This window comes from Mauremys reevesii, linkage group 5 (genome assembly GCF_016161935.1).
Source record: "Mauremys reevesii isolate NIE-2019 linkage group 5, ASM1616193v1, whole genome shotgun sequence".
NCBI classification, from domain to species: domain Eukaryota; kingdom Metazoa; phylum Chordata; order Testudines; family Geoemydidae; genus Mauremys; species Mauremys reevesii.
In genome coordinates, this window is record NC_052627.1 from 94463235 (window position 1) to 94607413 (window position 144179).

Genomic DNA, 144179 nt, shown 5'->3' on the forward strand with positions numbered 1-144179 from the left:
AATCTCTTCCAGACACATAAGTGAAGAGGTCCAAAGTGATGGCTTTCAGATTTGTTGCAGTGTTGGCAATGATTAAACAGAAATGTATTTTCATATTTAATATAGCACATTTCCACTTCAATAAACCAAATTTTTTGCATAATCACCTTTCAAACTATAGTCACCACATTTATTTTCTACCACACTAGGAAACATGTTTTCTTCTGCTCTAAGATTTGAAACAGTTGCTTTTATCCTAAAATAAATCTTTCTTTAATAAATCCACTTTACATTTGATTAGAAAATCAACTTTGTCTTAGGTCAGATGAGAGCATGGAACTATGTCTCACTATTTTAATCAAGTAAACTCTTTCCCTAACTCTACTGCCTCATAACAATTTTGTTAACAAATACTAGAAATACAGAATTTTGTCGATATGCTTTATCAGTACAAAAATTTAAATAGGGAATAAGAGCCTCTACTTGAATGGTTCTTGGTGGTTTTGAGCAGTGTTAGAGAAAGAAACTGCCCTCAAAAGTGCACAGAGTCTAGTCTGGAAAACTGCTGCTGTACTTGCTACAAACAAGATTTCCCCCCCTCAACTAGGTTTTTCCCTCATGTTATTAAAATAATTGTCAAATCCTTGAACATGACACTTAGCCCTGGTCTACACTAGGGGGGAGGATCGAGCTAAGTTACACAACTTCAGCTACGTTATTTACGTAGCTGAAGTTGACGTACTTAGATCGACTTACCGTGATAGCGTCACCGCGGTGAGTCGACTGCTGCTGCTCCCCCGTCAATTCTGCTTGCGTCTCTCATGGTGCTGGAGTACAGAAATCGACAAGAGACGGCTGGGGTGGGGGTCGATTTATCACATCTAGACTAGACGCGATAAATCAATCCCCACTGGATCAATTGCCGCCCGCCGATCTGGTGGGTAGCGTAGCCATATCCTTAGTACAATTAATGGCTTAAAGGGATTTGCCAAAAGTTATGTAACTGGGCACTTCACTTTGTCCACAGAAGTTTAGACAACCTGAAAAGTTAAGGATTGGAATTTCTTCCAGTCATTCTATTAAATATTGGTGTGTTCACAATATAATTCAGTGATCTTTGGAACGCTATGTATTTCTTGCTAATGGGAGATAACTGCTTTTAATCTGTCCACAAGATGGTGCTTCAGTTTTGTTGCTGTAAGGTGTCCTTTTTTAAAAAACTTCCTTCAGTTCATTCCAAATTCCTTTTATTGGACTGGGTTACATGATTTAGGTGGCCAAATCACCTAATACCAGTGTTTTATTAAGTGTTTATGCTCCTATGTTGAGTCGATCTTGTTGAAAAATAAAAAAATAAAAGTTTCTTCAGTGCAGTGCCAACACTAATATTCCTTCCTACAGCTCACTCTCCTCTACATCTTAAACAGCCTGCCAACAGCTTTGAGAGAGGGATATTTACACACTAGATTACTCCATCATACTTAGCAGGACCCAAAATTTTCCTTCCCTCGCTGATAAATAACTAAACCTGTATGAGACACCACCTTAGACAATTTCTTGTCTTATACTACTCTACCTCAAACTTCTGAAATAATAATCTGTGACCTTCATTTGGTCACCTCAGTCAAGAAACAAATTGTCAGTCCCTTAGATTGGTCATCTAAGACAGTTTTCACCATATAAATCTTTACAGTGAGATTGAAAAAAGTATCTGTTTCACACAATTGTTATTTTAAAGAAATAAAGTTTCAGAACAGTCTCTTTCGCTTAGGATCCAGGTATTAACTATATTGCATTCTGTATCCTTGTCAGATAACCTGTCTATTTTTTCCATTCAAACTATACCTTATTTCTTCTCATTTTCTATTAGATCAATTTGATGTTCATTTTTTCCACTTCGAGTTCCACACATCCTATTTTTTCTTCGTTTCAATATTTTTACACATTACTGCTTATCTTGATAAGTCTTCCATTCCTTTTCTTCAAACACAGTCTGTTTTACTGTAGTTTCTACAGTCCATATAACTATTCAATGCGAGGAGCACACTTTTCCTCAACAGCAGGTTTTCTGAAAACAAGATTATTCTGCTTGCAAGTCAGTCCTCCTCTCTTTCTCCTAACCCAGGGGTCTCAAACACCAGGCCTGCGTGCTGCATGCAGCCTGTAGAGCTATTTCCTGCGGCCCACCAAGCAGCCCGCCCCCGCCCCACCTCCAGGCCAGGGATGGGCAAACTACAGCCGCAGGATTGCCTCCCTCGAGCCCCGCACCGCTCCCTGAAGCTGCTGGCATCATGTCCCTGTGGCTGGGGGGGGGCGGGGGGGGGGGGAAGGGAAGGGGGAGAGCAGAGGCCTCCGTCCATGTGTTGCCCTGGCTTCCAGGCACCACCCCCTGCAACTCCCATTGGCCAGGAATGAGGAACCGCGGCCAATGGGAGCTTTGGGGGAGGTACCTGGAGGCGCGACAAGCAGCGTGCCCTGGCCCCACAGCCTGCCCTAGCCCGTGTGCACCGCTGCCACCCCAGAGCCTGAAGCCCTCCTGCACCCCACCCCAACCCCCTGCTGCATCCCACACCCCTTCTGCACCCTGAGCCCCCTGCCAAGCCCCAACCCCCTGCACCCTCTGGGGGCAGGGAGGGGGCAGAGTTGGGGTGGGGACTTCAGGGAAGGTGTTGGAATGGGGGCAGGGAAGGGGTGGGAAGAGGCAGGGCCTCATGGAAGGGGTGGAGGGGGGTGTCAGTGATGCAGCCCTCGGGCCAATGAACTAACCCTCATGTGGCCCTCGTGGTCATTTGAGTTTGAGACCCCTATTCTAACCCATAGTGAACTGATATTCTTTTTCCATCTATTTTAGTATGTGAAACAGCCTAAACTATTAAATATCTATTTGCCTTACTAAACAGTGGGAAAATAACCTATTTAAAAGATGATGGTGCATTCCTCCCTTTCTGGAAAATCTTTCAGTATGCCTCAACATGCCCAATTACATGAATTATCATTCCAATTCACCTGTTGGTTTCTCGATACTCAGAAAGTACAAACACAGAAAACACAAAAACATAGTACGCAGCAATAAAGGTACAGAATGATATTTTCATTTTAAACTCACCTCAGCAATATAAACTTTGGGGCAATTATAGGCCATTTTTAGTTTTACCACAGGTATCAGTACTCTCTAGTATTGATCGTTCTATTCTGCTAGGCCTGACTGCCATGAGAATAAGTTATCACAAGAAAGATTTTTCTATCAAACCCAAAGTCATCCCAATAAATTCCCGTGCATCCATTTGTTGTAAAGTTGCCTCAATCCAAATTATGAATGAACAAGATAATTTAAATGAAATTTCAAATAAATGACAAACTTTCTGCCATATACAAAGATGATAATATCCTCTATTTTTGGGACTTACATGGATTTGGTGCACCCATCACAGTATGTTTTGCCACACTTCCAAAAGGTTAGATTTATCGTATTCTCTCACAAAAACCAGAACCAAACTTGCTAGTAGGATGAAATGCCAAGAGATCCCAGACCTTCAGTCAGCAGAAAACTAATCTAAGTCACATTCCAAATGTGAATGCAGTCCACATACTTTTCTAGCATGTGTGAGTATTGAAGAGGTGGACAACCACTGAGAACGTCGGGGTCCTGTGACCTTAACCCTTGCGACAGAAAAAGCTGAAGAGCTTATGTTGAGCCCAGGTGGAACAATATCAGACAACCGAGGCTTACACCATTTAGGGCTTAATAGATAGTGACCAGCATCTTGAATTAAATTCCACTGTGAACTGGGAGTCAATCTGAAGTTCAGCGCATAAGTACAATATACTCCTGCCAGTCTGCCCTACTCAACTGTGAGGCGCGGCACATATATTGTACCAGCTGAAGTTTCTGGATAGCCTTCAAGATTAGCCCCAAGTAGAGCTTTGTTGGATTAGCCCCAACAAAGCCTTGAGATTACAACTATAGATAACCATAGTGAAGGTCCCATCTGAAGGGGAAAGGATACAATCTCATGTCCAGCATCAGAAAACAAAGTATTCAGGAAGTCTACATAGAAGTCCAAGAATAAAGAGGAATCCAATGAGACCGTAAAACTGTGAGCCCTCAGTGGTTGCAGTGGTTAGACTCTTTCCTCAAAATATATCCTGTCAATCAGCATTACCTTAATGTTAACCAGATTGAATTATGAAGCATCATGCAACTAAAGAGAATGTATTTCCCACAAAATAAATGGATAGAGTTGTCTGAATCTTGTTTTGCAAAATAAAGGCTGTAAGGGCAACAGAATCTCTAAAAATAAATATATTCCATGGCTTTAAGAGACAATAGAGGAAAAATTATTGAAAAAAAATCCTAGAATAAACATTTTAATTTTAGCGGATTCCTTGCTCCATTGATTTTACCACTCTTTCAAATCAGAGGTAATATTAAGGGACATGTTAAGGTGTCACATCTATAGTTCATGAAGAAAACACCCAATTCCTCGGTACTTTGCAAATTTACTTTAATCCAAAATATCCTATCACAGAAACTATCTCAAAAATCTTCCGTCCAGAGTACTGTAACGAGGCTAAACCAAATCCTGGAACTAGTTCAACCCATTCTTTAGACCATGAAAATACTGTAGCTTAAATCCAAGTAACAGTTTTCACTAAAAAAATATTAACAGCAATCTGCACATATATTTTAAATTGCTGCCACTTTAAAGTGTGATTCCCTTCTCGAAGTACCAAGTTTATTAGGCCAATTTCTGTTATCAGTCATGCTCAATGTAGAAGACGTTTTAACTGAATGCAAGCCATGAAAACCCATGCTGGGCTCTCAGTACCAAACTGGGGTCTTTCCTCATGCATTGCCACCAATGAAAGTGTCTTTGCAAATAAAATTAGATTCTTAATGAGGCCTGTGCAAACCTACAGCCTCCAAAGCGATTGCAAAGATGTAAACAATTGGAATTTAGTCAATCTTGTTGAAGACAGAAGCAACAGAATCCAGCTCACTTTTTCATAGTTCTGCAAAGACAATAAAAAGCAATACAATCTTATTTTTGTCACTGAAGTAGGCAGATATGAATCAGAAAACATGCAGGGAGCAGCTATGACTGAGAAAGTACAATTTTTTACACAAACATTTTTCAGAGTAGTATGCACCTGAAGATGAGGTGCTTAAATTTCTCTATAAACTAGATAAGGGAGCATTTCAGTACATTCCTAATATTTACTAACCTTTGGGGATGTTTCAGGAACACAATATACAAACTCCCCTTATAGATTACTGACTCCTATTCATGATGGTCCAGCATACATGTCACTTGTGACATCACATACACCACTGAAGAGTAATGGCCAGAGGCAATGTTCAGATTCTTGCCCCTCCCTTACAGGTTTTTACAATTTTTGTTTTTCTTCAGTAACAGTACTTTATAGTGCTTTATGGGAGAGAGTGCGGGAGAGAGAGAAGATAAGATAAATAGGATTTGCATTAATCAGAGCCAAGTTCCAGTGCTCTTCCAGGATGATGATGTCATCAGCAGAGTGCATGCTGGGATATGGAGAAACAGACTTGCATAAAAGACTCAAAAGTAAGCCATTTAGAATGGACCAGTGTCCCTCATTAGATATTTGGGAAACTACCCACAAAGTTGTAACATTTTACAAATATGTGCAATTAACTATAAAAATATCACTTTTTATTAAACACATTTCTAATCATCAGTCTTAAGGGCATACTACAAATGTAATTAGTACTACAGTGGGAGAAAGCCAGATAAAAATCAAGTCTTCCCTTAGATTAAGCACTAATAGGTTATAAACAAATGACTGATGAGAAGAGAAAGAATAGGAATTATAGGCAAGGGTACTAACAGACCCTTCATTCCCAATTATGTAACACAATGACACACATTACAGTACATAAAGCCTCATCTCTAAAAACTCAACTTTGGAATGTCATTTTATTTAAAATGCACAGCATGCAGTGTTTTGTGATTGTCAAAAGGCATGCTATTTTAAATTCTCATAATTCACTGGCAAATGACATTTTACATTTTAAAAAAATACTATTACAAAACATTTAATCAAATCCTGACATTTTGGTCTCCACCATTATTTGCTGCAATGCATAGGATTTAATCATAACAAATTGATTTTGATGACTTGTGTTCCCTATCAACAATTCTGCCCTCAGCATGTCAGTCACTAGACTACTCAGCAGCAGAATCATCAGGATGCTCTTATTGCCACCTCTCTCCCATGAGCAATTTTCATGTTACTGAAACGTTTTAAAGTGCATAAAGGGTTTTTCTTGGAGAAAGATTTATCGGTAATTATTCCATTAATATTTCAATTACTAGATTTGCATGATTTGTACTCACTTAGCCTTTATTAAAAGATGATTTCTTACAGAGTCTGCTATGACTTGGATACCTATTGCAGAAAGCCTTATTCTAGAAACTCATTTTGTAAAACACTAGAATTGTGCATTTCAAACACATAAATTCTATACACTCAGTTTTGGGATTACTGACAGCCCTGACACATATTTCAGCACAATTGTTTTACTTCCCCCACACAAAGGGTTTTTTTCTGAAAAAAAAAAAACCCAAAAAGCTATCTACAATTCAGATTCATACAAGTAGTGCCTGTATAAATAAATTAGTATCATCTTCACATCTAATTATAAATATTTCTAGAATGTGTTAAAACTTCTACACACCTCTTGCTTTTGCTAGCAAAGATCATTCGCAGAATATTGCCTCTTAAAAATATAAAAAGCCAAATGAAAAAAAAACAGAAAACTACTAAATAAATCATTCCCCATGTTATATCCTCCAATGTTAGCAAGTTAAAGCAACAAAAAGAGAAAAAAACCTAAACACAAGGCATAGGCCAAGATCATCTACAAAAAAAAGTTTGTTGAGGTTTCTACATCCTGCGCAGTAACAACGTACTCTAGGCCAAGCCCAAAGCCAACTGCATTCAAGAGACTGATCTGATCCTCTGAGGTTACATCAATAATTGCAACACTGGCAGAAGCAAGTTTCCAAATCATGACACTCGAGAAAAGGGCTGGTTTTTTTGGAGGGACTGATCTCAAAGGAAAAAAAAGGAGACCATATAGCTAGAATATAACAACTGGTTCAAGATTGGCAGGTTGAACAAATGAAACAAAGCCTGTTCTAGCATTAAAACATCTGTATCTTGCAAATACCTCCAATGGCTTCTAGAAGGAAGTAGTTAAATGAGTGCAAACTGATGTGCAAGTTGACAAAAAATTGAAATGGGGAAACTATCTTCTGTGTATTTTCAGGCATTAACATTTGCCTTATAGAAACTAAAAGATTTAAGTTCCAATTCCCAAATAAATTCACCTCCAACAGTCTCATGTAGAAATTATGCTAAGTAGCTTTTGTTGAACTGATCTTCTATACAAAGTTGTTGACTCTGAATCTAAAGCTGTTCTGGAAACTGATTCAGTAACAACAGTTCAGGAAGCCTACAGCATGAAGTAAATGAGGTATGGTATTGAAGTGACTGCAGTTTCAATAGCTGTTCCATCTCTGTGCAAAACTTGTTTCCAAAAGAAAGTACTCCACGGATTTCTTCTGTCAAATCTACAATATTTCCAAATCTACATGTCGAACATCAGGATTGCGTTGCTGAAACAAAAAAAAAAAATATTTTATTAATAAGCATAGACAATCAAATGTATCACGCTGATGCTGACGACAAGACCTGCCACTATGTTGGCAACAGGATAACAAATCCCTACTCCTGGTAACATAGCAATTGTTTTTAAATGAAGACTAACTAATACTTTAACCCAGGCTTTAGGCAGGTCTAAAGAATTTGTCCACCAAGGAACATTTATCAGTGTGTACTAGAACATTTATCAGGTGACAACTTCATAGCTAAATTAGTTCTAATGCTTTCAAAAGTATGAAGCAGCTCATGATTTAAAAAAGATAATTGGTTAAAGGTAAAAATGTCCAAATTAAAAAAAAAAAAGTTACATTCTACATAGAAGAGGCACTTTCCTGAATGCCAAAAGTGCATGAAAAGAGCTGTCTATGCTATTAAAATGACTTGTAAGACCTAATATACTGACCAAGTTTCTATTAAAGAAATACACAACTTCAGACACTGAAAATATTATGTGGTTTGCATAACAGGTGATGTTTGCTTCAAGTGACTTGCTTCACCAACACTTCTACAGGTGACTTTAAATTAGGTAAAGCTTTTGCAATAGCAACACAATTATTGAAATCCCTATATACACTGAAAATAGGATTAATGTTTTGAAAATTATTATTCTTAATTGAGCCTGCTGTTCACAAAATCACTGAGGGCTGGCAAGCAAACTCAACTATAGTCAAAACACTGATTTTGATTTTCAATAGCACCACTCTGGGGAGATAAAACTAAAATTACTTAGAATGTTTCTCAAAAATCCTACACAGACTAGGACATGCTCTTGAACAGCACCTTCTGATGAAGGGAAAAGGCAGTCACAAAGGCACAATATTTATCTGGCACACTATGGTTATGATCATGGCTCTGTGCTCCCCTTGGAAAATACCATGGAATTTACCTATGTCTGTGGAAATATTTGTCTGCCCAAATGCCTCACATCTTCAGACAAAGGAAACACTTAACTACTCCAAAAGCAGGGAAATAATTCTTCAGCAGAAAGGAAAAAACGTTAAAAAAAAATCACACCTTTCGGAATGGATACGTTCTGTATTAGAAATTCCCTTTGGGGCTTTTCATACATTTGTAATATAAACAGTTTACCCATTTATTTCATGCAGACTAATATGATTTATTTGTACATACAATTCCTTCTACTGCTCAGCCACAAAGGGCATGAGACTTGTCCACCTTTTCATCCTAGGAGGAACAGACAACTGCTGGTGCTTGGAAGAACAGATTTTCCCAGATTGTGGGATGTAACAGAATGTAAAGCAAGAAAACCAGACTCCAAAGACGGAACCAAATGTTGAACATCTGCTGCTTCCCAGACCTCTCCAATCCACTTATACTTTCAGGAATTCCCAGTATCTGCTAAAACTAGGTGATCACGTTACCAACATCAGCACATAAACTATCAATACAAAACCAGAGTCACAACACAACTGTCTGACTAGATCTCTGTCCAGCCCAATAACACCATTCTAGAATTTGAAATCAGAAAGGCAAAAAGTATTAGAGTTGGGAAAATATTTACCTTAAAGGCCCTTATGATGAATCTATCCATTTATAAAGTTATGGTTTGGTATAAAGGACAAACCGCAAACTAAATGAAAATAAAAGCATGCCACACCTACCTACCATAACTTCTCAGGTAAGGTTTTAGTAGCCACAATGTAACAAGGATGACACGCCTTTGCTGTTACAATTGAAAGAGATCTCTAAATCCTAAACTGAAAAAAGGATGGATGCTTGTTTGTGTGTCTATTAAAGTTGTGTCACATGGTAGAGCAGTAGTTGCAATGAGAGATATTGTTTTGCCAAGAGCAAAACAAAAAATAAGAGATAAAGTAATTGGAGCCCTCTTCATGTGCAATGACATCACTTCTGACACAACATGAAGTGTATGGTTAAAAAACCATTTAAAAGTTGCTTCTCATTACAGCTGATGTAGAGTTCAAGGGCCTATAAATGACTTGACTTTTTGAGACAACTGTGCCATTTTTCAGAGAACACAAACAGGTAATATTCCATGGGAACTGTAGTAGTAGTAGTAATGATCTTAGAAAGGCAAGTGACTTGGACAGAGACAAAACAAACCACCATACAAGCCACACATCTCAAGCAGACCCAGGGCAAGACAAATACTTGTTTTCGAGGTCAGATTTGTTCAATAAAACTTAACTGAAGTTTGTCACTGCTTTTCTTAAAGGTAAAACAAAGTCCTAAATATCAACAAAATAGGAGGATTCAGATTGATTAATTATTTTTACAAACTGAATATTACCTTTAGCTCCTTTTCAAGCCGGTCTACTTCAGCTCCCAGTGTGTCAATGATATTCTCTCCATGTTTAAGCATGAAGGCTTCTAATTCCTCAAGAGTTTTCACCTGCTGAATTTCCTGGCAAGAAAAGAAATTTGAGAGGTTGGAGGGAAAGGTAAAAAAAAAAAAAAGAAAAACAAGTAACCATCAATTTTTAAACATTTTCATGTTTCCTAATGGGCAACCATTGGCCAAGGAACTGGAAAAGGCTGGGCTTCTTTATTATTCCTGACTTTTCAGGGCAGTGAGGACGAAAGACACGAAGAATGTAAAACAGATGGGGAGGAAGATGAGCTGGCAATAAACCTGCAATATGTACATACACATTTTCACTTTTTCCTTTATTCACAAACTAGGTTTAAAGAACTGCACTTTGTCTTTCCAAAAAGTCATCTCTTAAAAAAGTTGGTAAACGTCTCAGTTTTCTCCTAACAAGACAATGCAGCTTCTCTCTTCTTGTCCTCTCCTCTCAATCTCTCAAAAACATAAGGCCAGAACGGACCACCGTGATCATATAGTTTGACCTTTTGCATAACACAGGCTACAGAACTTACCCAACATCTTCCCTGTTTGAATTACAGCATGTCTTTTAGAAAAACATCCATTCTTGATTTTAAAATGGACACTGATGGAGAATCCACCATAACCCTTGGTAAATTGTTCAAATGGTTGTTTACTTTCACTGTTAAAAATTTACACCTTATTTCCAGTCTGAATTTGTCTACCTTCAACTTCCAGCCACTGGATCTTGCAATACTCTTGTCTGCTAGACTGAAGAGCTCATTCTTCACATAGGTATTTATAACCTGTGATCAAGACACCCCTTAGCCATTTCTCTGTTAAGCTAAAATAGACAGACTACTCTAGGAGCTCAAACATAGAAGCCAGGTTTTCTAAACCTTTAACCATTCTTGTGACTTTTCTGTGAACCCTCTTCAATTTATCAACATCCCTTTTTGAATTATGCACACCAAAACTTGCCACACATTTCAGTAGTGGTCACAACAGTGCCAAATACAGCAGTAATATAACCTCCTTACTCTTATTGTATATTCCCCTATTTATACATCCAAGGATTGCATTAGCCCAGGGGTGGGCAAACTTTTTGGCCCAAGGGTCACATCTCGGTATGGACATTGTATGGTGGGCCATGAATGCTCGCAAAATTGGGGTTGGGGTGTGGGAGGGGGTTTGGGCTCTGGGGTGGGGCCAAAAATGAGACGTTTAGGGTGCAGGAGGCTTTGGGCTGGGGCATAGGGTTGGGGTGGGGGCTCTGGGGGGGATGAGGGATTTGGGGTGCAGGAGGGTGGTCCAGGCTGGGACCAAGGGGTTTGGAAGGCAGGAGCAGGATCAGGGCTGGGGCAGGGGGTTGGGGCCAGAAATGAGTTCAGGGTGTGGGAGGGGGCTCCAGGCTGGGGCAGGTCACGGGGGGGTGGGGAGGGGAGTGTGAGGCCTTCAGCTGGGGGTGCAGGCTCTGGGATGGGGCTGGCAATGAGAGGTTTGGGGTGTAGGAGGGTGCTCCAGGCTGGGACCGAGGGGTTTGGAGGGCGGGAGGGGGATCAGGGATGGGGCAAGGGGTTGGAGTGCGGGAGGGGCAGCTCCAGGAAGGAGCAGCATGTCCCCCCTCCAGCTGCCACACGGAGGCATGGGCAGGCAACTTGTCATGCTGCCCCATGTGCAGGCGGCACCCCTGCAGCTCCTATTGGCCACAGTTCCTGGCCAGTGAGAGCTGCAGGGGTGGCACTTGGGACAGGGGTGGCACACAGAGCCCCCTGGCTGCCCCTAAACATAGGAGCCGGAAGGATGACATGCCGCTACTTCCGGGAACTGCAGGGAGCCACAGCACGCATGTGCAGAGCAGCCACCAACCCCGCTCCCCAGCTGGAACTCGAGGGCCAGATTAAAATCGGCTGGCGGACTGGATGTGGCCCGTGGCCCATCGTTTGCCCACCCTTGCATTAGCCCTTTTGGCCACAGCATTTCACTGGGAGTTCACATTCAGCTGATTATCCACCATGACTCCAAGTCTTCTTCAGTCACTGCTTACCAGACTAGTGTCTCCCATCCTGTAAGTATGACCTACATTGTTCCTAAGTTCACATTTGGGTGTATTTATTTGCTTGCACGCAGCTTATCAAGCAATCCAGATCATTCTGTATTAGTGACCCATCCTCTTTGTTATTTACCAATCCCCCACCTAAGTGCCATCTGCAAACTTTAGCAGTAATGATTTTATTTTCTGCCATGTCATTGATAAAAATGTTAAACAGCACAGGGCCAAGAACCAATCCTTGAAGTAGTCCACTAGAAACAAACCCACTTGAAGATAGTTCCCCATTTACAATTACATTGAGATCTATCAAACAGTTTTTAATACTTTTAATACGTACCATATTAATTTTTTATTGTTCAAGTTTTTAAATCAAAATGCCAAGTCGACTGCTAACAGAAGTCTAAATAAATTATATCAACACTTTTACCTTTATCAACCAAACTTGTAATCTTATTCAAAGAAGTAACAAGTTAGTTTGACCGGATCTGTTTTCCATAAACCCATGTTGATTGACATTAATTATATTAGCCTCCTTTCATTCTTGATTAAGTCCCATATAAGCTGTTCCATTATTTTGTTTGGGATCAATGTCAGATTGACAGGCCTATAATTAGCCTGCTTGTCCCATTTACCCCTTTTAAATATTGGCACATTTCTTCTAGTCCACTGGAACTTCCATGGTGTTCCAAGACTTATTGAAAATTCATATTAATGGTCCCAGCAAGCACCTCGGCCAGCACTTTTAAAACTCTTGGATGCAAGTTATCCAGACCTGCTGATTTAAAAATGTGTAACTTTAGTGGTAGCTGTATAATGTATCGCATCGCAGGTGGCAAAGTAAATGTAGTAATACCTAAAGATTCACTATGCAACCTGCAGGAAATACTCATCCTTGGCCCCCAGAAAGAGCCAAGAAAAACAGCTGTGAACTGAGGCTAGGAGAAGCCAACAGTGTATCAAACAGAAGGAAAGAGGTTAAGGAAAACAAGATGCAACGCTCTCTACAGAAGTACTAGGCAGACCTCTTCTATAAAGAGAGGAAATTTTCACCAAATAATAAAACCCAAGCTAACAGATGCATAAGAACTATAGATGGTATCCCAGTACTAACATGAGTTTTTCTTGGCTGTCTCATATCTAAGGACAGAGCTGGCTAGATGCTTCTTAACTTGTAATATCACAGCCATAGACAATAAGGCTGCAGTATATTTAAGACACAAATATTGCATCACTAATATAGACATTGCACAGTATAAGATCAACAGTACTCCCTGGATACAAAGTAAGAAGACTAGTTAAAGTTAAACATTTCCTGCAATATCAATAAAAATGTATTTAGTCTCTAAAAATCAAGTGGAAGGAGAGAAATAATGTGCTGTACAATCATAAACCAGACTTGAAAGCATGCCACCTCTGGTTCTGATCTGCACCTGCTTAGTTTGCAAGACCTACAATGATCAGTTTTTGGATGAGAGATTTCCAGAGAAAATCCCAGGGTGTTGCAGAAGTGCTGTTGGCATTGTCACAGGGTGAGCTTGGCCTCGCTCCATCTCCCTGGTCTTCCACTGAATCAGGGTAGTTCTTAGAAAAAGCATTTCAGAGTAAGGAGCTGGGAATCATACAGGAAAATCTAGACAGAACAACAACTTGTGAATGTTGGGCAATATCCTGATTATTTAAAATTAGCCTTGTAATTTGACCTGGATAAGATTTTTTTTTTTTTAAATACACTTCTTGTACTATGAAGGTTTTATAGTATTGCTATACACTACTGCTATTTGAGCCCAGAGGTGGAGGCTGGTGGTATGATCTCTGTGTATACTTTGTATCAGTGTGTTAAATATGTAAGGCCATCTGGGATCCTGCAAGATGAGGAGCTATATAAATGCAAAACAATATACCCCATCTACTTGCAAATTTTTCTTTTAATATGCTTGATAATGGGAAAGAAAAAAATGCTGGAAGTAACAATATTGCTTTATTAAAACATACTTGTAGCAGCTGTTCAATGTCTTGCTTTTCCAGGTAAGAACGAGTCACAACCCGTCCATCAAAGTCTACTTCTGCCTTGAATCTCACTTTGCTCAATCCCATGTCTGTGGCTTTAACATCATGAATTGCTCTGAAATAGATAATTTTTAGAAATGTGGAAAAATGTAAAGCAAAACAATTAGCTGTTCTGAATTCTGGTATTCACTATAAATTGTCACAGTTCAAAGATTTTTTGATTATATAGGGGCACTGTTCCCTTTTGTCCCGCATTAGAGCCTCTGAATATTTTCAAATCAAACTCTCATTACTACATATTCCTATGTTTAGTACTGGTTTAAATAGATCAAGTTTTACAAATATGACCGCTGAGCATGCAATAGTGCATCAAGTCATTTGTGAGAGGGATAAAATGGCTGAGAACTGATTACAGGAGCATTAAGATCTGACCTGGTGGCTAGTTTATTTTTTGCATTTGTGGTTAACAGATAACTGTAGAGACCAGAAATTTTCCTATCCGTAATTACCATTCTCTGATAAGTTAATAGATAACCACTCCTAGAGCTATGCTCAAAGTGAAAGCTCCAAGTTATCTACTACAGCAAGGGAGTTGTGTGTTTTACTTCTGGAGGGTTTCTGCACCACTGCACGCATGCAGAAACATGTCCCCACAAAGAGTCTCTTTGCTTTCCCGCAGAAAAATGCTTTTAGTGGGGAAGCAAAGAAAAGCTGCACTAGTGCTCATTCACACCTCCCTGGAGGGGGGAACAGGAGGTCTGGGGATGCCCCGGCTCCCAGGGACAGTAGTCCCGGATGGATGGGGGTGGAAGGGGAGGACGATGACAAAGGAGTTCCCCCTCCCCTGCATGGAGCAGCCGGGGCTGGGTCAGATCAACCCTCAGAAACGTTGGAGGGGTGGGAGTAGATGAATAGGGTTTGGGCCGAAAGGGAGAGCTGCTCCCATACAATGATCCTTCCCCCCACTTCCTGGACCCATCACTTCTCAGCTATGGGGGCAGTGGGTCACTGTACATGGAGCTGCTCCCCTTGTCTGCCCAACCCCCATGCATCTTTCCGCCCAACCCCCGCACCCAGAACCTCCCCACTCCAACCCCACCACATTGGGAGCCCCTTGCATCCAGAACCCGTCCATCAAGCCCCCCCAAACTCCCCTCAAGCTTTACCCCCTGCACTGGGAGCCCCCACCCCACTGAGCCCCAACCAACTGCACCCTGCACCCCACCCCATCCCCTCACTGAGCCCTAATCACCTTCTTTTGGACTCCCCTGTAGATCCAATTCCCCCTGCACCCAGAACACCCCCAATGAGCCCCTATGCATCCAGATTCCTCCCTACCCCCAACCCCACTGAGCTGCCCACATCCAGATTGCACCACACAGAACCCTGGTACTCTTGAGGGAATTCTGCAGCAAAAATTAAAAATTCTGTGCCAAAAAATTAAAAATTCTGCAAATTTTATTTGTAAAAATAACACCGTAACACAACATTGTAATTACACCGTTTTCAATTATTTTGGTAATTTATTTCAAAATACTTGTCAGCAAATAATTGAAAATGGTGTGATTATATTGTGTTATTTTGACAAATAAAATATGCAGAATTTTAAATTTTTTGACACAGTACTCCTTCCGGTGTAGTGTGTACTCCTGCCCTGGAACTTAAGTGATCCTAGTGGCTCAATCACCAGTTCCTTTAGAGCAAGTTAGAAACTCATACATGCACATATTTTAAAAATATGACAAACTGGTTGGGGGAAGAAAAAACGGTTACTCACCTTCTCATAACTGCTGTTCTTCGAGATGTGTTATTCACGTCATTCCAATCAGGTGTGTGCACACGCACATGCATGATGGCTGGAAGATTTTTCCCTTAGCAGCATCTGTCGGGTCAGCCTGTGCGCTCCCTGGAGTCACACTTTCATGGTGCCTAATATATAGCCCTGCTGACCCGCCACCCCTTCAGTTCCTTCTTGACGGCTACTCCGACAGAGGGGTAGGAGGATGGATACTAGAATGGACATGAACACCACATCTCAAAGAACAGTTACGAGAAGGTGAGTAACCGTTTTTTCTTCGAGGGCTTGTTCATGTCAATTCTAATTAGGTGACTCCCAAGCAAAATTAGGGAGTGGGGTCGGAGCTGTCCACTAACTGGAGTACTGCGCTACCAAAGGCCGCATCATCTCTGGCCTGCCTAGTAACTGCATAGTGCACGGCGCAAGTGTGTACTGATGACCACGTCGCCACCCTGCAGATTTCCTGAGTGGGGACTTGAGCCAGGAAAGCTGCTGACGAAGCTTGTGCCCTTGTAGAATGTACCGTTATCGGGGGCGCTGTGATTCCTGCTAGATTGTAGCACTCAGTAATGCAGGCCACAATCCATGATGAAATGCACTGTGTCGAAACAGGCTGGCCCTTCATCCTGTCCGCTACTGCGACAAAGAGCTGTACCGACTTCCTGAACGGTTTCGTCTTCTCGATGTAAAAGGCCAGCACTCTGCAGACATCAAGAGTGTGTAGCCTCTGCTCCCCGCTACTCACATGAGGCTTGGGGTAGAAAACTGGGAGGAAAATGTCCTGGTTGATGTGGAACTGCGATACCACCTTCGGGAGGAAGGCCGGATGGGGCCTGAGCTGAACTTGTCCTTAAAAAACCATGATGTAGGGCGGCTCGGACGTTAGAACCCTAAGCTCAGGCACCCTCCAGGCTGAAATTATTGCCACCAGGAACGCAACCTCATAGGAAAGGTAGAGCAGGGAGCATGGTGCTAGAGGCTCAAAGGGGTGCCCCATGAGCCTAGAGAGGACCAAGTTAAGGTCCCAAACAGGAACCAGTTGGCGGAGGTGCAGGTACAACCTGTCAAGGCCCTTCAGCAAGCGACCAATGGAAAGCCGAGATGGCAGCCAGGTGTACTCTTATAGAAGACAGAGAGACCTTCCTGCTTTAGGTGGAAAAGGTAATCCAAGATCTGGGGCACTGAGGCTAGCGCTGGGGGAAAGTCGCACTGAGCTGACCAGATTGAAAAATCTCTTCCACTTGGCCAGGTATGTGGCCCTAGTGGAGGGTTTCCTTCTGCCCAAGAGAACCTGTCTGACTTGTTCTGAACAGGAGAGCTCAGATTCAGCCATGGAGCCTCCATGCCAGGGGTAGGCAACTGGCGGCACGCGAGCTGATTTTCAGTAGCACTCACACTGCCCGGGTCCTGGCCACCTGTCCGGGGGGGTCTGCATTTTAATTTAATTTTAAATGAAGATTCTTAAATATTTTTAAAACCTTATTTACTTTACATACAACAATAGTTTAATTATATATTATAGACTTATAGAAAGATTTCAGTGTAGCAGCCATGTTAGACTGTATCTGCAAAAACAACAGGAGTACTTGTGGCACCTTAGAAAAAGACTTATAGAAAGAGACCTTCTAAAAACATTTAATGTATTACTGGCACACAAAACCTTAAATTAGAGTGAATAAATGAAGACTCGGCACACCACTTCTGAAAGGTTGCCAACCCCTGCTCCATGCTATGAGATGCAGCGACTGGAGGGTCGGTTGCTGGAGCCGCCCGTGATCCTGCGTGAGAAGGTCCAGGAAGAGCGGCAAGGTAATCGGGGCTCCCACTGACATGTCTAGGAGACACATGTACCAATGCTGGCGGGGCCAGGCTGGTGCTATGAGAATGACCTGAGCCCGGTCTCTGTAGATCTTGAGCAGGACCTTGTGGACGAGCGATCTGGGTGGGAAGGCGTACAGAAGCTGGCCCTCCCCCAATGGAGGAGGAACGTGTCCACTATGGAGCCCAGACTATGATTCTGGAAGGAGCAGAACTGCTGACACTTCCTGTTACATCGCATGGCAGAGGTCGACTGGGGACAACCCCACGTCTGGAAGAGCGAAGATGCGACGTCCGGGCGAAGGGACCACTCATGGCTGTGAAAAGTCCTGCTGAGGCGGTCCACCAGCTCGTTCCGGAACCCTGGAAGGTATGATGCCTGCAGATCGACTAAGTGCTCTATACAAAAGTCCCATAACCTGAGGGCTTTCTGGCACAGGGGAGAGGAGCGTGCATCCCCCTGTTCGTTGATATAGAACATGGCGGTCATATTGTCCATCATGACCGATACACGTCAACCTGCTAGATATGGGCAGAATGACCGACATGCTAGGCACACTGCCCTGAGCTCCCTGACGTTGATATGAAGATGGAGATCTGTCTGTCTGAGTCCTGTGGTCCCCTAGATGAGCTCCCCACGCCAAATCTGACACATCCATCACTAGCGTTAGGGATGGCTGTTGGGCAAAGGGGACTCCTGAGCACACCTGCTGAGCGTCCGTCGACCACAGGAGCGAGTTGAGGACCGGGCGAGGCAGGGTCACAATCCTGTCCATGCTGCCCCTGGCAGGTCCGTACACTGACGCAAGCCATGACTGAAGCGGTCGAAGCCTGAGTCTGGAGTGCCAAACCACATACAGTCTGCCATGTGGCCGAGAAGTTTGAGACAATTTCTCACGGTGGAGGTGGGGAACTACCTGAGTCCCTGGATCATGGTGTTGAGGGCCTGGAATCTCACTTGAAGGAGGAATGCTCTGGTTTGGGTTGAGTCCAGAACCACCCCTATGCACTCTATCCTCTGACGGGGGACAGAGTTGATTTCGCCTCATTCAGTAGCAGGCCCAGATTCTCAAAGGTGGCTCTGATGAATGCCACCTGAGCTTCCACCAGAGCCCCGGAACGGCCTTTGACCAGCCAATCGTAGCGGTATGGGAACACCTGTACCTGGTATCTCCGCAGAAAGGCGGCGACGACTGCCATGCACTTGGTGAAGACTCAAGAAGACTTGGAAACCTTGTCTCTCCTGCTGGTTAGCCACATCGATGACCAGCGAATCCGGAGGCAGATGGGAGTAGAGATGCTCAAAGCCTCTGGAGGGAACAAAATACCACTACTCATTATGTTTGGCAGTGGGTGGCAGGAATGCTGGCATCTACCATAAGGTCTTCGTGGGGTCCATCACCGTATTTATGATGGGTAATGCTACCCATGAAGGCCCCAAGGGTGCTAGGATGTCCACCGTGTCCTCTATGACCTCCTCGGCCTTGATGCCCAGACCTTGGGCAGCCCTGTGTAGCAACTGCTGTAGGACTCCGTTATGCTCTAATGCAGGAGCTACGGTCGTCCCTGCCAACACTTTGTCCAGCAACGAGGAGGAGGAAGCATGTGCCAGTAGTGGAAGCTCCCTACTGTCTGCCCCGGATGGATCACATGACTCCTGGGGCAGCGTTGGAGGAGGTGGTGCCAATGACAGTGCCGGGACCATAGGCATTGTAGCCAATGTCGGCATCAGCATCAGTCTCTCTGGAGGTAGCTGCATCGACACACTCACATGAGCTGCCAGGGTCAGAGGGCCCAGTGCCAACATCAGCACCAGGGCCATAGGCGCCTGCATCGAGGTCAACGTCGACAACAGTGCAGGCATGGGAGACAGGTGTGTCAACGTCATGAAGGCCGGTGCCGAAGTCGGAGCAGAGCATGGTGATGGAGGAAAAAGCATCGGGACCGTAGGCACCGGGGGCAGATGCACAGCGGAAAGTGTCATGAAAGTGGTGGAGGCCACTGAAGACATCGCTGAGCGTGGGCCCTGGGTTCCCCCCTGGCGATAAGCCCAGGGAGACCAGAAGGGCCACAGAGGCAGGTTCTGCCACTGCGGAGGCCACGCCTGCTGCTCCCTTCTGTCTCTGCCTGACCTCACTCTATGGCTTCTGCTCCTACTCGAGCGATAGGAGTCGGGCTCCGACACTGTGGTCTCAGACACTGAAGACCACGGAGGAGCCGATCCTCGGTGCCTCGAACATCGAGAGCTCGGGGAGCGGGAAGGCTCTCTGTCAGAGTGCGTAGGCGCCGAAGGGGAGCGCCTTGACATCATAGCTGGCTTTCCCTTAGAATGCACCGGAGGATGGGGCTCCATCAGTGCTGAGGGTTCCTCCCTGGCAGGCGAGAACGGTTCCGTCAGGTGAAGGAGATCTCTAGCAGCTTCCAGCATGGACGGGGCCTGAAGCTGATGCGTAGACACCGGTGATCAAGTTGGGGCCAGACTCGACTGCCTCACCTGGACAGGAGTCGACATGGCCCCGGAAGGAGACGCCGAGGAGTGGCCCACCTGGGGTCGCACTTCTTGAGGCTTAGCCGGAGGAGAACGGTCGTCCGGCTTTTTCTTCTTTTGCAGCATCAGCGTGTGGGAGTGGTGCCTACTATCTGATGGGCCCCGTGAAGAGCCGTGGCAGTGCTGAGCGTCCCTGGAGGAGTCCTTTCTCGGTGCCGAAGTCGCCAGGGCACTCCGTGTTGAGGATGCCGCTGTAGGTGTCAGGTCTCTCGAGCCCGGATCGGAGTGGGAATGTAAGGCTGCCTCCAGGAGGATCACCTTCAGCTGCTGTTCCCTTTAAGTGTTCTCGGGCGGAACTCACGGCAGATCTTATAACGATCTTTCTGATGGCTCTCCCCCAGGCACCAAAGACACGACGAGTGAGGGTCACTCTTCGGCATGCGCTTGACACAAGCCACGCAGATCTTAAAGCCTGGGAACCGTGATATGTCACAGTGCTGGGGCCGGGGTGAGGGGAAACCCCCAACCACTAACTACACTAACTATTAACTGGAGTACTACTAACAACTAACTAACTATATACATGGAACAGAGAAGAAAACTTGCTGAGCAAGAGCCAAGGGAAGTTCCAGCCACCATCACTGGTGGTAAGAAGGAACTGAAGGGGTGGCGGGTTGGCAGGGCTCTATATTAGGTGCCCTCCATGAAGGCACGACTCCAGGGGGCGCCCAGGCCAACCTGATGGATGCTGATAAGGGACAAATCTTCCAGCCATTGTGCACATGCATGCACGCACGCACACCTGATTGGAATTGACATGAACAAGCACTTGAAGTAGTGATCTATGACAACTTATGTCTTCAATGAACAGCAATTGCAGATAAGTCACTTCCTCTCCTTGACTGCTACCACTTGAAACATCTTCACTTTTGGAGAATAAAGGACAGATTCTCCCTTGTGCCAAGTTATATTTGATGCAGGAATAAGTGTCCCCCATCCATCAGGGACCTGCTTACTCTTAGATTTTCAAGCTCTCCCCCACCTCCGACATGCCTACTCTAATTTACCACAGGGCACTTACCACCTGGTAAGGCCATACACCAGATGAAAGTTCTATTAGTTGAGCTCTGTCCTGACCCCGCATCAAGCAGACAAGCTACACAGCAAGGGTAGGAGAGAAATTTGTGGAGGAGAAGGCGCTACCGACCTTATGGCAGTTGAGAGGTCCCCGCTGGAGAAGTGTAACCATACTGCATTACCTTTGCTTCAGAAATGGAGCCAAGAATCTAAAGCTCCAGGGACATGAGGATCCAAATATTTAAAGATTTTATTATGTGGTATGCATTACTCCAGTGAAAGAAGTTGGTAGCTGAACTCTGTATGCTTTATTCAAGGCATGCTTAAAACTAATTTTAGGAAGTTCCCATCTGAGCCTTTGTTAGGATCATAATACCAAGCTCGGTCTGCTGTCTTGATAGGAGCATTGACCCAAGCATACTGTGCACGTTACAACTTGTCACAAGCTTGTAACTCCATGGAAAAGTGTCCAAAACAATGTCTCTGTCTTTGTTTATACAGTGATGGAATTTTAGAATGGCACAGCCCATGTGGATGAACATGAGCCTTGGAACACGTGCACTTGTACTAACATATTAACAATGATCATAATGTACCTAGAGTCATGTAACTCCTGCGATAGACCTTACAACTCAGGCAGAAATCAGTGCTTTGCCTAATGACACATGGAGCCCTCCCAGGAGCCCCAAAACATAGGAGAGGATGAGAGCCAGAACTGCAGTTCACATAGGTTGATTTTTGTTTGGTTTGTTATGCTTTTTGTTTTTAAAAATGATTTTAAATGTTTTGTCAATTAAAAAAACAACAAAAATATTTCAAATAAGGTCAAATCGTCCCAAAGGAAATATTTAACTTAGATTTTCCTGACTGAAAATTGAAAATTTTAGCAAGTTAAACAACCCCTATTTTTTTCCTGGGAAAATTGTGGTTTTTTGTTTGTTTTTTTTACAATTAAAGTTATGTCAGAAAACCATTCACAGAAAGTTCTCAACAAGCTCTAAATATTTTAGACTAATTATTTAGATCTCTCGCATATTGGGCTTGAAACTACATCTCTACCCCAATATAACGTGGTTGTGGGGAGCCAAAAATCCCCACTGCGTTATAGGTGAAATGCCGTTATAACGGGGTAGCGGTAGCAGGGCTGCAGAGGTGATTTAAGAGCCCAGGGCTCCAGCCACGTGGAGCTCCAGGCCCTTTAAATTGCTGTTGGAGCCCCGCTCCCGCAGCCCTGGGATAGCAGCGGCAGGGCTCCAGTGGTGATTTAAAGGGCCTGGGGCTCCCAGCAGCAGCCAGAGCCCCGGACCCTTTAAAACGCCGCTGGAGCCCTGCTGCTACCACACTAGATGCAAACCCATGTTATATCGGGTCGCATTATAGCAGGATAGAGGTGTACCAAAATCCCACTGGCAAAAGTTGTCAAAAACTTTATAAGCAGTTATAAAAACAAGTCTCCCCTCACACCTGAATGCCGCCCCACTAGAAATAACTTTATTTAACAGAAAAGCTAATTTTAGAAGTGGCACACCTATGAGAAAACTGTGAAGGATGTGGGGGCTGATCTGTATTAATTTATTAATACTGAATATGACTGGGCATAGTTTACTGTACAGCTATATTAGAATGCTCATTGTGTGCTTCTGGGGGGGCTAGTTTAATTGCAAGCTTAAAAGGAAAGCAACACAATGATACCAGATAAAACACATCTTGGTAAATAGATCAGGATTTACAAAACAATATCTGCACTATTAATTATGAAACTGCTAATTCCAAGATCTGACCAAAGTTGCAGCTGTTTTGCTAAAGCTGAGAACTAATAGATCAAAAGGACACCAGCTGGAGCAGACAGAAGGATGTTGAACACCAGGGAATAAATGTGATACAAACTCAAACTGAACATTTCATGAACAAATGGAATTGATGTGATGAATAATGCAAAGAGAAATAATTTTTCAGCTGCGTATATACCAATGCTGGGAGTCTGGGTAACAAGGAAGAAGAATTGGAAAGTTTCACTGATGAGAAGGAATTCAATAAAACTAGCTTTACTGAAACCTGGTGGGGCAATTCATGACAGGAATGCTAAAATCACAGGTTATAACTTGTTCAGATGAGACAGAGTAGATAAAAGAGGTGTTTTGGGGTGGGTACTTTACATTTGCGACACCATCACCTGTATTATAGTTACCGATACCCCAAAAGTGCAGAATCTTGAATGCATATGGATCAACGTGCTAATTAACAACGTCTGTGTCACAGAATCAAAGTAGAGAACCGGATGAGTTATTCCTTAAACACTTGTTTAAGGTGTGGAAAGAAAAACTGTTATGGGAAATTTATTTGGAAGACGTATGCTGGACAACTCATGCCACTAATACCATCATTAGATTTTCTAAAAATGCCAGATAATTTTCCAACACAAAAGGTATTGTGCCCATGAGGTAACTATTTTGGACCTCACTGTGATGGATAAAAATTAATCACTGGAATGGAAGCTGGTGGTTGCCTAGAGACTGGTGAACATGACCGGATTACATTAAATATGGACAGAGAACAGTCCCAGCCAGAAATATATATATATACACTTGGTGTTTCAAAAGGGCTAATTTCCTAAAGATGAAGAAGATTACAAGCAAAATTGATGAGAACTTCTTTAAGAAGAGTTTGTTATATGGCCAAAAAGCCATGATTCCACAATCAGGAAAGAGTCCACCTTTCGCTCAAGTCCATCTGGTTCAGTGGCAAAGTGAAGGACGCAATTAGAAATAAAAAACTCAATATATAACAAATGGCAAAGGGAGGAAAGAGACAGCAATCAATATAAATCAGAAGTTATGAAGTGCAGAAAATTGATAAGGGAAGCTGAAAACATCAGGGACAAACCCGTGGTCAGCAGCACTAAGGACAATGAGACTTTAAAGCATTAGGAATGAAAGAAATCTCAGCAATGGTATTGGCCCATTATTGATGGAGACGATACAACTGTTGATGATGCAGAAAAGGCAGACTTCAATAAATATTTTTGTTTTATATTTAGAAGAAAGCAAGTTATTGTACTCACATCATGAGGATGTGAAAGGGCAATTAGTAACAGAGAATTATGTTAGACTAAATCCACTAGTATAAACATTTATAAGTCAGCAGGCCCAAATGACTTGCATTCAAATTTCTCAAAGAGTTGGCTGAAGAGATCTCTGGCCCGCTGATGTTAATTTATAATAAGACTTGGAATACCAGGGAAATTCCAGAAGACTAGAAAAGTACTAATGTTGTGTCAATATTAAAAAAGGCAAATGGGGTAACACAATTATATGCTGATTTGTCTGACATCAATCCCAGGCAATATAATAATAAAGTTGATACAGGATTCGACTGATAAAGAATTAAAGGCTAAGAATATAATTAACACCAGTCAATGTGGTTTTATGAAAAATGAACCTTGTAAAAAAAATACCTGATTTCATTCTCTGAGCAGATTAACAGTTTGGGTGATAAAGGTAACTGCACAGATGTACAATGCTTAGACTTTTATAAAGTGTTTGACTTAGTACCACATGACATTCTGATTAAATAAATAAGTGGTAAATAATGTTGAGGACAGGGCATTCATACAGAGTTATCTGGATTGCTTGGTAACCTGAGCCCATTCAAACAAAACACATTTTAATATAGCCCACTGCAAAGCTATAAATCTAGGAACAAGTAACACAGACCATAGCTACAGAATGGGGGTCTGTACCACGGAAAGCAGTGACTCTGAACATGACTTAGGGGTCATAGTGGACAAGCAACTCAACAGCTCTCAGTGCAATGCTGCGACAAAAAGGGCTAATGCAATTTTTGGATGTATAAACAGGGAGTAGTGAGTACTAGTAGGCAGGTGATTTTACCTCTGCCTATGACATTGGTGAGACCAATACTGGAATACTGCAGACAGTTATGGTGTCAACATTTTAAAAAGGATGATGAGGGCCTCAAGTAGGTAGAGGATGCACAAAAACAATTTGAGGGCTGGAGAAAATACCCTTACAGTAAGAGACTTAAAGAGCTCAATCAAGATGAAGATGGAGAGTTGGTAGCTTGATTAGTGTATAAGCACCTTTACGGGGAGGAAAATACTGAGTACTAAAGGGCTCTTTAAACTAAAGCAAAAGAAAAACCAATGGCTGGAAGCTGAAACCAGACAAATTAATATTAGAAATTAGTCCCCTTTTAAAAAAAAAATCAATAAAACAAAAAACCCAACAGTGAGGGTAATTAACTACTAGAATAAACTACTGTACCAAAAGGGGTAGATTCTCCATCTCTTGAAGTCTTTAAATTGAGACTGAATGCCTTTCTGTAAGATACATGTTAGTCAAACAAATTTGGCTTACTGCAGGAGCCACTGGGTGACAGTTAGTAGCCTGTGATATACAGGTAGTCAGTCTAGATGAACTAATGATCCCTTCAGACATAGAACTCTGAGTAATTACAAGGGGGGAAAGAAGGAGGAGGGAGAGAGAGAGAGAAGGTGGGGCAGTTGCCAGTGAGCTGTTCGCAGAAGAATAAACTAACAGAGACACAAACTGGCCCTGTGAAGGGTGTCTGAAGCAGTCGAGCCCTCCTAAGCTTCCAGGGGATAGTAAGTCTTGGGGAAGAAAGATATAGGTGTGGACTGTTTATTGTCTTAAAAACCTTTTTCTGCTATGCTTTGCAGTGTTCTTATTGATAAAATTAAACAATATTTTGTTTTAAGAAACCTCTCTTTTCATCATATTAACCACTAGCTACAGCTCCCAAAGGTAAGACTTAGAGGTGCCGAGTCCTGCGAGACCGGCTGAGAAATCACAATTGGTTCACAGAGACCCAGCCTAAGAATGGGGGAAATTGCAGGATTCCATCTCAGGACAGGTAAAGCCAAGAGGTTTAATATTTAATGTGGGGAGGGTACAATCTGAGAGACCAGAAAGGGGTCAAAGGTGCTGCTAGCTCTGCAACTGCCACACAACTGATTTTTAACTGTACTGTTAAAACATCCTCCACCACTCATATTAACGTATGGTTAACAAATGTTTTACAGAGTTAGTACCTGACGCTTGAATTTTCAGACAGGACCTTAGAAAGGGGGAGATGTGTTGTAAGTAGTGTGGAGGCCAAGAATTAATTAATATAGGTTTGAAGGGATCTTAATGTATGTTAGAAGTTAATGTGACCCTGCATGCTATGTGGTACAGAGAGAATTGTGTGAAGAGTCATTACGACCTTGTGAATTGCAGTCTTGTTTTCTGTTCTAGTATTGCAGACAAATAAGATAGCGAATAGGCTTATGTATAAACAAATGCAAATGTTTATCTTCAACGTCTCCAAGTATGCTAATCATTGTCTGCTAGAAAGGTATAAAGATTGTTATGATTGTTTACTAATTGAGAGAGATCCGTTCAGGACAAGGGGCAACCCAGTTCCTGACACTCTCTCCCTCTTGTGTTCACTAGAGTATTATAATAAAGTATTTGTTTTTGCTGCACCTAAACATAAAAGTGAGAACTGAGTTTTTCTTCGACAGTAGGGTTCCCAGATCTCTCTGATAGTGGTTTTCAACCTGTGATCTGCAGACTCCTGGGAGTCCACAGACTATGATTAAGATTTCCAGTGGGGTCTTTTTAGGGGTCCACAAATGAAAAAAAGGTTGAAAACCACTGCTCTGTGATTACAACAACCTTCACGGTGCATATTATTCAAATTTGTTGCTTGCAACCCAAATGATACAGCCCTGTACTACAGGAGTACTTGAAATTGAAACCGACTCATTTATTTTTGTTGACCAAAACTGACAGTAATACATAAAGATGAACACCATAAATATTCCAGCTACTGATACACAGAGAAAAATAGCCATGGGTAAAGGATATTGAAAGCAAGGGTCAGCTTCTATTTTATTAAAAATTAAAGGGATTAAAGTACCAGAGTTTTAAGATAGATACTGAAAGAGCAAGGAAATACGACTTTACAGTATGTGACTAAATTTATTTGTATCCCTTTCCTTCAAAATTCTTGTGCCGACTGCTGTAGTTAATAGTATAGTGCACCACAAAACACATTTGAAGGCTTTATTTCAGCTAAGCTTGAATTCTCCTGTTTGTCAATTCAGTCAATAACATTTTTAGCACAGGAAACCAAACCAAGTTTCTGTCAAAACCCTGATCCCGTCATATTGAGGCTGAAAAATCAAAGCAAGAGGTGTATCTCTGCTCCTTTGTTTCCAATTACTTAATTTGGCTTAAAATGCCCTTGAACTATTTTTCCTCAGACAAATACTAGTTTCCTGCTTTTTGATCTGCTTGATAAGAGACTTTTATATCATGAAGATCCTCATCTTACCTAACGACGGGGTCACTCTCCAGTAACTCAGTAAGTCGCTGTAATTGCTCAGGATTAATGGATCGTCCCAGCAATGCTTCTGTATTGGTGTAGATGAGAAAAGCTGATACAGCTCCCAACAAAGTTCCCACACCTAGAGATCCCAGGCTGTCATAGTAAGGGTTGCCTACACACACACACAAAAGTTGAAAATAATTTAACAGAATACTTCTAAAAGTGTAAAAACAAAACCTTTGTAATACGGAAAAGCAGACAATACATTATCTCTACACAGGAATTACTGTTTCTTTAGAGTACGTACTGGGAACCCTGCCTTTATTTCTGGTTAAGAAAATAAAATTGAAAAAAGAAAATAAAGAAAATAGAAGATTTAAAATAAAATCTTTCCTGACCTAGGTCCTAGAAGCCCCATGCCCTCCCCTTATGACTTATGAATTTGTAGACTATTTTGTTAGGCGCTCAGATTCCCGGGCACGGGCGTCATGCAAGTAAAAATACCATCATCATAACCAAAATCTTGACCCACTTTCTGTGCTATGTGATGAGTAAAGCCTTCAACAGAGCAAATATCAAGTTAGCAGTAAGGTCCATCAGTTTGATGGAGAAGAGGGAGAAAAACATTACTCAATCTTTTTATAAAAACAGGAATCTTTCTTATTTGCCTTAAAACATGCAAGTAATATAAAACAGACAGCAGCAGAAATCCATCCTGGAATGCATTACAGTACTTACATAATGAGCACGTTATACATTTATTTATATTCATTTTTCTGTCTACAACATTGCATATTTTTACATCGTATCCTAAATATAAAGTATCACAAAACATTTTATAGAAGAGTCAAAGATGAAGTAAAGCAAATAAAGCTGTGAGGCAAGTAATTAGTGAAGATCTATAAAGAAAGGTGCCATGTTTATCCAGTTCTTACTAGGTCAATTACAAAAAACCAACACCCTTTAACGGGCAAATAACCCTCATCTCACCGCTATCAAGTCTCTCTGATTCTTGCATGGTGGGGAAGCGAGAGCTACAATGCAGAGAATGCACACACTCCTTAACACAGCTTCGTTCTCCATCCCTTGTGTGGGACCACAAAATCTGTTATACAGATCATTCTATTTTCCTCACCTACTTTGGCAGATGGGGAGTATTTGGGCTACCGTGCATCTTTGGGGCTAAAGTCATAACTTCAAAGCTACATCCTGGGGGAAGGGAATAGGATTTCCTCCCTAAACCTTCCCTTCATGCAGAGTAAAACAGTGCACAGCCCAGTAACAAGGCTGTGCGTGGCTTCCTAGGATATGAGTTTATGTAACCAGACTAGAGAGAAAGTGATTTACATATTTGACTAGGATAGATTCTCTTTTCAGAAAAAGATTCAACTACAACTTGGGTTAACTTGAATCCAGTTAAAAGGAAATGACCCATCATACAAACTTTAAAGTCTGCAAGTGATCCCACTGGCTTCAATGCAACCACTGGAGTAAGTAAGAGTGTGAATGACTCAAGCCCTCATGTCTCCAGAACAGGAAGGCCTATCCATACGATCCTTCAATAGCATTATTAGAATTGTTTCAAGCTATAATCTCAACAATAACGGTGGTTTGAAAAAAGGCATTCAAATATCTCCTAATTTCAAATATCTTCAACTCAATATACTTGAAATCAGATTAGAGAGTAATATACAACTGTGGAAGCTCACCGCATTAAAAGCTTCCTCCAAAAAAATCTGCAAAGGGGCAGAGAGATTTTCATTAAAATATACTGCTAGAAAATCACTCAGATTCATCAGTTCTGACAGATTTTAATGCAAGCTTTTTTAAAGCAATATGAAATGTAATTGAATGTCATCAAAGAGACAAACAGCATTATTGCAGGATGTATGTATGCAGAGTGATGCCACCAAGATTATAAACTGAAGCTTACGTAGTGCTATCATTAAGGCTACGATTATGTCACGGAGGTGGCGGAAGTTCACAGAATCCATGACTTCTGCAAATTCCGTGACACCGGAGGCCCCCACAGCTGACCAGCCGTCCTGTAGTGTGAAAAACTGCTGACTGAATGTGCTACTTAGGGTGTACTGAGCATGCTCACACGAACTAAGCATGCTCAGTAACATCTACTGAAGCCAGCAGTGGGGGATCCCTGTAGCAGCCTAGCCTCCACAGTCAATCCCCACAACTGACTGGCCGCTGGCAGGGACCCACGAGTGCCCCAGCTGCCACTGCTGGTAGGGGCCCCCTCCCCCCGCTGCTCTGCCACCGCAAGCAGCTGGTCCCCTCCCCGCCGCAGGCAGAAGGATCCCAGAGCTGCTCAGCGACCGCTGGAAGGGGCCCCCCACAGCTCCCCAACTGCCGCCAGTGGTGGCAGAGGGACCCCCGCAACTGACCGGCCACCACTGCTGGCAGGGACCCCTGAGCTGCCCAGCCACTTCCACCAGAAGCAGAAGGACCCCAGAGCTGCTCAGCGGCCACGAGCAGCTGCCCTCCCCACAGCTCCCAGACATCTCTGGCCATGGCAGAGGGACCCTGGAACTGCTCAGTGGCTGCTGGAAGGGGTCCCCGACAACTTCCCAACCAGCAGTGGAGGGGGACCCCCCCCCCAATCCAGCTCTGCAGGGCAATGGGGACCCTGCAGCTCCCAGCTGCTGCTGGCGAGGGAGGGACAGAGTGCTGGACCCTCCTCCTTCCCCATTTTGTCATGAATGTATTTAGTAAAAGTCATGGACAGATCACAGGCAAAAAACAAAACAAAAAAAAAATCACAAGCTGTGACCTGTCCCTGACTTTTACTAAAAATATCCATGACAAAATCATAGCCTTAGTTATCATACACCAGTCATATATCATACAATGGTGTAGTTTATAAATGACTAATCAACGGATTAAAAAATGTAAAATGGTTGACGTCAAAAGTGAAATTTTTCTTTTCTTATCAACTGACTTTGTAGAGTTGGAAGATGAGGAGAGTCCCATAATCCAAAGGAAAAAGATGCATACATTTAAAGCAATTAACAAAGGAAGTCTAAAGGTATATTCATACCATGCATACAAAACACAAGGATATTCTCTCAAATCGAGTCAGCCTCAATTTAAGATGGAGTTTTACCTGTTAAAGAAGTCAGACCCATGCAAGTAGCAGCTAACGTCACACCCAAAACTGCTGCAGCATCCTCCAACAACACCACATTTGTACTGGGATCACGACTCATCCTGACTGAATATTTAATAAAAATTACACTAATGTTGAAATCTTAGCTTTGTTACATCATTCATAGAGTTTTGTAAACCATTCTAATTCTAATAATGTAAAAGATGATATATTTATACATATATAAAAACTATATATACACATATACATATATTTATACATATATAAAAACTATACTTTATAGCTAACTCTTCTGTAAGTGTACATATAACACAATAAAAACAACAAGGAGCCCTTGTGGCACCTTAGAGACTAGCAAATTTATTTGGGCATAAGCTTTCGTGGGCTAGAACCCACTTCATCAGATGCATGGAGTGAAAAATACAGGAGCAGGTATAAATACATGAAAGGATAGGGATGCAGACTAACACGGCTACCACTCTGAAACATGCAACACAGTGTACACTAATTACGGAAGCTTGCCCAGAAGATGTGTAAAACTAATGGGAAATCTATTCTGAGAAATGCAACAACTTTAGTACTCAAGTGTCTAAGTAGTATTAAATAAGGCAATAGGTTTTCACCCAATTTGTAAAATATACTTGTTACTAGCATTCATAATCATAAGACTCATGTAAAACAAGAGAAACAGTAATTATACTGTTTTTTATTTGTATGCAAACTCAGATAATAAATCCTCTTTTAAATAACGAACACATACCATACTGATATAAAGAGACATACCATATTGATAAAATGATAGACCCTTGGCCCGGGCACTCCTTCGAATTTCATTTATAGCAACAAGAAGGGTAGCTGAAATAAAAGTAATATTGTTGCTGAAAATGGTTAGAGGCAAAGTGACCAACTTTCTACTATAGGAAGTGGGGGAGAAACTCTTGCTCATATCATAGCAAACTAATTACAGTGCTCCTACCAGCCATACCAGCAACAAATTTCTTTAGTAGATCAGACCCATAAAGTATAAGGATAAACAAGTTTTACACATACAGAGTACAATAACTTCTTCCTACAAATACAATGAAAATTGTAATATTCTGTATTTAAAGATTTTTTTTCATGTTTCAAATGTGAGAAAGTATAACTATTTCAAGAATTCTAATCTTGTAGCTACATAGCACATAATACCCCAAAACAATAGTTCTATTAAATAAAACATCAATATACTATTACATGTGATGGCCAGAAAACTTTCCTGGTGACAATCAGTATTATGAGCAGTGGCAATTCATAAAGAGAAGCCCTACCCATGCACTCTTCTCCACATACAAGCCAACCCATTGATGAATACTACAGTCACATAATGGCAAAAGGCTTGCTACACACTCTTTCAGATTATGTGCCAGACATTCTTATATGTATTGTTCACATCCTGTAAGATGAATACAAACCTAGAAAATAAAATATATATATATATATATATATATATATATATATATATATATACACACACACACACACACACACCCACACACACACACACACACCATGATTCATACATTCTAGGTCTGGAAGGAACCTCAAGAGGTCGAGTCCAGTCCCCTGCCCTCTTGGCAGGACCAAATACTGTCTAGACCATCCCTGATAGACATTTATCTAACCTACTCTTAAATATCTCCAGAGATAGAGATTCCACAACCTCCCTAGCCAATTTATTCCAGTGTTTAACCACCATGACAGTTAGGAACTTTTTCCTAATGTCCAACCTAAATCTCCCTTGCTGCAGTTTAAACTCACTGCTTCTTGTTCATCTTAGCCTCTAATGATAGAACAAGTTTCCTTCCTCCTCCTTATGACACCCTTTTAGATACCTGAAAACTGCTATCATGTCCCTTCTCAGTCTTCTCTTTCCAAACTAAACAAACCCAATTCTTTCAGCCTTCCTTCATAGGTCATGTTCTCTAGACCTTTAATCATTCTTGTTGCTCTTCTCTGGACCCCCTCTCCAATTTCTCCACCTTCTTGAAATGCAGTGTCCAGAACTGGACACAATACTCCAGTTGAGGCCTAACCAGCACAGAGTAGAGCAGAAGAATGACTTCTCGTGTCTTGCTCACAACACACACCTGTTAATGCATCCCAGAATCATGTTTGCTTTTTTTTGCAACAGCATCACACAGTTGACTCATATTTAGCTTGTGGTCACTATACCCCCTAGATCCCTTTCTGCCATACTCCTTCCTAGACAGTCTCTTCCCATTCTGTATGTGTGAAATTGATTGTTCCTTCCTAAGTGGAGCACTTTGCATTTGTCTTTATTAAACTTCATCCTGTTTACCTCAGACCATTTCTCCAATTTGTCCACATCATTTTGAATTATGACCCTATCCTCTGAAGCAGTTGTAATCCCTCCCAGTTTGGTATCAGCTGCAAACTTAATAAGCACACTTTCTATGCCAATATCTAAGTTGTTGATGAAGATATTGAAGAGAGCCAGTCCCAAAACAGACCCCTGAGGAATCCCACTTGTTATACCTTTCCAGCTGGATTGGGAACCACTAGTAACTACTCTCTGAATACAGTTATCCAGCCAGTTATGCACCCGCCTTATAGTAGCCCCATCTAAGTTATATTTGCCTAGTTTATTGATAAGAATATCATGCAAGACGGTATCAAATGCCTTACTAAAGTCTAGGTATACCACATCCACCGCTTCTCCCTTATCCACAAGACTCGTTATCCTATCAAAGAAAGCTATCAGATTGGTTTGACATGATTTGTTCTTTACAAATCCATGCTGGCTATTCCCTATCACCTTATCACCTTCCAAGTGTTTGCAGATGATTATCTTAATTACTTGCTCCATTATCTTCCCTGGCACAGAAGTTAAACTAACTGGTCTGGAGTTTCCTGCGTTGTTTTTATTTCCCTTTTTATAGATGGGCACTATATTTGCCCTTTTCCAGACTTCTGGAATCTCTCCTGTCTCCCATGATTTTCCAAAGATAATAGCTAGAGGCTCAGATACCTCCTCTATTAGCTCCTTGAGTATTCTAGGATGCATTTCATCAGGTCCTGGTGACTTGCAGGCATCTAACTTTTCTAAGTGATTTTTAACTTGTTCTTTTTTTTTATTTTATCTTCTAAACCTACCCCCTTCCCATTAGCATTCACCATGTTAGGCATTCCTTCAGACTTCTCGGTGAAGACCAAATGAAAGAAGTCATTAAGCATCTCTGCCATTTCCAAGTTTCCTGTTACAGTTTCTCCCTCCTCACTTAGCAGTGGGCCTACCCTGTCCTTGGTCTTCCTCTTGCTTCTAATGTATTGATTAAAACGTCTTCTTGTTTCCCTTTATTCCTGTAGCTAGTTTGAGCTCATATTGTGCCCTTGCCTTTCTAAGCTTGCCCCTGCATTCCTGTGTTGTTTGCCTATATTCATCCTTTGTAATTGTCCTAGTTTCCATTTTTTATGTGACTCCTTTTTAATTTTTAGATCATGCAAGATCTCATGGTTAAGCCAAGGTGGTCTTTTGCCATTTTCTATCTTTCCTACCCAGCGGAATAGCTTGCTTTTGGGCCCTTAATACTGTCCCTTTGAAATACTGCCAACTCTCCTCAGTTGTTTTTCCCCTCAGTCTTGATTCCCATGGAACCTTACCTATCAGCTCTCTGAGCTTACCAAAATCCACCTTCCTGAAATTCATTGTCTCTATTTTGCTGTACTCCCTTCTACCCTTCCTTAGAATTGTGAATTCTATGATTTCATGATCACTTTCACCCAAACTGCCTTCTACTTTCAAATTCTCAACGAGTTCCTCTCTATTTGTTAAAATCAAATCTAGAACAGCTTCCCTCCAGTAGCTTTTTCAACCTTCTGAAATAAAAATTTGTCTGCAATGGAGTCCAAGAATTTATTCGATAGTCTGTGCCCCGCTGTGTTATTTTCCCAACATATATCTGGATAGTTGAAGTCCCCCATCACCACCAAATCTTGGGCTTTGGATGATTTTGTTAGTTGTTTAAAAAAAGCCTCATCCACCTCTTCCACCTGGTTAGGTGGCCTGTAGTAGACTCCTAGCATGACATCACCCTTGGTTTTTTTACCCCTTTTAGCCTAATATTAATCTTCTGCTTCAGGCAAAGGAAGGAAACTAAATAGAACACACAAGTAAATTAAAAGCAATGAAAAAGTTTTCCTGGATGTCAAACATCAATGCAATTGTGAATAACAGAGCTCAAATCTTTGCAGTTCTGTAAGCAAAAGCTTAATAAACTATCACCACAGATTGCTGAGCCTGCATTATCAGATTAAGAATAAAGCAACACAAATATTTCATGATACTGCATACCTCCTTCAGACACCAGTGATCCTGCTAAGATACAATAAGCCTGTAAGTATAAAAAAACTAGTATTTTATTATTTTGAATGTATACAGTTTCACATTTATATAGAACCTTTCATCCCAAAATCTCCATAAGAACTTTACATACAAGAATCATTTTACCCACAACTGCAATGCAGCCATCTCTAGGTGACAGACAGAAGACCGAACAACCAACCAAATTATAATGCACTACCCAGTATAAGGAGAGAGGGGGGAATTTTTGGCTAAGGACACCAGGACAACCCCATATTCTTAAAAAACGGACTAAATTATCAGTGTCAATGCAAAGCAGAGAGGAAATTGGTTTAAATAACCTCACGCAGATACACTGAGTTCCACCCTACATACTACCTCAGACAACTTGGTTAACCCTACTGGGATTCAAACTTTTTGTTTCAGGGTGTCTAGGTGTTTCAGATACTGAGGTTTCATTACATTAAGCCATCCCCACCACCCATAGTTAAAAAACCCAATAGAAAAAGATTGACTTACCCAAAGAAGAGATTCCATGGGCTGAGGATGAAGTAAACCCATGATTCCATGATACCAGGAAAGTCCTGCACCCATCATGAAAATGCCGACCCCACTAATTAGGGAGGCAATATAGCGCATATTTGTGAAGCCATACCTGTGTGAAAACAAAAAGTGGTTTAGTAAAAAATGCCTGCTTTAAAAATATATTCAGATGCTTGATTATAAATGATAAACTAGAGGCTCCTGATAGCTAATTAAAATATAGTTGCTAAAATCAAATTTAATCCGAGAAAATACTGATGGAAAAGGACATCCAGTTTCTTAAAAATTTATATAAAACAATGTAAATGTATGTCATTTAGATTTTTTCTATTCCCTTCTCCACACACAGGCTATTTAGATTTAGTTGTATTACTTTATTATGATGTACCATGGCTATATTAATGAAATTAATTTAATCTTTTTTTTTTTAATTCATTCAGGTGTTTAATGAATGGGCTAACATTTACACTGCCTTGCAATGCTGCTTCTAATTGAAATATTCATGTGTAGTCAGTCTACACATTTCATTTCCTTTAAATTAATCCTGTAAAACTTAATAGTTCAGCTGACTGCAAATCCCCAATGTTTGCAGGTTTAAATATTTTTGGTAAAATTAAAATGGCATCTTAATAATACATCATTGTGTTAAATGCGACTCCTGATTAGCAGCATTGCAAAAGAGATGATGGTGCAGGTGAAGGGCATAATTTGAGGGAAAGGGGAAGACTGAGAAGGGAAGGAGATCCTGATTAAAAAAAGATCCTATTCTGAGAAGGCTGAATCTGGTAAACAGACATAAATCAGAAGCCTTAGGGCATGGCTACACTTGCAGATGTAGAGTGCTTTGAGTTAAGCCAGCCTTCGTAGAGCGCAGTAGGGAAAGTGCTGCAATCTGTCCACACTGATAGCTGCAAGCGCACTGGTGTCGCCACATTAGCAGCTCTTGCAACGGCCACAGAGAGCAGTGCATTGTGGTAGCTACCCCAGCATGCAAGTGGCTGCAACGTGCTTTTCAAATGGGGGGATGGGGTGGAGTGTGACAGGGTGTGTTGTGTGTATGGGGGGGGGAGTGGGTCTTGAGGGGGCTGAGAGCATGTCAGCATGCTGTCTTGTAAGTTCAGACAGCAGCAGACCCCTCCTCCCCCCCGCCACTCTCTCTCTCTCTCACACAGCATTCCACAGTAATGGCTGCTGTCAGAAACGGAAGAGGAAGAGGAAGAGGAAAAGGCAGTCTCGTTACTATTGCCCAAATCCTGCCATCCATGCAGGAAAAAATCAGAAGAATGAACAGCATACTGTACAGCTATCTAGTGGAAAAGGTGCTAGGGCCCATAAAAATGTATCTTCCTAATAGCAATGAAAATGAAATACAAGTTTCATAGCTTACAATGTCAAAACAACATGCCAACTTGTGACCATTTAGAACTCTTGAAATTTGGTAGGAATTTTTCTTACTATTTCTACTGTAAGAACTGGAAGTTATTCATTTCAGTTTAGAAAAAATGAAAACATTGGATATACATACGAGTACCACCATTTTACTTAAAATAATTCAAATTGTCTGGATTAATATGATGGAACAAAAAGGAAAAACTATGGTTTTATCTCCTATTCAGAAACAACAAATCCTTTAAATAAAAACAGGGTTGCACACAAGAAATAAAAGCTTTTAAGCCCATATAATTATTGAAACAATTATTTATTCAACAAGATAAATTCAATAAAGACAATGGCCTTACGGATGACTAGGGTCTGGTGTCCTTGCAGACTGACTGATGCCCAATGCTAGCAAAGCCTGCATAATGCAAAGGAAAAACACATCTGTAAGAAGTTTTAAAAACCTTGAGACTAGTTCTAACTTGAAAGAATATGATTAAATAAAATTAGATCCAACTTGCTGATTTTTTACATATAGCATTAGAAACAAAAAACACATTAGCTCAGATTATAGTAACTTCACATGAAACATCCACTCCCAGACAGGACAATGTCATCCAAAACTAACTCACCTAAATCTGGTTAGTTCTAGCTGCAAGAAGTTTAAAGCAACAATTTAAACAGAAGTTAAGAACATGTTTAATATAATAGTAGAAATATTTTTGTAGCACTCTCCGCTTGGGTGTAATCAGGAAACAAAGGTTGTTTAATTTAAAAAATAAAATAAAAATCTGTCCAAACAGAAGTTTTATGCATAAACTATAGCAGTAAGTATATACTCATCTCCATTAGGTTTAAGGAAAACTAAAATTAAAATAGCCTACATTTACATTTCAACTTCCTAAGTATACATTTAGTTGCAACAAGTCACCAAATTGGAAACAATAAAAATATACTGTCTGTGCCTACATCTTGAAAAAATGGATTGTCTGAGTTGATACGTTTCTGATAGTTAGTTTAGAATAGATTCAATCTGATAGTGCAGTCTTTTATAAATCCAGGCCCAGCTACTGCAAAGATTTAGGCATGTGCTTAACCTTAAGAAAATGCCAGAATTATGGTTACCCAGGTATCCTTGATTTGCCATCCCTTAATATGTATGCATTATGATACAGCCTTCAATTACATTATCACATCCTTTGTTCTACAGGACTAATATTCATTGTACAAGATGGACAATGAGTGAGGCAGAAGGTTGCCTCTCTTGTGTTTAAGGCATTAAACTCAGACTCTAGAGAACCAGATTCTATTCCTGGCTCTTCCTACGTAATGCTGGACAAGACTTTTATAACACATACAGACAAAGTGGCCAAATTAAGGTTGTATTAGCATCCTTAATCCTGGTATTTCCTAACTTTTGAGTGCTTAATGTTGCATCCTTAACATTCTTTTAACTTTTTTAGAAATGTAATTTTACTTTATTACTTAGACAACTAGGGGGAAGATGAACTTGAGACTTTCAGCAATAGACAGGCTGAAGAACACAAGTTTGAGCTAGGCTGGGCATGTGATAAAAATGGGAGAAGGATGACCAGCAAAGAAAGCATGAGAAGACAACGATAGCAACAAAGGACATGGAAGACTGATGATACTTCTCTGTTAAGAGAAGTGTGAAGAGAAAAGAACTTGCACTCCAAGACCTACAAACCCATGCCAGAAGGAGTGGCAAAGAACTGTGGGCACCTCTAACCCCATGTAAATGGGAAAAGGAGTCAAGAAGTGAAATGTGATGTGACTTAGACCAAAGGAAAAAAAACAGGCTAAGGTATGAGGAGGAAACACGATCTACTGTCTTCTTCTTTGCCTTTCCCCATTAGTCAGGGTCAGCAATGCTGATCTATAGAGCATGTGTAGGATTCTACCAAATTCATGGCTATGAAAAATGTGCCACAGACTGTGAAATCTGATCTCCCCTGTGAAATCTGGCACCCAGACAGGGGCTTCTATTCTGTGCAGGGCTCCAGCTGCTAGTCCAGACTGAGGATCGGAAGGGATGAGACTTCGGCTCACACTGCAGGGGCTGCTCCCTGGGTGGGTCAGACCCATCTCCAGGAATGTTCCCTGGCTGCAGGAAGCTCCGCAGCTCCAGCTGTCACCCCACTCACACGTGCAGCGGCTGCGGCCCCAGCTGTCAGCCCCACACTGGGGCAACAGACTGCCAGAAAAACCAGATATATGATATAACCCACCCCCTTAATACCCTGCGACCCTCACTTCCATGCTGCTGCTGACATGGCGCTAACTTTAGAGCTGGGACCCGGCCAGCAACCTTCCTTTCTGGCTGTCCAACTCTGAAGACAGCAACCCTGCCAGCAGCAGGGGAGAATTAAGGGTGGCAATCCCAGACTCCCCTACAATAGCTTTGCGACCCCCTAACCCTGACCACCTTTTAGGTCAGGACCATCATGGCTACAACACCACAAAATTTCAGATGTAAACATCTGCAAACATGAAACTGACTAATTTTAAAACCCCAGCCTTGAAACTGACCAAAATGGACGATGAATTTGGTATGGCCCTAAGGTGTGTGATTAGCAAAACACTTTTACAAACTAGCTGGCCAGGCCTGATTACTTCAGTTTTCCTTTTCCTAGGTCAGTGGCTCCCAACCTTTCCAGACTACTGTTATATACCTCTTTCAGGAGTCTGATTTGTCTTGCATATGCCCAACGTAGACTTAAGTTAAAAACTACTTGCTTACAAAAAGACATAAAAATACAAAAAAAAAAAAAGTGTCACAGCACACTATTATGGTAAAAATGAGAAAGAAAGCAATTTCTAAAGTATCATTCTAAAATAAATCAATTGAAATATAAATATTGTTCTTATATTTCAGTGTATATAGAGCAGTATAAACAAGTCATTGTCTGTATGAAATTTTAGTTTGTACGGACTTTGCTCATGCTTTTTATGAAGCCTGTTGAAAAACTAGGCAAATATCTAGAGTTAATGTGCCCCTGAAGACCTCTGCCTACCCCCAGGAGTGGCTGATAACCACTGTCCTAGGTGGACTGTCTGTCACAGCTGATGAGCCTCACCTGAGCAGACAGAGCCATAGAGAAGAGAAGCAACTTGCCCGTGGCCACGCAGCAGGTCAGTGGCAGAGCCAGGAATAGAACCCAGGTCTCCTGTATCCTACACTGTATCTTCTCCACTGAACCACACCACCTTGCCTGGTACATGGTCAATGGTATGGGAAATTATTAATTTAGAAAGGAGGAGTAATACTTCTGCATATCTGAAATATAGACAATATAGACAGAAGTATTAGTCCAAACTTCACTAATCAGAAACAAGATAGCAACAGAATCTCCAGTTTCTCTCCATTTCCAAGGTTTTAGCCTAGAGTGGGAGTATGAATTTGTTAATTAATAATTCTGCTATTAGTTCACAAATTCTGTACCAAGTTATGTACATCAAAACAGGATAATATTAAGAGACAAGTTGGCTACAGCAATATAAGGAGAGACTCTTAGGTTCTGAGTAAAAGTACCAAGTAATGATAATGTTGTATTCAGAACTCACACTGTTCCTGGAAGGATCACCAACCCAGGGCTGCTTGCTATATGCCCCCATCATTAACTGACAAGGTTATGCCTAAATCACCATGCAATTTGACAAACTATTTAGTTATTCTTTCTTCTTTAAATGAATTCACTTTTATATTGCAGCCAAAAAATATATTCACGTATTACAAAAATTGCATGCCCATACTATAACCAAATGGACCTTTATCATGGATTAGTCATAACAGCATGTTACGGTCTCTAATATGAATGCCTTGCTTTGCAAGGCAGGAATTATTTAGTAATAAGTTAACTGACACTTGAAGGCATGTTCTCCCAGATGTGACAACAGTCTAGGTAAGTAAATTCTTAAACTGATCAGCCTTGGCACTGTTAAAATGGCTGCTGAACTTGTTGAAATCCAAAGCTCTTCTTACTAAGTGTTACCTGCTATTTTACTTTCAAATGAAAAGCATGCAAAACCACATAAATTAATACAAAAACATCCACTAAAGTGTTAAAAGAGGCAAAACCACTGAAATATGCAACAGCTTAGAGCCAGTCTGTAGCTATGCTAATTCTAAAAATGGAAATGACAAATTAACAACATCAATGTAAACTAAAAGCCAGAGAGAACTTGAAGGCTCAATTTCTGGTCTCCAGCCTCTCTCTCTCTCTAACTTTGTAGTGTTATTTTACAAAACATGCTCCAAGAAAGCTTCTCAGAGCAGTATTCTGACTTTCCAATTCACCTCACAAAACTAAATGCAATGTGCTACTTTCCTTCTATTTGTCATGCGCCCTGTAGTTTTTCACCCTAATCAACTATCACCAGGAGATGGCCACTTGATTTCTGAATTGAGAGCAATCTTCCTATCTGCTACCAACACAACTGTTTCAAGGGTCTGCATTCCTCCTTGGAAGCTAACTACAATCACTTTAACTTAAACAAGGGCAATGGAAGCACTACTCACCTGGTTGCAAGTGTCTGCTAAAGAATGTATAGCTTCTGAAAACATGCTTGCAGAACCCGTGTAAACCCAAGCGAGTAGTTTAAAGAAAAAATTCAACCCATTTCTAAGATTGGAGACAGAAGAAAGCTGAATTAGCAATATTATATGAATATTAACATTCAGTATTTTAAATCATCACAGTGAAATCACAGATATTTTGTACAACTACATGTTGCCATCAGCAAATAAGGAAACTAAATTTCACCAAAAGTCAATTTATCAGTAATTAGTACATATAGTGAATGTGTACACATCTTCTGCAATATTTACTAGATTAAAAACATTTTCAATTAAGTGGAGTATATAGGGATCTACAGTTAGGATTTTTGGAAAACATGATTTTTTTTAAAGTAATTGCATATCATAAGCTATACTTTTGAAAGTTGCAATCTTTTTGCTCTCACCTTCTAGACACTGCACAACTACTTCCCAATTTGTAATCATGTCAGACCTTTTAGTCCAGTGGTTTTCAAACTTTTTTTCTGGCAACCCAGTTGAAGAAAACTGTTGATGCCTGCAACCCAACGGAGCTGGGGATGAGGGGTTTGGGAGGGGCTCAGGGCTGGGGCAGAGGGTTGGGGTGTGGGAGTGAGGGCTCTGGGGTGGGACCAGGGATGAGGGGTTTGAGGTGCAGGGGGGCTCCAGGTTTGGGGGGGGGAGGGCTCAGGGCTGGGACAGGGGATTGGGGCACAGGTTTATCTCGGGCGGCTCCCAGTCAACAGCGCAGCGGGGGTGATAAGGCAGGCTTCCTGCCTGTCCTGGCACCGCGGACTGTGCTGCACCCTGGAAGCGGCCAGCAGCGGGTCCAGCTCCTAGGTGGAGGCGCACAAGCGGCTCCACACAGCTCTTGCCCACAGGCACCACCACCACCCCTCCCCAGCTCCCATTGGCTGGGAGCCGGTGCTCGGGGCAGGGTCAGTGCACAGAGCCCCGTGGCCCCCCTGCCTGGGAGCCGGACCTGGTGCTGGCCGCTTCCAGGGCGCAGCGTGGTGTCAGAACAGGTAGGAACTAGCCTGCCTTAGCCGGGCAGCAGCAACAACGGGACTTTTAATGGCCAGGTCAGCGGTGCTGACCAGAGCTGCCATGACCCGGTGCCTTACATTCCACGACCCAGTACTGGGTCGCGACCCGCAGTTTGAAAACTACTGTTTTAATCCATCCTTGCCACCCTTGGCACAAGCCTCAGCAATCTCTCTTTCTTTCTCCCAGTTAGATTTTTGTGCCTTCTTGTACAAAGCCCCCCTTCAATCTCAGTGTGCCAGTCTCATTTCACTTAAGTTCCTTCCAAGATACAAAGGGGTGGTTGGGAGAGAAAGAATCATTACATTAGGAAGAAAAAATTAAATGAACTCCTTCCCTTTGAGTGTCCCAGTGTGCTGTGTCTTTCTAAACATGCTTTCTAGATTACAAGATCTCTAGGGCAAGCACCATGTTGATATTTGTGTCTTCTCTGGACCAGAGTGCAGCTCTTAATAATAAATAGTAGTATAATCATTGGCAAGTGTATTTCTAAAATACAAGTTTCTTTCTAAAACATATTATTTAGTTCATCCACTAGCTGTTGGAGACACTGGGTAAAATTCTACGCTCTGTGTTATACAGACAATCAGACTAGAGGGTCATAACAGTCCCTTCTAGTGTTACAACTTCTTAAAACAGATTAATAAATAACCCAGAGTCACAGAGGAAACCTGTAGCAACAGTGAAAAGATTTAAGTTCTCCTGGCTCCCAGTCCTTTGTTTAATTACAAGCCTGTTCTTCCTATCCATAGTGCAACATAGGTTTAGCACTAATGAGCAATGCAAACAAATTGCAGTAGGAATTATGACCACATTTTCCTGACTTCTTGTAGCAATGTAATTTTTTCCATTTAAAGAAAAAAGGAGCCAATCTGTTTATCTGAAGATGTAGTAAAGCTGTGGGATTCCTGCCTTCTAAGATGACACAGGAGAGTCCCACCAGGATTAATGACATTTTACTGCATGCCTCCAAATTCCAGGTTTGGGTCGTCCGTAGGAACACAATACACTTGTGGGCTATGCAAAAATCTGCATCCAAATTTGAGATGTCAGTACCCAACAGAATGGATAAACCTTTTCCTCAAATATAAAATGCTTTGAGATCCACTTGTGAAAAGACCTACATAAGAGCTAGGTATTATTATTGTGCCGTCTGGGTTAGAAACAGTAAACATGGAGTAGGGAAGATTCCAAGAGCTACTCATTAAAGAGATGCATGGCAAAGCACAAGTAGACTAAGGAGCCACTGTAACCCCAAGAGCATCATTATGCCAGAAAGAAAGGAGCTCCCTGGTATCTAACAGCGAGTTTCAGCTGACCTGACCAATTCAGTGTACCCCAACTCATCATTGTTATAATCTGTATCTCAAAGATGCCATTAGGGATGTAAAATGTTAACCGGTAAGCATGAGTCTTACTGGTTAATCCACCTTAACCGTTAACAGCTGCGCCGGCCAGCGGGAGCAGCCCTGGACGCTTAATCGGTTAACCGTTTAAACAAAACTGTTTAAATTATTAAAAATATTAACTTTTTAAATGGTATTTACATCCCTAGATGTCATGTAATGTGTCACTGGAAAACTAATAACTCATTTATCATACATACATCACACAGGAATATTTAAACCATGCATGTCAGAGGGATTTGATCAATGGGTTTTTTCCAGACAAAGGAAGGAATGCGGTTCCAGCTGCCTGAATGTGCCTCCCATGTAAACTGAGAAAGATGTGACCAAAGACGAAGAAAACAACATTTGCATGCCAGGCAAACAAAGCCATCGGGAGGGCAAGTGGGGGAAAAGTGATCATTTATGGAGCCCTGCACACATACAAAATTTGTAACCACATCCAATCCGCAAACATGGTCTGTGGATAGCTGCAGATTTGCAGGGCTGTAATTATTTAACAATCTTGGGGGGGCGGGGGAGGGGAAACGGGGGACTGCACCCCCAGGAAACCTTCCTACCTTTTGAAACACGGTTAATGAACTTTGAGAGTGAGACTTTTAAAGGTTTACTGGACTATAAAGACAGCAGCAGAGAACCCTTAAGTTATCCTGGACCTGAGGAGACAAGAAAAGCCAGCATCTTGGGCTCTGTGGGGATCCTGACTAAGGGCCAGTCAGCCATCGCTGGAAAAGGAAGACTGGTGAGGAAACTACCTTAAACAAAGACTGTAGCTTATTAAGTTATGTCTTAGCCAGTAGAAAGTGTTTTAACTTTTGTTTGTTTGTAACTCTTTCTATCTTTATCGCTTATACTTGAACTCATTTAAAACATCTCTTTTGATGGAATAAATTTGTTTTACTTTTCTAATTCTCAACCAGGGGTCTGCGGCCCCCTGGGTGTCCACGAGCCCTCCAGTTGAAGCCCCGATCCCCAGTGCCCCCCACAGGGCTGAAGCCGGGAGGCACGGGGCTGAAGCCCTGAGCCCATGGGCAGAGTTGGGGACATGGAGGGCACTACCATCCCCAAAACTGCAGCACAAGAGCAAGGCAGTGCCGGGGGCAGCTCCACACCTCCTCCCCATCTTCTCTCCCTGACCAGGTCAGAGGTGGGAAGCGGGAGCCGGGCAGCGCAGGGCAGCTGCTGCTCTGGCTGGTGCCATGGAGCAGGCAGCTGCAGTGTTCTCTCCTCTCCTACTGGTACCCCAGATTGAAGCTGCTCCTCAGCTCTCATAATGCCCTGAAAGAGCACCACATAAGAGATAAGAGCCTATTACTCAATTATCTTCTCAGAGATTCTCTGCAAGGCTGGAGAAGGAAGGATGCATGTAGCCCTATCAACTGCCCCCGCCCCGGCAGGTATTCATCCCTTCCACCCTACTGCAGACCCCTAATCTGCAGAGGGGTCCCCTTGAGGTCATGAGTGTAGGGAAGAAACAGTGCCATGATCATGGCTGTGCCCAATTCCAAGGAGGAAGGGCAAAATTTGTACATGAATCTCTGGTGCAGGAAAGAAAAAGGAAGGGAGTATAATACAGGCCATTCTTTCCCCCTGTACACACATACAGTTGTGGTTATTGTAAATTTATTTAACAGAGCAAACTCGAGACTCAGTAGTTAATAACAGAATCTCTTGAATGATAGAAAGGGCAATTTTCAGTGAAGTTACTTTCCTGATCCTTTTTTCCTGAACAAAAAGCAGAGGGAGCTGTAAACAAATTCAGGGATATTTCCCATCAAATTGCAGCTTCTTCTTTTGGGGTTTAAATTACTATTTTCTTAATAGTTCCTGCTATTTTGCTCATTTATTACCTTCCATTGGATCTTAGGAAATAGCCACAATTTTTAGAAAAATGAAGTGAATCTGTTTAAAAGATTCACTGTGTTCCTCTAAAAAGTTTTATTCAGTGTTCACTTCCTTTTCTTGTGGGTAAACTCAGTGGAAAACTAGTGATAGTTTTCAAATCAGGTTTATTTAAAGGGAAGGTTTTTGTTTGTTTCACTTAACTCAAACTCCTGACAAATACTTGAGGAAGAAATCATCTTTGTGAAAAATTCAACACTCCTCCGCTTCTACTGATGGGGTCCTTAAGAAATCTTTCCAGGAAAGGCAGAAAAGTCAAACTTTTGACATTTTTCAAGTTTACCAAAAAAAAAAAAAACAAAAAAAAACAAAAAAAAAACTTGTTTGAAAATGTATGAAGCTCTCTTTATACATCATACAAGAGCAGGTAAGGGCATGAGCTATAAAAAGTGTTTGCCTATGCCATTCACCTTCATCGAATTTTGGTTGCTGTTTTAACCAAAAATTGTCTAACTGACCAGCTTCAAAAGACTAGCCTTTCTTTGATCAAAGATGGAACAAGTCTTTCTGATCTCTAAATATAGAGGAATGTATTCCTAAAAGGAGCCTAACCTCTGTTTGTCAAGACATGCAAATAAATCTATTAATTTCAACTAAGAATTGAGTCTGCAGATGAAACTATTGAGACGGAGAGAGAGAGAGAGAGAGAGAGAGTTAGCAAAATTATTCTATCAACAGGGTGATCCATCACAGATTATGTACAGTGGAAAATAATGTTTTTTTAAAAACAAAGGATACTGCACTTACTTTGATAAGAGTTTTTTTTTTCATTTATAATACTCCACAGAACACTAAAGCTGTACTGTCGCATCTCCTAAAGGTAATTAAATCTTAATGAAACCTAACTGCTGTAGTTTGTTTTATCATATTACAGAGAAAGGGGAGTGAAACTAATGTTTCAGCTGTTTTTCAGGTTTGCTTTATTATTAGGTTATCAGTGCCTTCAATGAGAGCTGTTGGATTCTCAGCCCTTTGGAAAGTCATGCCTATTATTTAACTAAATGCCTAAATATGGACTTGGAACCTAATTTTAGGCATCCATTTTTTTAAAAAATGCCCATAATTTCTTTTAAATAAAGACCGTTTTCTGGGTCACATTGCTGCAGCCATGGTGGGCTCGTCAGCAAATTTCATAGCTGCAGAATTGCAGAGAACACTAGGACCTGTAACTCAAAAATACAGACTATTTTTTACTCTTGCGTTTACAAAACATTTACTTTTTCAAACTTACATGCAAATAGCAACCATCACCACCTTTCCTGGTCCTTTGAGCAACATACCGGCTGTGCTGGAGCGTGGCTATATACAGAAATGAGAGAATGCTAAAATAAATTGCTAAACTGAACAAAGTAGTAATATAGCTAAATCCTGGGTTTATGAAGGGACTATCAGTAGTCTACTCTACACCACATACATCACCTACAATATCATGTAGTACTAGAATTCCTGTAACAGTTGAGGTATAGCTTTGCATAATCCAGTAATTTATCATGGACAGCTCACTAGATTTACAGTTTGGTCTCATGCATAACTAAGATACCTAGTTTTTGTGCAGAAGTTCTCAAACTGTGGTCTGTGGAGCTCTTGATTATTCACATGATACTGACAATTCCCTTTTCAATTCAATAGACAGTGCAGGATTAGCTGTAAAGGAGGTTAAGCAAGCACTGCAGCCTCCACCAGGGGCCACTGCAACCATAAACAGAGCGAGGAGAGGTTTCAGAGAACCAGAGTCCAACAGAAAGAAGTGTCAGTTATCACCCAGCAGGCCTGGAGTTAGGAGCTTTCTCAACTAGGTTGCTTAGGGAGAGGGAAGCAAGAAAGCCAAAACAGGCTGAGGAGATTTGTTCAAACAGATGGAGGGAAAATGAAATGGAAAAAAACAACCAATATGATTTTATGTAATTAACCGTGTATTGTACACATTCAGCAAGTTGCCACACGTCTGGGGTGGAATCACAATGGAATTGTGATTAGAAATCTGGGAGAGAAGGAGATCCATAAACCAGCTCTTACAAATGGACCATACTATGATCATATCAGAATCCATTTAAATAATATTTTAAAAATTTAAGATTCTATTACAAACAGAATGATATAAAACAGATACATTACAGGGCATTTATAACTTTCAACAAAATCTTGTATGGCCACCAGGGCCGCCCAGAGGATTCCGGGGGCCCGGGGTCTTCGGCGGCGGGGGGCCCTTCCGTTCCGGGACCCGCCGCCGAAGTGCCCCGAAGACCCGCGGCGGGAACCCCCCGCCGCCGAATTACCGCCGGAGTGGGATCCGCCGCCGAAGCGCAGCCTGGTCTTCGGCGGTAATTCGGCGGCGGGGGGCCCCTGCCGTGGGTCTTCGGGGCACTTCGGCGGCGGGTCCCGGAACGGAAGGGCCCCCCGCCGCCGAATTACCGCCGAAGACCGAGCTGAACTTCGGCGGCGGGTCCCGGAACGGAAGGGCCCCCCGCCGCCGAATTACCGCCGAAGACCGAGCTGAACTTCGGCGGCGGGTCCCGGTCCGTCTTCGGCGGTAATTCGCCGGCGGGGGGTCCTTCCGCTCCGGGGCGGAAGGACCCCCCACCGGCGAGGACCGGGAGCGAAGAAGCTCCTGCGCTCGGCCCCGCAAGAGTTTTCCGGGCCCCCCAGAGCGAGTGAGGGACCCCGCTCCAGGGGCCCCGAAAAACTCTCGTGGGGGCCCCTGTGGGGCTCGGGCCTGGGGCAAATTGCCCCTCTTGCCCCCCCCTCTGGGCGGCCCTGATGGCCACTTATACTTTTTTCCCCACATTCTTTTGCTCCGAAATATGCTGTAAGCAATCACACATGCACCTTAATGGTGATTTTACCAAAGGAATTAAATGATCTCTTACCTTAGTATCCCCAAGAAAATCTTTGTACTCCTTTAACAGCTTTTGGTTTCTAAACAGATCTGCAATAAGACAACTCTAAGTTACATGCTGCACTTTGCAATTGAAAATAATTTCAGGAAGTCAAGATTTGTTTTCTTTACACAACTCAGGTAAGTTTGCTACTGCATACAAATGCATTTATATTAAACAAGCAGATCTGGTCAAATTTAGATTTCTTAAAGGATCTGTTTCTTAACAGAACCCAGGCATAACATGGTAAATACTTAGCATTGGAACTGGAACTGAAAAGTATCACCTTTATCAAAAAGCTGACAGATGTCTAAATTGACTCATAACATCCTGAAAAATAATTTCAGTTTAGGGGTGGGATTCTATAGGTCATCTCTAAAAAGTGCCATACACAATCTTCAGGCCAGGGAGAAGGGAACTATGGTGGCTCTAAACCAGCTTTTCAGCCTCCCAACTCTGGGATATTCCATAGCCCCTGGCATAACACAACGAGCCCTGGGGAGGATCTATCTAAATAACAACAGTCTGTCCCAGTGCTGCCTACAATCTCCACAGCTCTTTGTGCTATGACCCTGCCCCGACATACCTCTCCTGACCATGGGCGGCAGGTTATATATTTGTGTGGGGCCCGGGCCCCAGCAATATTCAGGGCTGGGCGCCCTGCTCCAGCAATAGTTGGAGCTGGGTCTCTTCCCACCCCCCGCCGGTCCTGCCTGGATCGGCCCTGGCCACTGCAGGTCTCCCCCCGCCGCCGCGACCCTGCCTGGAGCAGGTCCCAGCCCCCGCCTGCCACCCCCCCTCCACCGCGTTGTGTTGCGTCCCTGCCTGACAGAACGCAGCGCGCCTCTCCCCTGCCTGCTGCCCGGAGGGCTCCCAGCAGATTTGCTGTCTGCTGCCGCAGGGTCCTAGTGCCTGCCCTCCGCCAGTACTGGCAAGGCAGGCTGCCCTTACCCTGAGCCTCTCCAACCCCAAACCCTCAGCCCCAGCCAGAGCCCTCATTCCCCCCGCACCCTAATCCTCAGCCCCAGCCCTGAGCACCCCCACATAATGAACCCTCATCCCCTGCAACCTTATCCTCAGGCCCAGCCAGAGCCCTCATCCCCCTGCACCCTAATCCTCAGCCCCAGCCAGAGCCCTCATCCCCCTGCACCCTAATCCTCTGCCCCAGCCCTGAGCGCCCCCACATCATGAACCCCTCATCCCCCCGCACCCTAATCCTCTGCCCCAGCCCTGAGCGCCCCCACATCATGAACCCCTCATCCACAGCCCTCACCCCACACTCCAAACCTCTGCCCTAGCCCTGAGCCCCCTCCTGCATCATGAACCCCTCATCCACAGCCCTCACCTACAGCCCAACCCTCTTCCCTAGCCCTGAGCCCCCTCGCATCATGAACCCCGCATCCACAGCCCACACCCCACAGCCCAACCCTCTTCCCTAGCCCTGAGCCCCCTCCTGCATCATGTACCCCTCATCCTCAGCCCCACAGTCCTCACCCTGCACTCCCTCCTATCCCCAAACTCCCTCCCCCTTCCCACACACCCCTTCCCAACCCCAAACTCCATCCCAAAGCCTGCACCTTTCACCTCCTCCTGCACACCCACCCCCTGCCCCAGCCCAGAGCCTGCACCCAGCACCCTTCCTGCACCCTAATCCCCAGCCCAGGATCTGCACCCCAGACCTCCCCCGCCGAGCCCCCTCCCAGAGCCTTAGGCAGGTGTGGGCGGAGTTGGGGGGGGGGCGGAGTTGGGGGCGGGTTCTGGGCCCCACCAAAATTTTTACAAACTTGCCACCCATGCTCCTGACTACTGACATCTAATATGCCAGAGCTTGCAAGAGGGTCCTTGGAAGGTAGCCTTACAGCTGTCTTCCACAGTTGCTGTGCTGAAGGATTCATCCCCTAGCCAGATCTGGGCTTCTAGACACTCTTTATGCCGCTCTGACTCTTTTACCTGAAGTAAAGGGGTCAGAGCCTATGTGAGGATCTCACCCCAGATTCTTTCCTCAGCACCCTCAACTTGACTATCCTTTTTCCTACACTGCTGCTCTGTCACAAATATTATTATTTGTATTACCATAGCACCGAGGAGCCCTAGTTACGGATCAGAACCCCATTTCGCTAGGCACACAAAAGGAACAAAAAGATGGTTCCTGTCCCAAAGACTTTATGATCCAAGTACAAGACAAGAGAGAAAAAACTGGTGCAGACGGGAATACAAGGAAATAATGAGACAATATTGGTCAGCCTGATAGGCAATTCCCACTTCAAAAGGAGAGTACTCTAATACAGTAAACATACACCTGTATAATAGCATAGTACCACTGAGATTTTATTCAATTCTGCTTTCACATTAAGATCTGGAAACGTTTGCTAGTTGTTAAGCTTTCAGGCTCCAACTTTGCGATATTTGGCTCAAATCCTTAAAAACAGTTTCAATTCTTACAATCTTTACAAAGAGTTGCAGACATGTACCACTCCCTTCCATTGGGACTACACACGTATTAAGTTACAAAGGTGCTATATGTTTGCAGGATCAGGCCCTGCTTTACTTTCAGCTTTTTCAATGGTAAACTTATTTCTATGAACTACAACAGACCTCTAATTTTAAAGTTGCGTAACTGGAACAATCACCTCAACTAATAATGCTTCTGCTAGAATTTTAATTGGCCAGTACTTCCAACAAGAGAAAAATGTAGTCTATAGTAAATATTGAATTGATTGAGTTTTGTTGCAACATTATGAATAAAATCTACAATTTTGTTTTAAAGGAAAGAGAGCATCATCAGAATACATACTTTTAAAAGCATTAGACTAAAATTACAAAAGATAAGGTATCATGAATCAGTAGTTCAAATAGCATAAAACAAATAAAAGGCAAGGCTTGAAATGGTTTTGATATTTTTGTAAATTCTCACAAAGAAAAAAGCTTTGCTCAAAACCCATTCAGGTTGTTTAACAATATCTACAAATTAAGCCACAAAAGCAAGGATACGTTCAGTTAAGATTAACTCATTTAAACACGTCACAAATACCTCCTATGTGTACATTAACAATACACAAATTTCTCATGGCCACACTATACCACAAAACCTTAACATAAACGTATGTATATGTTAGACACCCATACAAGGGTGAAGTGAATGATGTGTTATTCTCCCAAAGCGAAGTATGAAGTTGAAGTTAACAGTGACTGATAAGGCATTGTGGAGACATTTGGGGAAAAAAAAAAAAAAACTCTACACTTACTTTCTCTGTATTCTATCTCTGCTTCTTTACGCCGTTTTCTCTCTCTAGCAAGAGCCTCCGGGCTTCCCCAAACTTCTAGAGATCTGCACAAAATACAAATAATTTGGAAATCCATTTGATTTCCCCACACTATACGTTACAAAACAAAATACTTCGAATTTCAAGTTTTTTACTACATAACCCAAGCCTTCATTAATACCAGAGTAGCATGTCTTATCAATATTTCTTCTGGAAGAAATTCATCCAGATTAATCTCACAATAAGATAGTGTAGGAGGAGAGTTAGATTGCAATTTGTATATATACAATGTGACCCTTCAATTTTGTATACTGTACCGAGTTACTACAACAATGGGCAAATATAGATGCATTTAAACAGAGAAGGAAAATATTACTGCTGCTTCCATTATAAAGCTAACCTTTTAAAAGTATATCTTATACCATTTTCTCATATAACCAAAGTTAAATTACTTAAATAACCAACTAATTTCCTTTTAAAAAAAATTAGCTTACTTTGCCTCTACATCTGATCTCAAAAATACAGTGAAAGCTTCAGTATCATCATGGGGACTTCGTCGTCTGATTTTCCTCAGCTGTTCTAGATCACTGTTGAAGGATGGAAACAGTTTATGGCAACAAAAAACATGTTCATACTGTACATAAAGGAGTCAATATAAAGATCAAATGTACTGATCCTTAAAAAGGAATATATCATTATATTTAAAAATCTACCCTAAATTTTTTTTAGCTTGGCAAGTTTAAAGAAATTGACAGGAAGCTGAGAGGGTTTTTACTTAAACACAGTCCAGTGGCAATACAAGCACTATAAAGTGTTCTTTAAATTGCTCTTGAAGCTCATAATGGGATTTGCCTGGGCTCAGACTCCAAACTGTGGGCCCATATTAACATGGGAATGTTTATACCTTAGTAACTGAAAGGAAGAAATTCTTTGGATGATAAATTAACCCGTACTCCCTCTTATTCCTCTCTGGTGGCTACCTACATGAAAATTAGAGGTCATATGGCACTTTAAGAAAGCCGAAAGGATTATGCCCAATTCCCAGGCCATTTCCCCCTCTTTCAGTAACACAGGTCTAAAGCTATGTAAAAACTGTGGCTGAGCAGGTATTTGCTATGTTTGGCTATCAGTTTTTTTTTCTCCCCACTGTAAATCACTTTATAGAATCATAAAAATGTAGAGCTGAAAAGGACCTCAAGAGATTATAAAAGTCCATTCCTCCACACTGAGGCAAAACCATGTATATCTAGACCATCCTTTACAGATAATCTGTTCTTAAAAACCTCCAGTGACAGAGATTCCACAACCTCCCTTGCTAATCTAGTCCAGTACTTAACTACCCTAAAGTTTTTCCTAATAGCTAATCTAAATCTCCCTTGCTGCAGATTAAGCCCATTCCTACTTGTCCTACTTTCAGTGGACCTGGAGAACAACTGATCACCATCCTCTTTATAACATTCCTTCACATATCTGAACACTTATCAGGTGCCCCCTCCGTTGTCTTTTGTCAAGATGAAACATGCCCAGTTTTTTTTAATCTTCCCTCAGAGGTCAGGTTTTCTAAACATTTTATCATTTTTGTTGTTCTCCTCTGGGCTCTCTCTAATTTGTCCACATCTTTCTTAAAGTGTGACACCCAAAACTGGACAATACTCTAGCTGAGACCTCACTAGTGACAAGTAGATCAGAACAAATTGCCTCCTGTGCCTTACGTATGATATTCCTGTTAATACATCCCAGAATTATATTTGCCTTTTTTATAATTGCATCACACTGCTGGATAATATACTATTTGTGATCCACTATAACACCCCCAATTATTTTCTGCAGTACTACTGCATAGCCAGTTATTCCCCATTTTGCATTTGATTTTTCCTTCCAAAGTGTAGTATTTTGCATCTATCTTTATTTAATTTTGTCTTTTTAAGTTCAGACCAATTCTCCAATTTGTCAAGGTCCTTTTGAATTCTAATCCCCTGTCCACCAAAGTGCTTGCAACTCCTCTCAGCTTGGTGTCTTCCATAAATATTATAAACATACTGTCCACTCCATTATTCAAGTCATGAACAAAAATACTGAATAGTACCAGACACGAGAGAGCCCTGTAGGACCCCCAATAGATACATTCTCACAGTGCGACAGCAAATCATTGATAACTGCTCTTTGAGTATGGCTTTTCAACAAGTTATGCACTTTATAGAATTCAGTTTGTTTATGAGAATGTCATGTGGGACCATGTTAAAAGCATTACTAAAAATCAAGATATATCATATCGACTGCTATCCACAAGCCCAGTAACCCTGTCAAAGGAGAAAATTAGGTTCTGGCATGATTTGTTCTTGACATATCCATATTGGCTACTACTTTTTAATTCACTGTAGCAATTGTCTGCTGTGTTGCTGCCCTCTATAGTTCAAATGGAGTCATTCACAGGTAACAGAGGCTGCTCCTTCTTAAAGCACGGAGAAGTTTTAAGCAGGATGGACAGAATGCAATGGTTCCTTAGTGAGGAGTTCTTCTGGTTGCCTGTTTCTCAGTTTCATTTTAGCTTCCAGTTCTTTAAAGTCTTTCTCCAATTGTTTATTTTGTTCATTCATGGTCATGATGAAATTAAATACAGATTGCCTGGGGTTCACAGTTCAGTCAAACTGATGGTACATATTTCTCCAAAATTTAAAATTGAAGGACACTGTGTTAGACTCCAAGAGGGCAAGTTTCTAGGAAAAATCTGGATTGTAGAGGATTTAGATGCTGCTTTTGTTTGTCCAGAATGAATGGCCATAAGGAATAAGTTTTCTCTTTCAATTTTAGTTCTTCTAGCTCTTTTTGGCAGTTTCCAAGGAAGTTTCCAAACTCGCATGAATGGACATGTTCGTGGCTCTGAAGGAGAAAAGCTTCATTGTATTCAAAGGCTCGTGGAAACTGCTCTGTGAGATGCCACACATCTTCTAAAAACTGAGTGAAAACTGGAGCGATTTCCTTTGGGTCACCATCCAATTGATCACAGCTGTCAGAAAATGTGTGTCCAAAAGAGAGCCAGTTCATCTCTATCAAAACCATGAAGCCTTATATTGTTCTATAAAACAAATCCAACAAGCAAGCCAACGGAACAAATTTGGGAAGTCCTGTCCCAGCCATCAGAGCAATGAACTGGCACAGTTGCATTTTCAACTGCTATTGCTTTGGCTAAGACGACAGCAGCATCCAACACAGCTTTGATATGACAGTCAGCTAGAGTTCTCCAAACCAGACAAGAAATTGTTGATAGACAAAGCTTTTGTACCACTGACTTCTAAAAGTTTCTGCAGGCTGGATCTCATACAGGAATGTTTTCAATTCCAACAAACCGGGATCTAATGTTAGCATAGTTGTCTTCATTTTCATACTCTTTACCTGCTGCTCTGTTTGCCATTGCATTAAGCTTCAGTTGAGTGTCCATGACACACATGTCGTGATGAGCAGGGTTGGCTATACTGATTGCATTCAGCATATTTTCATCCTCCAGACACCTGGCACTGAAACCTGAGAGAGGTTGCCTGCATCTGCAAATGGCAGCCTCTATCTCTGTGATATAACAACACTGGGAATCTTCCTTTGCGTCTAAATTTAGAGCTACTTATCAACCTATTCTCCTCTAGGTGCTTATAAAAACTGATTATTTAATCATTTCTTCCAGTATCTTTCTAGGTACCAAAGTTAGGCTGACTCATCTATAATTCCCCAGGTCCTCTTTGTTCCCCTTTTTAAGGGTAGGTATTACATTTTCCCTTCTCTAGTCCTCTGAGAACTCATGGAGGACGTGTGAGGTCCCAAAGATAACTGCTAACAGTTCTGAGATTGTTTCAGGTAGTTCCTGAAGTACCCTGAGATACACTTCATCCAGCCCTGACAACTTGAATATATCTAAACTTACCTAATATTAACTAACCTGTTCTTTCCCTATTCTGGCTTGTGTTCCCTTTTCCCTTTTTGTTAGTATAAACTATGTTAAGATTCTGGTCACAATTAACTTTTTTAGAGAAGACTGAAGCAAAATAGGCATTCAACACCACAGCCTTCTTGGTGCAGTCCATTAGCAGATCTCTTTCTTCACTTAAGCAGTAGACCTATGCCTTCCTTTGTCTTTCTCTTGCTCCTAATGTATTTATAGAACCTCTCCTTATGCCTTTTGTGTCCTTTGCTTGGTGTAACTCATTTTGTTTCTTAGCCTGATTTTGCTCTGATTTCTACATGCTTGTGCTATACTTTTGTACTCACAGTTAAGAATTGGTCCATGATTCCACTTTCTATATATTCCTTTTTTATTTTTAGGTCATTAAAGAGCTCCTCATGCCACCAAATTGGCCTCTTACTATTCTTCTTATCTTTCCTTCACTTTGGGATAGTTTTCTTTTGTGACTTTATTATTGTGTCTCTTCTAGAAACTGCCAGCTTTTCTGAACTGCTTATTCCCCTTACTGTAGGACCTTACTTATTAGTTCTCTGAGTTTGTTAAGGTCTGCATTTTTAAAAAGTCCATTGTCCTTATTCTGCTGCTCTCACTCCTTCCTTTCCTTAGAGTCATGAACTCTATTTCATGATCACTTTCATCCAAATTGCCTTCCACCTTCAGATTCACAACTAATTCCTGTTAGTCAGAATCGAGTTTAAAAATGGCTGTCCCCCTAGTTACTTCCTCCACCGTCTGAATCAAGACACTCAATTACAGAAGATGTTTATATATAAAATAGGAAATAATTTGGCTTGATCACAGTAACTAACCTACGGTCCTATTATTTCTGTCCAGAACTTTCTATGTAAAAGCCAACAAATATATTTTCAAATTAATCTGCCTATAGAGAAAATAAGTTATGATAAACTGATTTCACTTAATTAAGACCTTTGGCTGAACTAAGATACTAGGGTGATAAGTAAGACCCAGAGCAGAAAGTGTAACGATTTTTTAATTCTGCTATAAAAATCACCAAACTTTCATATTTAATAAAGAGAGAGTCAAGGCTGGTGAGGTAATATCTTTTATTCGACCAACTTTTGTTGGTGGAAAGGACAAGGTTTTGAGCATTACAGTACTCTTCCTCAGGTTTGAAGAAGGCACCCTGAGTGTCAGAGCTAAAGACAATGTGAGACATATTGTTAAGCAGAACGGTGATCACCTATGCATGAAACCCTTTTGCTTAACGATATGTCGCACTTTGTATTTGGCTCAAGACACTCAGGTTACGTTCTCCAGACCTGAGGAAGAGCTCTGTGATGCTCGAAACCTTGTTCTTTCCACCAACAGAAGTTGGTCCAATAAAAGATATTGCCTCACCTACCTTTGTCGTTTGTATCCTGGGGCAAACATGGCAACATCAGCACCACCACTGCAAACAACTTATTTAATAGAGGTCAAACAGATTTTATAAATGAGATCACATATTTGAACTGTGTTGTTTAAGTGGATGCCAGCGATGGATGACAGACACTAAAGAGAGTTAAGTAAAGTAACAATAACCATGGTCCAGACTGATACATGTGATTAAGTCAGGATTATAGTGAGAGTTAAATCTTAATTTGGCAAAATATAATAAGCATTTGTAAACAGATATAATACTAAAGTACCTAAAGTTTAACATGAAGCTTCCTATGGCTTCTAAGTGGGCTTTCATATTTTAGAGATTTGCATGGTTTCTAACTACTGTTACAAGGTTGCCTGTGCCCCCCTGTGAAAAGCTGGCTGTTCCAGAGACAGCATTTTCTCATCAGGGACTAATAGGATTTGCACTTCTTGGCATGCAGAGTCAGCACTCTAGAGAAGAGGAAGGATAGAGGTGTTGGAAAGAGAACTTACATGAAGTTCATTTTGTTTTAAAAGTATATATATTAAACTATTACAATGCCCCTTTGAAAGGGTAGGAAAGAGTTTGAATCCATCAGCCACCATGATTGCAATTAGCTTGAAGCTTAGTCATTTTCAGATGAAGCGTGAGCTCAGTGAGTCTACAACTTATTGTGTATATTGGAGCGGCGCCTAGATATTTCAATCAGGATTAGTGTCCCACGGTGCTAAGCCATTCTTCACTTCTGAAACACATACGGTCAAAAATATATAGACAATTATACTTTAACTCACTTAAACTACTGTACCTGGATTTAAGACAGAACTCATTTATTGCTCTGACACCAGTGATGAAATTATTTTGTGTGTACTTTGGTCCATACTCTCTCTTTTTAAGAACTGCTTTAACTAAAAAAAAAAAAAAAAAAAAAAAGTATTATCAAGTGCAATTAAAAGTCATATGGAGCATGCTACAGTATAGGCCCTGAAAGACAATTTAGCCCTCTGAAATCATAGGAAATCGCGAATTTACCCCATTTAAATGGAGACAAGCAAATTCTTCCTTCCTGTCAGGGATTCTGGGATAAAGATGTTTAATAAGAGAAGCAAGAGAGGAAGGTACTTGGATAGAAAAATTAATAATTTTCTGGACAGAATGGAAATAAAACATTGTTTAGAACAGACTAATTTAACTTAATTTTGTCATTTAATATAATAAAAATTTCTATTCTGGCAACAAAAAAAGCAGATATAAACATGTTCTACTCAGTCACTGGTGGCCAAAGACTTAGCAAATTATTTTCTAATCTCATTAGTTAATTATTTTGCTATTGCTACAGATCTTTTAAGAACTAAACCAGAACTGAAACAGACTGTACCCTCCACTTTTTTATTTTTTAAATACTCCCCCTAGTACTTTCCAGAGTTCTCTCTCTTCAAATTGCCATACTGTGCTTTGTGGACTGTAGAACAGTTAAAAGTGCACATTCCTTATTTATTTGTAGTATCTACCTACGAGATTCTACTATAATCTTTTCAGAATTTGATGCACAAGCAGGAGACCATGGGAACACATACAATTTTAAATGCAAATGTATCTTATTTTCAGTTATGCCATTCTTGGCTGCTTGTCACCCAAGTATAACATCCTTACAGTGATTTTTAATTTTAAAATCACTATTAAGTTTACTTCTGTTAATATGTTAGGCAGGTTGCCATTAAAGAATAGTTACAGTTGATGAAGGATATTAGGTGTATTAAAGGAGAACAGAGATCTTTGAAAATTTACAATTCACAAATTAAGGCCAGAAGAGACCTCTAGGATTCTAGTCTGGCCTCCTCAATAACAGAGGCCTTAAATCTTCACCCAGTAATTCCTGCATTAAGCCCATAACTTTTGTTGGAGCTACAGCATCTCTTTCTAAAAGAGATCTAGTCCTGATTTAAGGTCTATAAGTGATTAAAAATCCACCACATTTCTTGGTAACTTGTTCCAATGGTTAACTATCCTCAATGTTAACATCTGTGCCTTCTTTCTGGTCTAAATTCTGGAAGCTTTGAAGCAAAAGGTTTCAGCTGACACTGAGTAACCCACAGGCATTACAAATTTCAACATTTATTTTAAAAAATTCTGGTGTATTTATGGCATCCAGTGGATTTTTTAATCTACAACACTGTTTTAAAGTAAATTTTCAGCATCTAATAGTATATGCTGCATCATGATTTACTCCAGAGTAATCTTTGGATCTAATGGTCACTAACACAGCGTTGCTTGGGCAGTGGAATGGAAGAGAACAATTGTCAAATAGAGAAAATGGTTCTTGCATGCTTTAATTTTTTTTCTTTAAATGAACCCTTAAGCAAGTTTATTAACTTTCATATCTTGGGATATAGATTAGCAACAGTTCACAAAGTATCCACTCAACATTACAAAATAAAAAAGACAAATTTGAAAAATAATGTCAGTTTTAAGTTTCCATAGAAATGTAATAAAAAAAATTTAACTCTTTAAAATATAACCCAAATTTTACAGTGAAGAGCGTTCCCTTTAAGAGTTTTCAGTGCTTTGTTATTTCATTACTATTTGTAATAGTAAATATTTAGGATACAATTGTGCCTAAAAGGCCTATACAGCGCATTGAGCTGAGCATCATACACATACAAAAGAGGGAATCCTCGCCCTGATGGACTTACAATTTAAAGACACCAAGAATGCATCTTCACTAGGAAAAAGTTGTGGGTTTGTTTGCTTTACAGTGAGTTAGCTCTCTCTTTATACAAAACACACCTTTCCTTAGCAACAATAGGCCCAAATTGAACAGAACATACAAGCAAATGAGTAGGGTGAAGAATTGACACAGCTTTGTTAATTACTGTAGATGGGGGAAGAGGGGAGAAGTGAGGGTTAACTGGGCTTAGAGTAAGGAAGCAGAAGAGGATAGAGGAGGAATAGGCAGTATCACCTGTCTAGCCAGGATCAGCAGCCTGAGTTTTGTAGCTACTGGAGCAGAGGCAAGTCTTAAAGGATTTAAAGGAATATAAAGTAGCAACAATTCAGATTTTATCGAGGAGTTTTTCCCCATGCATAAAGGTGCTGAGTGATTAAAAGCACAGAGGTGGTTAAGGAAGAAGATGACCAGTAAGTAGCAATGGCTGGCTAGGAGTGGAGATAAGGCAGCAGTCAACATGACAATAAATTATATCAGCTAGGTAGGCTGGGATTAATTTATGGCAGGTCTTAAAGATAAAGACAAGGAAGCAGGTGTGAAAAGGGAACCCCTGGAAGAAGGGGGCTGACATGGTCAGAATGACAAGCCAAGGTGTTTTAGCTGCAGCATTCTTAAATGTTTTTCATCATGATAAGAGAAAGAGGAGAAAGGAGGGTTTGAGGCTAGGAGTTGGGGAAGAGATCAAAAATCTCAGTTTTGGCCACACTGAGTTTAAGATGTTGACTAGACATCCATGACGAGATGAAAGACAGGCTGAGATACTAGACTGGATGAAGGGAGATGAACTATGATTTATCAGCTGATATATAGATTTATCAGCTTAAAGTGGTAGTTAAAGCCACACTTTTGGCAGCAACACTATTTCTAATTATTCACTCCATCTCTGATTAGTACTATTTTCAGAAGACAGTCTCTAAAATAAACAGACACCAAATGGAAAGTTGATATGTGAGTGTTTTTCCATAAATGTGTATGTAAATAAGCCCAAGACACGAACTACCTTACACACTTCCTACTTACTCATGGGGCCTCCTAATGTTCAAAGATGATTTCCTCCAAGTCTTCTAACTTCTAAAGTCGGAAAGATACCTTAAAAGGAAACACCACAGCCTAACAACTGTACCATTGCAACATAACATACATGTTTACCTTTTACTTGGATTGGCTCTTGCAATAAAAGTGGTTTTGGGCCTGCACTGCTGGTATCCCGTGCTGTAAAAAATAAAAAACCCTCACTGCTGATACATGTAACAATAATTAAATAAAATAAAAGACTATTGTTATCAGGCCAAGAGAAAATTGCATAAAGTTATATTACTATATTATATTACTACAATACTACCACTGAAAGTTGAAATTTGATATTAAACAAAGTTGCTAGGGTTTTCACTGTATTGTAGGCTATTCAAAAATGGTCATGAATCAAAATGTTTTCAGCTGCATCTTTATAGTTGTGGACAAACAATGCAAAATTTTACCTTGTAAGTAGTAAGAATTGAGGTTTGCAGTTACTACCCCATTAAGATAATGAAGTCTAAAACTGTTTATTTTCTGTCTGCAGATAATATCACAAATGCTTTGGTTTACAGATTAAAAACCATCTGAAGACCTGGAAACATTTTAAACAAAAGAGTTAAGATTTTGAAGAACACAGTAGCTTGTGAAAAATCAAAATCCATAGATTTTCTTGTGTCATGAATTTCTGTTGAAACTGGACAACAGAAGTATATTAGCTTGCATTTGGAATCTGAAATGTTATCAGGTAGTTCAAATGCATGTCTGAATATTTATTTTGAAAATCATCATCTAAACTCACTGTATCAGAATAAAATCCTTATGATTCCAATAACAATCTAACATTGTGTTTAGTACTCTAGCACCGGATGTTTGCCACACATGTGCTATCATTAGCAAAATTAAAACTAATTTTATTGAAACTGAAGCAATTTGGAGTACTCAGAAGACCTTAAGGATTCTTCAAGTAGGTCTATGTTGCCTAATGAGAAGCTCCTGACTTAACATCTGATTTGAATTATTCAAAAGTCAAATATTCTTAAAGCTTTGGCTACACAACTACTTTTCAGTCAAGCAAGTAGCCATTAGATATGACAGGAACTACTAAGAAGGTCTAACATGGTCTGAGTATATTTTTTTGGAAAGACCGAGGTAATAGTAAGAAAAACACACAAAACAGTTTCTAATGTATTTGCACGAATCTTGCGGCAAGTGAGCTTGGAAAAGCCTAAAAATAACTCAGCCCTTTTCTTCCTGTTGAAAAGTGTTACCTGCTGTCTGGATAGCTTGAAGAACAGCAATGTTTAAAAAAAAAGGTTCAAAATAAATAAGATACTCTTTGCTGTTCATTTCGCATCATACTTTAAAACAATGGGCATTGACAAACTATCATTCTTCATATGCACAGAAAAGACTGTCTGACATATTTGCTTCCCGAGTTTGCCAGAAGTCACCCTCTATTGTACAGATAAATTTGTTCTTGTTCAAAAACGTATCTCAGTGACATTATCTAATGAAAGGTTATGCCATAAACTTTCATAGGAAAAAAATAATTACACATCAAATGTCAAGATTTATATTTGACTGTTCAGATAGCATTAAGAACCCTTTTAAAATATATTACCCTGCTCTGGAGACTTGACAAAAAACACAATGAGCCAATAAGAAAAGAATGAAGTATTAGAATTCAGAACCGCTGATCTCTGGGTGGACAGAGGTTGAGATGCCCTTTAAACATTAATAAATTCATCTTCAGAATTCCCAGTCAGGTAGGAAGATATCCCATTTTTTACTTATAGGGAAATGGAGGCTCAAGAAGGTTGACAGACTTACCTAAGGATAATCACTAAAAATTGAGATTACTTACTCGTAACTAGAGGTTCTTAGAGATGTGTGGTCCCTATCTGTATTCCACAGGTGAATACACATGTGCTCCACATGCCTGAGACAGGAGATTTGTAGCAAGTAGTGTCTGTTGATCCGCACATAAGCAGTTGCTCTCCCTATTCTCACAATTAAAGGCATAAAGGGCAGAGTGGACCGATGCCCCTCCAGTTCCTTCTTACCTTGAATCAGACAGGATATGAAGCAGAAGGGAAGGAGGGCAGGTAGTAGAATATAAATAAGAACTACACATCTCAAAGAACCTCAATTACAGGTAAGTAACCTCCATTTCTTCAAGCACTGGTCCCTATGTATAGTTCACACATGGGTGATTGGTGAGCAGTACAGAAATAAGTGGAGGATACAAGGATGCACTTGGTATGGATGTCTAACACTGCTGCAGATGCTGAGGAAGCCTAGACCAGAGCATAATGCTTCATAAAGACATGGACGGACCTCCAGGTAGCGGTCTTACAAATATCCAGTACTTGGTACTTCTCAAAGAGATACCAATGAGGTTCTTTGTGTGCTCACAGAGTGGGCCCTCACCCCATCCAAGGGAAAAATATGTGCCAACGGATAACATAGAAATATGTATCCAGAGATCCACTTAGAGTTTCTGTGCTGATAACGTGCCCTCATCATTGCTCTGCTATTGTGACAAATGGTCTGTGTGTTTTCCTAATTGCTTTTGTTCTTTGCGGAGAAGAGGCCAAGATCTGTTTGCAATGGAGGAAGTGTAGCCTCTTTTCCTTGCTGGAAAAAGGAGGCTTTGGGAAGAATATCAGTAAGCAAAGAGACTGGTTCATGTGAAACTCTAAAATAACTTTGGGGATCAATTTCAGGCAGAGATGAAGGGAGATCTTTTCTCTATGAAATATGGCGTACTGTAGGTTTAACACGAGTGCTCCCAGTTTGCTCACCCACATAGCCAATGCAATGGCAACCTTCATGGAGCATGTGGCTGTTGATTCAAAAGGTGATCTGTTTAGAGCTGAAGACACATGGTGGTGTGGATTTCATCACCGGCCGGAAGGTCCTAATGAGACCTTTCAAGAATCAAATTGTGATTGGGTAAGTAACGATAGAGTGGCCTTCCACTGGAGGATGAAAGGCATTGATAGCTGAAAGTCCATCTGGCAGCAAACTAAAAGAAAGCTCTGACATTTTGAAGGATAGAAGATAGTCTAAAATGACAAGGACACCTGCTGATTCTGGTGATAGCTGATTCTGTTGTGGCCAGGTATAGAAACACCTCCATTTAGCTAAACAGCATTTTCTAGTGGACATTTTTCTGCTGTTATTAAGGATAGTCTGGATGGCCTCAGACCATGAACATTCCAAAACTGATGACCATCTAACTACCAGGCCATGAGATTAAGAAGGTCTGGGTTGGGATGTCTGATCCTGCCCTTGTCCTGAGTTAAAAGATCCAAAAAGGGTTGAATATAGCCCGGAGGATAGGATGACGATCACATTTGTAGAAGTTCCAGAAACCAAAACCACCTGGGCTGATTGGGTGTGATGAGGACAACCCTGGCCCTGTCATGGCGAATTTTGCCGAGAACCTGAGGTAGCAGGGGGATAAGTAGGAAAGGAATAGCTCAGATGGTCCATCCAGCATAACACAAGGGCATCATCCCTGGAGTCTCGACCTAATGATGCCCTGGAACAATAGAGGTTGAATTTCTTGCTTGATTGTGGGGAGACTAGGTCCCAAGATGGTGTTATCCACTCAGTCAAGATTTCAGTCAAGACGGAATTGTGTATTTCCCACTCATAGTCTATGGCGAAGTGCTTACTGAGACTGTCCGCCAGAGTATTCTGCACATCTGGTAGGTAAGTCACTGCCTTTATACTCAGAGGACGAGATTTTGCTCCACCCTACTTTCATAAAAAGCCCTGTCACATTGTCCAACATTATTTGGACACAAGGAGAGCTTATGAGGGAGAAAAAGACTAGAAAAACTGTCTTCATCTCCAGCAGATTTATATGCAATTTGGCCTCCCATGGGGACCACGAACCATGCATGTGTAGTGTGATTGTCCATATGTGCTCCCCATATTATGAATGATGCATCCGTAATTAGGGCTGTGTCAGCGATGGGTGGAAGAAAGGAAACTTGCACTTGCACCTGGTCTGGTTTCATCCACCAAACGAGAGAGGCTCTGACTTTTGGTGGGACTGTTACACTGGTTTTCATGTTGTCCTTGTCTGTTGAATAAACAAACTGAAGCCAGGCCTACAGGTAGCAAATGCACAGTCTGGCAAACAAACAGTATTATGTATGTACACGCAGCCATATGGCCTAGTAGGAAAAGGCAGACCCTGATTGTGGTGCAAGATTTGAGGGTGACTTGATTTATCAGGCTATGAATAGCCTGAAATCGGTCTATAGAAGATAGGCTTTTCCTGAGGATGACTCTAGGTCACTATGATAAAAATCTATAGTCCTTGTAGGAGTCAAAGTGGAATTTTCTCTGTTTACACAGACCCCCAGTGATGTCAGAAGGTGCAATAAAACAAGGATCACCAACTGGACCTCCTGACTTGATCTACTCATTAGTAGCCAATCATCTAGATCCAGGAAGAGGGTGTAGTCACTGCGCCTCATCTGGGCTGCCCTCATAGAGAAGACTTTTGTGAAGAGCTTTGGTGCCATCACCAGCTTGAATGGAAGTACTCAGAACTGTTAGTGCTCCTGTCCTACCAGGAATATGAGATATCTGGCTTAAGACTTAAGAAAAATAAGACCGTCAAGCAGCTGTAGGGAAGAATTCTGCAGTATGAATTCCAGGGCGATCCAGTTTCACAACAGTAAAAGTTGCCAGTGGGCTTCTCCACCATATTAAACGTTACATAATTTAGTACTTGTGGACATTGCCGGATTAACAGTAATATGGGGTGAAATCCTCTATACTCAGAACACCAACAGCCTAAACAGCAGGTTAAGCTTTCTCACCATTTTGCCTCAAGCATGAGGGGAAGGAATTACTACTGATCAGCATGTTCAATTTTTTTGCCAATTCAATCTTTAGCACCAACTCATTTTATACAAGTAACTAAACAGGGGCAATAAAGAATCCTGTGGCACCTTATAGACTAACAGACGTTCTGCAGCATGAGCTTTCGTGGGTGAATACCCACTTCTTCAGATGTATTCACCCACGAAAGCTCATGCTGCAGAACGTCTGTTAGTCTATAAGGTGCCACAGGATTCTTTATTGCTTTTACAGATCCAGACTAACACGGCTACCCCTCTGATACTAAACAGGGGCAGATTGCTAAACTGTAGAGGCATCCCATTATCTATCCCTTGAGCCATTCTATCCCTCCCCAATATTTTATCATTTATTTACAAAAAGGAAATTTAAATTTTTACCCATGCTCATTCACTGGAAGTCTTGATATACGGAGGGAGGTTTGATTATTTCCAAACTCTGCAAATTTAGCATAATAATACATGCAGTTCTACACTATGATCTGTTTTTAATTGCATAAGGCAAACTAACAATCATTTGCTGAATAAATGCTCTAGTATATCTGCTCCTTTTAAATATAAAACAGGTAAGAACCACGTCCCATACATTCACAAAACAAATGTAAAGCACACAGACCTGTTCCAGGTTTGTGCACAGCTCCTTCAGGGCCTGGTACAGGGCCTTTTTTCTGACCATCAGAGGTGTAAACTCTCACTTGACTCAGTGACTGGACTGGTAGACGACTGCATGGCAGTATGTGAGAGAGACTTCCACATTTCATTGAGCCTTGCCATCCTGACAGGAAAAACGTTTTACACATATCAGTTTGAGAAGAAAAGAGAAACTGTGTGTCAAGAGGAGTTGCCACGATTAGTTGTGGAAATTAGCTTTTAATAAATATTTTTGCCCATTTTACCTGTGTGCTCAAATTTCGTAAACTCTACACTGCTAAAACTAGTCCTTTCACCAATTTCCCAAGCTTCTCCTGTCTTTCCTCAAGCATTTTAACACACAAATATACTGTCATATTTTTGCTAAGTTTCTCACATTGCCTAGTCCTTTTAAAAACACTGCACATGAGATTCTCCTAAACTTATCCAACAGAAAACTACTTTAACATTGTCTTACTGCTCGATTAAACCCTATTTTAATCACCCTCAGCACAAAACCATCTTTATAATGAGCAAAATACTTGGCAGTCAGAGAGGATATTACTGTAGAATGACATTGGCATACACTGCAAAACTATTAGCAAGATAATCCTAACAGTTATGTCCTTTAATTCCACTCCTCACACCCAAAAACAAATATTTTAATGGACTAAATATGTAATAGATGTCTGCAATTCAGGTGTAATATCTCAACCCACAACATATAGGCCACAATTAAAGTGTGATTTACAGTGTGATACATAAATATTACACACAAACATTTTCTCTGTTTGCAGAGAGACCACCTTTACCAGGCAATTGATAGTGTTAAAAGACTGTCCCACAGTATACCAAATTTACTGAACACAGTTCTAGTCCATCAGCATTAGCAGCCAACTTCTGTTAAGCAACATAAGCAAGCAAGCAAAGCATCGACACCCCAAATGCATACATCTTCTCTGCAAATATAACTTCGTCCATTATTGAAATGCAAATACCTACTAAAAAAAAAAAGCTGGTGTGGTGGTGTCTTTGGGAAAATTATAAAATCAAGTATTGCTTATCTTACTTGCATTGCATATAACTGGACATTAAACAGAGGACTACATTATTATTACACAAGTCATCTCACAACACAATCATAGAGGTATGTTTGGTAAAAGCATGCACTCCATAAAAATTCCTTACAGCCTTTTACATAATGTTCCACTACAGCTCTAACAGATGCATCTGAATATAAAGTACTGTACACAAAATATACATAAGTTATATTAATGTCAAAGTGATTCAGATAACAAAAGGCCTTTAAATACCATGCCAAAGTTCAATATGCTCTGCTAAACATGTCTAATAAATTAAGAAGTTACAGAAACAACACTTTATGATACTTGACAAATACATGCTTTTAAACCCAACTGTATTTTGAATGTATCTACATTTTGGGGAAATTTCACATTCAAAGAGGAAACTTCTTGATAACGGACTAAAATAATTCAGCCATTACATTATTGCGTCAAATTATTGTCTGTTTATTTTCAGAAACTGTCTGTGATATACACCGGAAAGTTTACTCAGGAGTACTAGGCAGCTTTTATATAAAACAGCAGTACAGCATGTGTTTTGGAGAAAACAGCTATATGAAAAGAATTATATGGATTCTACAGACACAAGAAACTAGCTAGTTCAAGTGCTATATTTGGAGCTGGGGCTATTGACCAGGGTTGGGAGGATCACTCTAAAATGCTATGTAGACATACCCAAACAAGCTCTTCTCCCACTACCACATGATCATAAAACTGACCAGCTACAGGTTTTTATTGCTAGTGAACTCAAAGGACAAGCAATTTCTGAAACTTCTGCCCATCATACAAGAAAATATATAAATGAATTATTAAAAATATTGGGTTTCCACAAGTTGCCAATGTGGCCCTAGACATCACAAGGATTAAGTACCTGATCTACAGGAAGTCATCATGTAATTTACTCAACTACTTCCTTTTCATAGACGTTCAGATATAAAAAAGACCTAATTCAGTGCAGGACTGTTTCCTCTGGTTTATTATCCAGTACTTTTATTGTCCACTTTTTTGCCTCATCCCAGACTGATTACTTCAGTCAATTTCAACAGGGAATAGGTGGGAGAGGCTGTTTGCAACACAGCACTGCAAACAGGCAATTTTTAAATGACAGAGGTCACGATGAGAAAACACTGGGGGTGCTCCCTTTAGCACAGTGGACAGACAAAACGTGAGGCTCAGGGCTATGAAATATGAATTATGATGGGCCCTTGGGGAGCCGCTGAGTTGGTGAGAGGGAGCACTGAAGTGGTGAGGGTAAGGAACAAACGGGAATATGGGACTGTAATTGAAGAGCACCTGGTTTTGGCAAATTGTGGGAATATGATGGCTCATGGAGTGGGAGAGACAGACGGTTTTGAGGTGGTTTTGGAAATATCAGACTATGGGGCAGTCTAGGTGGGCTAAGATTAGGGGGTCTCTGGGGCGCACAGTACGGGGGGAAGTGCGAGGAAAGATCCCCAGGGGAAGCTGCGGTGAGGGTCCGGCAGCGTGGCCGTGTAGGAGGCGTACGGCGCCCTAGGAGAGCCGGGTCATCAGCGGGTCCGGGCAGGGTGGGCGGCGCCCAGGGGAAGGGGCTGGAGGGCCCGGCTTCCCCGCCAGCCCCACTCACCGTGGCAGACCCGGCTGAGCTGCGCCGCCGGGCACCGCAGGTACAGCCGGTTGAGGCAGCGCCATCCCCGCCTCTGGGCGGCCAGAGCCGGCATCATCCTCGCCCGCTGCCGGACTCGCGCACGCAGGGCCGGGCCTCGGGCTCCGCGAGGCAGGCAGAGGCAGCCGCTCTCATTGGAGCACCCGGCGCCGGCCAGCCGGCGGGGGGGCGGCCCCCAAGCGTCCGGAGCGGCGGCGGGAGAGGGAGGAGTCGCTGGACCCGGATGTAAAACGGTGCGCGCGCTCCGGCCGCGCCGGGTACCGGACCCCGGCCAGACACACGCCTCCTTCCTCGTGAACGCGCAAGCGCGAGGCGGGGCGCGCACGCTTCGAATGCCAAGCAGAGGCTCCCCGGGCGGCGCAGCCGCCTAGCAAGGGGGAAGGTGGCAGGTTCTAACCCTGCCTGGCTAGTCTTCGCTGTCAGGTTGTGGGAAAGGCAGCAGGGCCACCTACTACGCGCAGCATCGTAAAATTAATTGACGAGCGAGAGGAGTTTTGTTCGTAGGATAGAAATTTACCCTGCTTTGTATATGCGGCCCATAATACTCACACACACCTTTACACATAAAAAAGCTTAATGTGTTAGGGTTTGGAAAGGCCCAGTAACAGTTCACACCATGTCTGCCCCTTTCGTGTGTCTGTCAATAACAGGATCGTGGATCTGCCGGGCACGTAACATTTCCTAAGGCGTCTGCGCTCCACTGATGTCAATAGAACTAATCAGGTGCATAACCTTAAACAGATGCATGTGTGGTCAGGCTCAGAGCCCCTGGTGGTAATGGCTGATACGCCGCTGGAATGGCTGTTTCTCTCATTTTCATTATAAATTCAGTTCTATAACTATTAAGACAATAAGGTGACTACACTTTTCTCATTATTACAGTTACCCAGCCTTATACCCTAACATTTTTTTCAGTGGTAGAGCATTGCTTTTTTGTTGCATTGCCCTCTGCTATATCCTCGTGTATTACAGTCACTAGTTACAATAGGGCTGACACATTTGGTTTTGTCAATGTTGATGTAATGTAGGTTTTTCATATTTTAATACTCAAACAGTAACACTTAGTATAATTCAGATATACACAACCTTAAATAATTAATTTTCTGAATGGCAGGTAAGTATAATATTACCATTTTACAGTCCAGGAACCTGAAGCAGCAAGTTTATGTCACATGCCTACTGTCACAGAGCAAATCAGTGCCAGAGACTGAATTCAAAGTCAGGAGTTCCTGTTACTCAGACCAGTCATTGTCTGCCAGACTATGCTGCTGCAAATAACAACCAATAGCAACAATTAATCTATTTTGTAATGTTTGAAATCTGCTTAAATTATCATACTAAATACTGAAAATAAGTACATAGAGATTCTATTGATCATTTCTGCCACGGCTCCACCTTCTCCTGCTTGAAGTCTCTCTCAAAACTTACTGTTTTAAGGTTACAGCTATAGCTTTAATAAAATGAACAAATGAATATAAACAAAATTCACTTTCAGGATGCATGCACTAACCTCCCCTCTGATTGCATAATCACATTGTTCTCGCCCTTACCATACCATTTCCCCTCTCTGTGTTCACTCTCCTGCTTCTGTTGGTTTTATCATAAAATAGGCCCCATTCCTGTAAACACATGTACTTAATTTAAGTAATCCCGCTGAAATCAGATTATATGTTTTCATGCAAGCCTTTTGACAACTTTGAGGAAGTTCCAAAATGTCTTAGATTTTCATTTATATAACTGTGCCAAATATTCTTTGGTTTACTTCTCTTGGGTCTGCATCACTGTGGGGAGCATGCTCGTGGATCTAATCAGAAAATAAACTTGGCAATGGAGTTGGATAATTGATGTATCTGATAATCCACAACACAGTTGAACACTTAAGAGAATTACTATGCATATCCAATTTGATTTTGAATAAGGGCATATTCACTGGCATATAACTTCTTTCACTGCCTGGAAGTAGTGTTGCCAATTTAAGTATTCCTGTAAGCATGGTGAAGGCAGACTGAACTAAGATACTTAGATGAAATAATGATATTAACACCCATCTTCCCAATAGCCCAATCACTGCTATAGCAAGATATCCCTAGTACTGCAACAGATGCTGTATCATTAAGTACCAGATGTACTGCAATGGAGTTAAACGTTAAATTAGCTGTAAACTAGAGTAAACTGCAAAGCAGTAAAGGTGGAATAGGTTTTCTCCACTATAATTTAGAGTGTAAACTGGTGCACAACTACTGCACTTGTGGTGTGCAAAATAAGCTTTATTAAGAAAAATGCAAAACCAGGGAAAATTCAATAGTGAGGGGTATGGGGTTTGTTAAGGTAGACAATTGGGGAGGGGTTTCTTTTAGTAAATAGTATAGGGGGTTTCAATAGTGGGGTACAATACAGTGGGGTACAATACAGTTGGTAACCAATTAACACTGAAGTATAAATGTAACAGGTAGCTAACAATTTCTATGTAAAGGATGTGTCAGCAGCATATAACCAACTAACAGTTAAGGGTAAAATGTGTTAAATAACCAACCACTCTAGGTAAAAATGTGTTACAGTGATGTAAATGTAAAATGTGAGGTGTGTCAGAGAGAAAAAGTAACCAATGGGGTTTTATGCTAGACTTCAGCAATACAATTGAGATTTGGCAGCAGTAGGAGCGGGGTGAACACGTGAGGGAAGGAATTAAAAGAGAGAGCACGAGGTGGAGCAGAGACCAAAGGCAGAGGCGCTGCGGAGGGAAATTTAAACTCAGGGAGACACAGAGAGCAGACAGGCTGTAAGTTTAAGCAGCAAAGACTGGGGAAGCCCGGGGGGGGCACGGGGAGAACGGGGGAAACACAATTATACAGAACACAGCAAGGTCTTTATCTATGATCTAACTTAACCAAGACTACACAAATTAGGAAGTAACAAAACACAATACAACAATTCTCTAAGCCTAACTTACCGAGTACAATGCAAACAATTTTTAAACCTAACTTAACCACAGCTATGCAAAATGAAATTACAACTTATCTAGACTAAAGGCTAAACCTAACCTAATGGGTGCACCTTATACTAGGGGTAGTTCCAGAGGGCAGAGTGGTGTGTGCCCAGGATACAGCTCCAAGGGGGGGGGTTAAGGTGGTGTCTGCAGCAGTGGGACGACTGCAAGTAGGCTGCCCAGGATAGAGTCCAGGGAGGCACAGCTTAGCAGCGGCACAGGCTTATTTTTAGCAGCAAAAGCGCTGCGGAGCAAGAAACAGATTACAGATACAGACCAAGGAGTTAGCTTGGGTCTGTCTGCTGGGGAAACAAGGCCAGCAGCTAGGACAGGGGGAGTTTGCAAGAGGGAGTTCTTACCAATCCCCAGGATAGCAGCAAGCACAGAGACAGGGACAGGAACAGCAGCAGCATCAAAGGACGCAGAGAGGACTCGATTCACTTACAATAATCAGGAGATCTCCAGGCACAAATTCGTTGTTCATGGCAGGGGAGTTTAAAAACAGGGGTACGCTCAAAAACAAACGAGAGCGGGAAGAGGGCCCCCCAAAGACGCCTAGCTGATCAGACCAAGTGGCAAAGCAAGGACCTTCTCCAAGGTCTGATCAGAAAATGTCTGGTTTTAAAGGTGAACTCAGGCAGTTTCCCGCTAGTAACTCTGATTGGTTCCCCTTGTTACAGGGAAGGAGAGGAGGCAGGGAAAAACTGCAGGTAGGCATAGGCATGCCTGGGCATGTTCTGAGCCACAGGTATGACTCAAGTATCAGAGGGGTAGCCGTGTTAGTCTGGTTCTGTAGAAGCAGCAAAGAATCCTGTGGCACCTTATAGACTTACGGAGAACGTCTGTTAGTCTATAAGGTGCCACAGGATTCTTTGCTGCTTCTAGGTATGACTCATATGCTCAGCTATTTTGGCCACTTCAGGTCTTGCATTCCTGGGCAGAGCCCCCTACACCGAGCCAGGTCCGAACAAAGAAGCTAGACAAAGGAGCAAAAAGCCCCCTCCCTGAGCAGAGCAATGGCTCCAGTCAGTCTGCACAAGCCATTCCCATGAGCAGGGCCAGGCTGTGACTTTGGTCAGTACCATGGCCGGGAGGGGCGGCTACACAGGACAAACAGAAAGGAGAGGGGAAAAAAGGAATGCAGCAGGGGGACAGCTGTAACAGACACCCTAGTACTGCAACAGATGCTGTATCATTAAGTACCAGATGTACTGCAATGGAGTTAAACGTTAAATTAGCTGTAAACTAGAGTAAACTGCAAAGCAGTAAAGGTGGAATAGGTTTTCTCCACTATAATTTAGAGTGTAAACTGGTGCATTCATGTTCAGCTGACTTATTACTATGTTGGCAGGGGGTCCAGTAATAAAAATTTAAAAGGAGAAAACAAGATTGACAAGAAAAAGTTCCCTGTATTGTGGGAAAGCATTCTCGTATGTGTGAAGATATCTGCAAGAATGTGACTGGCTAGTAATTATTCAAACATTTGTAATCTCTGAAGGGTCTCACTCAAATTCCAAAAGAGATGGAATCAGTTTTTAAAACATTTTTTTCTGATGTGCCATTTCCTCCTGCAATGCAAAAGTTACCTCTGGACAGTCCACTCTCATTTTCCTACTGTCTCTGCTACTTCTGTATTTGAACTCATAATTTTAGCACAGGAAGGAAACAAAAAAAGATGGAGCATCACAGACAAGTTGGTGGCTATTGCAAGAATGGAGTTCAACCAGGTTTTGCATGATAATGGAGAAATATTCCTTTCTGCTGATGAACTCTGAGGTGTGGTGGTGAGGTAGATAATAGGATCTCATCAGTGGCCCCTATACACCGTGGAAACGCCAGGTGTTCAAAGCTGTCAGTAACCTCCTGCGCGTTGCCAAGCTTTATGACCAGAGACAACAGTACCTTCTCAATAGTAACTCATCTCTCCATGACAAAAGCTTTTATTTACCAACACCAAACTGGCTAGCTACTTACGAGCTTCCACATGGTGATGGCTGCACACTTCTCCATGCTGAGAGGAATTCTCATATTGATGCTCTGCTGCTGCAACTCCAGTGTGAGCTCTGCATAGATATAGCTATAGTCCTAGAGTGAAATCTTGATCCCACTGAAGTCAGTGGCAAAATTCTCATTTAATTTAATAGGGCCAGGATTTCAACCATGATGCTCAACATAAATAATAGTTCTTGAATAGTTATTTTAAACTTGTATCTTGGGATATGAAGACAGTTTTAGATACCAAAAATTTTGTGTTCAAGTCATACCTTGACCAGAGAGCAAACTGATTATTGCAAAAGATCATTGCAAATGTCTTCTCTAATATGAGATGAGAAAGTGAAAGTTGGATCCATTATACTACCATCAGAGGTTACAGTTGTTTGATGCTACTAAAGCATTACAATGTTCTAGGTCACTACTTCAAACTACGTTTTGTGTAAAATGTTGAAAATCTGGGTTGCATATTAAGGAACACAGAAGTTTCTATTACATTGCAAATTTTGCTTTGGAAAGGACTGCCAAGGATAGCAGGGCTTGGCTCCAAGTTAAAACAGAAAACCAAGGACCAGATCCACAAAATAATTTAGGTATTGCAATGCAGAGTGTCGCAGGGCCTAACTTTTGGATGCCTACAAAATCACAGGAACAACTCTATTATTCACAAAACCTGAATTAGGAATTTAAGATCCCTATACAATTAATGTGGAGAGATAGGTGCCTTAAAATGCAATCAATAAAAGCCAACATGCTAGGTGGGACTAGCCAATGGGAGATATTGACATCAGTGGTGTATGCTAAGCCCTGCCCCCTTATGGAAACAAGTGCCAAAGTCTGGGCTGTAGGGAGGCACCTTTCTCTGCATAGTGATCCATTAATGGGAAACCCATGTCCTGGAGTCAGGCAGCTTACGCACCTAGGTAGTTTCTTGCAAGAATAAGGTAGGTGCCTCCCTCACTCCACACAAAATGGCCACAAAAGGACTAGATGGTGTCCATCTTATAACTTTTAATCCAGCGGTCAGAGCATTCACCTGGGATGTCTGGGGTTTAAACAGCTTTGTAGCTCTGGGCCAAAGATCTGTAGTTACAGAAATCTTGTCCACTCAGGGCCTGAATCTGATCCAAATACACTGGAGTCAGTGGAAAGACTTTCCTTGATTTCAGTGTGTGTCAAAATAGACCTTAATTGAACTGCCTCTTTGACCATAACAGCAAGAGGGGATCATGGCTGGGAGTGTAGTACAATGGATGTTTTCTTTATTCTACCTATCAAAGTCCTAGATGCCACAATAGATTTCATCCTCTCTCTCTGCTTTGGAGGCATTATGAGAATTACAAGAATGAGGAGTGTGCCATTTATTAAGATAATAAGAGAATAAAGTAAAAAGATTTTTCAAGACAGAAAAAAAATTAAATACAAACCCAAGACAGGCTGCTAAACTGATGGGTTATAGGTAGTATAAAATTTAATACCAGCAAAAAACACACATGCAGACAGATGTAGAGAGAGACCCATGCACATATCCAAATTTGGTATTTTCCCTAAATTGCTAACATATAAAAGTAACAGATCGAAACAGGGAAGGTAAAAACTTCAAAAGCCAGTCAAGTGGCTCAGCTAAGCAGCAGCAATGGTGGATGAGCTAGAACTCTGTACTCCCACACTGCAGCCTCCTCCACCATGGTAGGCTGGGCCAAGTAACCCCCTACGGCAGCAATCTGTTTTCATTTTAAACAGATCAAGATCAGTCTCTCTGAGTTTTGTACAAAGTGAAAGTCACCAAAAATATTATTCCAATGGCAATTTAATATAGAATAAATTATAAGTAATTTTCAGCTAGAAGACTTTAAGACTATCCAGAGGATTCAGGTAATGGCATAAACAAGAGCGGAGTTTGCGTGGGTTGTGTAATCACCAGAGAGCCCACGGAGCTCCTTAGCTCTTATTATTAACATTATATAGCCTTTTTTTTAAGTTGCTGCTTCTTTTTCTGCCTTTTCCTTCTTGCTCTTCCTCCTCCTTCCTTCGTGTCCTATTCCTTCTTTCAACGTTCTCTTCCCCTTTTTGCAAACTGCTAGATTGCTTTAATTGCAATACAATTGGAGCAACTGAAGTCATAGAGTCATAGACTTCAAGGTCAGAAGAGACCAGTATGATCGTCTAGTCTGACCTCCTGCACAATGCAGGCCACAGAATCTCACCCACCCACTACTGTATCAAACCTATATCTGAGTCACTGAAGTCCTCAAATCGTGGTTTAAAGACTTCAAGATGCAGAGAATCCTCCAGCAAGTGACCCGTGCCCCACGCTGCAGAGGAAGGCAAAAAAAAACCCAGAGCCTCTGCCAATCTGCCCTGGAGGAAAATTCCTTCCCAACCCCAAATATGGCGATCAGTTAAACCCTGAGCATGTGGACAAGACTCACCAGCCAGACACCCAGGAAAGAATTATCTGTAGTAACTCAGATCCCACCCCATCTAACATCCCATCACAAGACATTGGGCATATTTACCGCTAGTAGTCAAAGATCAATTAATTGCCAAAATTAGGCTATCCCATCATATCATCCCCTCCATAAACTTATCAAGTTTAGTCTTGAAGCCAGATATGTCTTTTGCCTCCACTACTCCCCTTGGAAGGCTGTTCCAGAACTTCACTCCTCAGATGGTTAGAAACCTTCGTCTAATTTCAAGTCTAAACTTCCTGATGGCCAGAAGTCAATGCAGCTATACCAATTAATGATCCAGTCCTATGTCTTTATTATCATTTATGATTTTTAATTTATTTATTCAGTGGAGTGATCTCACGATCTGTTGGTGAGAGCTTTGCCTATACACTTTTATGTAGAATGTGTAGCATACAGAATGAATGTGCTGAAATTCACCAGAATGAACACAACCTTGTCCAGTGGCTGGGCCTAGTTAACCCCTGTTTATTTCAAAATAGTCCTTTGCTGAAGTTTTCTTTAATAATGCTGGCTCCAAACCCCTCACAACCTAATAAGATAACTAATTATCTCACTCGCTCTCAGGTTGTATGTAAACATGAAGTGAGTTGTGTTTGGGTTTTATCCCAAAGTGTTTGGGTTTTATCCCAAAGAATTATCTTGCTACCCCTTTGATCCATACTGCACACTAGCAATGTGATCATATGTCAGTTATGATAGAAAAGAATCAACTTGACTGGGGGCAGAGATTGAGTAGCAGCCAAAATTCATTTGACAGCCCACAGTAAATCTGCTAAGGCTGGCTCTTGTCCCAACGCAGAGCCTAGACCTATTCATTTGAATAAAATAAGCAGGATCTGGTCTGTAGTCACATTATTTAACATCAGATTTGGTTGATATATTTGTTATTGGGCAGATTTTGATCTCCGTTACATTGGTGTAAATTCAAAGCAACTTTACTAATTTCAGCAGTGTTACCCCAGATTTAAACACATGGAAACAGTTATCAATATTTGGCCTTATTTCATTACTGTGTAATAATCACCAACAAGCAACCGCTTTATAGACTTACAGAACAGAACCTTGATCCTGCAAACACTTATACACATGCTTAACTTGAAATCAATAGGACTACTCACAGTAGTAAGGTTAAGCATGTGCATAAGTGTGTGCAGGATTGGGGCCTAAATCTTTAGCTGAGATAAATCAGCATAGCACCAAGCTGATGATCCAGCCTTAAGTCTTTATTGACATTTGAGATTTTGAACTTAGTTCTTCATTTCCACCATTAAATAAAACAATAAATTACATCAGTTCCCAGTATCTTGCACTGTTTTGTAAACAAGAGGACAGTTTATATGTTAAGTTTCCAACTAGTAACTCAACTGCACTCAAAAGAAAGCTGAGTTCTAGTACCAAGTGTTCCTTTGCAACAAAACATTGTAAGATTGCTTTGAATCTAGGGGAAAAATTATTACACTATTTGACTTTGACATCAAATAATACCACAGATGTGACAATATAGAAGGAGAGAGCAATTTAATTTGTGTTGAAATAAATACTAGACATACAAAGCACATACAGTGAAAAAGGGTCACAATAAATTACAAGGGGAGACATTTTGCTCATTCATTGTAGAAAGCCCTTGATATTTCCAATTTCATACCATCAAATTTATCATTCTTGCTGATTTAAGCAGAACACAAAACAAATATGGATCCCAGTGCTTACTTTCACAGGTACTGGCATGGATAATTTAGTACGATGATCCAATTTGGAAATCAGTAGGGACCAGTAAATCGCTGCATAAAAGAAAGAGCGAATGAGGTCTTTTCTCCTTAGTGTCAGCAGGCTGTGATTATTATGTTTATTAGATTTTCTTGAAAGGGCTTCAGATTTTCTCAAATATGCAGGAGAATGTTATTTCCCCTCTGAGCCCTACATTAGCATTTGTGTGCCTCAGTCCTTGAATACAGGAAAACAATGAATTTTTCAATTTATTTCAGAAATGTATACAGAGTGGATAGCATAGATGGTGGGAGCAATAAAACTCTCTTACCTGTACAATATTTGCAATTAAAAATGGATCCGGCTTTTGCAGAAAAGTTACTAAGGAATGCTGGCGTGCACTATAAAAGAAGCTTTTGAAGATTTATTTCATAGAATCATAGAATCTCAGGGTTGGAAGGGACCTCAGGAGATCATTTAGTCCAACCCCCTGCTCAAAGCAGGACCAAACCCAACTAAATCATCTCAGCCAGGGCTTTGTCAAACCTGACCTTAAAAACCTCTAAGGAAAGAGATTCCACCACCTCCCTAGGTAACCCATTCCACTGCTTCACCACCCTACTAGTGAAAAAGTTTTTCCTAATGTCCAACCTAAACCTCCCCCTCTGCAACTTGAGACCATTGCTCCTTGTTCTGTCATCTTCTACCACTGAGAACAGTCTAGATCCATCCTCTTTGGAACCCCCTTTCATGTAGTTGAAAGCAGCTATCAAATCCCCCCTCATTCTTCTCTTCTGCAGACTAAACAATCCCAGTTCCCTCAGCCTCTCCTCATAAGTCATGTGCTCCAGCCCCCTAATCATTTTTGTTGCCCTCCGCTGGACTCTCTCCAATTTATCCACATCCTTCTTGTAGTGTGGGGCCCAAAACTGGACACAGTGCTCCAAATGAGGCCTCACCAGTGCTGAATAGAGGGGAATGATCACATCCCTCGATCTGCTGGAAATGCCCCTACTTATACAACCCAAAATGCCATTAGCCTTCTTGGCAACAAGGGCACACTGTTGACTCATATTCAGCTTTTCGTCCACCGTAACCCCTAGGTCCTTTTCTGCAGAACTGTTACCCAGCCATTCGGTCCCTAGTCTGTAGCAGTGCATGGGATTCTTCCGTCCTAAGTGCAGGACTCTGCACTTGTCCTTGTTGAACCTCATCAGATTTCTTTTGGCCCAATCCTCTAATTTGTCTAGGTCCCTCTGTATCCTATCCCTACCCTCCAGCGTATCAACCACTCCTCCCAGTTTAGTGTCATCTGCAAACTTGCTAAGGGTGCAGTCCACACCATCCTCCAGATCATTAATGAAGATATTGAACAAAACCGGCCCCAGCACCGACCCTTGGGGCACTCCACTTGATACCGGCTGCCAACTAGACATGGAATCATTGATCACTACCCGTTGAGCCTGACCATCTAGCCAGTTTTCTATCCACCTTACCGTCCATTCATCCAGCCCATACTTCTTTAACTTGCTGGCAAGAATACTGTGGGAGACTGTATCAAATGCTTTGCTAAAGTCCAGAAATAGCACATCCACTGCTTTCCCCTCATCCACAGAACCGGTTATCTCATCATAGAAGGCAATTAGGTTAGTCAGGCATGACTTGCCCTTGGTGAATCCATGCTGACTGTTCCTGATCACTTTCCCCTCCTTTAAGTGGTTCAGAATTGATTCCTTGAGGACCTGTTCCATGATTTTTCCAGGGACTGAGGTGAGACTGACTGGTCTGTAGTTCCCTGGATCTTCCTTCTTCCCTTTTTTAAAGATGGGCACTACATTAGCTTTTTTCCAGTCATCTGGGACCTCCCCCGATCGCCATGATTTTTCAAAGATAATGGCCAATGGCTCTGCAATCTCATCGGCCAACTCCTTTAGCACCCTCGGATGCAGCGCATCCGTTCTCATGGACTTGTGCTCGTCCAGCTTTTCTAAATAGTCCCGAACTACTTCTTTCTCCACAGAGAGCTGGTCACCTCCTCCCCATACCGTGCTGCAGAGTGCAGCTGTCTGGGAGCTGACCTTGTCTGTGAAGACAGAGGCAAAAAAAGCATTGAGTACACTAGCTTTCTCCACATCCTCTGTCACTAGGTTCCCTCCCTCATTCAGCAAGGGGCCCACACTTTCCTTGACTTTCTTCTTGTTGCTAACATACCTGAAGAAACCCTTCTTGTTACTCCTAACATCTCCGGCTAGCTGCAACTCCAAGTGTGATTTGGCCTTCTTAATTTCACTCCTGCATGCCTGAGTGATACTTTTATACTCCTCCCTGGTTATTTGTCCAATCTTCCACTTCTTGTAAGCTGTTTTTTTGTGTTTAAGACGAGCAAGGATTTCACTGTTAAGCCAAGCTGGTCGCCTGCCATATTTACTTTTCTTCCTACACATCGGGATGGTTTGTTCCTGCAACCTCAATAAGGATTCTTTAAAATACAGCCAGCTTTCCTCGACTCCTTTCCCCGTCATGTTATTCTCCCAGGGGACCTTGCCCATCAGTTCCCTGAGGGAGTCGAAGTCTGCTTTTCTGAAGTCCAGGGTCTCTGTTCTACTGCTCTCCTTTCTTCCTTGTATCAGGATCCTGAACTCGACCATCTCATGGTCACTGCCTCCCAGGTTCCCATCCACTATTGCTTCCTCTACTATTTCTTCCCTGTTTGTGAGCAGCAGGTCAAGAAGAGCTTTTCCCCTAGTTGGTTCCTCCAGCACTTGCACCAGAAAATTGTCCCCTACACTTTCCAGAAACTTCCTGGATTGTCTGTGCACTGCTGTATTGCTCTCCCAGCAGATATTGGGGTGATTAAAGTCACCCGTGAGAACCAGGGCTTGTGATCTAGCAACGTCTGTTAATTGCTGGAAGAAAGCCTCGTCCACCTCATCCCCCTGGTCTGGTGGTCTGTAGCAGACTCCCACCACGACATCACCCTTGTTGTTCATACTTCTAAATTTAATCCATAAATTTAATCTATAAATTTAATCTAAATTGATAATGTAGTTATGAAATAGCAAATGATTGTTCAAAGTCCTGTTCTTAAAAAGAAAACTTTTTAGATTGTAAGCTTTTCGGGGTAGGGGCTGTCTCTTCCTGTGTTTTTGGGAAGTGTCTAGCAGTTAGGATACTATTGCAATATAATATTTCCACTATGGTTGTACTCTCTCCACAAATATTGTACACCCCTTTGTTCAAAATGAGCCAGTATAGGTGATTACAGTAAAACAGCATGGTCTGATGATGTCTCATACTCTCACATACCAGCATTCATGGAATCAGATTCTCTGATGCACTTTGATTCTACTGGAAATAGCAAAGGGGGAAGAGATGTCAGGGAGGCAGTTATGATTCCATTTTTCCAGCCAGCTCTGTGCCAGCCATAGCCCCAGGGAATTTAGAACAAGCTGCTCTAAATTCCCCGTTTGCAGATGGTCTCAAAGTCACTCAATGCTATGGCCACTTCTCCTTTACTTTCTACATCAGCTCTGTGGGCACAGGTGTAGTCATAGGAGCTGGCTACACTTGCTCACTGATTGCTGAGGAATTGGAGTTCCTGCTTCCTTTGTGCCACTTTCTAATAGGCTTAAGATAACGTGAACCAGGCGCCTTTTAGTTCACACCAGCAGTGTCCACACGGGGTGGAAAGGTGGTTTCAGCACAGCATGCCCGTGAGTGCTGCCAATCACACCCCTGTAGTCCAAACTGGAGAAGTGCACAGACAAGCCCTAAATCTCAGGTTTAGGCACCTAAATCTCATTTTTAGGCTCCACTGTGATCCACAAAACTCCTGCCAAAGACTGTAGGTGCTCTACTCACTTGGCACATGCATTTTTAGGGTAAAAGTTCCCTAGGCACCTATATTTCTGCTTTTGAGCACACACACTGCTCCCTCACTCTGGGCATTTGGATGCCTATCTCCCGCCTATGCCTCAGAGCAATCCACAAACCAAGGGGAAATACTGTAGGCATGCAGATAAATGTCTAATTCACAAGCAGAGCACAATCCAGACAGTAGGCATGCTCAAAGGCTGCCTACCAGAGTGGGTCCCATTCAAAATATAGACGGTGTGGGGGTGCCTATCATCTAACTTTTAGTCCAGTGCTTAGAGCACTCACTTGGGATGTGGGACACACAGGTTCAATTCCCCTCTCTGCCTGAGAGGGAGCAGGATTTTAACAGAGGTCCAGCACCTCTCACATGGGCGGTGGGTACCATAGGCAGGGGAAGGGTGTGCCTCCCCAAAACAGCCTGACGTGGCCTCGCCCACACTCCATCCCCACGTCCCCTCCTGCCTGCTTCCAGTTCCCTCCCTTCCCAGTGTGGCCAAGAGGCTGGCAGGGGCAGACAGGTTGGGGCTGGTGAGCACAAGACCCAGGGCTGGGGCCATGCCATGCTGCCTGTCCGTCTGCCCGGCCCTGGGGGCATTGACACCATGCCACCTGCCCAGCACTCCCCAACATAGGGGCAATCCACTTTGTGGATCCGAGCCTTAATGTATTTTTGGAACTGGAACAGAACTATCATTTCTGTTACTGAGCAGAAAGATGATCCACTTATTGGGCCACAAGACCAGGAGACCTGGCTTCAATTCCCTGTTCCATCACAGACTTCCTATGGGACCTTGAGCAAGTCACTTAATCTCTTACTTCCTCAGTTGCCTATCTGTAAGAGGGGAATAGTACTTCCCTACTTCACAGGGTGTTGTGCATTAAAGATTGTGAGACATTCAGATACTACAGTAATGGGGACAATATAAGTAGCTAATAAGCAATTATATATAAATATGCATGTTATCACAAAATACCTTTAGCATCTCAAAAACAATATGAAGTATGGCTTTAGGACAGAAATTGAAAAATACATGGTGACTGAAAATAGAATATTCTTAAAGAACAGAATTTAAAATATCTTAATTTATAATGCTCCCCTTTATACACAGCAGGGTATTTTTTCATTTCTAATGAAGTGACAATATATATACTGAAAGTACAAAGAGGAATATAAGAAGAAATCTGGATAGAGACGAGGAGGAAAACGTGTGTATAAGGCACCTATTTTGTTTTTTAAAAAATCTGACATTGCTCATTTCCCAACTGTACGTCAGAGACTTCTCCAAATTGGTCATGTAGCTTTAGTTTATGTTTATCTAAAGACTGAAAGAAAGGTAATCTGATGTTCCTCAACCCATTCTCTCCTCTGTATGCAGCCATATGAATTTATTGTGAAAAGCTAAATCATACAAAACTCCATCTGGTTTCAGAAGAGTTACTTAAGTTAGCACAACCTATTTGGTCAGCCTAAAAACCTTTCATTGGAATTAGATGTAAAATTTGTTTTGGGTGGTCATGATTGGAACCTGAGTTTCACACGCTAGTTGCAAAACTTCATTCTGATGTCACAGTCATGTGTGATAGGCTCACCTACTCAGTGATGTGAAACCTATACTCATGGGCTCAGCAGGCAAACTATGATAGCCCTGGCACATGATGTGCATAACTTACAGTAGTGAAGGAACAAGGAAGAAGCTGGGTTTTTTTGTTTGTTTGTTTGTTTGTTTTTTAAACTTTCAACAAAAATTTCCAACCTTGTTTTTGTGATGATGGGAAAACACTGAGTTTATCAGATAATAGGTATTATGAGGATTGACAAAGGATCAAGAACGCTTGCTGGAAAGTGTTGGCTTGTAGTCTGCAAGCAAAATGAGGGGTCAAAACTATTCCCACTACTTGGCTGTCCTGTATTGCGAAGCATTGATGAGCTAGGTTGTTCAAGCTAAGCACAGAACTATATCTGCAGTTTTGTCCAGCCATATCTCTGTGCTATATGCTAATCTGGGTAATACTGTGACAGAGTAATAAGGAAACCTTCTACAAAACCTGGGGTATTAGTCAAACTAAATCCTAGATATGGAAAGTTTCATAATCGATTTCTAATAGTTTACTCATAAATTGTTGGGGTTTCTTTGGTTAAGTAAAACCAAACCAACTCAGTTAAAAGAAAGAATCTTACCTTCCTCAGGCCTGCTAGTTCTGCTCTTTCTAGCCATTTCATCTGCTTCAAGTTCTCTATTCATAGCAGACTTACTCACTTATTCACCCAGCTACTCTCCCACATGTTCAGAGTATGGTACAGGTACTGCAATAAACAGGCCTAATTGTCCTGTGTTTTACTCCAGTTTTACACCAGCATAACCCCATTGAAATCAAGTGAGTCACACCCATGTAAAAATGAAGAAGTGGTGAATCAGGCATAATATCACTAGCATATAGTCCCCTAGCTGGTTCAGAATCTGACAACAGAAAAGTGTGAGATGAAGGTCTCAATGAATTTATGTAAATTAAATGCCACGGATCTGAAAAAGTTTATAGCTGTGGGGGAGAGAGAGCTCAGTGATTTGAGCATTAGCCTGCTAAACCCAGGGCTGTAAATTCAATCCTTGAAGGGGCCATTTAGGGATCTGGGGCAAAACTGGGGATTGGTCCTCCTTTGAGCAGGAGGTTGGACTAGATGACCTAAGGTCCCTTCCAACCCTGATATTTTATGATTCCACCAAAAGAAGATGGTCCCATAAAAGATATTAACTCACCTACCTTGAAGTTCTTCTTCACGCAGCGCACAGTCAACCTGTGGAACTCCTTGCCTGAGGAGGTTGTGAAGGCTAGGACTATAACAGTGTTTAAAAGAGAACTGGATAAATTCATGGTGGTGAAGTCCATAAATGGCTATTAGCCAGGATGGGTAAAGAATGGTGTCCCTAGCCTCTGTTCATCAGAGGATGGAGATGGATGGCAGGAGAGAGATCACTTGATCATTGCCTGTTAGGTTCACTCCCTCTGGGGCACCTGGCATTGGCCACTGTCGGTAGACAGATACTGGGCTAGATGGACCTTTGGTCTGACCCAGTATGGCTGTTCTTACGTTCTTATGCATCTCTTGTGTTCTGGGACCAATGTAGCTACACCACCACTGCAAAGGACTTTATTCACCTTGCACTTACTCAAGTATACATCAGGAGTTATTCCTCTTAAGTTGGTGGTCTAAATGAGACAAATCATGCCTCACATATGTGCATGGCATTTAAGAATGATAAACACGTTAACTTTCCAACAATGTCCTAGACACAGCATGCTGCCATACAAAGACAGGTAGGCTCAAGAGCAAATTTACATTTCTGTTCTTCTGGTTACAAGTTTTTGGGTCCTTAAGCACCACACTTTAAATTTAAAAGAAAAACTAACATTTTTCTTGAAAGCTGCCCTCCAGGGTTGTGAACACCAGTGCTAACCTTTAAAATCTTGCTGTCTTAGGATAAGTAAAAAGGTGGATCCAAAATAAAGGTGGATGTAAGGATGTGTCAGGGCTCTGATCTGTGTAGCATTTAGGTTAGATTCAAGTGTGGTAATGGGACTAGGTAGAGAAAAACATACACACGCACAAAAATTGCACTCTCTGCTCAACTTCAGGACTCATCTCAGAATATTGCAGTTACTTTACACAGAGGAAATAAACTAGAAAAGCCATCTATTAGCAAACTATTTTTTAACATTCATTTTATTGCTGTAGAAATTTTAGTTTTTATAAAAACACTCAGATCACAGGACATATAGATATTGAGGCTGGTTGCAGGTCTGAGCAGCTGTACCAGAGTATAGCATGCAGTTGCTTCTGCACAGCGTGTAATAGTTCCATAAATAGCTAATTACGCTCAAAAAGCCAAGGTCAGAGCAATCAAGTAAAATTATTCACAACATCATTTTTGTCAGTACCTGGAGGTTGAGCAAAAATGTACAATGCATGGCTCCTGACAGAAACTAAGGACTGAAAAGTCTAAATTACATCTGCAACATACGTAAGGAAATGAGATAATTACAAGGAAATATTTTGACTTAAGGAGCGAGTTTTCCAAATATTTAGTATAAGGTCTGATCTGATCATGCAGTAGTAATTATAAAGAAGCTCAACGAATAAAATTTAACTTCTATGCAACTAAAGTATCAATTGTATACTGTGCCTACTCGCCCAAACATCTTACCCAAATTTTAAGGAAACAGGCTAAATTCAGACAAATGTAATTCCTGGAAAAAAGAATACCTTTACAATAATGAGGTATGCTGGGTGAATGTGTAATCAGCACTCAATTTCACATGCATTTCTGAAGTCAAGATATTTAGTAGTGTTATTATAGGAACAGATTGACTTATGCCAAATTTTCTTTACAGTAATTTGTTTCAATAGATTTCTGACCAGGTGCAATCTTTTATGTAAGTTCTCCATCTCAGTGAGGTTCTTAGAAACTGGGGAAAGAATTCCTATAGGACTAGCTACAGATTAACTTATATTTCCTAAAAATTAGCGATGCCTAAATTGCTGCAGTCTTATTTAGGCACAAAAGCACTTGTATTTGCAATAATTTTTTGCACTATTACATTACACAATGACTTGAGGTGGGTAGGAGTTTAAACACTGCAGCTTCATTTTATACAGAAGCCTACTGGTCAGTGACTTCACTATAGTGACAAAGACATTCATCATATAGAAACACAAGCTCACTGTTCAGAGAGTTTGATATGGTCAGATTTTTAAGAATTCTCCCAAATGCAGGATGTGAAAGTATGAGGGCATTAGGTGATTTATTGGTGTGTTCACTTTTAAATGACATTAAAAAACAGACTCGCCCCCAGAAAACTGTCACATCAACCACCACAGTTCATGAGATTTTTAATCCATTTGATTATGTCCTAAATGGGCCGTGTTTGCATTCACGAACCAACTACGTGAATTTAAACAAATTAAGTATACTGGGTATATTTGGAGTGTGGAAAAGAATACTGTCCAAAATGTACTGCATATGTCCGTATGCCAATTGCGATCTGTAACAGACTACAAGTTATGCTGTGGTAACATCTTATAGTAGCTATGCATACAGCTAGGATTGACTAAAATTCTTAAATATATATCTGCTTTCAGTAGATCTATTTTATGGGGGAAAAACAGGTACAATTCTCTGTTAACCATTTTTTTTTTGTTTGTTTAACATTCTGTATGACTGAGTATTTTTTCCTTAAAATAATTTTGGCTAAGACGGAAACAGATACTTTCACCAATTAGCAATACAGCATAGTAATATTTTCTTGGAAACTTAGGACTTATTTGTGAGACAATGCACTGAATATCTCAGAGGGAAATGTATAGACAATTTTATACAAACGAGTGAGATCAGTGTAAAAACTGGAATTTATAACCATTAGCAGAAATGCCAGCAGCTCATAATGTTCACAATATATACATACACATTTCTGAAAGTTAATTATGCAACTGTTGGTGCCAGTCTGCTTATAAAGGAAATGCTATTGAGGCACAGTCTTCTTACAAAAAGAGGGCATGAAGGCTTCATTATTAGGTGTTCAACAACGATCCTCAGCTCTGTGAAAAGAGTCCTGAAAATTTAAAAATAAATAAATCAGAAATATATTTACATCACAGCTGTGTTGATCAGCAGTTATTAAACCTCAGAAGAGTCTTCAATTCTATTATTCAAGAATCTCATATTAGATCCCCAAAGTAGCTAGAAAACATCTGAGGACAATGAGTATAATACATATGAGAGAGACAAAATGTTCAGTGTGGACCTGAGAATTCTTGCCCCTGAAATTATTCAGGTTTTTAAATCACTTTTGCAAGCTACTTCAAACTTAAAAGGCAGCCTCAGACAAAAAGGGAACACCATGAAAGAAAGGTGATAGTTTTTTGCAAGGGGAGAGAGGTGGTAGTGGTGGTGTAGAAGATGCAAGCAACAGAGCAAAGAGACATCAAGAAAGGAAGAGACACAAGCCTATGTTCTAGAACCCCTTCCACTCCTCCAGGAAGAAAGACTGCATGGGCAACACTCTCACAACAGAAACAATTCAGAATATCCTATAAGTACCAGTGAAATCCCAGTTCATCTCTTCAGAGCACATATAATTAAGCAAATGAATCAAATTTAATGCTGCACTGCTTTAAAGGATTTTTTAAGATGTCAAGGATTGAAATGCTTTCCTGGATTTCTGTTGAAAGACTTCAATAGTAAAATGGAATGATTGATTTATTGTAGTATACTGTACTTTTGACGTTTTGGCTCTCTAACTAGTCTGTGGCCACAAAACCTATCCTGGAACTGAGGAGCTTCACTTCACAAAAAGCTTATCTAAAAACAGTCATGAGAAAACTTTTCACAATATATTACTTGTACAACTACAATTTAGTGAGGGAGAAGAGCAACCTCCCATTTATGGTGCTGTTTGGAAAATGTAATGTAATTGTAAAATGTAAGGGTTGTTATTTAAGCCCAGTTACATATGAACTACATTTCTAGCATGTAACATTTTAGCATACTATTGTACATAAGTTTTAATACATTATTAATTCTCAAATCAATGTAATGCTTACCGGCAATATGGATTTCTACGGGAGGAATAACGCAATGTAAGAAATCTATAGTAAATGAAAGGCTGAAGCAAACTCCCCTGGCCACTGAAAGGAAAGGAAAAAGATTGTTCTGAGTTTTGTCATCACAAACTCAATATGTTTTGCAATTAGAAATAAGGCAACTCCATATATTTTATATATTGAGGATAGTCAGATGATCATATTTGTTTGAGAATCCAGGTTTGACAACAAAAAGCAATAAGATATCTAAAAACACCAGCATATCCATATCCACTAAGGCTGAAAGTTATAAAATAAAAAGCAACAACTGCATGCTACACCACAATTGAAATTTTAAAAACAACTAAAGAAACGCAGCATTACTGTTCTCATATTAAAATTACCATTTATGAAGTGCTTTATGTGCCCAATTTTCAAGACAAACACAGAACTGGATGCAAATGCCTGTGTAAAAGCTAAAATCCCAGCTACCTGCAATGAGCTTTACATAGGCTCCACACCTGTACCCATGTAGAACTAACCGCAAGATTGAGGCCTAGGGTAGGAAATGTTCAAGTATGGAAGTAAATATATTAGAAAATGTTTCTGTAATTCTTACCTAAGAAGCATAAAAACTGTAGCTGGCATCAGGAAAATTTCATTGCAAGCAATAAATTTTAGAATATTTTGTTGATTAGCATTTAGTTTCTCTAAAAGACTTCTCAAGAAAGGCAGACTATTCAAACCTCTTGCCTTTAGAAAGGGAAAACAAAGTTAGAGTCAGTTAGGTTGTCCATGCTCTAGTTTTAACTCAAAACACTCAAATGACTGTCAGCCATACTAATTTCAGCAACTTTTGAGACCCTACCTAGTTACTTGAAAACTAATAAGATTCTGGGATCCTCTAAAGGATACTTCAAATATAGGGTTTTTGTAGAAAAGAGAAGCATTGCAGAAAAATACCCCACATTTACATACTTCCCAAACAGTTAATCCTAACACTTTCTATGAAAGGCAAGTAAGCATCTTCCACTTTCCAGCATTATCCATAAGACATAACACTTTAGTTACAGATGCCATAGCGATGGCCAATAGCTTTATTCTGATCACTAGAACGAAATATGTACCCGTAGCATATGGAAAATTTAATTTAAAAGAAAAGATTCCAAAGGAGAGTGTGTATTATATAAATAAAACAACATAGTGAGGATTTGGGGCTGAGAAGCAGCTTCTTTAAATATTGTTTTGCTTTCCAACTTTATTTTAAGCACTTTGCTGTTTCACCTACTGAAACAGCACTTGTCTAAGTGCAGCTGGAAGGGGGTCCAGATGCAACCCACCATAATCTGTTGCAATGCAGTCAGTTATCTCAAGTATTTCTGCATAGTAGGCAAACACGGAAGTCATTTGCTTCCACATGGATAGTAACCGGAGAGAAAAAGAGAGAGCACAAAGCTTAAATAGAATTAACATATTCTAAAGTACCGGTATTGAATCAACACAAGCTGGCTAGCAAGATGAGCACCTCAAACTAAGAGGAGGCTTGTCTACAAACATTGTGTCTGTGTGTCAGGAGGTTAGACCATCCAACTATATTTATTATGCAAAAATTAAATTGATTGGTTCTCAACTTTACCATATTGTGACCCCACATTGGAACACAAAAGCGTTTCAAGACCACTCTCCCATCTAGCCATGACGAAAGAGAGGATAATCGCAACCCTTTGAAATGTGTTTACAACCCCTAGATACATGCCATTTTACACCAAAAAGTACTGAGCAATATATTGCACCATACTTACATCAATAACTTTCTTTGTATACGTGGCAGCATGAAGCAACGAGAACAGCAGAACTGGGAAAATACTCACTGAAGCAAGCAATAAGGAAAATTATAGGCCAGAAAGTATTTTAATACATTTAACCTGTACGATGAATATCATGCCAGCATATTTACATGATACAGTTGTTACAGCATGAAGTATAGCATTATCCTTAGCAAGAAGTTTTCAAAATCAGTGACAGCTGTACAGAGCTCAGAGATATGTATGTGTATAGCAGTTCTCTCTGTAGCTATGTTTTCTTTTGAAAAAATAATATTAAAGAAGAGGGGTTCGTAATCAGCTAACAGCCTCTTTTGTGATATTCTGAAAAGACTTAACAGACCTAGTTGTAATCGTGAGACAGACATCACACACAGCTATATTACTGTTGACCCAGACACTTCTTGATGTGTTTTGTTTCCATCAAGGATTTTGGGCAAGTCACTTAATCGCCTCATACCTTGGCTCTTCATCCGCAAAGTGGGAATAATAATCCTTTCTTTCTTTCACCCTTTCTTGTCTATCTAGATCGTAAACTTTGTCTAGCATAATGTGGTTCTGCTCTCAGCTGAGACTTCGAGGCACTACAGTAATAGAAAAAAAGTTATCAGCCAAAGTCAGCAAATGGAGTTTACATTTTTCTTCCCGAGATGAGTCAATGGAATGAATTTGGGAAGATATCTAGTGCATTGTCACCATAACAAGAAACTTTTTATGATCAACCTTTACAACAGATACTGAAATGTAACAGGTGTAAGGGGCATAAACTAAATTCCACAAAGCTCTCTTGTTCCTAAGAGTACTTGAGACTGGCATCTCTACTCTCTAGAAGTGAACTTGAATGTAGAAGTGGAGCAAAATATATTCCAGACCCACTTCCTAGTATTATGTCATGTCACAGTGTGCGTTCAAAACTTCATTCTGAAGCCAGGGTCACAGAACTGCAAATTAAAATCCTTTGTGTAACTGACCAAGTGTCTGGTGCTGAAGTGAAGGAAAGGGGGCTTATCTTAGTGTGAACTGACTGCTCAGACTGACGAGTCTAAAGTGTTAACAGAAAATGGACAGTGCACACACAGATTAAACAAGGTGTTAAAGAAAGTTATTCAAAAGCTAGTCTGTACTGTCAAAGTATCACAATCCTATCGTATACTACTTAATGATCAGGAATTCTTTTTTTCCCATAAAAAAGTTTACTCCGGTATATACTTGACTCTACAAGCTACTACAGTATTAACTGGCAACAGTGAAAGCATGAAATCCCTAAAGAATGGTTTACAATGCCGTTTTAGATGAAGAATGGCATCACACTTCCTATTAACATACTATACGTCACAGTCCCCCACCACCACACACGGCTTCTACCAGTTCAAGATGACAAAGTCAGATGTCTCTGCTGCCAGGCACATCTTAGTACAGTGAAACAATAAATAAAATAGGTAAACCTGAAGAAGGAAGATAACCACTTACTAAATTCCTGTTGCTTGTCATCAAGCTGAAAGCTACTATTTCAACAGCTAAATTTCTCATTAATACAGTGAAAATAAACTTATCTAAGGAGAAGCCTCAATAGCTCAAATCTATAGTTTAGAAGTGGGGGTCCAAATCAGATACAATTCACATGTAGCTCACGGTGGTAGTGACAGATCTTACCATCCAATGACTGTTCAATGGATTACATGAAATGAGTTTGTTGTATCACTGCCATAGTTCCTGAGTCTCCACAACAAGAAAAAAAAAAAAAAAAGAAAAACAAAGAAACAAAAACAAACAATTGCCTGGAAGCAGAGACTGAAATGTACTTTCACCGTAAGAGTGGTCCCTCCAGGTAAGGGCTACATGCCATGTGGGAGAGATTCACTATATTGACTATCCTTAAGGCTAAGTTTTTGTCACAGATATTTTTAGTAAAAGGCAATAAACAAAAATTCACGAAAGCCCGTGACCTGTCCCTGACTTTCACTAAAAATATCCCTGACAAAATGGGGAGGCGGGTTTGGCACCCACTGCTGCTGGGGCTCTGGGGTCCCCCACTGCTGCAGTGAGTGGGAGCTTTAGGGTCTCCCTGCACGTGGGCTGAGCAGCCCGTGACATAATCATAGCCTTAACTATGCTGTATGTTCTATGGATAGCAGCCGCACTTTGGTTTTAAATCAATTTCTCATATCACAATGAAGGCTGCTGTGGAAGAGAATTAAATGTCACAATCCTCACTCATGGAGTAATGTTTAAGGTAATAATAATACGTGAAAGAGTACATAGATAAAGGATACTTGTAACAGGATAAGAATTAACGAAGATGAGAGAATACAAAAGGTAGTGGCAGCTGTCCTCCAACAAAGCCTGGGCCAGGAATGCCCTGCTTAGCTGGAAATGTGGTAACCTTTGGTGTAGTCGAAGAGCACTGGTAAGCGCATTTGCTAGCAAGGCACGTTGATAAAAGCTAGCTGCTTCATGCAACCTGTAAATTATCAGAGGAGAGGTTACCATACAAACCATCCTCCCTTGAGGATTGCATCATAACTGCACAATACTTGAAGCTATTTCTACTATTACAGCCAAGACAACGATTAGTATTAATTTGTTTTTAAAAAAAAAAAAAGTATTTTGTATTTACATAACATTGCTGATGTGCATAGCACTCAACATTACAAAACTACTGAAAGCATTATTTCATAGGAATACAGAAAGAAAAAAAAAAAAGCAGTCTTCCTAGTCAGTTCCAAGGAAACAGAAAAAGATTTTTTAAGAAAGAAGTTAGATACTTTATTAAAATTATTTTTAACAACTTAAATTCTCAAACTGTTCTGGTGAAGTGCGAGTAAAAGTTAAAACCTATACAAGCTAAAACAAATAATCTGCACTCATTTCTTTACGACCTATGTAATCTTTGGGAAATTGAAAGCTTGCATAAGCATAAAATAAAACTTAGTTATTTTGTAACATTCAAACAACTGAAAATAGTACAATACATACCCTAGAAGGGGCAGAACAAATAAAGCTGAACAGTAGACTGTGAACAATCGGGAAAGCCACATTGCTGTGTCCAACTTGTTAGTCATCAGAAATTGCTATATTGAAAAGAAAAACAAACAAAACCCCCACAAGTTGGTGTTTAAACATTTAGTTATATCCAAGCCGGACATTCTTTCCTATTTTCTGTAATGCACAGTTTATCAGGAGAATTCATTTATATGCCAATACGAAATTAGCTGCGACTAGCCTATCGAGTTTATTTTTCTACTTATATTGTAACTCAGTATAGAGCCAGTCTTGCAATAAGATCTGATCATATGAATTCCTTAGCCCAACTGACTCTCCCAGGTCTCTGTATGGATGCAAGCATCCACTTTCTTGGCTATGACTGAAGTCTACACTTCCCATCTTTAGGGCCAGGTGCTCAGCCCAGGACTCTAAAGGCAGAAATTAGGGGAAGAACCTTTCTATTCTGGGACCAGTTGGGACTGGTCTAAATTATACCAGCAGGAACAGTCTCCTAAGAAGCATTTGACTGAGCAGAGATTGCTGGATCACTGCCATTTTGCGCTCTATATGCACACCTTCCCACCCTAAATGTGCTCAGTGTGCCAAAAATGCTGTAAACAGGTAGCGTGAAGCCAACTTTATGCCATTCATGGATTCCTATACATCGGGGGAAACCCCAAATGCCCCATTTAAGGCAGCCGTCCAGTTGGAAAAGCCTGGGGCAAAGATCTGGCCTGAATACCTCTGAAGAAGTTTGAAGATTAGTTCCCACCTCCATGCACTTGTTTTATTGTGGAAATACTGTAGCTAATGCAGATATGAGCTGGGACCATTAACTGTGAAATAATTATTGACTATTAAAAATTACAGGTGTCTTTATTTTCTGATCTGTTCACTTATTTGTACGTAATGGTTGCAATATACGTGTAACATTGTATTTTAATTAAGAGATTTCAAAAAAGCATTTACAATGTGGTTTGTGATAAGAATTTTTTGTTTCAATTTCAAATTACACTTTAATTAAGAGTTCATTCAAATTTAGACATTCCCCTGCAATGTCATGCACTGAAAGAGTGACAGAGTTTATGTGAACCAGAAAGTGAAACTTTCTTATTTTTCCTCTTAAAACTGATTGAAGCTTACAAAATGAACAATTAAAACAAATGGTCAAATTAGATATTCATTTTTCTTTTTCACCAATATGAAGTTTTAATAATACATGTGGTGTGCATATGGGTCATGTGTGCATCTGCTGTCTTACCTGTCAGTGATGTTGCGGGAATGGCAATTTTAAACTATATAAGAGGACATTAACACAATGAGGTGGAAAAGGGATACTGTAAGAAAGAAGTTGACCCAAAGCCAAGACTAAACAGCTTGTCCACAGTAGGAAATAAAGCATGTTTTTACAACCTTAATGGGGACAGTGCAAGTTATAGTTTTGAACATGTTAGTAAATCAAGGTGACCTCTAGGAGAGAATTTGAACCTTCATCAACTAACATGTTCAAAACTACAGCTTGCCCTGTCTAGCACAGGATGTTCAAACATGCTAGCTATCACATTTTAAACACCTCCCTAGTTGTTTCCTAGCAGGGACAAGCCCTCACTGACTGGCAGAGGCCTCAGGGATTCTGGTATATTGGAATATGATGGTTATGGAAAGCTTGGAAACAATTAGCACAACGGCTGGGGAGAGCAAGAGACAGAAGCAGAACTGCCCGAAAACGGTGGTGGAGGAAGGATGTGCAAGAAAGGGAAATGCTGAGGTTAAGGAATAGGCCCAGCAGCTCAAGGAGAGGCATACTTGAAAGCAGAGAGGGAGTCTTTGTCCGTACAGCGCCGGGCACTATGGGGCCCTGGGGCACTAGAACCAGTGATACCCCAAGTGGGGGGCAGATCTGGGGGGAGAATTCAGCTCGACACTGCAGCGCACGGAAGGGACGGTCCGCCCGCCCGCGACAGGGCCGCCGGGGCCTCTCCTTACCACCGCTCCGCCGCCGGCGCCACCCTGCATGGGCCCGTTCTGCGCTGTATCCGCCATGGCCGGCCGCTCGGGACACGCTCTGCGGGGAGAGAAAAGAGCATGAGCCGGGGACGGAGCCGCATGGCCCCGGACACGGCCCCCGCCGCCCCCCTGCGCCGCGCCCAGCCCCTCAGCGGAAGGAGCCCCAGGGGCCTGGCCCCGGCGCGCCCCGGGCCAGGGGGCACCTACCAGGCTGACCCGACACCGAAAGCACCCGGCAGGAACGGGGGCGACAACCTGACAGGCGAGGCGGGCCCGACCCGGATGCAGCAGAGAGTCAGTTCCGGGTTCAGCGCCGGGGCATGCTGGGTAACGTAGGCAGCGCCGGGAGGGCCGCCCCCTATTGCTCTGACGCAGGCGGAGCCGCCCCGCCCAGCGGGCCGCGTGCCGTGCGCAGTGAGCGAAGGGCTTGGCTACACTCGAAACTCCAAAGGCAGCGCTTTGAAGCGTGAGTGTGGTCGCAGCGCCAGCGCAGGGAGAGAGGTCTCCCAGCGCTGCAGGTACTCTACCTCCCCGTGGGGATTAGCTTGCAGCGCTCCCAGCGCTGGGGCACTGTTTACACTGACGCTTTACAGCGCTGTATCTTGCAGCGCTCAGGGGAGTGTTTTTTTCACACCCCTGAGCGAGAAACTTGCAGCACTGTAAAGCGCCAGTGTAGCCAAGGCCTAAGCAACCCTTGCTGGCCGGGGGGCGCCTTCAGCGGGCTGTGATGCCCGCCGACCTCATGACCCCCTGCCCCCAGGCCCAGAACGTGTCATTGCCCGTAACAGTCAGTGACGTCATGCTGGTGGCCTCGCTTTCCCTCTGTGACCTCGCAGAGATCACATCTCCCCAGTGACATCACATTGATAACCTCACCTCCACCCCGTGACATCCCCATGATCGCCTCACCCCAGTGATGTCACATCAATCACTTCAGCTCTGCCACGTGACGTCACCGCAATTGCTTCACTTCCAACCTGATATCACATTGATCACTTTGTATCAGTGACATCTCGTCAATCACCTCTCCACTCTATGACATTACATCAGTCACCTCACATAACAGTACAGTGATTGCCTCGCTTCCACCCCAGTGACATCACAGTAATTGCCTCAGCCCCATCCAAATGATATCACATCAATCACCTCACCTCCACCCCAGTGACAATATCAGTTTGATCACCTCACCTCCATCCCAGTGATATCACATCAATTGCCTCATCTTCCCCAGGACATCACAGGGATCACCCTGTCCCAGTGATATCACATCAATTCCTTCACCTCAGTGTGGTAACGTCACATCATCTCATGGAGCAGGGTAACACTGTATGATTATATACCAACACAGCATGGTGACATTTGCACCGTCTTGCACTGATCTGTTGATAGAGTGACATCATCTCAGCCTGCATCAACACCTCATGCCACCATAGAAGGATGGCATGTAACCTCATGCTGATTCAATGCAGTGACATTATACAATCTCACACCAAAGAAGTGTAATGGCAACATAAAACTTTATACATATACAGTATGACAGCACTTTACCTATACCAGCTTGGCATGGTGGCATTAATGCATCATTTCATGATAATGTGGTGCAGTGACAATACCTCATAGATGTGACAGATATGATGCTTTGGAAGCATGGAATATGCAAAGACTATTGGATCAATTTTATAATGTTATCTGGATCTTTATAGGCTGGCTCAATGAGTGAGTTAAAAGAGGTTTCCTGTAGGAACTAAAGTCACTGCGGGGATAATTAATTTAAATCCCTAATGCAGGTAACAAATCTGGGGAATTTCCCCCCCCTGGGGAAATAGCATATACTGGATTGTCCTAGTTCAAGAGATGGCAAACAAAGAACTGCAAACTATATAGAGAAATAGCCCTGATTTGAAGGGACACACTCAGGTTATGGCTACACTGGCGAGTTGCAGCGCTGGTAGTTTGCAGCGCTGGTTGTCCAGCTGTGCAGGGCCAGTGCTGCAGTGTGGCCACACTGACAGCTACCAGCGCTGCAGTGTGGCCACATTGGCAGCATTTCCAGCGCTGTACTGAGAGGTGCATTGTGGGCAGCTATCCCACAGAGCACCTCATCCCATTTTGGCGCCGTTTTGGCGCTGAGTATTGTGGGAAGGGGAAGGAAGTGTGTGGGTCATTCCGCTTCCTGTTCCAACGCCCCGTGGTGCATCGCTTCACTTCCCAGCAGTCACACTTTCGCCGTCCACGTTTCTTGCCATTGTGAGTGCAGCACGCTGTGAAATGGAGCCTGAGCTGCTAAGGAATTTGCTGCTGACTGTCGCCAGCACATCACGTTTGGCAGTTGAGCTATTCCTTCAGCTCCAAAGTGACAGTGAGGATTCCGATGATGATATGGATTTGCCTAAAGCGGGTGACATGAAATTGCTTGTGGCGGTAACGGAAATGCTCAGCACCGTGGAACGCCGCTTTTGGGCTCGTGAGACAAGCAGTGAGTGGTGGGATCACATTGTCATGGAAGTCTGGGATGACGAGCAGTGGCTGCAGAACTTTCGTATGAGAAAAGCCACTTTCATGGGACTGTGTGCTGAGCTCGCCCCCACCCTGCGGCGCAAGGACACAAGATTGAGAGCTGCCCTGACGGTGGAAAAGCGGGTGGCTATTGCAATCTGGAAGCTGGCAACTCCAGACAGCTACCGGTCGGTCGGGAACCAGTTTGGGTTGGGAAAGTCTACCGTTGGAATCGTGTTGATGCAAGTTTGCAGGGCCATTAATCGCATCCTGCTAAGGAGAACCGTGACTGTGGGGAACGTGCAGGACATTGTGGATGGCTTTGCAGAAATGGGTTTCCCTAACTGTGGAGGGGCAATAGATGGGACGCATATTCCTATTCTGGCACCATCCCACCTAGCCTACGAGTACATTAATCGCAAGGGGTATTTCTCTATGGTTCTCCAGGCGCTTGTGGATCACCGTGGGCGTTTCACTGATATTTACACAGGCTGGCCTGGAAAAGTGCATGATGCACGCATCTTTCGGAACAGTGGCCTGTTCAGGAAGATGCAGGAAGGTACATTTTTCCCAGACCGAAAGATCACAGTAGGGGACGTTGAAATGCCCATTGTGATCCTTGGGGACCCCGCTTACCCATTAATGCCTTGGCTCATGAAACCCTATACAGGGAAGCTGGACAGGAGCCAGGACCGTTTCAACTACAGGCTGAGCCGATGCCGAATGACTGTGGAGTGTGCTTTTGGCCATTTAAAGGGGCGCTGGCGGGCGCTTTATGGGAAGCTAGACTTGGGGGAAAGCAGCATCCCTGCGGTTGTATCCACGTGCTGTACCCTCCATAATATTTGTGAAGGGAAGGGTGAAACATTCAGCCAGGCATGGAACAACGAGGTGCAAGTCCTGGAGGCTGAATTTGCACAGCCAGACAGCAGGGCTACTAGAGACGCCCACCACAGGGCAACAAGGATTAGGGATGCCTTGAGGGAGGAATTTGAGGCAGAAAGCCAACAGTAATGTTTTTTTGCCTTGACCAGGAGTGACGTGCACTGGTTACAGTGCTTTTAAAAGTGCCTGTGTTTTCCTTGATGTTTGTTACCTGTGTTTTCATTGGGGTTTGTTATCTTTCACTTTATGCAGTAATAAAAACTGTTTCATAATCAAAGAAATCATTTATTTAAAAAGAAGGAAGTACACGGGCAGGGGGGTTGGTTGTTGAACTGTACATTCATAGTTTTGAATATGTACTGCCAGGAGTGCTGTGCACCTCAGGATTGTACTGTTGCATGGTGGTGGGGGTTGAGTGCAGAGGGTAAGGGTCGTAGTTCTCTGGGCTCAGAGGTGACCGTACAGGTGTCGGGGGCAGCTGGTGATGGTGTTGGTAAGAACCTGGATGCTGGGGAATGGGACTTGGAGCTGACATTGGTGCATAGGGGAAAGAGGTTTGGGAGGGTGGGGGTTTTGCACGGTAGTGCTCTGCCTACATTGCTACCAGTGACTGCATACAGTCTGTTTGGCGCGCAATGAGGTTTATAAGCTGCCTCGTGGTTTTCTTCTGCGTCAACACCTTTCTCTTGCTTTCTGTTTCCCTCCAGTGCTGCATCTTTTCTCTCCATTTCTGCGCATTTTTATTCTCTGCTGCACACTGGTTCATAACTGCCTTGACCAAATCTTCTTTGCTTCGGTTAGGTTTCCTTCTCAGGTTCTGAAGCTTTCTTTCAGTCACTGATAAGACCGGCCCAGGACTACTCAAGGTCACTATAAAAATACAGCAAATGATACATTTTAAGAGAGCTTGCATTGTGTATAATCTGAAGTCTCACATAAGCATTCCTCAGACATTTCAGCAACTGCTAGAGAATTCACAGCCTCCCAGAAATGGTAAGGGTTCCTGCCTGCCGCGGTCTGCTTGAGCAGGGTGCTTCTTGCTTCATGGCTAGACTGCCTGTTTCTGGGCTTTCTAAAAGGCAGCACTGCCATGTCCCTCAGGAATTAACCCTGGGGTTCCTGCCTGCCGCAGTCTGCTCGAGCAGGGTGCTTCTTGCTTCATGGCTAGACTGCCTGTTTCTGGGCTTTCTAAAAGGCAGCACTGCCATGTCCCTCAGGAATTAACCCTGGGGTTCCTGCCTGCCGCGGTCTGCTCGAGCAGGGTGCTTCTTGCTTCATGGCTAGACTGCCTGTTTTGGGGCTTTGTTAAACGCAGCACTGCCATGTCCCTCAGGAATTAACCCTAGGGTTCCTGCCTGCCGCGGTATGCAGTTGGGGAAACCAGCACTGAAACACTCCCTCCATTTCCCACAGGAGTTAATACTTGAAGATATCTCCCTTCTGCGGGTTACCAAAGAAGCAAGGGAGGGTCTCCTACAACAATGCGGATTCCGCCCGGGTCCTTATGCAGCGTGCCTCTGTGCAAGCATGGTTCCCCCACCCCTCCTGGAACAGTGGCGCGGACGCGTTAGCCTGAATGGGACAGGGACCACAATGGCTCTCCCTTTAAACTTGGTCACGCGAATTGCCTATGCTCTTGCAGAAACTTTTGAAGAGATTACAGAGGCAGATTACTGCAACGTGATAGACCACATCAATGGGATATTCCATGTCTAGGCATGCAGCCATACCATCCCCCCTCCTCTCCCAAAACCTTTGCATTGCAATAAAAGCTGCTTACCTGGGACCTGCTCCTGTGATTCTTCTGCACCAAGTTCCAGGGGCTGCGACTGGCTAGCTTCCTCCTGGCTTGAGAAGAGCTCCTGACTGCATGCCTCCTCCGGGGTGTCTTCCCCCACCACAGTAGCCTCACTGTCTGCCTCCCCCTCCCCCTCCCCCTCCTCTACTGGCTCTGAACTGTCCATCGTGGTCCTGGATTTACAGAGGGGTCAACCCCATAAATCGCATCCAGCTCCTTGTAAAACCGGCAGGTCGTGGGGGCACTGCCGGATCTGCGGTTCCCCTCACGTGCTTTGCAATAGGCACTCCGGAGCTCCTTTACTTTTACCCTGCACTGCAGCGTGTCACGCTCATGGCCCCTATCCTACATGGCTCTCGATACCTGGGCAAAGGTATCATAATTCTTACGGCTAGAGTGCAGCTGTGCCTGCACAGATTCCTCCCCCCAAACACTGATGAGGTCCATCAGCTCGCCATTGCTCCATGCTGGGGCTCGTTTGCCACGTGGAGGCATGGTCACCTGTAAAGATTCACTGATTGCACTCCACACCTGGCTGAGCAAACAGGAAGGGGATTTTTAAAATTCCCGGGGCATTTAAAGGGCGGGTCACCTGAGGCCAGGGAAGTAGAGTCTGACCTGATGAGCAGAGTGGCTGAACAAGCAGTCTGGGATACATCCTTATACCCTGGAGGCCAATCACAGCGCTGGTGTGTGGCCACACTTGATGACCAGCGCTGCAGAACCAGCGCTGGAATCCTTATTCCCCATGCCGAGTGAGGTGTACGGCCAGCGCTGCAGCCAGGGAGTTGCAGCGCTGGAAGTGCCCTGCAGGTGTGGCCACTTACTAATTGCAGCGCTGGTGGAGGCTTTCCAGCGCTGCAAATCGCCAGTGTAGCCATACCCCCAGTCCAGGAGTTGATATAAAACTGTGGCCAAGAGAGACAGGAAAGGTGGAAAGGTCCTGAAGTACTTTAATATCAGTAAAAAAAGTAATTTTCCCTCTGTTGATACTCACACCTTCTTGTCAACTGTTGGGAATGGGCCACATCCACCCTGACTGAATTGGTCTCATTAGCACTACAAAGAGTAATTTTCCCTCGTTGATGTTCATCCCTTCTTGTCAACTGTTGGAAATGGGCCACATTGACCCTGACTGAATTGTCCTCATTAGCATTGACCCCCCCATTTTGGTTAGGCAACTCCCATCTTTTCATCTGCTGTATATTTATACCTCCCTACTGTATTTTTCACTCCATGCATTTGATGAAGTGGGGTATAGCCCACGAAAGCTTATGCCCAAATAAATGTGGTAGTCTCTAAGGTGCCACAAGGACTCCTCGTTGTTTTTAATATTAGTGTGTCCATGTGCATATGGATGGTTGATTGGTAAGCTACACCTGCATATAAACTTTTTGTTGTTTTTACTATATTTTTTCTGTAATTTTTTTTTCTGAATAAATACTACAGAAAGCTGGCTGATGACTGGCTAACCCTGTCATTGCCCCTGAGAGAACAGGACTGCAGTTACTGAGCTAAAGTCAGACCTGCTGAGATAATCACAGTGAAATGCAGGAATCTATAGTCTCAAGCTCAGGTTTGAGGGAGGGAGTCATGGTATTCTGCCTGGAGAAGGTTGACATAGGACTTAGAACAAAGTGTGGGTGCCCTCAATGATGCCCGATGGGGTCAGAGGTGCAGTTACCTTTGGAACCTCAACAATAGCCTCATATCATGCTAACGTACTGATGTTATCACATACTTCATACCAGTACAGACAGTGACATGAGTTCATAACCTCACACTGATGTGATTCTATGACATTAGTGCATAACTTCACACTGAAATAAGATGAAATGACAGTGTTACTGCATAACATCATGATGTGTCCGTGCGGATCAGTAATGTTAGTGCATATCCTCACATTATACTGATACGGCATGACTGTGTTGTCACATGACCTCCCTGATGCAGCCCAACATGACTGCATTTTCCTATAAACTCATGATGTGTCCATGCAACATGATGTTATTTATTTATTTAAATTTTGAATAAATAATAAATGCCTATCCAAGACTGTACGCACTGTAACATGCAATAAATATAAGTAAATTAAACCTGAGAAGCATTAAAATCAGTTCCACAGGAACATAGCCAGCCAGCCAGCTGCCTATCCCCCTCATCATCTAGGAAAGAGGTTCTCAAACTGTGGTCCGTGGACCACCAGTGGTCCGCAAGCTCTGTTCAGGTGGTCCACGGATAGTTTCCTCTAAGGTGAGTGCCTGGAAGGCCACACACAAAAGAATGAAGGACCACCCACCTAATTAATGGAGCCACGCAGTCCTGGAGAAGAAGCACAAATAAGGTGAGGTGGTGGCCTTTGGGGGAATAGGGGACAGGTGGGAGGAGTGGGGTGAGAAGAGGGGGTAGAGGGAATTTGGGATGTGCAGGGCTGCAGCAGCCAGAGAAAGAGGCAATTTTCCCCAGCTCCAGGGCTGCGGCTGCTGGGGAGAGACCCCCTTTCTTCCCAGCCCCAACTTGGGAGCTGCTGCTGTGGGGGATAGAGGGAGAGACTCCCCTCCTTTGCAGCCCCAGCTCGAGGGCTGCCGAGGCCGGGGAGAGAGGGCACATCCATTGCATTAGAAAGGTAAGACTACTGATATTAAAATACAAGTTGTGTGCTTTTATTTGTAGAACAAAACAACTTTAATTATTATTAAGGTTTTTTTTTATATAGTGCTTTTATCCAAAGTGCTTTACAATAGTTAGTTAACGGTACAAACAACATTTGGAAAGATCATTAAGTGGTCCACCGAGACCCTCAGCAATTTTCAAGTGGTCCGCGAAAAAAAGTTTGAGAACCACCGATCTAGGAAGTTGGGCCCAGATCCTCAAAAGTATTTAGGTGTCTGACTCCCATTGATTTCAATAGGCCTTAGGTGCCCAAATAACTTTGAAGATCTGGGCCTTAGTTAGTGCACGACCATCCAGATTCAGCAAGATAACATCATATAGTCTCACAGCAAGTTGATGCAAATTTTGCAAGGTAGTAGTGCCCAAGTTTGCATTATTGAATAAACTCTCAGAAGTGTCAGTCCTAGTTTACATATTTTAAAATCCACCTTAATTTAACCAAGGAGGTCTGCGACGTGTACATATGATTTTAAAATGAATTAATTAATTACCTCACAACAGAACTGATATTTAATTTAATTTAAAGTTAAGAATCCTTGCACTTTAAAATTGGAGAACTTAAATACAGGTTTGTTGTAATCTTTTTAATTTCATCTGAGGCAGAAAATGTTAACCTTTGAAAGGGTTACTCTGGAGATACAGGTCACACCCCTTCCAAACAGGCATGGATAGCAGCAACAAATAACAATTTACTAAACAAGGACCCCCAAAATAACCATAACAAGTATAGAAAACCACTTGGTTGTTAACTGAACAATAGGCTTTAAGCCCAGAACCCCCAAAACCAATATACACTATGGCTGGGGAAAAGAAGAGGATAAAAGGGACTAACACATCACCATTCTTCACAATAGATACGGACACCAGAGAAGACTATCAGGATCACAGGAAAACAGCAAGGATTCAGGAACGAAGGACACCACGAAGATGTCAGGACACACCAGGATCAGGCACAGGAAAGCTACTCTTCTATCTTCTCTTGACACAATGTTTCTATTCTTGACATGACATCTTGGCTGTGAGCAAGCACAGACACTGGGCTGCCACTATGGTAGACAACGACTGGTACCAGGTGAGCAAGCCTTATATACCCTGCTGATTACCAAGTCACCTGACCTCTGCTTTCCCACCACACAAGAAAAGAGTGCCAAACCTTTCAATAAGAAAGGGGCTCAATATGGAGGGTAAACAACAACTTGTAAGAAACAAAATAGTGAAAGCAAAAATTTCCTTACAGAACCACCTCCTATGTCTATAGTCTGAGGGCTTTATTCATCTCTATGTAAATCTGGAGTAACTCCATTAAAGTCAGTTTCTAGTCTAGGAGAACAGACTCAGGTCCTCACTGTCTGGTACTTTTGCATTTCACTTTTCATCTTCTGACATGATTTGAACTCTTGTGGTTTCTCTCAACAATGTATATGAGGTTCCCCCTCCTGGTGACAGAGATTTTGGGAAACAAAGCTATCTGCTCAGATTTCTAATATCTCAAGATACTTAAAGTTACTCTTTATTAGCAAAAAGGCATATTTAGGTGACTAAATATATTGGAATCAACATCAGCTAATCAGAGTAATTTCTGATTTATGATAATTAACTCTGAGGATTGACTGGAAAAGATTCAGTAAACCAGGAGAGTATGCTGTGAAATACCTAGATAGACAGGGAGTAAAAGAACATTGGCAGCTAATAACAGTTATAAGTAAGGCCTAGAGCCGATTAACAAACTTAAATTGAAAATGTAGGACCCAATTCTTCACTTATTTGTACCTTGTGTAGTCACTTACACTTGGCTAAAGTGAGTGCAAAGTGGACGTAAGTGCAACATTTCTCTTTTGGTAGTGTTTTATACTCATTTTCCACAGGTGTAAATGATTACCCAGGGTGCAAGACAGTGCAGAATCAGAACTGTAAATGTGGCCATAAGATGTTGCACAAGGGTTTTTGTATTCAGTAAAACTAAACATAACCAACAAAAATGTGTATTATGTTAAGTTGGAAATTTCTATTATATATCCTGAACCAAAAAGAAAAACTGATGTGAAATTGGAATTAAGGTTGTACATATAGATCAGTAATTTAAGGATAAAAAACATTCCAAGACTATTGTAATTATCCCCTTAAAAAGCATTAAAAATCTAGGAAATTCAGAGTTTAGATTGAAACTTAAAAGAAATCCAATCATGTTCAGGTATGGAAATGCACAGTTAAGGCAACTATACACCTTAACTCTGCGTTATAGTGATGTCATGAGAAAAAAACCTAATCTATCTTTACAAATAATTTTTGTCTGATCCGAAACCACAAACACTAAAGCCCAGATTCACAAAGGCACTTAGGTGCCTAACTCCCATTGAAATCAATGGGAGTTAGGCACCTAAATACATTTGTGAATGTGGGCCTAGAATAACTTAATCAGAATCATATGGTTATTACCTGTTATTGATAGCTCAGGAATGACTGAATGCACACATATAAAGTACTCACCTCCAGTATCTGCTTTGTTATCTGCTGCTCATACAGACTATAGACTCTCTCTTTAGTACAAAGAATATTACAGATTTATCTTAGTCTAGGGTGACCAGACAGCAAGTGTGAAAAATCGGGATAGGGTGTGGGGGGTAATAGGAGCCCATATTTTAAAAAAGCCCCAAATATTGGGACTGTTCCTATAAAATCGGGACATCTGGTCACCCAAGCTTAATCCCATAGAAATCTGATGTTATTTCATTGTTTATTACCAGACTGCAATAACTTTGGAAAGGCCAAACCTTGACATTTACATTATGGAAAACTGTCTGAAAGAAATTAATCCCACATAACTTCAAAATATCACACATTTGGGCCATGACAAGTTGAGAGCAATTCTCAAGTGGTGTTCCTCTTGTCTTGGGTTCATTTTAATTTTTCTGTGGTATTTTCCCTTTTTTTTTCTTTTTTCTTTTTGTGCATCCATAAATTTATATCTATATCAGTCGTTGCTTTTCATTTGATGAGAGTCTCTTCTCTTGAGTTTTCTGGACAACAATACTGTCCCTTTTAATCTGAGGAGGAAAAAACAAAGTGGTAGCTTAAGTGGTAGCTGCCTCAACTATTTGTTTTCACCCTTTCCTGTTTACTCTCTGCTATAATGTCATGGACTGCGCCGCAAAGGAGGAGCAGGAATTGATTCCTATGTTATTACCGATTTCGATTTCTACCGTTACAAAAGGATTCTACTATCCCATCAAGCTATCAATTTTCTCTCTTCTGCCTCTATCAGTTGTTTGGTAGAATCTCATAATAATTGCTAAGTGAGGAGTTATTTATCTCATTGGGAATCCATTCCCATTCCTGGTAGGTGGCAGCAGGACACCCTTGGCACAATAAATTATACAGAGATGGCATATTTCATTTGAAATTTTAACTAACACATTTCCTTTTGTTTTCCCTCAAGATATGGTGTGACTATAAGCCTATCAGGCTAGATCTTCCTTCTGTGATGGGGTATACAAACCCCACACTGGGCAACAGGGGGTTGAAATTGCGGCGCTGCAAAGCGCCAGTGTGGTCAAAGCCCCAGCGCTGGGAGCGCGGCTCCCAGCGCTGTACGTTATTCCCCACAGGGAGGTGGAGTACGGACAGCGCTGGGAGAGCTCTCTCCCAGCGCTGGCGCTTTGACTACACTTAGCGCTTCAAAGCGCTGCCGCGGCAGCGCTTTGAAGTGCAAGTGTAGCCATAGAGTTCCGACCCACCACACCTGTAAGGCATGCATAGGCCAGAAGAGAGGCTTTAAAAGGGAGCAGAACAGGTCACTTGTGGGCAGACTAGGGAAGAGAATAGACCTTCAACTTCTGAGGAAAGGGCTGACGGAAGGCAGGAACTTCCCAGACAACCACTGCCTGAAGGCCCCTCCCTGTGGGAAGAGAGGATCAGATTCTGATACACACTGAGAGGACGTCATTCTTCCCTTTCTCTTACTAACTCCATTTATTTGTGTTAATTCCTCTTGATTTTTGTTTATGGACTACCTTGGAAAGGGAGAGACTTTGAAGTGACCAGGCCAGAGACCAAGTCACAGGAAGAGACAGAGCAGCCAATGGCAGTAGACCCCTGCAGAGAGAGTGCTGCTATGCCATGCCCAGCCATGAGGAGGTGCCAGCGATGAGTCGACTCCTTCACACATTCTCTTACGTTATAAAAATGTAGACACATCAGGCCAAATTTTGAGCTGTGGCTTCTAATTTTTCAATTGCAAAAATGCATACACCCATTTCCAGCATCCCAATTAGCACTTACAAAAACCCATTTGTGTGCATAAATGTGGGTTTAGCTCACACATATAATGAAATAATAATACTTTGCATTTATTTAGTATCTTTAATCTGAAGCTCACAACTATGCTGTGAGTTAGGTACAGTCAGGAGATTGCCGGTCAGAAAAGTTAATGATTTGCCCATGGACATATGAGTCAGTGGCAGGACTGGGAATATAACCTGGGGTTCCTGACTCCCAGTTTTCTTCTTTAACCCAAAATCACTACTGCTTCCATACAGAGTTATCTGCAAAATTGCATATGCAAATTTAGAAGCCACTTTGGGTATGTCTACACAGCAATATAAGCCTAGGGTTAGTGGGACTTGAGTCAATTGACCCATGTCAGGAAACCCTGGACCTGAGTGTCTACATTGCATTTTAACACTAAGTTAAGGATTTTCTGACCCACGCTTGAACCTAGGGCTCTAGTATCCACACGACAGTGCACAGACCCAAGTCAAAGTAACCCTATCCCAGATTGCCTAGCGCCTCCCCTTTCCCTTGCAGTGCTGACACTGTAGCCCAGTGTTTCTCAAACTTTTTGCACCGGTGTTCCCCTTTGGACTTAAAAAAACCATGACCCCTCTACTAGAAAAAAGTGTGACCCTCTATGTTAAGCTCAGGACTCAGGCTTCTGCTCCATCGGGCGCGGGGCTCTGGACTTCAATCCCACACCAAGCAGGGCTGAAACATGTGAATTAGCTTTGCAGGGCCCTCTGTAGCATGGGGCCCCAGGCAATTGCTCTGATTTCTACTTCCTAGTGTCAGCTCTGCTTGCAACCCCCTAAACCCATCCCATGACCACCCTAAGGATCATGAGCCCGAGATTGAGAAACATTGCTCTAGCCCTACAAATGTGTTCCACTGTGGGAAAACTCTACTGCCCACCCAGTTTCCTACCTGTGATGATGGTATTGATGGGGCTCAGGTGCCCATAAGGAGCACATGAGTACACAAACTGCATAATCAGCTCCTTCGGTGGCTGTCTCAATAGAATGCCTGCAGTTTGAGAAGGCTTTATACTGAACTATCATCTAATCTGAGAAGTGGGCTCCAGGGCCACCCAGAGGATTCAGGGGGCCTGGGGAAAAGTGAGGGAGCTGCAGCACTTGTACTCACCCGGCAGCGGTCCGGGTCTTCGGCAGCAGGGGGCCCTTCAGTCGCTCCGCGTCTTCAGCAGTACTGAAGGACTCCCTGCCGCCAAAATTCTGGCCAAAGACCTGGACCGCCGCTGGGCCAGGGCTCGTGGGGCCCCTGCAGGGCACGGGGCCTGGGGCAAATTGCCCCACTTGCCCCCCCCCCCCCTGGGCAGCCCTGGTGGGCTCTCCACCTTTACGTTGAGTCACCTGGGCAGGAAAATGCCTATGTGCAGCTGTTCTAATTAGGATAATTAGGACATTAGTCTCCAGGGCTGTCAAACTATTAAAATGAAACTTTGCAATTCTTAATTTTTACACTGGGATGTTCAATGAAGGTGTTTTTGTTGACTGTTTTTTTTTTTTTTTGTCTGTTTGTTTTGAAGTTTGACGTAAAATGTGAGTTTCAGAGGAAGAAGGCACACACACACCCCAGCCTGGCTGCTTGCAGCTGCAGAATGGTGAAATGCATCCCCAGGGCTTGGGGTGCAGTGTGTTCCAGCACCCCTAGAGGATCCCTTATCCCTGCCCCTGCTGCACTCCAGGAGGCAGGGTTAAGGAATCCCCAGGAGGCTGTGGGGAAGCTATGGGACTGGCTTCCACTCACCACCCTCGTAGTACATGCTGCCTTGGTGCCTCTACACATGCAGCCCCAGGGGGCAGGTGGAGTTCGGAAGCAAGAGCCAAAGAGTGGAGCAGGACCAGGCGGCTGCCTTGCAGGGAGGGTTAGCGGCAGAGCCCTCAGCTCTGCATGGCTGGAGGAGGAATGACCCCCAACATTCTGGCAGCCGGAAGCCACCTCCCACCTGTCAACTTTGCTTCCTGCTCCAGGCCAGCTCCAGGCAGCAGCAAGGAGGAGCCGAAACAGGAAGCGGGAGCAGGCTCAGCCAGGCAATAAAGGCACTTCCTGCCGCTGCGCTGGCTGCCTGCAGTGCTGCTCTTCTGCTGCTGAGAATGAGTCTGTGGGGGACTTCTAGGATCTGAGTCAAGTCGAGGCTGTGTGCACGCAGGAAAGCAATAGGGCTCAGATCCTAGGTCCCAGCTTAACACAGCCTCAGACCCTCCAGCTCTGCAAGGTCCTGGGACCCTAGGTCTGAGCCCTAGGTTAGCACAGTTGGCATGTGGATGCAAGGAGGGTTAGGTTTGAGCCCATGCTCAAGCCTGGGTTTACCTTGCTGTGTAGACACACCATCTGAGGGCCAGTGAAAACAGATCCTTTTATGGTTAGTTTACTTTTAAAAACACATACATATTTTTACTGTGAGAGACATTGTAGAAACATTTTATAAATCCATTATTATAATAATTGATCTTACACATCCACAGTAAAATATATTTATTATATATAACAGGGGTCGGCAACCTTTCCGAAGTGGTGTGCCGAGTCTTCATTTATTCACTCTAATTTAAGGTTTTGCATGCCAGTAGTACATTTCAACGTTTTTAGAAGGTCTCTGTCTATAGGTCTATAATATAGAACTAAACTATTGTTGTATGTAAAGTAAATAAGGTTTTTAAAATATTTAAGAAGCTTCATTTAAAATTAAATTAAAATGCAAAGCCCCCCCAGACGGGTGGCCAGGACCCGGGCAGTGTGAGTGCCACTGAAAATCAGCTCGCGTGCCACCTTCGGCACACGTGCCATAGGTTGCCTACCCCTGATATATAACAATTATTTAACCCCCTCCTTTTTCTCAGCAAAGGACCTTGCAGGTTCCATGCCTGTCAGGAACTCAGCAGGCTCAGGGTATGGTTGCCAAGCAACTCGATGAGCGGGCTATTCCCAATAAACCCTCACTAAATAATAGTGCTCCCTGATTGGACAGAAGGAACAACAGCTCACCATTTAAGCCTTGTAGCAACAGCAGCACAGTGGCTGCTCCATGTGTTCCACATCCATAGCTGCATCAGTCCTGCTTCCTGTACCAGCTCTTGTTCCAGCATGCCTGCTGCTGGTCTTAGTCCCTGCCTTCTTCAGAACTCCTGGTTCCAAATCACTGGCTGTCTCCTGACCACTACTCCAATTCTTCTCCAATCACTAGGCCAGACTCCTGTTCCAACCACTGGGTTGTACTGCCTACACTCTGGTTGTACTGCCTACACTCTACAGTGTCTTTGTCACCTTTGAACTTCTGCAACTCACTCTACCTAGGGCTGAAGGTAAATGCCAGATGGAAACTACAAATTGTACAGCAGATACCTATCTGCTTAGTGAGGAACAAAGGATGGCGTGAACACATCATACCAGTGCTCTCCGACCTCATCTTGCTCTCTGTTTATTTGTCTTGTCGATTTAGGACAAGGACCTCACACTCAAGGCCCTTAATGTCTAGGACTAGGCTGTCTCAGGGATTACCCACCCATCCAGGACTATCCAAGAAGGCAACCCTCCATGGGAATGTTACAGTGTGTCATGCCCAAATTAAGATTCTTATTCTGGGTGCAGGAGTCAGAGCATTTTTTGGTGGTGGAAAACATTGTCACAGCACATTAGATGGAGCCTGAGCTTGTGTTCAGATCTATACACAAAATCTGTTTCTTCAATAAGTTCTTCCACCATGTAAATGCCGGTTCTAACTTTCTGGTGACATTGTAAATAAAAAGAGGGCAGCATTATCTCCTGTAAATGTAAACAAACTTGTTTGTCTTAGTGACTGGCTGCACAAGAAGTAGGACTGAGTGGACTTGTAGGCTCTGAAGTTTTACATTGTTTTGTTTTTGAGTGCAGCTATGTAACAAAAAAAATCTACATTTGTAAGTTGTACTTTCACAACAAAGAGATTGCACTACAGTATTTGTATGAGGTGAATTGAAAAATACTATTTCTTTTATCATTTTTACAATGCAAATATTTATAATAAAAAATAATATACACTTTGATTTCAATTACGACCCAGAATAAAATATAGATGAAAATTTAGAAAAACCTCCAAAATATTTAATAAATTTCAATTGGTATTCTACAGTGCGATTAAAACTGTGATTAATCATGCTTCATTTTTTTAATTGTGATTATTGGTTTTTTAGTTAATCACATGAGTTAACTGCAGTAATCGACGGCCCTAGTCTGCATGCATTTAATAACGGAGGGTAAATATTTTTACAGATTGAGAAACTGACTCACATAGAGGTTGAGACTTGTCCAAGTTCACCCAGTGCGTCAATTGAGTCTCCACCCCCCTCTCGCCCCACCATCTGTTGTAGTCACTAGGCCATATGAATTTAAACAGACAAGTTTGATAAATTTTATGTTTTGTCTTATGTGAAAAAAGTTTTCAGACACATGCATCCCAAACTGGTATTCCTAGTGAGTCTGTTATATCTTTGGAAGTAGGATGTTTTGAGCATATATGCAATAATTCAGGTATCCTCAACATAGGGGCAGGTAACCAACCACCTATCTGGTGGTTATACTCCTGGTACTCCTGATAGATATACTCCTACCTACTTGTAAATTAGCTGCTTGAATCAGAGGGCCTGTTAATATTTGTGTTAACCATGGGAATGTCTACACTGCAAATGCAAAAAGACTACTGGCAGCAAGTCTCAGGGCCCAGGTCAACTGACTCGGGCTCAAGGGATTCACACTATATGACTAAAAATAAAAGTGTAGAAGTTTGGGCTCAGGTTGTAGCTTGAGCTCGGAGACCCTCTCCCACAATCTGGGTTTCAGACCCTGGGCTCCAGCCCAAGCCTCAACATCTACACTGCTATTTCTCGCCCCATAGCTCTGAGATTCGCTGACAAGAGTCTTTTTTTTTTGCAGTGCAGATGTTCCTTGAGGTTCCCCTTAGTTGTCTCAGTATGAGCTCTCCATCTAGAATTTCTACTTTTCCAAGTCACCCCCTTTCCAAGCCTTCTCAAACCCTTCCTTTTGGCTGTGACATACAGCACAGGTAACACCTTCCACTGAAGAACAGCAAGTTCTGAGATATGACACCTTCTTCCTTGATTTTCTCTGGTTAAGCTCTCTTCCACCTCCATCATCCATAGTGTTGCTTTTCCCTCCAACCAGGGAGACAACATGAAATATTTTTTCTGAGACTATAACTAATGTCGTTCCTTGGTTAGCCACTGATGTGTACTCAAAGAGCGGGGCTGTTGACGCCTTCCAGTAGAAACCAAGTAAGTGACCTCATGATGTGCCAGGTCTCCAAGTGGCCCAAGAGTTGGACTCCTGAAGCTCTGTATATTTAACTACACACTGTTGCTGTGCCACTAGGCTGACAGGGATTTTGCCTTGTTTCCTTCAAACACTTATGCATGTGCTTAATTTCAAGAATGTGAATAATCCCATTTACTTAAGTCAGAACCTTAGATTTTAAATGTGCTAGGGAAAAGATTGTCTCTTATTCTGTTGGTACAGATACAATAAATAAATAATAAAATAATTATTTTATTTCAGCACAATAAAAATAATAGCAATAAAGGAAAGAGCGACAAGGCTTGCATAATAGTAGAGTTACCTAAGTTGATTAGTTACCTCAAAACATTTCACTGGTAACCACTATATTAAAATAATTCTTGTGTTACAGTACAAAGCAATATGGAAGTCTAACACAGAAAGAAAAGTGAATATCACTAAAAATGAATAATGAACATTATTTGTGACAAAAATAGCAGTTAGTAAAAGCATATAATATTTCACAGGGCTTTTTCAGTGTTATTGACATTGTAATTTTTCTGGCATTTACAATGCTATAATTGCATGATAGCTTGAAGGAATTTTGTGGTATTTCTCAAAGAACAGCAGAGTTTACCAGAAATACTTTTTTTCCCCAAAACTGTTAAGAGGACTTTCATGCTTTTTAATCTATTGTTTTGAAAATGGAAAGCACATGCCATGTAATCATGACTTCCTGGGATTCTGAAAGACCAATAAAAGAGGCACATTGATACCCAGTGAATAGAAATACACTGTTCTGGATTTGATCTGATACTCAAATCATAATTTTAAAAGGTTGTTTTCATGAAACCTTGCACATTCCTAATTATCAGAAATCTAATTTCTTCCCACTGTGTTGATCAGTGTGAGTAAAAAATTAAGTTTTTTCCTATTCTATAATTCCTTATATATGTTAGATGTATCATAATGTCATCAAGATCTCTGATTTGAAAAATAGTAGAAACTGATGTAAAGTATGTGTATGTTGTGTAAGAATGGGGATGGCTCTTCCATTCCATTGGTTTCTAAAAACTTTTTTCAGTAATGTTATCAACTGAAATCACTATGAGTAAAGTTATTAAAAGATATTATCAAAATGTGTCTTTTTTTAAAGGAAGAATAAAATTCTTAAGACTATTAGAAGAAAGCTTGGTAGCGTAGAGGTTAATCCCCCATAACCTCTCACCTCTGGAGATCTAGGTTGAAATCTTTTTTTAGGATCACAAGTAAAAATCAATTTACCGTCCTTATCATTGTTCCCTGCAGATGTTTGTCCAAGTCACAAGCCGCCACACAATTCATTGTGTTTGTCAATCTACAAAAATAAAAGCTGCTTGAAAGGGCAATAAGATGTTTTCTAGCTTGTGGAGTAAGCTGGGCCAAAGTCACAACTAGTCTGTGCCTGTTTTTCCAACTGAAAATTGGGATAATAAAACAAACCTTTGTAAAGCGCTATGAAAGCCTCAGATTGAAGAGACTGAGGGCAAAGATCTTGGTCCTGTTCTGGTCCTTTGTGCCATTCTGGCACTGTGAAGGGGCTATAGAACCAGCTTAATCAGAATAGATGGTATAAAGTCAGATATGTTGTAGAACTGAAGTAGTGACTCCATGCCACCGCCGTTCATAGAACCATAGAGAGTGTGGTCAGGAAGCCTCTGTGTTCTGTCTATTCCAGGCTACCTAAGGCTGTGGGCAGCTGAGCATATAGGCAGCCTTTGGGTTGTTCTTATTTATGCTAGAGCCAAACTGGCTCTTGGCCAGCACTAGGATTAAGGAGTTGCAAAGGTGGAATAAAGCAATTGTTCTGACTCTCACACCTCAGAACTTGTACTGAGCATAGCGTGGCCTTTTCAACAATATATATACATGCTTATTTATTATTCAATATTTTTATTTGCAGTGTTGTTGTAGCCATGTTGATCCCAGGGTATTAGAGACACAAGGTGGGTGAGGAAGTATATTTTATTGTACCAACTTCTGTTGGTGAAAGACAAAAGCTTTTTAGCTACCCAGAGCTCTTCTTCACAGCAAAAAGAGCTCCATATAGCTTGAAAGCTTGTCTGTTTCACCAACAGAAATTGGTCCAATAAGAGATATGACCCCACCCACCTTGTCTCTCTATTATTTGTATTGTTCACTTGATGGGGACTCAATTTTAATCTTTCTGAAGATTAAACTGCTGTTGTCTTCAATAGAAATTTCACCAGCATAAAATATCCAAGATCAGGACGCAGGATACATTATTGTTGTTATTAATCATTTATGCTACAGGAGCTACCACAGGTCCCAATCAGGATGAGGGCTGCTTTGTACTTTGTTCTTCAGCAGAATCTATAGCCCAAGTAAATTCAGTTCCTATTTTAAACCTTGGCTTCTGAGAGGTATTTGGTTGAATTTTAGGCAAAATTCTGATATTTGGCTTGGCCAAATCAATTTTCAAAGTTGAACAAGTAAGAGAAGACAATCCTCCCTGCTCACTGTGCCTGTAAGAAGGCTGCCTCAGTTGCTATTGCTCCCATTCATGGCCTTTTCCTGTCAGGTTCTCTCACTGTTGTTCTCGTCTAATCCCCTACCTTGTGACAGACCTCTTCTTCCCACTGTCTTTCTTACTGTTGTTCTTTCCCATTCCCTCCCTGGTTTCAGGACAGCATCCAAGTTAGGAGTGAACTCAAACACCCTGTAGGTTTCTAGGGAGGTTACTTCTCTCCTTGCTTGATGCAATCTGTAAGTTAAAACAAACATTTTTATACTATCCACAAACTTTGTTTACAAGAGGCAAATAGGATTGTGATGGTGCCAACTTTCTTAAGATGTTGCAATGTACATAGGCATATAACCACATTATACAGCAGGCCTTGATTGCTAAAGGAGATGAAGCACACAAAGAAAAGCCGGGCTCAGGAATACAAATCAGGAAGAGCATTAATTGTACATGAAACTTTTAAGTACACGGACAAATCCCACCACACAGATACCAGAACCAGGATGGGCACTGCTAGAGTAATATACTACAGCAAGTGTGCTGAGCATGGGCTCATCCTTACCAACACAATCTTCAGGCAAACTGACAAATATAAAAGCTGGGGGGTGCCTCCAAGATCAGAGCACTTGCACTTGATTGACTATGTCATTATACAGCAGAGACATCAGACAGCATAGAGATCACCACAGCAATGCGAGGAGCAAACGGTTGAACTGACCACTGGATGATCAGAACCATTTTCAGTTTATACATTGTTGCCTCTCAATGAAACAGTGCTGAACAGGCTAAACCCAAACTGAATTTAGTAAGGTTGAAACATCCATTTCATCAAGAAACACTGAGGGAAAACATATAGGTAAAAATTGGTAGCATTACATCATAACTCAATAACACACTTGAAAAGTGGAATATATTCAAATCAGCCACCCTTTTTGCAAACTCTAGGTTAAAATCAAAGGCAGCCCAAGGATTGAGTTGATGAAAATGATGAGGAAATCAAAAAGATCTTCAAGGAAAAGAACAATGTGTTTATGTCTGGGCAAAATGACAAAGAATCAACATAAAAGAAAGACAAATTCAAATACCTGCAAGCCAGGGCTCAAATATGGCTTTGTGTTCCACAGGATAACTGGTGGGAAATGAAAACAGAAGAAATACAGCATTATGCCCATACAAACAACACCAAGTTGTTTTATTACTCTCTGAATTACTTAATTTATGGCCCATGAAAATCGGGACCAGCTCCACTAAAGAATTCAGATGGAGCTGCCTTAATAAAGAACAAAGGAGGCATCTCTCTAAGATGGGTGTAACACTTTACTGAGTTACTCAGCCATCCCTCTTCTGTCAACCCACAGGCTAGAGGAACTAATCCAGCATCCCACACAGGAAGAAATTGCCCAATTAACTACCGCTGAGGAAGGGCAAAAAAGCTATCAGACAAATGAAGGCAAGTAAATCACCAGGCAAAGACAGCATACCAGATGAAATCTGTAACTTGCAGGCTACAAACCTGTCCGCTATCTATGCAAAATTATCAAGGTTATCTATTAATCTGAGAAAATTCCTCAGGATTTCAAAGACGCAATCATAGTTACCCTATACAAAAACAAAGGCAACAAATCTGACTGTGGCCATTACCAGGGTATCTCCTTAGTGGTAAAATCCTTGCTTATACTTTGCTCAATTGACTTGTCAAAACAGTCTCAAAGAAGATTCTGCCAGAGGCCCACTCCCAGTGTGGATTTAGCTCAGGTTGGTGCACCATAGACGTTGTTTTTGTTTTTGAGACAGATTCAAGAAAAATGCAATGAACAGAACATGGAACTGAATTCTGTCGTAACTGATCTAAAATATGCATTCAACATATATGCAGAAATAGTCTCTAGAAAATTCTAGGAAACTATGACAGCTCCACCAAATTCATTAACATCACATGTCAATTCCATGAAGCCATGACTGGTCAAGTACTCTCACGTGGTGGCTGCTGTGAAATTACCCAGGGTACAATCTGGAGTGTTGAAGAACTGTGTTGTCTCAATTCTTCAGCCTGGGGTGCCTTTTACACTGCTTTGCTGTGAGAACAATCACACACAGCCGCCAGTGTATAAATTACTCCCAGCTATATAGTATGAGTGCTATAGCCAGCCACTCTGGAATTACACTTTGGAGCCACACGAGTAAATTCCCAGTCCCAGACTTTCCCTCAGAAATGTGTATCTTGTCCTGCCCAGCCCCCTCCTGGTCAACACAAGCTCATATAAAGCCTGTCCTTTTATTAATAGAAAATGATATGCACAAATCTTGTTATCTCAAATGAAATTGTTCCAAGCACACTGGTTTAGGTAAAACAATAAAACAAGTTTATTTAACTACAGAAAGATAGATTTAAAGTGTTTACAAGGAATGAGGCATAAAAGTCAGAATTGGTTACAAAGAAATAAAAGGTAAAATGCAACTAACAAGCTAAGAGAATTCAAAGTGAAAGTCTCTCTCACCCCATGCTTCTGCAGTTTTACTGGCCAGATTCCTTTCAGAATCTTACTGGCCCAATGCCTTCCTTCCAAACTTGTTTCTTTGTTCCTCAGGAGTTGTGGCTGCTGTGGGTAGAGAGAAAGGGAGGAATATCTTGGGGCGTCTGCTCCCCATTCTTATACCTTTTTCTCTCCTTTGAGAATTATCTCTATCTGGAGTTCAGGAGACAGGAAGTCTGTGGGGACAGGAACCTCCGGTTGTTTCTTGGCCAAGATGTAATTTTCTTGCTTACACCCTTTTTCCTGCCAAGAGTGGCCACTTAACCAGGTGATAGTCTATTTGATTTAGTTGACCTGGCTGAAGCATCATTTGGCCTTTTCTCTCTGAGGAACTGGTTTGTGGCTGCTTCCCCAGATTTTGGAATATGTCTTAGTAACATCATACAGTAGATTCTTATAACTTTACATAAAATGATGCCACACATATTTTACCAGAAAAATAAAGATCAGCAAATCATGAGTTTTCAAACGGCACCTCACAAGGCACACTTTGTACAAAATGCATTATAGTCTTGGAAATGGGGTGAACTTAGGGGTGCAGACTGTCACAGCCACCCTGAACCATCCCCCATATCTAACAGAGTGAAACAAAGCTTCATGCTTTCACTGGTCCTCTTTGGTAGCCACTCTGAATAATCAGGGGGTAGCCGTGTTAGTCTGTATCCACAAAAACAATGAGGAGTCCGGTGGCAGCTTCAAGACTAAAAGATTTATTTGGGCATAAGCTTTTGTGGGTAAAAAACCTCACTTCTTCAGATGCATGGCTCCATGCATCTGAAGAAGTGAGGTTTTTTATCCACTCTGAATTATGCAACTGACAGTTTTCAAGCCCTGAAGAAGAGCTCTATGTAGCTTGAAAGCTTGTCTCTTTGACCAGTAGAAGTTGTCCAATAAAAGATATTACCTCACCCACCTTTGTCTCTCTGATCTTCAAAAGGCCATCTGCATAAACTGATGGAAAACTCTACAATCTCTGAAGGCTTACTGCAAAGACAAAAGTTCTCGAAGAACTCATATATGAAGCCCTGTGATTACACTGTACTTAGTCAGAGTGAAAATGACCTACAGCTTATCCTTGACAGGTTCTCAGGGACAACTAAACAGTTTGGAGTTACCATCAGCTTGGAAAAAATAAATTTTCTTTCAACCACTACCACTGACCCAAACATCACCATTGATGTTACAAAGTCACTCTAGCAAGACAAAGCATCAAACATTAACATCCTTGAAAGAGGATGAGGAAGGTGCATTGAGGCAATGATTATCAAAACTTAGCTTAGATGGACAGGTCATGCTATCAAAATGGTTGATGATAGATTCCCCAAAAATTCCTCTTGAATTTCAGAAAGCGCAAGGACGGTCAATGTAAATGCTTCAAAAACAACCTTAATCAGAATCTCAACTCATGCAGCATAAATATTGATAATTTTGAAGATATGGTCAAGGACAGACCTGAATGGAGAGCAACTATCAATAAAGGTTGTAAAAACTTTGGCAAAGACAGATGAGAAAAACTGATTGAAAAATTGGCCACGCATCATTCCAAGTCTACACATTCCTAAGCGACATCTATACAGGACATTTTTCATCACAGATTGGACTATACAGCTACAGGAGAACACACGAGATGCCCTGGCATCATTGTTGGATACGTCAGCCAGCCAACCCCCATGCATACAAAGCCAGACCTCTGAAATGAAAAGGTGTCCTTGCAGTAGGACCTAATTCCAGCCTTTTAAAGTAAAGTAGCTAGTGGTTCTTATATTTCCTCAGTTTCACTGGTTTCAATACGCTGTCTTTCTTGGCTGTACTGCCCCAAGCATATACTGCGCCATTTGTAGTGATTTATTAGCTAAGAAATAAAGCATGACGTGTGAGTATGGATACCATGAGATAATCACAGCCCTAGGGTGAGATTACACTAGATACAACCAAATCCTCCCTAGGGGTGTGATTATTTCTTGACAGCCCTACCTTCTGAAAATGTCTCCCCACTTCATGTGATTTATTTATTTAACAATTCGAGGTAGAGTAATCAAATAGACTATGGTTTCAGTCCCCTGTACCTACATTCCCTATATGCTAAGCAAATAGATATTTCCACCTGTACTAAGGAAAGCCTTTAGATTTCGGTTTTAAATCTGAAGGTCGGCAAATCTGGTCGTTTCCTCCTTCACACAAACGAAACGCCGATTGAAATCAATAGGAGCTGAGTAATGAGAGAAAGATCAGAGCCAGTGGCTATTCCTTTAAATACAAATACATAAAAATCCCTAAAGCTCTTGTTGCAGATTCGTTAAAAGGGCTCTGAACTCTTTAAAAAGACCTAAGCCGTCATGTTCTGTGTCCCTTTCTGTTTCAAAATGAATCTGTAACTCAACGCTGAATGTTCATAGACACCTTGGGTGAGTAAAACGGCATTTATTTCAGGGGATTTTAGTACGCAGATTTGGCTAAATACGAATTTTGATTTAGCAGACTTCTGCCATTGATGTTTGTTCGTTTGTCTTTATCTGAGCTTCCCCCGCACACATCAGATTCCAGTCTTCCGGAGTCGGGTGCAATCTTTTTAAAGACCCATCTCATAGCTGTAGCTGTGTTGCCACTATTTCTCAGCTATTTGGCGTATTCACATAACTACAATTCAAAAATAAGATAGAACCGTCCCGCTTCACTTCTGGACTGTGCTTCCTTATTGCCTTTCTCTTCCTTACTACCGCTATTTTGTCCAATGTTCCCTAAATCTTCTTTTCACCAAAAAAACAAACAAACAAAAAAGATCATCCACGGATGTGTTCCGTCTGGGGAAATGGAGCGGTAGAAAGGAAGCAACTGATTGAAAATAGTTTTGTCTGAGCGTCTCTTTTGGAGACCCTTGATGCATTCGGATCAGAACTGAAAGATGGGGTTCCAAAAGCAGGTCCTTTTTAAGAATCGTAACCAGATTTTGTCCTAAGCATCAGCTAGAGGAGACTGAGGTTTGCGATGTCCTGGCTACTGCAAGGAGAACGCTCTCCGACACATTTGCTCTGATTTCAGTATCGTAGCCAGGATGGGTTCTGTCTGGGTTCCGTCTGTGCTTCTGATAAATATATACGTAAGCATTTATAAGTGCCTGATGTTAAAGACTTCTTGTGGCCACAGTTGTGACGGAACCCTACACAAATGTGTTGAGAGAGAGAAATGAACCGCTTCGCTTTTCTTACTTTAATAACTACGGCGTTTGTGATTATTGTTTTGGACACCTTTCCAGCTCATGTTGTCCAGTAATCACCCTCACGCCCTCTCGCCAATGTCCTATGTTTTATACGAATGTGAATCTATCTACGGACTCATTCAGAGAATGGTTTTTTTTTCAAACTATCAAATACATTGAACAATAATAAATAATAAAGCCATTTTCCATTTTACACCTGGCAAGTGCGTTTTCCCATTCAACCACAAGAGGGCACCTTGGACCTCTCGTCTCTTCCGTAATTGATGGAGGCAGCAGCGAAAGATAATTAGTTTTATGTATATAATATTTGATCATGAAAATATTCTTTGCCTTATCCTAGCAAAGGGAACCTGTAATATATGTTAAAATAGTTAATTTTTTATTATCTGTTCGAATTGTTTTACCCATCCTACCCCCAAATTATTGTAGCATCAACTGAAAATGTAGGCAATGCAATGTTAAATCTAATTTTTCTGTGCAAAACCTAATTAGCCATTTTAAAAAAGGTTAACGCCAGCGCCTCAGACGGTTTTTGTTTAATAATCCTATTACTGATGGCTCATCATGTATAAAATGGTGCAGGAGGATGCAAAATTTCCACTTGTTTATAAGTGTATCTCGGAGAAATGTATAAAATAATCTACAGCAGAGGAGGCAAGTCGGTACGGAATGGAAAGCAGTCACCTAAAACGTAAGTAGGCACCTTTCCTTCGGCTCTTACTGCCATTGTACATGGAGAATATGAATGATATATCTGGCTACAGATTTGTTTCCAAATACCCGCAATATTTTCCCCCACATTTGTATTTTAGAGGAACTCTTGCTTGATTTTTTTCCCCCTTCTCTTCAGCGCGAGCCTCTTTCCCTTGGAGACTAGATCCCTTGGAGGACTCCTGGTAGTTCTGGTACTTTTGGGGAGATGGTGCCTGTACTGAAGAACTCCTCCCCCCACCCCAAGAAAAGCGATTCTTTCACTCCGGCCACTGCAATGTCCGGCCAAAAGAAACAGAACAAGGGGGATTTAGCTTTTCGATCCCTTCGACCTTTGCCCAGCTCCCCGAGTATCCAGCAAAGAAATCTCAGCCAGGTAGCAGGCACCTGGCTCTATTTTTTCCAAGTTCCAAATATCAGTCTTCCTTTAAAACCCGAACTACTGGGCTCTCCGGGTGGGTGGGGAGGAAAGGGGAAAGAGAGAAATAATTTTAAATCCTCAATCCAGCCTTGTCTATTCCTCTTTATATTTAATTATCCGTCAATATCCTGAGTCATAAAAGTTAGGATATAAAAGAGTGTATAAAAGTGAGTGAAAGAAAAGGAAAGTCGTCGTGGCATTAATTTTGCAGCTTTTAATAGGCAACCAACTAGAATTGTGACTTTACTTTATATGTACACAATATGCGGACTTGCCCTCTCTGTGAGCTAGTAACTGGATCTTCAATGGCAATGGTGCTTTTCCTACTCCATAGATTTATAATCATTTACTTCAAACTCTGGTCAAGAGCCCCCACGAATGACAGCAGACAAAACACTAGGAAGATGTCTTGTTTAGCTGGAATACTTGGCAGGGTAAACAACTGAAGCGCGAGTCCGGGAAAGCGGGGAACATTTATGAACAATAAAGATTTGTGAATTGTGAACGATGTTATTTTTAGTAACCGGGGCTCGCTGAGATCTATGCTTTGCTTACTGGAGATCCAGCATAAAAAAAGTGGTGGGGACCGAAAACGCCTCTTGATGCTTTGGGTAAGAAGCTAAAGGGACGGCGGATTCTTTAGTAGTAGCTTCCTCTGACAGGTCATTTGGAAGGCGTGTTTATTTATTTAGCGGGAAAGGGGACATATTGCTGAAAATAACGCCACAGACAGTGATCTGCAGCGGAAAAGAAAACTCGGTTCTAGAGCTCTCGGCGCTGGTCAGAATCTCCGGCGCTCCAACAGTTTCCAGCCGCGCGAGCGGTTTCTCAATGAACATGCATTGTCTCCAGTGTTCCACGGCGCTTATTGAAATAGAAGTAATGACTGGGGGTGGGGGGGTTAAGTCAAAGTTGCCCCAGTCTCGGAAACACCTCCAGCTCCCCAGCTATCTAGCGCCAAGCACTGCCAAAGGAGCTCCTTGACTTGTGCACAGAGATCGCAGCTGACAATCTTTGTTTTAAACCCCTGCTGATGTTGTTGCGCCAAATCCTCCCACATCAGACAAAATATCTGCATTTTCACCCAAACGAGAGCAATTACTAAGGAAACGGGCCCCTCTCGCATCGCCCTTTCCTTCTGGTCCATTTGAAAACGGATCCATCAGCGGGTACCAGGCGTTTAAGGGAGAATTTCTTAAAGGGCATGTGGGACGGAAACAAAAGGCTGCCATTCACGAGAGAAGTCAAAGGCACTAAATAGGGACATCAAAAGGCTCCCAAAATAGGAATTCGGATCCAATCGAAAAATAAAAGAACCTGATTTCTTTTCTTATCTGAAACACACGGATGAAAAGCCCTAAAGCAAACAGCCAAAGAAAGCGATTTTTTTTTCAAACAGTAAGAAAAGGAAAGAAGGAAAAATAAAGAAACAATCTTATGAATGCATTTCCTTGGACTTTAAATGAGATGAATGAAAACATAATATCAACAGCTTCCACAAGGCAAACCTCATTAGACTAATGTCTTTCATCGCGTCCGTTTTGTGCCTTACCCTATTCCCGGGATAGAGCGGCGATTATTAGGTATAAAACTAAAGTAATATGGGACAAACACCCTCTCTTTGGGTAAATAGATCCAACCATCGATTTAGCTAATCTCTGGCTATAGAGATAGGTTAATTTTCAGGATTTGGGTTTTTTAATGGATCACTATGAAATACTCTGAATCATATATTTCAAGTATTTCATCGTGATCCATTAAAAAACCCAAGTCCTGAAATATAACCTATATCTATACACTCACAGCATTTCATATTGACTTTAAAAAAAAAATAAGTCCTGAAGTTGTAAAGAGTATATACAACAAATGCGGCTCCCTTACATCTGCTAGAATTTCTGTCTACACCAGGTGTGTCTGTGTGGTTATAGAGACGGAAGGAAGATACAGCTAATTCGATTGCAACTTAAAACTGATTTAAAATATTATTTAAAACGAAAGCGTGAGCATGCTGCTCCTAGTCATGCGCTCCCCTTTTGCACAGGGGTAACGCATGTCATTCCGTGTTCTCTCCCCCGCTCCTCTCCAAAGAACAAAACATTCCTTACGAAGCAAAGATTTTCTCGGGTGATTTTGTTCCTTGAATTGGATATTTTTAGACGTCTCTTTGTGCAGCCATTGAAATGATACTCAACAGACACATTCCCAGCGCATAGCCAGGCGCCTGCCTTCTGCAGAGTGGGAATAATTCTGCGCGCAATGTGAGACACACATTCGAAGGCTAATTGGCATGGAATTATACGGATTCAACATTGCTACGCAAACCCAGTGACTTTCCTGCTTTTGAAGCCAGAACAAACTAATAGAGTAAAGATTAAAGAATGGCTAAAGGGGTTACTCTATGCCGAGTCTACAATCCCGATCCTGCTCCTACTCGCGATGATTTAAGTGGGCGCAGGATCTCTCTGTTTAAAGCTTCTCTCCCCTAGGGGGCTGAAGTCCGGAGCGATCGGGGAAAGTTTGACACAGCGGCAGCCTTTGGTTTGGCTCGTCCCCCTCCCCCGTCCTTTCCATAGCCTCCTGCCCGGATAAAGCCCTTCTTGACAAGGCTCCAGGGCAGAGACTTCCCTTTGGTCTCAGTGTGTGTTCTGTAAAGTTGTGACAGATTATTAGTAAAGGGAGGGGTTTCACAGTTTGATGAAGATATAACACACTCTGGACCATCCATCCTCCAGGCCCATTCATCAGGGGAAAAGACAGAGAGAGAGAGAGAGAGAGAGAGAAACTTTCTCCCTTTTCCCTTCTCCAAAGCAATTCATCACTGGAGTTGAATTGGGAGTTTTGTCTTCAGCTAAATTCTCCCTCCCTGGACCTCGCGGCAGCACCTCTAGGTTTATGTCACATTCCCATCTCTGGGCTCCCCGAGCAGTAGGACAAAGGATCTGAAGAAGAGAGCCACAAACGAGGAGAAAGGGCTCGAACCTGGTGTTTCCATCGCTACACAATACCGCTTTCTTTAGTAAGGTGCTTGGTGCGTTCCACCCAGTGCAGTCACACACAGAGACTGGGGGCTCGCGTCTGGGCCGCAGCATGCCCCAAACTCCTGCCCTGCTCCAGTCGACGAGGGAACTTTCTGTCACACTCACTGAGCAAGGAAGGACTTGGAGGGGTGGGAGTGTTTCCCCAGAGTTCCGTGAAGCGGGTTTCTTCCTGATAACCGCTGGGAGGAATTACAAAGGTGCCTGTCCTCCAAGTTAAAATCTTGTCCAATTGTGTCTTGAAAAGGCGGGAGGCAATATGTTTATCTGGCACATAAACGACGCCATATAAACATTTGTATTGCCTTTATAAGGGAAGAGCAGAGATTCCTGGAGACTACTTATGTGGGGGTGGGTAGATTAGATAGATAGATAGATAGATAGATAGATAGCCTCACTTCGATCTAAACTTTAACTACAGAATAACTGGGAAAAAAATCTGTAATGGGTGAGGAGCTCTTAGGGCAGTCTTTTGTTTGGGAAGGAGTGATACTCATTGTTTGTCATCGCAGAGAAAGAGAGGAAATTAATTGCAACCAATTAATAATTAATCCAATTTAAACAGCTTTATTATCTCCCCAGAACGAGGGGGGATTTGTCAGATAACCCCCCGAAGACCAAATGTCAAGTTTAACCAAATAGTTATTGCTTTATCAAACAGCGTCTGCAAATAAATTAATCAAAAGCAAATATGTCCTTTGTGCGGCTCATTTGCCGGTAATGGATGGAGATGAAGATTTGCCGATATTATTGTCTGTCATTCAGTCTAACAAAGTGAACATTTATTGCATATATATTAAAAATTATCCCTTAATCGAGCAGGGCTGGGGTTGAAGTTATTGGAGTCTCCACAGAGGTGAGGTCCCCTTGGATAGAAGCGGGGAGGGCCCCTTCCTCTCCTTTCCCTGCGATTCCCTTCAGAACGTCTTTCAAAATTGCTTTAATCCACCGCTAAATTGAGCTGTTTTACTAACTGTCCACAACACCCTAAACAGTCTGAGGAGCGAATGGACGGGATGTTAGAAAAATAGTGGACGTAAGGCACATCAGAGGCGATACATTAGCCCAGGAGTGATGGCCCGGGACCTAGCCATGGGAAACAAGTCCTCTTTGTCTCCCTCTTGGTTACATCATTTTCTAATTAGGCATAAAATTGTCTTCATACACTGGTATCGCTGGCTTCATAAACATAACCATTATGGTTCATAAGGATCCCATTGTGGGGAGCCCTTCTCAAAATAGAAAAGGATTTGGAGAGGCCCGGAGAAAAAAACATCCCCTTTGTTTTCTCTTTTGAGAAGATGGATGGGCGATGTCACGCAGCTGATTACTTTAGACTATTAAATTGTCAGAAAGGAAGAATTTCCCTAATAATAAGGGTTTATGGGGAATTATAGAGTTGGGTTCAGGGGGAGACAGATCGGAGACTAACAAGGAAAAACCGAAAGAGGGGTGGGGGGATTATGCTCTCAAAGTAAAACTGTTGGGGTGGGGAAATTGCCTGTGTAAATCATTATTTAGTAAAATAAAAGGAATTAATCCAGGAAAACGGACGTAATTTTAGTGCTAGAGCTTCCTCTGGTAAAACGATGTTTCAGTAAGGATTTCTCTTTCCCCCCCCCCCGTCTTTTTTGGGGGTGCTGCCGGGGGGACCTGAAACACTTGCCCCTCAAAGGCTTTTTAAAAACAGCCAATTCTCCCATTTGTCCCTGTACAAGGGCCAACTGTGTCTGTGAATTCTGCTGTCTCCCGAAAGCAAAAGCAGACTGGGCAGCGTTACCCCGGCCATGAATGGCAGGGCCGAGCACAGCTAGTCTTAGCTGCAGGATGTACAGCCAAGTCAGCCCGCGCCCTGTTGGGAGCACGGCGCTAACTGGATGGAGATGGATGGAGCTGCTGCGAGCCCCCGACGCGGTGTCAGACCTGGGACAATTACTGTCTCCAAGCGGATGGACAGACTGACCTCGGCGCACTGGCCCACTGGCGGCCCTGATGAGCTTATCTGCAATTTGCTGGATTTAGTTTACAATAACCCGACTTGACATAAATAACTCCCATGCTGTGGCTACGCCTGCCTGACCTCCTGAACTAGTGCGAAAACACTGCTGTATTGAGCCAGGGGACAGGTTTTTAAGCTATTAAAATATAAACAAATTTCGAGCTACTTCCCAAGCCAGTTCTGCCCAAAGACTGTGGTACAGGCTCTTTATTTCATCCGTGCCCAAGAGGACGAAGCTTCGATTTCTCCTGGGTTAAATTTTTAACCATCACCACCACCACCACTGTTCTAATTCTGTCCTCCTCTTCGCTTCCCTTTCGTGTGGCATGAACCCACCAGCTACTCTGCGAAAGGCCAAAGCACGGGCCGGAATATTTAAAATGTGAGCTTTGATTTACTTTTAAACAGGATTGCGGAAGAAGGGCCTCGGAGCGCATGGGATAAGCAGACTGACACGGAGTGTATAGACGATTCCACTCCTGCACACTCACGTCTCCAAATACAACAAACGGGGCGCTCAGACACTACGCTACTGAAGGCCACATACGTGTTCTGAGAGCACACCTAGAATTTGGCCTGAAGACACAGCTTCAGCTCAGCCCCGGGGGGTTAGTTGTACATAAGGGATAAAGCGACTGGTCCAAAGCCCACCGAAGCCAAGGGGCGATTTTTCATTCCCTTCAGTGGGCTTTGAATCAAGCCCATCACCTCGTGCGAGTCCGTTTCTACGGTCTCTGCTCAAGCTACTGTCCCAGTGAATGACAAATCTGCAGTCTCCCCTGGAACGGCCCGGAAGGTATTTGTGATATGGCCCAGACGGAATAAGGGCTGCAGGGTGCGGCCCCTCTTGAGAGACCTACATCTGGAACAGCAGATGGACAACTTCACCACTTCCTCAACCTCGCTGGAGTATTTGTTCGATTTGAAGAGTCCCTGTAGGAGGAGGATTTGAGATAATTGTAGCTCAGATGCGGCTCCACACAATTATATACGTGTAAGCAGATACGGAACCGTTTCTCGCATCTCATGTTATTAACCTGATGCAATATAACAGCTATGGAAGCAGACCTGCAGGCCTGACAATAGAGAAGCAAGAGGGACATTCACACTACCACTGTAAAAAGCACGTCTCTCATAGACACCTTTGTTCGTGTCCTTTCTGAAAGCATGCGGTTTAACCCGAGCGCGTTTGGAGACCTTAACCCAATATCTCGCAACACACCTGAATGCCGTTATCTGAGTGACAACAGTATGGTGCACTGGCTTCAACAGCACAACCGTTTACTGCACGTGCTCAGTAGTCAAATGTGACATTAAATAATTTTCCAAAGGAAAAACGCAAACAAATAGTTTGTCCACACTATAGACCAACTACTCACAGCATTTCATTGTAAAGTGAAAAATATTGAATGACTGAAATGCTGAAATACACACAAACATCTACCTGTATCTCTGTAGGTAGTATTCATTTTTTAAACGTGTAAACGAACAAATAACATACCTAAACACACCAGAAGCCCTTGAAAACAGAATTGTAATGGGAAACTAGTGCGTCACTATTGTGAGCTGTTGCAACACCAAATAAAGAAACATTGCACTTTTCATTCAGTAAGATTATTGTAACCGGTTTCCATTTTGATCTATCGCCTTTTAGCTACAATTGCTGATCCCATGATTTGGGCTATTTTAGCCCTATTCCTTTGCCTACTGAAATACGGGAATGGAGTTCAGGCTTCTCGCACAACGTTTGTTGACACAAGATCTTTGTTTTTGTCCTTTGGGAAACTCGGCGCCTAACTATAGGAAGGGAAGATGGGGAGGGGCACCAGGAGTGAAGGGTGATGAAGAGAAGATGCTTCCCCTGAAAAGTCCCCTCCGAGTCCTTGTAAAGCGGATCCGGTATTATCCATTTAACGTGGCATATGGAAATCTTTCCGCGAATCTACAATTAAAGGAGCCCCCCTTTATCCTTTTATTCTCCTGTTAACTTTTGTGTTAAATGTTAACAACCTGGCCCTAGCTATTATGGCGCTATTACCAAGTGAATGTTGACTCCAACCCGGACTTCTTTTCTGTCTATTCTGAGGCTGCCCTCCCACGCAGATTTATGTATTTTTTATATTAAATTCTTTCTCCCATTAAGGCTGCTCTCTTGTTGACTTTTACTGACCCTCGGCCCCTAGCCCCATACTTTTCCATATTTAATACTGAAACATTTTTTCCAGTGCCCTCCCCTCTTTGTTACCTCCCGGTTGACTGCTGTCCCTAATGGCATGTGCTGTTTGCTCTGTTGTTGAACTTGGTAGGGTCACATAGTCTTGTGCTGTGATATTCTCTGCATTTCCAACCTGCTATTCTGATGAGGTGCCTTGTATAACAAGCCTTTTCCCCCCTAGCTACCAACTTCCTAATTACTTCAACAAACACCTTCCCTAATGATCCCCTAGGCTTCCTAATCCCTTTCGGGTTTTGTTTAGCTGAACTCCTAATGCTCTGCCTGTCCTACTGGCAGCTTGGCCTTTCTGACCTGAGACATCGCAGCTCTTCTCCTTGGAGCGGGTTGCCTTGTCCAGCTCCTCCTGGGCCAAAGGCCAGGCTCCTGGGAGCATTGCATGCCACCAGCTGCTTGAGGTGACACTGAGTTACAAAGGAGAACCGCAAAGGAAACTTCAGCTCACACAGGCAAATGAATGTGTTCATTTATCTCTCCTAATTCAACACTTTGCTTCATGGCTTGGCCATACAGCTTGGCGGATGGAGAGAATATGTAAAGGAATAAATGTCCTTCCCAAGAAAGATTGGCTCACTTCTTGTGGCCGGTCTGTTCAGTATCATTATGTGACCAATTTCCAGAATTGAAGTTGCCTGGTGTTTTGATTCTTCCCTGCCTGTGCATTTGTGCCCTGGAGGTCCCTTCAAAATGGATACTAATTGTTGGGGCTGCACACTGCTGGCTGCTAAAATGCCCCAGGGCTCCAAGGACCTGCTCCTCAATGGCTTAATTGACAAGGACTTGTCTGTATTTAGGAGCAGCTGGTCCAAAGCATTGGCACATCAGTGCAATCTTAACACAGCATCCCTAGCCTGGAGGAGTATGAGGGTAAACGTGGTTAAAATGAAGGAAGATTTATAGTCGGCCCCCTTGGGTAATAGGACAGAAGACAGCCACCAAGATTTTGCCCTAGTAGGGGTTTCATTCATCAGCTTCCCAGCCTTGGTAACATGTCTAGGAGCCACGTTCCAGCTATTATTAATAATAGGAGGTGGCCATTTAGAACAATTAGGCAGGTGACAATATTCCACAATAATGCAGAGCCCTAAACAAGACAGGGGAGCCACAGACGAACAAATATGTCACTGAATAACACTGGGATTCTGCACTGTAGCTGCTTCCCTTTGATTTTAGTGTGATCCAAGAGGCACTGAGCTCTCATTTAGATAGGAAGTTTGCAGCCTGGAGTTAAATGTATTACCAACTAAATTATAACAGGCATCATTCTACAATGATCCTGTTAGAAAGGGGTATTTTGTGGAGAATGCGCTTCATGGCTGTTTAGGGCGCAGCTTTCTTTAAAACGTAGACGATTAAATTTAAGTCATGTTTTAGTTTTAAAACGGAACTGCGGTTAGGAGTTCGACGTATTTCATTTCAGAGATATAGCGCCGCAAAACTTTTCTTTTGCTCCTTTAAACCTCTTTAACTTGCACAATTCTTCTTCATGCGATTTAAATATTTTATTTCTAAACGCGACCTGCTATTTTGTCATAGAGAGTTATTCAGCTTTTTACAAAGGAGGTTTATGACATGGTTTAAAATTAAGGTGGTTGTTTTTATTGCAATGTGTGGGAAATACTTTTATGTTCACACAGTTCGCCTTGTGAATAGGGATAATAGGTTTGGGATCTTCATTGAAATTTGAAGTTTTTAAACAGAAATTCCCTAACTTTTGCTCGTTTTCTCAACTTTTTTTGCAGGAACAATGCCAACATTGAAGCCCTCGGTTGGAGTCTGCACAGTTGGAGATCTTTGGTGCCATTTTAGACATCTTTGGATTTCATCAATCAAACTGACTGCAATTTTCCATAAAAACCCTGAATTTGGGTCAGAAAGTGGGCAAAGCAGATAAAGATCATTCGAGCTGTCTTATGAGATGATAAATAGATATCCATTCAGCCCAACAATGCAAGAAGTGCAGTTTTGTAATTCACTTCCTTGGTTTTGAATGCAGTGAGTCGAAACAATTTATACATGTTTTCCCATGGTTTAGAAGATGTCTTTACATACTTGTCAATAGTAACTTGACCTTTTTCCCCACTGAGTTACCAAGTGGTATGTGTGTGTTTGCTTGTTTTCCCCAAAGAACAGAAAAAAGGTTTGTTTTTTGTTTTTTTAGAGACAAAATCAATAGATTATTTCTTCTTATCCTAAAACTAAGCAGATGGTAGTAGCCCACATCAAGCTTAACTGTGTTCTGTTGATGATTTGCCGTGTGCTACTTCCGATACATGTGGTCCAAGTTGGGTTTCACACAAACCTGTTGGACTTGCTCAGAGTGTATTCTTGAACTTGACGAAGGGCCTTTTGAATAAGGCGAATGAAGAGACGCCCTAAAAGAAATCAAAGCAGATAAGGAAGCCTCAATGGGTCTTACCAGTCCGCCTGGGGGGGGGGGGGCGGTCTGATTGAAATCTTATCTGAAAGTGATCTGTGAGTGAAAAAAAAAGTTTCCATTCTTTTTTCTCACAGTAAAACAAATTATTTTAATCCTAGCTGAGATGCTGCCTGCCACATGGCTCATGCTCGGTTTAGCCCGTATTTTCTTTCTACTCTTGACTCTGCTGCCCCAAACTGCTGTTTGGTTTTAACACGTTTTCCGTCATTGTATTTCGCCAGATTCCTGGCGTGAACTTTTCTGGAGGGAAACATCTTGCATAGGAATGTAGTATGAGTGGTGCAGTCCAATTTGCCGTTTAGTAAACACAGGTGTGCGTTGTGTACAGACATGTGCCTTTACATAGTTATGCGATGTATATTAATATGCATAAACATCTTTAATACTTATATTAATAAAATAGCCCTCCCATAGAGCCATGGGTCTTAAGGTGCATTAGGAAGGAAGGTACATATAATTAATCTCATTCTACAGACGGAGAAACCGAGCCACGGAATGGTTAAGTAACGCGTCCAAGGTTAGAAAGGAAGTCAGTGGCAGAGCAGAGAATGGAATCCACGCCTCTTGACTCCCTGTCTCAGGTCCTATATGGAGGAGCAAGCTATATAACCTCAGTTGATCAAATACATTCAGCTAAGCAGTGGATTCTTTTGAGCATTCCAGAGAAGAGCAACAGGAATGATTTAAGGTCTAGAAAACATGGCCTATGAAGGAAGATTGAAAAAAATGGGTTTGTTTAGCCTGGAGAAGAGAAGACTGAGAGGGGACATGATAACAGATTTCAAGTACATAAAAGGTTGTTACAAGGAGGAGGGAAGAAAATTGTTCTCCTTAACCTCTGAGGATAGGACAAGAAGCAATGGGCTTCAATTCCAGCAAGGGCAGTTTATATCAGACATTAGGAAAAACTTCTGAACTGTCAAGATGGTAAAGCACTGGAAAAAAATGCCTAGGGAGGTTGTGGAATCTCCATCACTGGAGATTTTTAAGAGCGGGTTAGACAAACACCTGTCAGGGATGGTCTCTACTTAGTCCTGCCATGAGTGCAGGGGACTGGACTAGATGACCTCTGGAGGTCTCTGCCAATCCTATGATTCCATCCACCTAGCCTCTGTACTTAGCGAGTTATATACTAGTTATATATACACACTTTCCCCCTACAACTAGGGAACAAAGGGAACACTCCTGCTGGGGGAGGGGAGGACGTAATGAGTCTTTTTCATCGTTAATTCTTATTACTCTGTGATTTTTCTGTTAACTGCTCTTGTGCACTAAAAGCTATAAGAAACACAACATCTTATAAACATAAATAAAGTGCAATCTAATATAGATATAGCATAAAATTGACCTATTCCAGCAGCCAAGACTCCTATTTAAGTCAATGAGAGTTTTGTAGGAGCAAGGACTGGAGGATTATTCCAATATGAGCTGGGAAAAAACGTATGTACTTTCATTGGTTCAGAACGATGCAGGATAGTGACTTCTCTTACTCACTGGTTAATTATTATGAGGGTAGATCTCGGAAAATCACTTGTTTCTTCCACCAGCTCTGTCATATACAATATACATAAGAGGGAGAGAGATTTTTTCACTCAAGCTTTTTCTCGCTAGCCTTGAACACCACAACACCACTAAGTGCTAAACACTCAGTTAATGGATAATGCAGCCTCTGACCTGCAATGTACAGCTTCCTCTCATGCATCTGGTGAAAGCTGCTTTTACTATTAATTACATTTTGTAACATGAGCTGACGCAGGGTTCCTATTAAAACAACCCTGAAAACGTTTCTCCAGAAATGCCAGTGTTAATGCTATCCTGGGTCCTCACAGCGGGTCTTTCACTTCTTTTCAAACTCTACTCTCCAAATCACCAAGACTTTTGTTAAAAATTAATAGATTCTCTGCTATCTCACTATCTCGATAAATCCAAGACAATAGCATGGTTATGTTATGGGCCCCTTTTCAGTACTAAGAAAATAATGTTTTGTTTTCCAGGGCTATATTTTAAAGGCACTGCTGTATGGAATTTAAAACGAATTGCTCCATTCCACTCACCAGTGGTTGGCGTTTGTCAAGAGGCTAAGCAGGTTTTTCACACACTAGGATTTCATGGACATCACGTCTTTATACGCAGCCCCCCACCCACCCACACCCTCTTAAATGGAGTAATAAACCAATCCTGGTGTGGCCAGTATCTCTGCTTATTCTCATCTCTAAGGCGAATCTTTTGGGAAAGTTTGGTAAAATTCCATCTGAACATGACAAAAATGATCTTTTTTCCCCACAAGTTAAAAAATATTTGAGCTGCATTTTTTGCAACTGGGTATTAAAATATTTTATTATCACACGTTTCAAATGGCCATTGATGTAGGAACAAGAAAGCTATCTGTTTGAAAATCATGTGCCACTTTACAAAACCAGGGAGCTATTTCTGGTAAGGGCCAAATAAAAGCTCCCACTAAAATCAGAGGAAGCTTTGCACTGCAGGACATATAGACTGGGTAACAAAGTATTGTGTGGTGTCCCAGATACACACGTACATATGACGGTCTATGTACATGTATGTGCCAACTGGGGAAATAATAAAGGCAGCTGGGTTTATTCTAACCACTACAGCATTCAAGCAAACACCCTTGGAATTTGTAATCCATATACAGAACAGGCTAGATCATTCACGTGTACACACTTTGCCGGGGCTACTGATTTCCTTAAAGTAAATGGGTGTTTTGCTGTTGACTTTCAAGTGAGCAAGATCAGGCCTCTCGTTGGCCCTACTGAATGTGTTACTCTGAAACTTACCGCTCAGTGTTAGCTTTCTTTCCCTTAAACACACAAGTAAAATCCCAGCCATTTTTTTGTAGAGGGGGGGAGGGAATACATTGAATAAAAATATCAGCTGAGCTCCACTGCCTCTCTGAGCAGGAAAGCTGTGTCAGAGATTTGAATGGACCTGAATAAACCCAAAGATCTCAGTGCTGATATTTGTGTTTGTGTTTCCCGGGCTCTCCCTTTCTCACACACACACTTGACACAGGAACTCTGAGCAATGTGCGACCAAAACAAAATGGGAAAACCCTAAACCTACAGCCTCTACTCAGGCAGCTGAAAGCAGTGGGAGTTTTGCCACAGGCTTGGTCTGGGATCTGGTCTCCTCCGGAAATGAAATACTAGGAGATGGCTTGATGACAAACAAAAAATTAAGGGCATTTTTTAAACGCAAAAATTGTTTCCTCGGTTGCAAAAATACCTAGTTAGGGTTTTAAAAAATCCGTATCTTTTACAATGTCTATTTTTTCATCCTGTGCTACGCGCAGATAATTCCTACCAACATTAATGGGCGTTATGAAAATATCTCTAGCATTTTAGGGAGAAAATCTGTATTATTTAACATCACACTTGTGGGTTATATACCTGTTATTCTACAGGAAGGTGTTTAGGTATTGCTGTGATTGTATTTCTTTTCCTGCTGTGATTTTAAGAAAAAAAACAATATCCATTTTTTTTAAAATGGGCTTTCTGAGCCATTAGAACCATCATCTTCATAATTTTTTAAAAGGCTCCTTATTAAAATGCTGATTCTTTACCCGTTCGTGTAAATATTTACGAGCTTCCCAACCTATCCGATTCGTTTAAAAATGTAAATAATTCACCCCAATGTAAGTGCAAATCATTCCCGACTATCCTGTAAATATGTATCTGGAACGTGTTCGCGAGCCTGGCGTTAGGATCCCTGTCCAATATCTGCCTAATCCCTGGTTTTTCAAACGCAGAAGTATGAGCGGATAAATGTATCCGTGTTATGTCAACGTGCAGCCACAATCGGCATTGCTCTGCTCCTGTGGATCCGTCATACCGCCCTATGAGGGATTCGTAGTGCTAACGCGTGTGCGGGCCGGAGTCACTGCTGCGCTGGCGGGAGGTGAAAGGACCCAAAGGCCCTGGGCCGCCTCTGCCGGGCTCGCGTCCAGCCAGCCGCAATGCAGCCGAGCCGGGTGTGTCTGGCTGCGCGCGGGGCTGGGGAAAGTCGTTCTGGGCCGAGCCTGCACCGCAGGCCCGGCCCGGGCCCTGGTCAGCTCCCGAGTGCCGCGGCGGCTGCAGGCCAAGCCCCGTACTGCCTGTGCATGTTAATCAGGCGCAGGGGAAGGGCGCGGAGACAAGGGGCTGCGGCGGGAGACGCGCCCTGGCCGGGGCACTCGGTGCCACTCACTCCGGCAGGGGGCTCGCCGCTCTCAGCAGCCTCGCTCCCCGGTCTCTCAAAGCCTCTTTCAGCCGCGCCGCGGGCTCCTCACCGGAGGAGGCTGGCGCTACATAAAAGCGCATTATGACAATGATCCGATCAGGCGGCGCAGAGCATGTCCGCGGCGGCAGCCCGGCAGCTTTCAGGCATTGAGCCACGTTCAGCTGGGCTGGCCTGTAAAGAGCCATTTGAATTCGGAGCCTGAATGGAGCAGCCGCAAGAACAAGGAGGAGAGCAACAGAGCTCCCTTTATCCCGCCCGCCGGCCCCGGCCCCGGCCCCTGCTGGCGCGTTCCCCGCAGGCTGCACCTTTCTCGCTCCTGGGCAAATGCAGGGGGGGGGGGGAAAGCGAGTTAGCCCAAAGGCCCGTGTCGCCCCCAGCCTCACTCCCGGCTGATGGAACCTTTGGTTCCAGGGAGGAGCCCGGCGGCAGAGCCCGAGCGCTCCAGTGATGCAGCCCACACGCCACCAAGGGCCTTGCATTGGCTCCTCTGCAAACACGGACACCAGAACCACCCTGCCCTGTCACCGAGAGCAAGGTGCCGGGTCCTAGGCCCACGGGGGGCTAGGAAAGGTGCCGTCCTGGTAATCCCATAGCGACCGGCTTAATATGTTCCAAGACCATTGCGCTGCTGCTGTTATATTTAAGGATCACACGCGGATACGGGCTTCTTTATTTACCGTCCACACTGACCCAGACGCCGCTGAAATAACCTCCGAATACATGAAATAAATTAATCCAGCCTCTGACTCTCTTACATTTTGCTGAACCTTTTAACACCCCTCCCCCGCCCTGCCATTTTCGTGACACAAAACCATCAGAGCCAGCAAACCGGTTGGGCTTTGGCAGATATGATCTATGGAGGCAGATGAAGTGCTATTCAAAATATTGTCCATTGTGTTGGTAATCGTCTTTAACCGAAGCCAGTTTATGACTATAATAACCCCTTTTCATATTAATAACGCCAACCCCTCGTCTTCAGTGCTGGGCTGACGGGTGTGCTGCGCAGGTGTCTCAAGCAACCTGTTCACACTGGGATCTCATGCGCGTCTTCGTTTATTATTTTGGTGAGCAAGCAGGTGCAGTTAAAACACACGCACGCACTCGAATAAACAAAAGGGTTGTTTGCGCTGAATCTGCGAGCATGAAGAATTGTTTAATTTCAGGAGAAAGTGAAAGGGGCTGCTTATGCCGGGATGTGACATTTCCTGTGGTGAAGCCTGCATCGGCTGCTAATAGAGATCTAATTGATGGGTGAAGTCCCATTTCCGCGCTCTCTCCTTTATTGCTCCATCCAGTCTGTTGCAAAATATAACCTTAATCTGATTTAGCAATTCCTCCAGGATTCGGTGCAAGTTTACAGCAGAGAAAAATCGTTATTAAAAAAGTTAAAGTACAGACTTGGATTCAGTGCATTGCCTTTCAAAATCCTACCCAGGTTCCTGACATTTAACACTTTCTCTTTTTGTAATAATGCCATTTTTATTATTCATATCAAAGGGGAAGGTGCTAATGTACCTCACGCCTCTTTGTTTTAAATGTAAATGTCAACGTTTGAGAATTAAATTGCCTCACTTAGGAGAATGATTCCGTTCCCCGCCCACATTATAAGCAGAACGACTTGACTGGGTTTGATCAGGCTTATTAAAAGTATTTTTCTAGGATTTCTATAACTGTGTAGCTGACTTCTACATTTCCAAGGTATTTTGTGGATTCGGTGGCATTTAGGTTTAGTTAATTCAGTACTATTCTAAGTGATTATAGAAGGCTGCACTTACATGTTAAGAAAATAGTTTTTGAGGTGATGCAACCGTCATCAGAAAATTTTATTACAAAAATTAATTTATCGGCACGTAGTTATTGTTCTGTTTTTCTTGCTAAATGCTCGAAAAATACATTTTTAAAAATGGACCAGGTACACTAATCTCTCTCGCTAATGTGTGTGTTCACATATTCCCTTTACTTGTCAAACAGATGTAAAGAAGTTAAATGTTGCCCCGGAAGAATCTGTAATTTAAGAATACAGATCATAACTATATATAAATCAGATTTGTTTAAATATATATTCAGCATTTTGAACCCTTCTCTCTTTTTTAAACTGTAATTTTAGGAGTCAGAGCTCATCTATATTGTCAATTTAAGGAAAACACTTTCGGTCCATTGATACCGGCGACACAGTGTATTACAAAAGCAAGGAAAATGTGTGCAGCTGGTAAAATGAAAGGGAAAGGGTAGTTCCAATTTTCAGATCCCCCGACAATCGCAGCAAAACACGCTTTAAGATGAAGACACAACACTCATTCTAAGAGCCTAGATTTTTCTAGGGAGAGTCCCTGAGGCCTTGGAGGATCTTACAGAATCAAGCTCCAGCCGGAGTGTGTGAAGCAGTCCTCAATTCACTACCCCAGCTGTAATCATAGGAACTTTGGGAAGGTTCGCGGCCTGGGCTAATATGTGAAGTCAGTCGATATAGCAGCGCAATGCCTTTTACGCGATTCTTTTCCTTAATGTTTTTGCGGCCTTTTTCATCTCGGCGCTATCAGCTAGTGAGAAGGAGTGTACAGGCATTCTGGGGCTATCCAGCCTCTCTTCAGTGCCCCTGGATGGGTTTAATGAGGCGGAACACTATGAAGGGGATTTGAACTGGTCTAAATGATTGATGAAGCCAGGGGCAAGGCTGAGCTTTTCCCGGATAAAGCCCCATACATCCCGTCATAATGGCTGGATAGTGGCAGGGCTGGGCTCCTTCAAAAGCCGTGGCCCAAACGCATTGAGAGAAAACAGGGAGGGAAGGTGCTCTGTTGTTACCTAATCAGTTTGTGCACTGAGCCACCAGCCGCCTGAAGCAGGAGAGCGCTGGAGAGGAAGTGAGGAGGGTGAAAGGGGACGTATCTGACACACACACGCACCCCCCCCCACCCCCTCTCCAGCGGAGGGAGGGCTGAGCTCCAGCTGCCCGAGAACACAGCATGGGACTAGGGCACTCGCTCCAGGGACCTGGCTGAGCCGGAGGGGGACAGAGAAAGGAGCCTGAAGAGAGTCAAAGTACAAACGGAACGTTCGCAGCATCTTTAGCGCTGGACAAAGCTGGGTCCCCCCACCCCTTGGAACACGTGCGTGGTCCAGTTGGTAATTTACCAGGGGAACATTTTGGTGATTAATGACGGTCTCCACTCCCTATTAGAATAGCTCGTTATTTAGCAAAGAAAATAATGCCTTTAAAATCATATCTACATATATTACATAGGCACAAGGATGCTGAAATTAAAACAAAACACACATACAGCCCAAGGGTGTCTCTTTCTAGAGAGACGCACAAGAACCATTGTTGCTGAAAGTACAAGAGGGCAGATTTAAATATATGCATCCGTTTAAGGAGCTGAGCAAAATGTTTGGGTGCATATTGTACAGGAAAGTTTGAGCTATATCTCCTGGAGCTGTGAACGCCTCAGCTCTCCCAAGCTAAAAGGAGGCCAGGCCAATATTTCAAGCAAACTCCAGAGGCTATAGGAAGTGATGTGATGATGGTGAATCAGTTAGTGGCATTCTTCCCTTTGAATGCATGTGCCAGCATGGTGCTAGGGTACTGTACTGCTGGAAAACGCATCTTTCAGATCTAACATAAAACTGAAGGGTTAAGGGAGTTTAAAGGAAGTGCCAAATAGGTCATGCTTGGATGACAGTGTACAAGCTGATTTAGTTAAATCAGTGCAAACCCCTACTTCGGACGCATTTATTTTGAATGAAGAATGATCAATGTCAATTTTGCTTAATTTGGTTAAAAAAACCAAACTTGTGTATGTAGACCAGCCCTTGGTATCTAAAGCCTGATCTATAAACACTCCCTGCTGAGCAGAATGCTTACTCCCATGAGGAGTCCCATTGAAGCACAATCCTGAGTAGTATTTGCAAGATTAAGCCCTAGGTATGCATTTCAATAATGGGCAAAGTGATTTCTATAAGAACAGAGATGCTATATGGCCAAATCAATGGCTAGAAACAGTCCAATATAGGGACTTATCTTGTAGTCCTTATGTATACCACTCCATTTCCAATGAAATACTGTTTTGAATACACAAGGCCAAGAGCAGCAGACCTGCTCTGGGATCCTTTGGGATGAAAAGCACTGTGCAAAAGTAAGGTAATTGTATCATTTTATATTTCTCAATAAAGGACATTTTTGGAAATATTTGTTGCAACATATCCATGCCTGCATGTGTTTTCTTCAATACTGTTTAAAATGCATAATTAATGTACATATTTTATTAAACAGGCCTACGATTGGACAAAACAGTATATCAGCTCCTAAGAAAGGGATGGCTATTCATTTCTACAGTTTGCCCCTATCACTTTGTCTTTAAATTATCTACTTTGGGAACAATCGCACAGCCCTTACTCTGGTAAAATTTCCACTGAAGTCAGTGGGCTAAATCTGACCCATCTTACTCACTTAAGTAATCCCCCTCAACTTCAACGGGGCTATATGCATGAGTAAAATGAGCAGGATTTGGCCATGATCTATCAGGAACCACCTTACAAACCCTTAGTCACATGAGCAGCCCCTTACAGGCTTCCAGGGGATTACTCACGCCAGTAAGGTTTTCAGAATCGGGCCCATAGTTTGCAGATGATGGGAAGAGAAGTCTTGCTTTAACAGAATAATTTAACTGTATACGATGCAAAATTTCCTGCACCCCAGGAAGTTAGGGAAAAAATAATAGAGCCGCTTTATTAAGAAATATGAACAGAACAGACATAGAACACTCCTGAGCATTGTTATCTGGCAAAGTAATAATAAAATTCTTTAAAAATAGGAGGCAAAGGAAGTCAGTGAGTTAACTGAAATTATTAGTACATTGCAATTTATTTCATAAACATGAAAGGAGACATCCCATTGGAAAGGAAAATTTTTAAACTATTCGTTGTCATTTTAAATACTGTATTTTTTTCCTACAAGGAACTGTGTCTGATCTAACTGCTTTTATCTCTACATTTTCTTTATTTTAGCACTGATAACATCATTGCATTGCATTTCTATGGTGTCCTAGATCCAAGGATCTCAGTGCATTTTATACTTCATTAATAATTTAACAGTAACGAAGCAATCTTATCTAGCACTTATAAAGCACCTTCCTTCTGAGGAGCTCAAAGCACATCGCAAACATTAGCCAATTAAGTTTCACAACAACCCTGTGAGGTAGGCATGGTGTTATTAGCCATATGTTACAGATATGGAAAACGATGCACAGCAAGGCTAAGGCCAACATTTTGATATTGGGTGCTAATAGTTTTGGGGTATATAATTTGAGACTACTGGGGCCTGATTTTCAGTCGGAGTTGCAGGTGCTGAAACCGGCTGAAAATCTGGCTCACAATTTCTCAGATAAAGTACTCACAAACTCAGGCACCCCAAACCAGTAGCTACTTGTGAACTAACCATCAGTCTGACACACTCACTTGTTAAGGTCACACAGTAAGTAAGGGTCTCAGAGCAGGGATCAGAACCTAAGTCTCCTAGTCCAATGCTCTAACAACCAAACCATGTTTCCTCCTATCACGGTTAAAACTATTGCACTGGATCATCCCCTCTCCACCTTCTGCAAGCTGAGAAGACCCATATTTAATGGATCCTGCTGGAAAGGGCATGGAAGTGGATGGGGGAGGTGCCAGCTCCACAGTACATCTCCCCTCCCACCCACAGAAAATCTTCTGCAGATGCTCCACAAATAGGAAATGGGTGGGTGGGGGTGATATCAGGAGCTTGGCTGCTTTCTTCTGTATTATAACCATGGTCCTGTGCAGAATCTCTCAATAACTTAATTAACGCATTGTCTTACTTGACATCTCTCTGTGCTAAGTGTTTGTCTCCCTCACACACACAAAGGGGGAAGGGAAGGGTTAGGGATAACAGGGAATTATGGGCAGTGACCAGCAGAGGAGTTTATGCATGCACAACTCCCATGAGAAAAGTGTTGCCACAGAGGCCAACTAGGGCACAGGAAGCTGCAAAGGCACAGGGACTCCACATATCTCTGTTATCTGCATGGATCCCAGAGGATACACAAAATTAAGTGACCAAACCACTCCCCAGTTCCAGGGGATTCAGGGGTGGGGAAAATGGACATTTTGGGAGGCCCACCAACTTCCTGACAGAGTACTATGGTGGAAACTGCACAGAGGAATACACAAGTTTCCTATCCTCATCATGGATTTTGCCAGAATAAAGAAAGAGCAGACCCATTATTTATAATCATTATTGACAAGGAAAATGTTTATTTATAGGTTGCCATAAGTGTGCAAGTATCTTTCAAATCATAGAGATAACTGTCTGTACCAATATATGTGTGTGTAGCCAATATCACTGTAATAAACTTCAGAGTCATGTGAAACTCCATTTATCGTGCACTTGGTTGTTTAACCTGCACTCTGCCCACCAATCCATCCCTACCAGGACTACAGCTAATATTCCAAAACTGGGTAGCTTCAAAAAAGCCTATAGTTAAAAAAAATACTTCTTACTATCCCCCAATGTGAAATTATACAGTCCTGGTACCCACAATAAGCAATATTCAGTCCTGGACTAGGGATCTGCTGAAGAACCAACATCTCATGACCAGCTAAGGTAGAAATGACACTTTATGGTCTCCATTCAGCAATGCCCATTTTTAACCCTGTGAAGTCAATGGGACTACTCATATTTAGTGAGATTCATTCTTAAGCACCTTTCTGAATCTGTTCTCTATCTGCAGACAGCCAGGAATCCATAACTTTACAATGGTCTAAGGCTTTTTTCCCCAGCCTGGACTGATCATGTCAGATCCTAACATTGCAACTTTATTACACACAGAAAAGCAAATTCAGGTATTTTGGGGGTTTTCTAAGATTTAGCAGTTATAACTTTTCTCTCCCTTTGAGGCCTGCACAGATGGACTCATGGTACTGACGTAGACAGAGGTATGGGGAAAACAGTTCTGATAGCTTTAAAAAAAATTCTCAGAAACATTGCTAAAATAATTTCCCTGTGAAATACACGATATATGTGGAATGCATGAAGGTATGCTGTGGTATAAAGATTTAATGGCCTCTTATTTGTGATGACTGGCATAACTCACTGTTGGCTTTGCTATATGTGAGTAATGCAGTCATTCCATATTCATACAATAAAACCTTAATACTACACTACAGCCATTATATATATATAAAATTAGATACAAAAGGAAAGACAGAAAGACAGAAAGACAGAAAGAAAGAAAGCAAGCCTAGGCCAACATCTTCCAGATAAGATACTAAAGTAAGTTACTCAGATCCAAATTTAGTTACCTAAATAAAAGTGACCTGATATTCATAGATGTGATGTCACCACTGTTGCTAGGTGTCTAAATATGGATTAAGGTAACTAACGTAATGCACTAAGGTCAAAACTTGGGTACCTTATCTCCATAGAGAGTGTACTGAATGTTTTACTGGAACTCCCAGTTTTGTTTACAATATTTTCTATGCACATGGGCACTTTTCTCCAGCTGTGTCACAATATGCAGCAGTTTGAAAGGTTCTCGGTTAGTTATGTAGCTTTAACAACAAAAGTGCAGTCAATGAAATAAGCAACAAAGATTAGCTGTGAAGTGTTCTGTGGGGCTTGTTTCAGAGGCTCCTCCTGTC

General features: G+C 42.2%; 2 protein-coding genes and 1 pseudogene across 6 annotated transcripts; all 3 read right to left on the reverse strand.

The window, feature by feature from the left end:
• Positions 1 to 2687: 2687 nt before the first annotated feature.
• On the reverse strand, positions 2688 to 69916 carry SLC30A9 (solute carrier family 30 member 9). 4 transcript variants are annotated; one of them, XR_005599250.1, is made up of 19 exons: positions 69298 to 69578; positions 66596 to 66754; positions 61229 to 61291; positions 58160 to 58259; positions 52528 to 52620; positions 52016 to 52098; positions 48762 to 48820; positions 47126 to 47193; positions 41528 to 41630; positions 37350 to 37405; positions 35587 to 35722; positions 35059 to 35098; positions 31491 to 31562; positions 30705 to 30812; positions 27593 to 27758; positions 14037 to 14166; positions 9956 to 10069; positions 7350 to 7637; positions 2688 to 4992 (listed from the first exon to the last, which is right to left on the reverse strand). XR_005599250.1 is itself a non-coding variant. In XM_039541198.1 (18 exons), the coding sequence occupies exons 1-18, from the start codon at positions 69899 to 69901 to the stop codon at positions 7593 to 7595; spliced, it is 1605 nt and encodes a 534-aa protein (XP_039397132.1). In that variant the 5' UTR covers positions 69902 to 69916; the 3' UTR covers positions 5915 to 7592. The 4 variants fall into 4 exon arrangements, 2 of the variants coding, with proteins under 2 accessions (XP_039397132.1, XP_039397131.1); XM_039541198.1 differs by lacking the exons at positions 2688 to 4992; positions 69298 to 69578 and adding an exon at positions 69892 to 69916 and having other exon boundaries at positions 5915 to 7637; XM_039541197.1 differs by lacking the exon at positions 2688 to 4992 and having other exon boundaries at positions 5915 to 7637.
• Positions 54505 to 57377, reverse strand: LOC120406093 (annotated as a pseudogene).
• Positions 69917 to 85911: 15995 nt separating the features above from the next.
• TMEM33 (transmembrane protein 33) lies at positions 85912 to 96131 on the reverse strand. Of its 2 annotated transcripts, XM_039542193.1 has the most exons (8): positions 95971 to 96131; positions 95743 to 95821; positions 93748 to 93842; positions 93045 to 93232; positions 90751 to 90818; positions 89568 to 89701; positions 88970 to 89053; positions 85912 to 87978 (listed from the first exon to the last, which is right to left on the reverse strand). In XM_039542193.1, the coding sequence occupies exons 2-8, from the start codon at positions 95797 to 95799 to the stop codon at positions 87849 to 87851; spliced, it is 756 nt and encodes a 251-aa protein (XP_039398127.1). In that variant the 5' UTR covers positions 95800 to 95821; positions 95971 to 96131; the 3' UTR covers positions 85912 to 87848. The 2 variants fall into 2 exon arrangements, with proteins under 2 accessions (XP_039398127.1, XP_039398128.1); XM_039542194.1 differs by lacking the exons at positions 95743 to 95821; positions 95971 to 96131 and adding an exon at positions 95563 to 95729.
• Positions 96132 to 144179: the final 48048 nt, after the last annotated feature.

What these genes read in the sequence shown, in the direction of transcription:
- TMEM33 (XM_039542193.1), bottom strand. Translation starts at nt 95,799, where the DNA reads ATGGCGGATACAGCGCAGAACGGGCCCATGCAGGGTGGCGCCGGCGGC. An exon ending in ATACAAAGAAAGTTATTGAT is followed by an intron (nt 89,702 to 90,750) that starts GTAAGTATGGTG and finishes CCCTTTCTAAAG; the next exon opens with GCAAGAGGTTTGAATAGTCT. An exon ending in CGTAGAAATCCATATTGCCG is followed by an intron (nt 87,979 to 88,969) that starts GTAAGCATTACA and finishes TTAAATTTTCAG; the next exon opens with GACTCTTTTCACAGAGCTGA.
- SLC30A9 (XM_039541197.1), bottom strand. Translation starts at nt 69,394, where the DNA reads ATGATGCCGGCTCTGGCCGCCCAGAGGCGGGGATGGCGCTGCCTCAAC. An exon ending in GTGATGGTTGCTATTTGCAT is followed by an intron (nt 41,631 to 47,125) that starts GTAAGTTTGAAA and finishes CTCCAATCTTAG; the next exon opens with AAATGGGTTGAATTTTTTCT. An exon ending in ACACCAGACCCTAGTCATCC is followed by an intron (nt 35,723 to 37,349) that starts GTAAGGCCATTG and finishes GTTTTCACACAG; the next exon opens with GTATGGCTTCACAAATATGC.